Source organism: Salmo salar, chromosome ssa19 (assembly GCF_905237065.1).
Source record: "Salmo salar chromosome ssa19, Ssal_v3.1, whole genome shotgun sequence".
Lineage (NCBI taxonomy): Eukaryota > Metazoa > Chordata > Actinopteri > Salmoniformes > Salmonidae > Salmo > Salmo salar.
This window is the reverse complement of record NC_059460.1, coordinates 24,150,456-24,294,634: the sequence shown is the minus strand read 5'-3', so window position 1 is coordinate 24,294,634 and position 144,179 is coordinate 24,150,456. Positions and strand designations below refer to the sequence as shown.

Sequence of the window (144,179 nt, the reverse complement as noted above, 5' to 3'; positions counted from 1 at the left end):
GTGGGTAGTATATGGGGCTTTGGTGACAAAACGGATGGCACTGTGATAGACTGCATCCAGCTTGTTGAGTAGGGTATTGGAAGCTATTTTGTAAATGACATCGCCGAAGTCGAGGATTGGTAGGATGGTCAGTTTTACGAGGGTATGTTTGGCAGCATGAGTGAAGGATGCTTTGTTGCGAAATAGGAAGCCAATTCGAGATTTCACTTTGGATTGGAGATGATTGATGTGAGTCTGGAAGGAGAGTTTACAGTCTAACCAGACACCTAGGTATTTGTAGTTGTCCACAAATTCTAAGTTAGAACCGTCCAGAGAAGTGATGCTGGACAGGCGGGCAGGTGCAGGCAGCGATCGGTTGAAGAGCATGCATTTAGTTTTACTTGTGTTTAGGAGCAGTTGGAGACCACGGAAGGAGAGTTGAATGGCATTGAAGCTCGTCTGGAGGGTTGTTAACCTGTTAGGGCTAGGGGGCAGCATTGACACGGCTGGATAAAAAACATACCCGATTTAATCTGGTTACCACTCCTACTCAGTAACTAGAATATGCATATACTTATTACATATGGATAGAAAACACCCTAAATTTTCTAAAACTGTTTGAATGGTGTCTGTGAGTATAACAGAACTCAAATGGCAGGTCAAAACCTGAGAGATTCCTTTACAGGAAGTGGCCTGTCTGACCATTTGTTGAACTTGTTTTCCATCTCTATCATTTACTAAGGATCTCTGCTCTAACGTGACACTTCCCACGTCTTCCATAGGCTCTCAGAGCCCGGGAAAAAACAGAATGTCGTCATTCCAGCCCCAGGCTGAAACACATTATCGCCTTTCTCAAGTGGCCCATCAAGAGACACTAGCTTATGCGCGTGACCCCGACCGCCCCCGCCTTTGGGATTTTTTTCCTCTGTTTGCCGAAAAGGAGATTCCCTGTCGGAATATTATCGCTTTTCTACGAGAAAAAAATGACGTAAAAATTGATTTTAAACAGCGGTTGACATGCTTCGACGTACGGTAATGGAATACTTTGAATTTTATTGTCAGGAATTGCGCCAAGCGCGCGACACTTCTTTACTATTTCGGATAGTGTCTGGAACGCATCGAACAAAACGCCGCTATTCGGATATAACGATGGATTATTTTGGACCAAACCAACATTTGTTATTGAAGTAGCTGTCCTGGGTGTGTATTCTGACGAAGACAACAAAAGGTAATGACATTTTTATAATAGTAAATATGATTATGGTGAGTGCTAAACTTGCCGGGTGTCTAAATAGCGAGCCCGTGATGCCTGGGCTATGTACTTAGAATATTGCAAAATGTGCTTTCACCAAAAAGCTATTTTAAAATCGGACATATCGAGTGCATAGAGGAGGTCTGTATCTATAATTCTTAAAATAATTGTTATGCTTTTTGTGAACGTTTATCGTGAGTAATTTAGTAAAATGTTAGCGAATTCCCCGGAAGTTTGCGGGGGGTATGCTAGTTCTGAACGTCACATGCTAATGTAAAAAGCTGGTTTTTGATATAAATATGAACTTGATTGAACAAAACATGCATGTATTGTATAACATAATGTCCTAGGGTTGTCATCTGATGAAGATCATCAAAGGTGAGTGCTGCATTTAGCTGTCTTCTGGGTTTTGGTGACATTATATGCTGGCTTGAAAAATGGGTGTCTGATTATTTCTGGCTTGGTACTCTGCTGACATAATCTAATGTTTTGCTTTCGTTGTAAAGCCTTTTTGAAATCGGACAGTGTGGTTAGATTAACGAGAGTCTTATCTTTAAATGGCTGTAAAATAGTCATATGTTTGAGAAATTGAAGTAATAGGATTTTTAAGGTTTTGAAAATCGCGCCACAGGCTGGCAGTGGCTGTTACGTAGGTGGGACGAATTCGTCCCGCCGGTCCCATAGAGGTTAACACAGTGTCCAAAGAAGGGCCAGAAGTGTACAGAATGGTGTCGTCTGCTTAGAGGTGGATCAGAGATTCACCAGCGGCAAGAGCGACATCATTTATGTATACAGAGAAAAGAGTTGGCCCAAGAATTGAACCCTGTGGTACCCCCATAGAGACTGCCAGAGGTCCAGACAGTAGGCCCTCCGATTTGACACACTGAACTCTGTCAGAGAAGTAGTTGGTGAACCAGGCGACACAATCGTTTGAGAAACCAAGGCTACTGAGTCTGCCGATGAGGATGTGGTGATTAACAGAGTCAAAAGCTTTGGCCAGGTCAATGAATACGGCAGCACAGTATTGTTTCTTATCGATGGCGGTTACGATGTCGTTTAGGACCTTGAGCGTGGCTGAGGTGCACCCATGACCAGCTCTGAAACCAGATTGCATAGCGGAGAGGGTGCGGTGGGATTCGAAATGGTCGGTAATCTGTTTGTTGACTTGGCTTTCGAAGACCTTAGAAAGGCAGGCTAGGATGGATATAGGTCTGTAGCAATTTGGGTCAAGAGTGTCACCTCCTTTGAAGAGGGGGATGACAGCAGCTGCTTTCCAATCTATGGGAATCTCAGACGACACGAAAGAGAGGTTGAACAGGCTAGTAATAGGGGTTGCAATAATTTCGGCAGATAATTTTAGAAAGAAAGGGTCCAGATTGTCAAGCCCAGCTGATTTGTAGGGGTCCAGATTTTGCAGCTCTTTCAGAACATCAGCTGAATGGATTTGGGAGAAGGAGAAATGGGGGAGGCTTGGGCGAGTAGCTGTTTGGGGTGCAGTGCTGTTGAATGCAGTAGTGGTAGTTAGGTGGAAAGCATGGCCAGCCGTAGAAAAATGCTTATTGAAATTCTCAATTATAGTGGGCTTATCGGTGGTGACAGAGTTTCCTATCCTCAGTGCAGTGGGCAGTTGGGAGGAGGTGTTCTTATTCTCCATGGACTTTACAATGTCCCAGAACTTTTTAGAGTTGGAGTTGCACGAAGCGAATTTCTGTTTGAAAAAGCTAGCCTTGGCGTTTCTAACTGCCTGTGTGTATTGGTTTCTAACTTCCCTAAAAAGTTGCATATCGCGGGGGCAGTTCGATGCTAATGCAGAACGCCACAGGATATTTTTGTGTTGGTTAAGGGCAGTCAGGTCTGGGGAGAACCAAGGGCTATATCTGTTCCTGGTTCTAAATTTCTTGAAAGGGGCATGCTTATTTAAGATGGTGAGGAAGGCATTTTAAAAAAATAACCAGGCATCCTCTACTGACGGGATGAGGTCAATATCCTTCCAGGATACCAGGGCCAGGTCGAATAGAAAGGCTTGCTCGTTGAAATGTTTCAGGGAGCGTTTGACAGTGATGAGTGGAGGTCGTTTGACCGCTGACCCATTACGGGTGCACGCAATGAGGCAGTGATCGCTGAGATCTTGGTTGAAAACAGCAGAGGTGTATTTAGAGGGCACGTTGGTTAGGATGATATCTATGAGGGTGCCAGTGTTTGCGGCTTTGGGGTTGTACCTGGTGGGTTCATTAATAATTTGTGTGAGATTGAGGGCATCAAGCTTGGATTGTAGGATGGCTGGGGTGTTAAGCATGTCCCAGTTTAGGTCACCTAGTAGCACGAGCTCTGAAGATAGATGGGGGGCAATCAGTTCACATATGGTGTCCAGAGCACAACTAGGGGCCGAGGGGGTCTATAGCAGGCGGCAACGGTGAGAGACTTGTTTTTGGAGAGGTGGATTTTTAAAAGTAGAAGTTCAAATTGTTTGGGTACAGACCTGGATAGCAGGACAGAACTCTGCAGGCTATCTCTGCAGTAGATTGCAACACCGCCCCCTTTGGTCGTTCTATCTTGTCTGAAAACGTTGTAGTTAGGGATGAAGATTTCAGAGTTTTTGGTGGACTTCCTAAGCCAAGATTCAGACACAGCTAGGACATCCGGGTTGGCAGAGTGTGCTAAAGCAGTGAATAAAACAAACTTAGGGAGGAGGCTTCTAATGTTAACATGCATGAAACCAAGGTTATTACGGTTACAGAAGTCATCAAAGAGAGCGCCTGGGGAGTAGGAGTGGAGCCAGGCACTGCAGGGCCTGGATTCACCTCTACATCCCCAGAGGAGCAGAGAAGAATAAGTATGAGGGTACGGCTAAAAGCTATAAGAATTGGTCGTCTGTGACGTCCAGAATAGAGAGAAAAAGGAGCAGGTTTCTGGGGGCGATAAAATAGCTTCAAGGTATAATGTACAGACAAAGGTATGGTGGGATGTGAGTACAGAGGAGGTAAACCTAGGCATTTAGTGATTATGAGAGAGATATTGTCTCTAGAAACATCATTGAAACCAGAAGATGCCATAGCATGTGTGGGTGGAGGAACTGAGAGGTTGGATAAGGTATAATGAGCAGGGCTAGAGGCTCTACAGTGAAATAAGCCAATAAACACTAACCAGAACAGCAATGGAGAAGGCATATTGACATTAAGGAGAGGCATGCTTAGCCGAGTGATCAAAGGGTCCAGTGAGATTCAGACAGCTAGCCGGGCCATAGGTAGCAAGCTGGTGGAAGATGGGAGGGAGGTCTGTTTTAGCCACCTCGTGCGTTTCCGTCTGTGGGTTAGTGGGGTTCCGTGTGGAAGGGGGGACCAGTCCAAGTTGGCAAAATAGTTAGTTATAGTGGCCCAAGAAAAGTGTCCGATAGACCTATTCAGATCGCAGCCGAAAAGAAAGCTAACGATTAGCAGGCCGCAGATGGGCGATCAGGTTACGTCGCGACGGAGGGGCCAGTTGGATAACTCCCTCGGGCAGATAACGTCGGTGGTCCAGTCGTGAAGACCCGATGGGGCTCCGCATCGGCAGTAAAACGGGTCAGGATAGGTGAGTTGTAGCCCAGGAGACACTTCAGCTGGCTAGCTCAGGAATAGCCCAGGAGTGGCTGACGGAACTCTTCAGCTGGCTAGCTGGCTAGCTCCGTAATAATGTGTGTTAATTCCGTGACCGACGTTGCCAATAGTCACTCAGGTAGCAGCTAGTTAGCTGCAAGATCCAGGTGTAAATGTCCAGAGCCTGCGGTAGAAATCGGGGAAAGGAGAGAGAATAGGTCCGGTATGCTCTGGTCTGAGTCGCGCTGTACAAAAACTGGCGATAGCTTTTCGAGCTAATGGATAGCTGAGGACAGCTAACCGTGGCTAGCTGAACTTCAACGTTAGCCAGTGAAAATGGCTAAACACTTGCTAGCTTCTGTTGTGGAATTCAGATGAGGTAAATAATACTTTCTTTTTTAAATTGGTGAGGCGGGTTGCAGGAGAGTGCTTTGAGGTTGAGTTTTTAGAATTAAAAAATATATATATAAAAAGATAAGTGAAGAAAAAAATATATATATGTAAATATATATATACACGGGACACGACAAGAGGAGGGTAGAGGACGTCTGAACTGCTACGCCATCTTGGAAAAAAAAAAAAGACAAAGACAATGACATTGAGCCTTCCTGGATGGGCACTTCTGTAACTCAATGGCAGCACCCAAGGGGCTAGAATTTTCTAGGTCTACCCTTAGACATGGCAGCAACGTAGTGTCCCCATGAGTGACAGAACACTGAGCCAATCACGGAGCAACACTCATCTTTTCTGCTGGCTTGCCCCATCACCACAGGAAGCACTGAGCTAGGCTGAAACACCTGCATTTTTGAGCTGCCTTAGTCAAGATAACAAAAAAGAGACCATGTTTGTATGCAGCTTTATTAACTCAGTGATATATATTTTTTACATTGTTTGCAAACTGATATGTGACGTATTAATGACAAAATAACATGCAAAACAGGCAAGCCCCCCCCCCCCAAAAAAAACAGTACCAGTCAAAAATTTGGACACACCTACTCATTCAAGGGTTTTTCTTTATTTTTACTATTATCTACATTGTAGAATAATAGTGAAGACATCAAAACTATGAAATAACACATATGGAATCATGTAGTAACCAAAAATGTGTTAAACAAATGAAAATATATTTTATATTGGAGATTCTTCAAAGTAGCCACCCTGTGCTTTGATGATACCTTTGCACACTGTTGGCATTCTCACAACCAGCTCAACCAGGTAGTCACCTGGAATGCATTTAAATTGTGCCTTGTTAAGGTGTGCCTTGTTAACCTCCCTGGGCAAGGTGGGATGTTTGGGTCCCACCGAGTCTACAGCCAGTGGAATCGCGTGGCGCGAAATACAAATACCTAAAAAATGCTATAACTTCAATTTCTCAAACATATGACTATTTTACACCATTTTAAAGACATTACTCTCGTTAATCTAACCACATTGTCCGATTTCAAAAAGGCTTTACAGTGAAAGCTAAACATATGTCAGGAGAGTACCCTGCCAAAAATAATCGCACAGCCATTTTCAAAGCAAACATATATGTCACAAAAACAAAACCACAGCTAAATGCAGCACTAACCTTTGATGATCTTCATCAGATGACAGTCCTAGGACATTATGTTATACAATACATGCATGTTTTGTTCAATCAAGTTCATATTTATATAAAAAAACTGCTTTTTACATTAGCATGTGATGTTCAGAACTAGCATACCCACCACAAACCTCCGGTGAATTTACTAAATTACTCACGATTAACGTTCACAAAATACATAACAATTATTTAAAGAATTATAGATACAGAACTCCTTTATGCAATCGCGGTGTCAGAATTTAAAATAGCTTTTCGGCGAAAGCACATTTTGCAATATTCTGAGTACATAGCCCGGCCATCACGGCTAGCTAATTTGACACCCACCGAGTTTGGCCCTCACCAAACTCAGATTTACTATAAGAAAAATTTGATTACCTTTGCTCTTCTTCGTCAGAATGCACTCCCAGGACTTCTACTTCAACAACAAATGTTGTTTTGGTTCCAAATAATCCATAGTTGTCACAATCTTCTTCGTCAGATGATAAAGAAAAATCATTGTCGGACCAAAACGCAGCAGGGTTATGTGCACTCATCTTCTTTTATTGATTTGGCAAAGAAGGAAAAAACTAAATAAACACGTACACAAAACACTATGACACATAACAGGCTGGGAAGGCATTAAAGCTATAGCTAGCACAATCTCACACAAATTACCAAAACAAACACATACCTATTTATAGAACCCTCAATCAGAGGCAACGAGAAAACATCAGCCTCCAATTGAGGGTTCAAGCCCCCAATTAACTAAACATAGAAACACAAACGGCTAGACTAAACCTAGAAATCCATAAACAAGAACATTGCCCAAAACCCGGAATAAATAAATCAAACACTCTTCTAAACAACCAACCACACCGAACCACATAAAACAAATTCCCCCTGCCATGTCCTGACCAAACTACAATACAAATACCCTTATTACTGGTCAGGACGTGACAATAGTTTTATTCAAATAGCTCCGTTTTGTTTGTGCGTTCAGGTCAGTATCCGAAGGGTGATGCGCAAGCGCATTTCGTGACAAAAAATTCAAAATATTCCATTACCGTACTAAGAAGCATGTCAAACGCTAGTTAAAATCGATTTTCATGCTATTTTTCTCGTAAAATAGCGATAATATTCCAACCGGGCGACGTTGTATTCATTCAAAGGCTGAAAGAAAAGAATGGAGAATTCTCATGAACGCGCATCTCCAGTGTCACTGTTCCCAGCCTGACCACTCACAAACAGAGCTCCTGTACTTCGCCCAGAGACTGCAGACACCCCATTACACTTTCTGGCGCCGTCTGAGAGCCAATGGAAGCCTTAGAAAAGGTCACGTTACAGCAGAGATGCTGTATTTTCGATAGAGATGCCACAGAAGGAGAAAAAATTGTCATACAGGGCACTTCCTGTATGGAATCTTCTCAGGTTTTGGCCTGCCATATGAGTTCTGTTATACTCACAGACACCATTCAAACAGTTTTAAAAACATTAGAGTGTTTTCTATCGAAATCTACTAATTATATGCATATTCTCGTTTCTGGGCAAGAGTAGTAACCAGTTTAAATCGGGTAAGTTTTTTATCCGGCCGTGCAAATACTGCCCCCTAGCCCCAACAGGTTAAAAGTTAATTTGTGGAATTTCTTTCCCTCTTAATTTGAGCCAATCAGTTGTGTTGTGACAAGGTAGAGGTGGTATACAGAAGACAGCACTTTTTGGTAAAAGTCCAAGTTCATATTATGGAAAGAACAGCTCAAATAAGCAAAGATAAACGACAGTCCATATTGTATTTAAGACATGAAGGTCAGTCAATACAAAAAATCTCAATAACTTGAAAGTTTCTTCAAGTGCAGTAGCAAAAACCATCAAGCGATATGATAAAACTGGCTCTCATGAGGACCGCCACAGGAAAGGAAGACCCAGAGTTACCTCTGCTGCAGAGAATAAGTTCATTAGAGTTACCATCCTCAGAAATTGTAGCCCACATAAATCCTTCACAGAGTTCAAGTAACAGACACATCTCAACATCAACTGTTCAGAGGAGACTGCGTGAATCAGGCCTTCGTGGTTGAATTGCTGCAAAGAAACCACTACTCTAGGACACCAATAATAAGAAGGGACTTGCTTGGGCCAAGAAGCACAAGCAACGGACATTAGACCTGCTGAAATCTTTACTTTCGGACTGAAGAGTCCAAATTTGAGATTTTTTGTGAGATGCCGTGTGGGTGAACGGATGATCTCCACGTGTTTTTCCCACCGTGAAGCATGGAGGAGGAGGTGTGATGGTGTGGGGGTGCTTTGCTGGTGACACTGCTGCATCAGATGACCTGGCCTCCACAATCACCCAAACTCCACCCAAATGAGATGGCTTGGGATGAGTTGGACCGCAGAGTGAAGACAAAGCAGCCAACAAGTGCTCAGCATATGTGGGAACTCTTTCAAGACTGTTGGAAAAGCATTCCAGGTGAAACTGATTGAGAGAATGCCAATAGCATGCAAAGCTGTCAGGCAAAGGGTGGCTACTTTGAAGAACCTAAAATATTAAATATATTTATTTGTTTTACACTTTTTTGGTTACTACTCAATTCCATATGTGGTATTTCATAGTTTTGATGTCTTCACTATTATTTTACAATGTAGAAAATATTAAAAATAAAGAAAAACCCTTGAATGAGTAGGTGTGTCCAAACTTTTGACTGGTACTGTATATATATATATATACTGATTATACTGTATATATCTGTATACCCCCTGCTGGATGTTTACAGGAGCATATTAGGTCTCTCTGGGAAATCAGCCAAATATATCATGTACTGTGTAGTGATAACATATATTCCTGTTGGTTAGAAACATAAATGTCCTTTTTAGAGAAAATAAAGCTACCTTTGGTTGAGTGGGTTGATCGCTTTTTCTGCTCTGCCTCTGCTCAGTGCTGCTTTAGGATCAGCTTACCCCCACCCATAGGTAACCACAAATGCAGGCACGTGTGCACACACATACCTCACCTAGAGGTAGTTAGCCTAGCTGAGGTTTTCCAGCCTGAGCTCAGCCAATGGTTATGTGTACCTTCCAAATGGCACCCAATTCCGTATATATTGTAATACATTTCTTTTGACCAGGACCCACAGGACTCTGATATGAGCTCTGGTCAAAAGTAGTTCACTATTAGGGAGTAGGGTGCCATTTGGGAAGCAGCGCAAAGGGCTTTTTACCCAAAGAAACACAGCAGGGAGGAATGTCAATGATCACCAAATTCAGGAAGAGTGAGATTACAAACACATGTAATTGAGGAGCTTCAAAAGGTATAAAAACTACCTTGTTCCCCTGTAAATCGCTAAAAATCTGAACCAGATGTACTGTACCAGAATGCGATTTGCACAGAAACACAACATCATTGTTGTGGAAACATAACATCGTTGTTGTGGAATGCCCATAACGTTAATAGATAGGTTCATGTAGGGTGGTGTGTGTGTGTGTTTGTTTGTTTGTTTGTTTTTACTATCCTTGTGGGGACCAGAAGTCCTCACAAGTGGGGACATTTTGCCTGTCCCCACAAGGAAAAATACTATTTTAAGCTTAGTGGTTAGGTTTAGGGTTAGGAGTTTGGGGTAAAGGTTACGGTTAAGGTAACTGTTTTATGGTTTAGGATTAGGTTTAGGTCCTGCCTAAGCAGAGGGAATTAGTTAAAATGGTTGAGCCTGGAGAGATAGAGAGAGGCTGCAGTCCAAACAGGTTATTTTTACCCCATCAGCCCTTGCGCGATCCACTTTCCCTCTGGGGAATCCCAGTCGAAACAGGATGCAGTTTGATTGCCATCTTAAGTGTAGGTCCAATTCACTAATGTTGCCCCCTCGGCCCACAATTTAGCTTGAGGGAGCAAGCGAACAACTTCGGTCACTTGCAAGGTTGATATGACCCACAATTCAATGCAAACTGTAGTCACATGTCAAACTGGTAGCCATGAAGTGTCAAATGTAATCAACAAGGCTGCATTTTCAACATGTCAGAAAAAAGTATGAAGCTAGCTTGCTAAAAAATATATATATTAATTTATTTTATTTTTTGCAATTCTGAGAGAGAGAGAGAGAGAAATAATTATATTATGAGGAGGAACTGTGTGTCCACAGAGTGAGATACTGTTCAGTGAAATGGGAGGAGACAGAAGCTGGTTGATTCACATATTTCTCAGGAGACTCCCCTCAGGGAACACTTCATAATTAACCTCTCATGTTGTCTGTATGAGGTTGTGTCCAAAATGGCCCTAATCCCTATATAGTGCACTACTTCTGACTAGAGCCCATAGGGCTATATAGGGGAATAGTGTTCCATTTGGGATGCATATTGGGGATCTGAAAGGCAGCACGCCCAACACCCAATGACACTCCAAGGTGTGTTAGGAACTGGATTAAAGCTCATCTGACATAACGCTATAGGAGCCTCCTCTATAGCATATAGAAATTGTAGTGAAGAACTACAATCAGTTGATAATGTAATAATGCCATTCTGAATATATGTCAAAATGTCCTTAAATTGACAACCGAACGGGCGTCTGCCTTCCCTAAAGATACAGAAGTTCGCCTCTCCAACAATATCAGACCAATAGTATAGCTAGCTAAGTACATCTGCTTTGTCTACAGAGGCTATAGGCTTCGTCCCAAATGGCACTCTATTCCCGATACAATTTAGTGCACTAGTTTTGACCAGAAACTTACGGGCTGTGGTCAAAAGTAGTGCACTATATAGGGAATACAGTGCCGTTTGGTGCACACATCCATATAGCTACACTGTGAAGGAAAAGGTATTATCGACAGTAAAAAACGATGAAACGTGTTACTGCAGCATAAATTAAATGATGACGCATTCTGGGAAAATTGCTGTATTTCGAATGGTACTGAAATTCCACCCCACAGAATACAGTACCGTACCATATCTTTGGAGCTGCAAAAACCTTTTGATCACTAGTGGATGGATAGTATTGTTGTTTCTCGCTCATTAACATATTTTTTTGTAAGAGGCTATAGTTGTTACACCCTTGTGTGAGAATGCTGTACCAATTTAACTCCTATATGGTTATAGTGCCCCATCAATTTAAAAATGTATAAGAGACAGACTGGAGTGGCAGCTAATCTTAAACCTTGGTTGAGCATTTTGCCATGTAAGTTTGGTCTGTTTTGCCCTGTAGTCGCTGCGGTTAGTAATTAAGGTCTCTGGATGTGCAAGTGACATCAAACACCAAATATTCATTCATATGCTGTAATGTGTAAACACTTTACCTAGCAGCCAACCTGCTTGCACCAATCCATTGTAATTACAGTAAAATCTGAAATACAAGCCCCTCCCCATTATGAATTTAATTAATCCATTCATGAATTTATCCCGATCACTGTAGCGTTTACTTTTTTACAGTATAATGCTGTCAATTTTAAAGGTATTGTACTGTGTGTCATTACCCAGTACTTGCTTTGATACCATATTTATATTACAGTAGGTGTACTGTAATATTACATACAGAATTTTACTTGCCTCGAGCTGCCTGTAAATTACTGTCAAATTCATGGTAACCCCTTTACAGTGTAGCTAAGTACATCAGCTCCATCCACAGAGGCCATAGTATAACCTGTAACCTGATTGAGGCTCTCCGTATAGCTCTGTAACCGAGGGAGGGCTCTTTCCTTAACACGATTATCTCTCATTGACAAACATCCATTTGAGAGCAGAGCTCAGCCGGACCACCACTTAGGGCTGAGCTGGGGCTTTTTTTACCTGGGATAAACCCAATCTCCATGGCAGACTCCCAATGACAACCTATTCCCTATATAGTGCACTTCCTTTGACCACATGTTGACCAATGATACAGCCGTGCCAGCAGGATGATTCAGAGCAGGGTCACCTTGGATCTTATCTCCCCGTCATCTAGGGGATTCAATTGAGAGGGGGTATGGAGAGGGACAAACGGGGGGGGGGGGGCAGTGATTGAGGTGAGAAGGATGTCTGCCAAATGGCACTATACTCCCTACAAAGTGCACTACTTTTAACCAGGGCACAGAGCCCATAGGTGTCTGGTCAAAAGTAGTGCACTATGTAGGGAAAAGGGTGCCATTTGGGACGCAGTAGAAAAGAAGACTGTGGTCAGTAGTGGTAAAGAAGTAGTGAGGAGTCAGAAGATCTGTTGTAAATGTAAAGTTGTTGTTGTGTGTGTGTGTGTGTGTGGGTGTGTGTGTGTGTGTGTGTGTGTCAAATAAAATCAACTTTTATTTGTCTCATGCTTCATAAACACTGTGTATTAGGTTTAGACTACCTGTGAAATGTGTACTTATCGGTCCTTCCCAACGATGCAGAGAGAAAAATTTAGAATCAGTAGAAAAATAATAACACAAGAAATAAATACACAATGAGTAATTATAACTTGGCTAAATACACGGGGTATCAGTACAGAGTCGCTGTGTGTGTGTGTGTGTGTGTGTGTGTGTGTGTGTGTGTGTGTGTGTGTGTGTGTGTGTGTGTGTGTGTGTGTGTGTGTGTGTGTGTGAACTGACAAAGATCAGTCAGTGGCAGCTCGCGTCTCCGAACGTCTCTTTGACTGGAGCAGACGTCTGTCAGTGTGCATTGTGTCACTCGGGCCAGGGCCAAGGCTGTCTACAGAAAATCCATTGTAGTGAGGGATACTAGTAGGAAGTGATGGATAGTAGATGGCTTTTCCCCCTTCTTTTCGTCATTTAGGCATGGATGAATCAAGACCACAGACGCATGCCATTAGGCTGCCAATGAGACAAACCCCAATATGTAATTGGAGCAAATGAGACTAAAAGATTCATATAGAATGTCTAAAGAAACGCCACCATCACAACTACACTGTTACACTGACTGAGAAGGGATGAGGAAGACCAATTTTAAGGATTATTTTAACCGAATCCTACAGTTTGAATCTTAAAACTCTGTGACTCCCCTATAAATAGTCAGAGCTCTGTGTCTGTCTGTGTCTGTCTGTCGCTCTCTATCCCTCTGAGTTTGGTTCCACAGGAGCGTTCTAATTGCCTATTGTTCTGTAGCTGTACTGTCTGGATGATGTGTACTGACAACCAGTCAACCAACATCCTCAAGTGATGTGTAGCCTACTTCAGAGGTTCCACAGGGAACTCAGCCATTTTACAGTTGTTTTCCTCTCTCTCTCTTTCCATCTATCTGTCTCTCTCCATCTCTCTCTATCGGTCTCTCTCTCTATCTCTCTGTCTCTCTCCATCTCTCTCTGTCAGTCTCTATCTCTCTCTGTCTCTCTCCATCTCTCTCTGTCGGTCTCTCTCTCTATCTCTCTCTCTCTCTCAATCTCTCCCTCTCCATCTCTCTCTGGTAAGAGTATATGTCTAGATGTAATGTCCGTATGTAGCAGTGTAATTAAAAAGGTATGTAATTTGTCAATCAGTGTCCTCATCTCATCCTCTCATCCACATGAGTTGCCTCAAATCTTAAGCCAGACTGAATATCCAGATATTTTGTTCATAGTCAACGTGGACAATGACCAATTTAAAGAAAAAAAATCTGTCCCTACCTGCTCTTACAACATGTCCACCCCCCCAGAGATTGGAACAGGGGGTCTGGATTAAACCTACTTTGCACAGGCAGCTAGCTAGTAGCGTGAGCATACATCCCAAATTGCACTCTATTCCCTATATTGTGCACTACTTCTGACCAGAGCTGTATGGCCATTTGGGAAACAGTCCCAGAGAGAGAGAAGAAGTATTACAACCACCGTTCAGTTTCCCTGGTTCTGAGAATCAAGCAGACAGAAAAGACTACAGTGACGCTCAGCTCATCCATTAAATTAGACTAATCAGTGAACCTCTCAGAGTGCTGTTTCTGAAAGATCTGTCATGTCCCCATCTTTTTTATTGTTTTATTGTTATTGTTTTTTGTTTTTTTAAACTTTATTTAACTAGGCAAGTCAGTTAAGATCAAATTCTTATTTACAATGACTGCCTACCCCGGCCAAACCCGGACAACGCTGGGACAATTGTGCACCAACCTATGGGACTCCCAATCACGCCCGAATGTGATACAGCCTGGATTCAAACCAGGGACTGTAGTGACGCCTCTTGCACTGAGATGCAGTGCCTTAGACCACTGTGCCACTCAGGAGCCCTACTCCCTGCCACTCCCACAATACGGTGTGGGTGTGCCCTCATCAGAGCTCTCAGTCAGCTTGAGTGGCCATCACCAGGGTGGTGTTCAATAGGGCACACCGTAAAAAACGTTTTTACTCAGAAATTAATATCTGTGTTCTTTTTGGACAAGTTCAGGTAGTAGTACCTCTCCGTTTCAAAAAAAATTCTCCTCGCTGAACATGACCCAGCTTCAACTCCTACACTGATGGAGTGTGTTTCAGTAATGTATTAAATTAGTTGAGAGGGTCCCTGCTGGAGGACTGATTAATATTCCAATGCCGCATGTCAAGGAGACCCGCTGTCCCACAAACATCCCACGAGTGTTGCTTTAAAAGTGGCAAGCACTCTGATGCCAGACACTAAACGATATATGTTTGATTTACTTGATCTCATCCAGCACACACACTCTTTAAACAAAGCTCCCTGTGAGGGATGCAGGATTGGATTAGGACGGTGGTTGGTGTGGTGGTGGTGGTGATGATGGTGTTGTGTTTTATTGTACAAAACATTAGGAACACCTTTCCATGATACAGACTGACCAGTGGAATTCAGGTGAAAGCTATGATCCCTTAATGATGTCACCAATTAAATCCACTTCAATCAGCATGATCAGTGGTTCCCAAACTTTTTATAGTCCCGTACCCCTTCAAAGATTCAACCTCCAGCTGCATACCCCCTCTAGCACCAGGGTCAGCACACTCTCAAATGTTGTTTTTTTGCCATCATTGTAAGCCTGCCACACACACTATACGATACATTTATAAAACATAAGAATGAGCGTGAGTTTTTGTCACAACCCGGCTCGTGGGAAGTGACAAATAGCTCTTATAGGACCAGGGAACAAATAATAATACAATAATAATCAATAATTTTACACCCTATTTAGCCATCTTACATATAAAACCTTATTTGTTCATCAGAAATTGTGAATAACTCACCACAGGTTAATGAGAAGGGTGTGGTTGAAAGGATGCACATAACTCTGCAACGTTGGGTTGTATTGGAGAGAGTCTCAGTCTTAAATCATTTTCCACACACAGTCTGTGCCTGTATTTAGTTTTCATGCTAATGAGGGCCGAGAATCCGCTACCACATAGGTACGTGGTTGCAAAAGGTATCAGTGTCTTAACTGCACGATATGACAAGGCAAGAAACTCTGAGCGCAGCTCTATCCAGAAATCTGGCAGTGGCTTGTGATTAAATTACATTTTCACAGAACCGCTTGTTGCAATTTCGATGAGGCTCTCTTGTTCAGATATCGGTAAGTGTACTGGAGGCAGGGCATGTAAGGGATAACGAATCCATTTGTTTGTGTCGTTCGTTTCGGGAAAGTACCTGCGTAATTGCGCACCCAGCTCACTCAGATGCTTCGCTATATCACATTTGACATTGTCCGTGAGCTTGAGTTCATTGGCACACCAAAAAATCTAACAATGATGGAAAGACTGGTGTGTTGTCCTTGTTAATGCAGACAGAAAAGAGCTCCAACTTCTTAATCATAGCCTCAATTTTGTCCCGCACATTGATTATAGTTGCGGAGAGTCATTAGGCGAGAAAAAACATCACCCAGATAGGGTGAGAAACTCGTCATCATGCAAGCGGTCAGACAAGTGAAAATTATGGTCAGTAAAGAAAACTTTATGATCGTCTCTCAATTAAACGTGTCAACACTTTGTCTTGATAACCAGCGCACTTCTGTATGTTGTAAAAGTGTTACATGGTCGATGCCCATATCATTGCACAATGCAGAAAATACACAAGAGTTCAGGGGCCTTGCGATAACAAAGTTAACCATTTACACTGTAGTGTCCAAAACGTCTTTCAAGCCGTCATGCATTCCCTTGGCAGAAAGAGCCTCTCGGTTGATGCTGCAGTGTACCCAAGTGACGTCAGGAGCATCTGCTTGCATTCATGTTACCACTCCACTATGTCTCCCTGTAATAATTGTTGCGCCATCAGTACAGATACCAAGACATCTTGACCACCAAAGTCAATTTGATGTCACAAAGCTGTCCAATACTTTAAAAATATCCTCACATGTTGTCCTGGTTTACAGTGGTTTGCAGAAGAGGATGTCTTCCTTAATTAATTGACCCCACATAAACATAATGAACATATATTAGGAGCTGTGCCAGTCCCGCCACGTCTGTTGACTCATCCAGCTGTAATGCATATAATTCACTGGCTTGTATGCGAAGCAGTAATTGTTTCAAAACATCTCCTGCCATGTCACTGATGCATAGTGAAGAAACAGTGTTGTTTGATGAAGGCATTGTCTGTATAGTTTTTGTTGGCCTTTTCCTCCAGCATTGTCCCAGCCATATCCGCGGCAGCTGGAAGAATTAAGTACTCCACAATAGTATGGGACATTCCTGTCCTAGCCACTCGGCAGCTCACCATATAAGACACGTCTAGCACCTTTTTAATGGTATCTGTAGCTTTCATTCATGTATTACTACTCGAAAGTCGCCTTTATTCTCGCTCCACAGGCATGTGGCTTATTTTTTAAATTGTCATGGTTAATTTCTAAATGTCTGCGCCAGAGTGAAGGTTTCCCGTGAGAGAGTAACGATTAATGTGTTTGGATGTTAATTATTTGACTAGGCTACCTGTATTTGACATTGTGTTGTTATTTCGCTGAACACTAGATGGTTTAATGTTATTTTTGGCAGTGAAACGAGGCTACTCTGGCAAGAAAAAAATCTCACCCAAATCTATAGCCCATTGGAAAATATAAATGTACTGTTTGAAAATGTGAAGAAAATGTTTTATAAAAAGATATACAGTTGATGTCGGAAGTTTACATACACTTAGGTTGTAGTCATTAAAAATTGTTTTTCAACCACTCCACAAATTTCTTGTAAACAAACTACAGTTTTGGCAAATCGGTTAGGACATCTACTTTGTGCACGACACAAGTAAGTTTTCCAACAATTGTTTACAGATTATTTCACTTATCAGTCACTGTATCACAATTCCAGTGGGTCAGACGTTTACATACACTAAGCTGACTGTGCCTTTAACTATGTCACGGCTTTAGAAGCTTCTAGGCTATTTGACATCATTTGAGTCAATTGGAGGTGTACCTGTGGATGTATTTCAAGGCCTACCTTCAAACTCAGTGCCTCTTTGCTTGACATCATGGGGAAATGAAAAGAAATCAGCCAAGACCTCAGAAAATAAATTGTAAACCTCCACAAGTCTGGTTCATCCTTGGGAGAAATTTCCAAATGCCTGAAGGTACCACGTTCATCTGTACAAACAATAGTACGCAAGTATTAACACCATGGGACCACGCAGTCGTCATACCTCTCAGGAAGGAGACGTGTTCTCTCGCCTAGAGATGAACGTACGTTGGTGCGAAAAGTGCAAATCAATCCCAGAACAACAGCAAAAGACCTTGTGAAGATGCTGGAGGAAACAGGTACAAAAGTATCTATATCCACAGTAAAACGAGTCCTATATTGATATAACCTGAAAGGCCACTCAGCAAGGAAGAAGCCACTGCTCCAAAAAAGTGTGTGCGAGCAAGGAGGCCTACAAACCTGACTCCGTTATACCAGCTCTGTCAGGAGGAATGGGCCAAAATTCACCCAACTTATTGTGAGAAGCTTGTGGAAGGCTACCCAAAACGTTTGACCCAAGTTAAACTGGGAATGTGATGAAAGAAATAAAAGCTGAAATAAATCATTCTCTCTACTATTATTCTGACATTTCACATTCTTAAAATAAAGTGGTGATCCTAATTGACCTAAGACAGGGCATTTGAAACCTGAATTGTGTGTGTGTCATTCAGAGGGTGAATGGGCAAGACAAAAGACTTAAGTGCCTTTGAACAGGGTATGGTAGTAGGTGCCAGGCGCACAGATTTGAGTGTCAAGAATTGCAACGCTGCTGAGTTTTTCACCCTCAACAGTTTCCTGTGTGTATCAATAATGGTCCACCACCCAAAAGACACCCAACCAAATTGGCACTGTGGAATGCTTTCAACACCTTGTAGAGTCCAAGTCCCCAACGAATTGAGGCTGTTCTGAGGGCAAAAGGGGGTGCAACTCAAAATTAGGAAAGTGTTCCTGATGTGTTGTACCTTCAGTGTATAGGACAGTGTGCGGTGTTCCGTTTTTCAGCGTTGATCCCAATTTATATCGCCTGAATTTTGACTTTTCATTTTTTACATCAACATATAACCTTCAATTCATTTCAAGAAACCTATAAATAGATTTACTCAATACAATTTCTTTTTCAAATTATCTTTCTCAGAAACGTTTGTATACTGTCCCATACAATAATCTGTACTAAATGTTTTGTTCCTAAAATAAGTTGTTATTTTAATTTTATTTGTTATATTTTGGCCACTTTGAATGCCACTGATATACCTTAGGGGATAGGGTGTTGTTTGCGATGCACTCTAGGGACATTCTCACAAAATGACTATGATATTACAGTTTGACAAATGTGCTTTTCAAGTATGACTTACATGGAACTCAACATTACTCGACATTACAGCGCAATAAGACAGGTAACCATGAATGAAAATGGGTGAAATATCTATCTATAATAGTCGTAGGCCAAATGGCACCCTATTCTTTGGGCCCTAGCCAAAAGTAGTGCACCAAATATGGAATTGGCCGGTGTGAGGGCCACGAGGAAAAAATAAGGAAAAATAGGAAGAGTGAGAGATTTACAGAGAGAGAGAGAGAAAGAGATAAAGAGAGAAAGAATCCTCAGAATGCCAACTAAGCCTGCAATGGCTAGATAATTGTCACGATGTTGGACTGGGCTGGAGACTGGCATGTCAGACTATCTGACTGGAATGTCACAGTGCATGTGGTTGTTTTAATTCATCACCATCGGCACAGCTAGAGCATGTGGGTGGATGAGGAGGCTTGCGTCCTAAATGGCACTATATTCCCTATGTAGTGCACTACTTTTTACCAGGGCCCAAAGTGCAATATACAGGGAATAGGGTGCCATTTAGGATGCAAATGAGGATGGGGTTGTGTGGATGAACCTGAACACATTTGTGGTTGCTTGCATCTCAACATTGTTGTGTTATTTTATGGTACAGACAGGGGAGACGAAGGAAGAGAGATTGGAATAAAGAATTGCTTCAGTGGTTTCGGTTATTTGCGGAAAAATTACGTTGATTTATATAGATGGGTGCCACGAGTCTCAGTAGCGCAATTTGAGTGTAAAAGATGGAACAGAATCATGAAAATTACTGCTACCACATATATATTTGAGTCATTTAACAGACACTCTTATCCAGAGTGACATACAGTTAGTGCATTCATCTTAAGGAAGATAGGTGGGACATTCACATATCTGAGTTATAAACGACGTTTTCATCCACAGTTTTCATGCGAGTAAAATCATACCATATAAAAACAAATCACGAGAGCTGTGATGGAAACAGGAAGTTTCGGTACAATTGTATAAATGCTGTCAAGGCGGCTCAAGGAAGCAGGAGGGGTGAAGTCAAGCGCAGGAGACACACGTTTAATAGGTATCCACTCTGTCCCAAAAATTAGGTAGGGCAGGGCGAAAAATACAAAAGCCCAAAATACCAGCCCACACACAATGTAGGGACGCAGCCCACAATAAACTCTGCAAAACCACAGGCAGAGGGAAACACCTGTTCCTCAGACGAAAATCATCCTGACGTAAAATAATCACGCACAAACAACAAGCCTACATAGCAAGACTAAATAGCCCCTCCCCCCCACTAAACAACTAATACAAAACAGGTGCGTGCCTAACCTAGACCTAACCAACAGAAAGTGAAACAGAGGATCGGTGGCAGCTAGTAGGCCGGCGACGACGACCGCCGAGCGCCGCCCGGGTGAGGAGGGGTGCCACCTTCCGTCGATGTCGTGACAAATGCCGACAGATAATTTGTTCGTTTCACATGGTGGGATCGTTTTGTTTTGAAAAAATGTATTAGATGAGAAATTATGGTGTAAAAAATAAAGGCTCTATCAGAAAAACCTGATCTACAGGGAAAAAAGGGAATTTGATCCCCTGCTGATTTTGTATGTTTGCCCACTGACAAATCAATGATCAGTCTATCATTTTAATGGTAAGTTTATTTGAACAGTGAGAGACAGAATAACAACAAAAAAATCCAGAAAAACGCATGTCAAAAATGTTATAAAATGATTTGCATTTTAATGAGGGAAATAAGTATTTGACCCCTCCGCAAAACATGACTTAGTACTTGGTGGCAAAACCCTTGTTGGCAATCACAGAGGTCAGACGTTTCTTGTAGTTGGCCACCAGGTTTGCACACATCTCAGGAGGGATTTTGTCCCACTCCTCTTTGCAGATCTTCTCCAAGTCATTAAGGTTTCGAGGCTGACGTTTGGCAACTCAAACCTTCGCTCCCTCCACAGATTTTCTATGGGATTAAGGTCTGGAGACTGACTAGGCCACTCCAGGACCTTAATGTGCTTCTTCTTGAGCTACCTTTGTTGCCTTGGCCGTGTGTTTTGGGTCATTGTCATGCTGGAATACCCATCCACGACCCATTTTCAATGCCCTGGCTGAGGGAAAGAGGTTCTCACCCAAGATTTGACGGTACATGGCCCCGTCCATCGTCCCTTTGATTCGGTGAAGTTGTCCTGTCCCCTTTGCAGAAAAACACCCCCAAAGCATAATGTTTCCACCTCCATGTTTGAGGGTGGGGATGGTGTTCTTGGGGTCATAGGCTGCATTCCTCCTCCTCCAAACACAGCGAGTTGAGTTGATGCCAAAGAGCTCCATTTTGGTCTCATCTGACCACAACACCTTCACCCAGTTGTCCTCTGAATCATTCAGATGTTCATTGGCAAACTTCAGACGGACATGTATATGTGCTTTCTTAAGCAGGGGGACCTTGCGGGCGTTGCAGGATTTCAGTCCTTCACGGCGTAGTGTGTTACCAATTGTTTTCTTGGTGACTATGGTCCCAGCTGCCTTGAGAAGATCCTCCCGTATAGTTCTGGGCTGATTCCTCACCGTTCTCATGATCATTGCAACTCCACAAGGTGAGATCTTGCATGGAGCCCCAGGCCGAGGGAGATTGGCAGTTCTTTTGTGTTTCTTCCATTTGCGAATAATCGCACCAACTGTTGTCACCTTCTCACCAAGCTGCTTGGCGATGGTCTTGTAGCCCATTCCAGCCTTGTGTAGGTCTACAATCTTGTCCCTGACATCCTTGGAGAGCTCTGGTCTTGGCCATGGTGGGGAGTTTGGAATCTGATTGATTGATTGCTTCTGTGGACAGGTGTCTTTTATATAGGTAACAAACTGAGATTAGGAGCACTCCCTTTAAGAGTGTGCTCCTAATCTCAGCTCGTTACCTGTATAAAAGACACCTGGGAGCCAGAAATCTTTCTGATTGAGAGGGGGTCAAATACTTATTTCCGTCATTAAAATGCAAATCAATTTCTAACATTTTTGACTTGCGTTTTCCTGGATTTTTTGTTGTTATTCTGTCTCTCACTGTTCAAATAAACCTACCATTAAAAGTATAGACTGATCATTTCTTTGTCAGTGGGCAAATGTACAAAATCAGCAGGGGATCAAATACTTTTTTCCCTCACTGTAGTAAAGGGGGGAAAAAGTCAAGTGCGAGTGTTAGTTCACGAAAGGCATTCACGAAACACACACACACACACACACACACACACACACACACACACACACACACACACACACACACACACACACACACACACACACACACACACACACACACACACACACACACACACACACATACACACACACCAGTAGCGGTCAGTGCTGTTTAAGATGAGGGAGGATGACAAAAAATGCTTTGAGCATGGCCTTATTTCTATTACAGCATATTGGATGACTGTCTTTCATATTCCATTCACCCAGGTCAATGTATTATCGATAGGTTTAGGCAACCACATGATACTCTAATTTTCCCTATACCCATCATGAGGTTGCTACAACCTAGCCTATGAATGAAAGTTTACAAGAACGCTCACAGGTCAAAATAATTTTTAGTTATCAAGGTGAAAGTGTGAGTGACACATTCAATACTGCCTTGCACACTCTTGCTTGAATCTAGCTGATGTAGGGTATAATCATTAGTCCAACAGTTGCAAATGTGAGTTTCTATTAGACAAATTCAGGTATTTTTATCCACATTTAGTTCTGTTTGCTTGCGTTTAAGAAACTTTTTTTCTACAGAATTGGTGGAATGAATACACCCTTGATCACATGCAAACAGTTCACTTTCATAGCAGCCACATAAAAACAGCATGATCACTTTGCTCATTGTATATGTAATTGCTTCTTGCAAGTATCTACTCGCTCTCATCCTCTCACCTTTTCCCTTCGCTTGTGGACTTCAGTGCACAACACATCACCTGTCTGTGACCAGGCAAAAAACCTTTCCAAGCCAAACCTTCATATCATGACGATAACCGCTACACACAGCCTACATTGCGGTTTCGTCATAGTCAACATAGCTACTAGAACTAACACTGTTAGTAAACCCACTACAATCATGCAGTACAGTGTACTGTCAGAAAGCAGTTTAGCAGTTACACCGGAGGGTCCGGTGGCAATAAATTAATAAAACCAAAAGGCAACGTGACCCTAATGAGCTACCTTCCAGTGCCTGCATTGTAACATTGGCTGAAATAGTACTCACACATAACTATTTCATGTTTCTAAATGATTTCTTTATTCAGACGAAGGGTACTGCTATGGGATCCCCCATGGCTCCTAACTATGCTAATTTGTATGTGGGTTACATGGAGAAACAATCCATTCTCAACCCTCTCAAAAATGTTTTCTTGCCTAACATCATTATTTGGAAACGGTATATTGACGATATTTTTGTTCTATGGAGGGGTGATGCAGAACTGCTCCAGGCGTTTTATGCTTTTCTTAACTCCTGTTCTGAACATTTGAGATTTACTATGCAATCTGATACACGTCAAATCAGTTTTCTTGATCTTCTGATCTTGTGTGAAGATAATGTTTTATACACTGATCTTTCAGGAAACCTACTGATCGTAAGTTTGTTGAGGGCTGATAGTTGTCACCCACTTCCCTTGAAAAATAGTTTGCCCTACAGCCAATTCTGTCGAATCAAAAGAATTTGTATTAAACAATCAGATTTCGACAGAAATATGGCTGAGACTCAGGATAAATTCAAGGAGAGGGGGTACAACAATGATCAGATTAATATTGCCATTGAGAAAATTCAAAACAAAACGAGACATGACCTTTTTCAAGGTCAGTCTCGCAAAAAGACGCATTCTTGCGTTCTCACTACCCGCTATTCAAAGTGCTCTGAACAAATTAAAGGAATCGTTCACAAACATTGGCACATTCTGAAATATGATGATAGTCTCGTTAATGTGTTTTCTGATCTTCCCCTGGTCGTATTCTCGCGGGGAAGAAATCTCAGAGACCAATTGGTACACTCTGATTTACCACCCCAAGATATTCCTGAACAACGTCTATTTGCGCCCATACTGGATGGAAATTACAAGTGTAATGGCTGTGCTCAATGCAATGGCACTTATAAATGTAGATCCTTCAAACACCCCCAAACAGGGAAATCTATCCCAATTAAAGGTGTTATTACGTGTTCCACTAAGGCAGTTATTTATCTTATAACTTGTCCTTGTGGTAAAAATTATGTGGGTAAAACAAAGCGTGAATTAAAAGTACGTATCTCAGAGCATCGTAGCACCATTAGGTGCAAAAACTTAACTTACCCAGTTGCGGCCCACTTTTTGGAAGCAAACCATCCGATTTCGTCTCTGCGTTATATTGGCATCGAACATGTCACCCTCCCGAGGAGAGGGGGTGACCTTGATCATTTATTGTTAAAACGAGAGGCTGCCTGGGTCTTTAATTTAAAGACCCTTGCTCCCTTCGGTCTCAACATAGACTTTGATCTGAAGCCATTCTTGTGATAATTGTGATTTTGCCATTGTAATTGTTTGTTAGATACATTTTAGACTACAAATGCTATGATCGTATGCTATCCATTTGTTTGTCTTTTTGTATGTTCTTTGTATGCCATTTTTTTTAATATTTGAGTTAACCAATGATATTAGGCCATACTTGGCCATGATTACAAACACCTGTGTCTCTTGACACTATATAAATGACTCATCTCGCAGTGTTTGTGATGATACCCTGATGAAGACAGCTTCGCTGTCGAAACGTTGGTTATTAAATTTTTGCATCTGAGCTCTTAGAGTGTGCGGCTTTCCTTTATTTTCTAAAACCAAAAGGTTACCTTGATTTGGAAGAGATCCAGTGTTGGATAGCCATAGCTAGTTAGCTAAATTAGCATCCCTCTCTGTTTGACCCGGGTGTTTGAGTAGGCTTAACTAGCTAGCGCATTCACTAGCTAAGTGAAAGTGAAAGTTAAAAAAAATATACAACCAAATATAGCTATCTCTCTGTCTCTCTCTCTCTCTCTCTCTCTCACTTCTCCTTAATTTTGGAATAAATTAACTATTGTCTTTCTCTCTCTTTTAGTCAACTACTCACCATATTTTATACACTGCAGTGCTAGCTAGCTGAAGCTTATGCTTTCCGTACTAAAATCATTCTCTGATCTTTCGATTGGGTGGACAACATGTCAGTTCATGCTGCAAGAGCTCTGATAGGTTGGAGGACGTCCTCCGAAAGTTGTCGTAATTACTTTGTAAGTCTATGGAAGGGGGGTGCGAACCATGAGCCTCCTAGGTTTTGTATTGAAGTCAATGTACCCAGAGGAGGACAGAAGGTAGCTGTCCTCTGGCTACACCATGGTGCTACCCTACAGAGTGCTGCTGAAGCTACTGTAGACCTTCATTGCAAAGCATTGTGTTTTAATCAAACATTTGGTAACATGTGAATATTTTTTGTATAGTTTTATCTAAAAATGATAACTTTTTTAATTCACTGAGGAGGATGGTCCTCCCCTTCCACAACTGAGGAGCCTCCACTGACACACACACACACACACACACACACACACACACACACACACACCTTTTCATGCCCTATCCAAGCCAACTATGTAATCTAGTGAACCACTGCGGCTAGGTATCCCTATGGAGCAACTAAATTTGAGTAACAAAGTCAACATTATAATTTCAGAGCCCTATCCATTTTCATTAACTCAATCTTCCATAAGTGTCGCATCCCAAATGGTACCCTATTTCCTTTATAGTGCACTAATGTTCACCAGGGCCCATTGGACTCAAAATAATGCACTAAATAAGGCATAAGATACCATTTGGGACACAAGCCAATCTTCCATTATATGTCCCAAACTCCCTTAGCCCCTGCAACAACATCACTCATTTACAGGCTCCAGGGTAGATGGCCATTACATAGCCTTGATTGAAGCACAATGCATTAAAATTACATTATCCTTCATAATTTTAAGCAAATATATCAAACAACAGCTTTCCACTGCAGTGTTAAGAACAGGAAAGTCCAGAGGGAGTGATGTCATGGGTTCAGCAGTGGACCTCACATGGGGATGTTTGTTGGTTAATTTCCAAGCACATCAGGCAATCATTCCCACAGCTATAATTATTTTATTAAGAATGAATCCCAATTAAAACAATTTTCCACACTCAACCCAGTGTTACAGTGTTTCACTACTAGGAATGTAAAGTATGCCTATGCAGGAAATATATCATAGGCTCTGACTGAACCATTGTCTCACTTAGATGAAGGTCAGATATTATAATTTTTAAATAAAAAAGTGAAGTCAAGAATAAAGAAATTCATTGTAAACAAGAAACGGACAAATGGGAAGAACATTGATAAAAAGCCAGGCAAAGGACCACCTACCTTGTGTCACACAAGGTGGCTCTCGCTACACATCGTAAGTGCTGAACTAAAATATAATTTTTTCACATTACCTAAGAATTAAACAGAACGGTATTGGTCATAAAGTAGATCGAGTAGCAGTAATTGGCTATCAGAGGGCGTATCAATCTTTCAGAAGGTTGATCGATCTATTAAAATTGAGAATAGCGCGGTGGGAGGGTGTTAATTTGGTTTAGTAGGAAGACTACCGCCACATTGTTCCCAGCTAGCACATAACGTTCTGAGAACCATATATTTCTTAGAGCTTGGTGAGAGCGTGGTTGTCCTATGGTTATTTTGCATCAGTGGAAGCTGATGGGAGGGACTACAGGAGCATGGGCTTATTGTAATTGCTGGAATGGAATTAATGGATTGTTTTACTCTGTTCCATTTCTTGCAGCCTGTCCTCTTATAGCTCCTCCACACCAGCAGCCACTATTTTGCATACAACCTTCCTACAGCATTCCGGGAATGGTGCAGGATAGTTGCTTGGCTTTGGAACATTCTCAGCACATTTAAGGAACTTTAAATATTTTCTTGGTATTTCATTACTTTAACATAACATTTCCTAAAAGTTCAAACATGGATACATGTATTTAACATTTGGTAATGATCTAGGAATGTTTTACAACTGGTTTGACATTAGGAATGGTCTCAAATTGCTCCAAGAACGTTAAGAAACAACGTTCTTCTGTGGGAATTTCAGTACTTTAGCAAAACGTTTCCTACAGGTTTCCTCATGGTTCTATATAAAGTCATGTCCTCAACCTGTTCTGAGAAAATTAAGAAAGGTTTCCATAAAAACCACAAGAACATTTTTGTAACGTTCAAAGAATATTCTATGAATGTTATTTAAAAACAAATACATTCTGTTCTCAGTATGAACAAAACTCTCGCTGTCATCTATCTTGTTAAGTGTGTTCAGGTATGTTGGCCGCGCCCACTAATTTGCCACACCTGAGTGCATGTTTCCTCTGAAATGGGGTCTGTTTGAATAGACTAATCTTACATGGCATGCTAGCTCCATCCTGGTGGAGCAGTGGACTAATTCCATGGCTACAAAACAGAAGATTATAGGTTTGAATCTCTCAGATACCGTGTCAAAATAAATGTGTTTGGCATTATTAATGCCTAAGGAAATGAAATTACATGTGTTCTATCTGTGCTTGAAGTTAAAAAGAGTTAACTCAAAATAAACTAGCAGTGTTATTCACCTTCCAAATAGCTTATAATTTCCGTTCTCAAACCTCCCAGGAAAATGTTCAAGGAACCACCCTGTATCCTAAAAATAAACATTCCCAGAACAGGTGAATTTTTCACTTCTGTTCCCAGAACATTTAAAAAAAAGTTAAGTTAAAAGAAATATTCAGTTTTACCAGTCAGGAAACATATGGCTTCGTTCCCACAAACAATGTAAGACCAAAAACATACGTTCCCACAACTTCTAAGGATCCAAATCTGCTAGCTGGGTAACCACATACTAAACGGTCTTTGCTGTCACCACTCCGTGAAGTTGCCTAGTCCACCTAGATCAAGGGGGAACGCGGAGCCAGAATTTCGCAATCGCTGCCAGTCCAGTCTAGTCTATGCTCGTTCGGAGGAGACAGAGCCCAGGTACAGACAGAAAAAATTATCAAACAGACACTGAAGCCGAATGTGGATTGCTGCTGTAGGCTACTAAATGCATACATGACATACAGCGGATATTAAAGGTGAGATTGAGATTATATTGTTGTCGTACATATTGTAATGTATGGTAGGCAATATTGATTCTGTAAACAATATAAACTTATTTATCGGATATGTTACAAATGTTGCAATGCGCAGGCTATCAACATTAGGCTAGGTGAGACAATGTTAGGAATAAATATCATATGCTCTGTCTCGAGGCTGCAGCGCTCTGTTGGCTTGGTGCGTTGTCCTTTCTCCGATAATAATGTTAAAGGAAATGTTAACCATCAGACCGATTGCAAAATAAAACATTGATTGCTCTCTGATGGACAGACATCTTTATTTTTTTCCACAAATAATTTAGCCTAGATGTCAAACTTTACGTTTTTTGGCGTAGATTTCAATTTTGTTTGCTAATACATTTATAATGCAATGCATTGATAGGTGAGGTCAAAATGAAACTAAATCAATCGTTTTTTTAGAACGCTAACAACTAATTCGAATGTTCTACCCTGTTCATAATTTGATGTAGTAATTGTGTTATGCAGTTGATTTACAGTCTTTTTGTAGTTGCTTGTATGCTATTTGACTTCAGAGCCCACTCCGCTCTATATCCTCATTTCGCAGACAGAGAGAAAAGAGAAAGAATGTTGTCCCTTGCAATGTGTAGGCCTAAGTGTTTCTAACTTTTATCTAGTCTTTGGAGGGCAAAGAGCGTACACTCCTTTCTTTACACACACAGACACACTAAAGTGCGAGGGTCAGCTGTTTGTTCACCCGAACCCACCCGCAATTGCTAATAACCCATCAGCAACTGCCTGACTAGGCCTATACAGTGCATTCGAAAGGTATTCAGACCCCTTGACTTCCACATTTTATGTTACAGCCTTCTTCTAAAATGTATTAAATTGTTTTTTTCTCTCTCATCAATCTACACACAATACCCATAATACCAAAGAAATTAAGAAATAAAAACTGAAAATAAACATTTACATAAGTATTCCGACCCTTTACTCAGTACTTCTTGAAGCACTGTTGGGAGCGATTACAGCCTTGAGTCTTCTTGAGTATGACCCTACAAGCTTGGCACACTTGTATTTGGGGAGTTTCTCCCATTCTTCTCTGCAGATCCTCTCAAGTTCTGTCAGGTTGGATGGGGAACGTCGCTGCACAGCTGTGTTCAGGTCTCTCCAGAAATGTTAGATAAGGGTCAAGTCTGGGCTCTGGTTGGGCTACTCAAGGACTTTCAGAGACTTGTTGGCCATGTGCTTAGGGTCATTGTCCTGTTGGAAGGTGAACCTTCACCCCAGTCTGAGGTCCTGAGCGCTCAGGAGCAGGTTTTCATCAAGGAACTCTCTGTACTTTGCTCTGATCATCTTTCCCCTGATCCTAACTAGTCTCCCAGTCCCTGCCACTGAAAAACATCCCCACAGCATGATACTGCCACCACCATAGGGATGGTACCAGGTTTCCTCCAGATGTGACGCTTGGCATTCAGGCTAAAGAGTTAAATCTTGGTTTCATCAGACCCGAGAATCTTGTTTATTATGGTCTGAGAGTCCTTTAGGTGCCTTTTGGCAAACTCCAAGCGGGCTGTCATGTGCCTTTTACTGAGGAGTGGCTTCCGTCTGGCCACTCAACTACAAAGGCCTGATTGGTGGAGTGCTGCAGAGATGGTTGTCCTTCTGGAAGGTTCTCCCATCTCCACAGAGGAACTCTGGAGCTCTGTCAGAGTGACCATTGGGTTTTTGGTCCCCTCCCTGACAAAGGCCCTTCTCCCCCGATTGCTCAGTTTGGCCGGGTGGACAGCTCTAGGAAGAGTCTTGGTGGTTCCAAACTGCTTCCATTTAATAATTATGGAGGCCACTGTGTTCTTGGGGACCTTCAATGCTGCAGAACATTGTTAGTACCCTACATTTTTAATACCCTCGACGCAAGCCTGTCTCCGAGCTCTACGGACAATTCCTTTGACCTCATGCTTTGGTTTTTGCTTTGACATGCACTGTCAACTGTTAGACCTTATATATACATGTGGGTGCCTTTCCAAATCATGTCCAATCAATTGCATTTAACACAGATGGACTCCAATGAAGTTGTAGAAACATCTCAAGGACGATCAATGGAAATGGGTACCTGCGCCCAATTTCGAGTCTCATAGAAAAGTGTTTGAATACTTATATAAATATGGTATTTCTGTGTTTTTTTATTTTTAATAAATGTGCTAAAATGTCTGAAAACCTGTTTTTGATTTGTTATTATGGGGTATTGTGTGTAGATTGATTATATATTTTTTTTGTTAATACATTTTAGAATAATGCTGCATCGAAACAAAATGTGGAAAAAGTCAAGGGGTCTGAATACTTTCCGAATGCACTGTATGTGATAAAGTGAAAATCTGAGGATTTTCCCTAATTTATATGTTTCTGCTTATAATCTCTGACATTTTTTGAGGCTATTTGTTAGCCAACTTGTCTATAATTAGATACATGCAGCTTCTCTTCTGTCATTATATGTTGCCATAGAAAACTAAATTAACTCTTGTTCACCAGAATAATGTCATAAATGATAGAATTAATGCTTCAATTTAGTTGACATCAGTTAAGTTCTCTGTGGTCTCTGCTTATTTCGGGGAGCAAAGACGTTTATGGACTGGGGAAAAAATACAATAGGTTGTAGACCTACAGTCAGTGTCCACATTTCAATTTCCATTTAACCCATCTGAACAGTAGGCTACAGTTCACGTGACATGCCATAGGCCTATTTGAAGTCCTGTCTTGTGACTGTCGAATTTGCATAACGCATCACAATCATCACACATAACATACACTCTTAGAGTTGGTATTACATTTTTTAACACATCCTTGTGTCTAGCTTTGGACGGCATGTGTTACTTTAAACACAATAACATTTCAGTCATTTAGTCACTGTGATTTGTGTACATTTTGTGTACATTTTTCCACACATTTTGTGTCAATTCCTGCAAATAATGTGTTAAAAGCTGAAAAACATACAACACACCCTAGATGTTATATTATTGACCAATCGAATTGTGGATCCGAAGTCATCATGTATCTATGCTGTGGCCTCACACCCTGGCATTCACACATCTTGAAAAGTGAAGTGACAACTGAAAACCTGCAGTGAGCCTCAGCCAGCAGAAGGAATATGAAACATGAAACAAGGTAAATGTACTCTTTATCTGAATAAGGTGTACATTTGAGGCTAATGCAGAGCGGACACGGCAACATTTTAGCCTTGATTTATAAAAATATAATGTGTCTCAGACGCGTTTTCAAGAAGTTAGGACATTTAAGCAAATTTCTACCATAACCGTTATCATTATCATATTTCCCAGCATGTTCTACTGCAGGTTGATTTAGAAAAAATGTTTTTATATCTGTGTTTTTGCATGTACATTGTTTGAGGCATTAATCTTATGCTACACTAAGATAAATAAAATACATTTTTCTAAACTAATCCAATCAGTTAGTTTTTGCGTTTGTTACTGGAATCGTTCTTCCAGTCTAAATGGAATGCGTAGTCTCTACCCAATGTTCCTAACCCTGGCAGTCATTCTGAATGCAGGTTGCAGGGGAATAAAAATCCCAACTGTTGGCTGGATTCCAATAGGAATTATACATCACTTTGCATAATGTGACTTGCAGGCAGGTTTGCAAAAATCTGGTAATGTTCCCAAAATTCCCAGGATATTTAGATATCCCAGTTGAAAGCTTCATGGAAACTGGAGGGAATATGCAGGAAACCTGGACTCCTTCAACCACATTTTCCAGGAAAGATACTAGAGTTTTCCAATGCTACTTGCAGACCAGATGTAGCCTGTAGAACCAATAGTTTCAGGCCACTGTATAGGATAATTTAGTTTTTAAAGTAAGGCCATACAAGATTTGAATGAAACCACTCACCTAGAAACTTAATTGGTGATAACCACAGGCCTGAAGAGAAGCAAATTCAATAACCATATCTGTATCACTAACAAATACAGTCATGGGTGGTAATACTACAATTCCCTCGAAAAGGCAAGGCACACTGGGAAATTATTTTGGAGATGTGGCTTAGTGAGGGCTTGGCTTTTAGTTATCGCTCCTTGGCCACCTGTGAGTAGAAGTGTTGTACCAGTTTAACTGGTCTATGGTAGAAGTTTATTCAATTGGAGGTGTGGCTTAGTGGTGGCGTGGCTTTCAGTTAGATATTTTTGGCCACCTGTCAGTGGAAGTGTTTTACCATTTTACCTGGTGTATGATAGATTTTTTATGTTTACCTCTGACAAGGAATAAATGGCAACCTTACCGAGTCTGTTCTCCTGTATCTCATCTATAAAATTGTCTGAGTTAATTTCCCTGGACTGCATATCTAACTGGCACTAAAATGTTTGAAGTCTTTCATGAAGGATATTTTGCATGTACAGAATGTAAGATTTTGTATATGGAGCACTCACTGCGTTAAATTTACAGAATGTTAAAGTGGATTACAACACACTATGTGTAAAAAAACAACACATTTTTTAACACATCCGTGTGTTTTGTTAGGGATGACATATTGTATTACTTTAACATTGTGTTGAAAAATTTACAAAAATCATGTGTTAAATGTGCCAAAATGATGATTGTGTTAAAATAACACAACATGTATTTTTTAATACATCTGTTCTTAGAGTGTAGATCCACGATGACTTCGGATCAGCAATATGATTGGTCAATAATCTAACACATCTTGAGTGAGTTGTATGGTTGTCAGCTTTTAACATTAATTGCAGGAATTAATTCACAATGTACACATCATGTTCGGTCAACATGTCCTCCCTAACTAGACACGCGGATGTGTTAAAAAATTTATATTCTCTAAGAGTGTAGGCACTGCTATCACCATCCTCATCCCTTGTCTTTATTTTCAACTCTCCATTTCGCAGCTTTTGTCTTATTGAATTAAACTTCGACATTGTCCTCTTTGCCTCAGTGGCTCATCAGTAACTTTTTCTACCGGTTTCCAAAAGCATTTGGTGATTGGTGTATAGGCTATTTGCCGTTTGTAAAGTTAGGCCCTAAAGTTTAGGCTTACACACTAATGGCAGATAAATTATGAGAGAAAAAAAAATATATGCAGCCTATAGATATAAATTGCACAAGAATGATACATTTGTAGATTTCTTTTTGTATTGTTTTCTCTCGCACATCACCAACACACACATTTGTTTTGTTATCCTTATGGAGGCCAAAACATTTATTCCCATAAAAAATCCTATTTACCCTAACCTTTAACCTAACCTTAACTCCAAACCCCTAATGCTAGTTGTAACCACTTATTTAGGACCTCTGATACCCGCAAGGATAGTAAAACCACACCCGCACACACAGTTTTTATTTTCCTATAATTTATTGATATGCATACTGAGTGATATGTGCATTTTGAGATAAAAGATGCTTTAACATATTATATTGTAAATATCAGGAATACTGTGGTTTGGGATTGGTAGTATTCTAGCCTTCTGTAGGCCTATTTGGGCAGCCTTGAGCTTGGCTTTCATGGCTTTTAGTCTGAACTGCTTTGAAAAAGATAATACTGAATAATTGAAAGCCTGTTTAAGCTAGAGATATCTGTATTTTTGTATGGACTCAATCCACCCCATCCGCCTATGTCGGCCTTCCACATCTGCGGTGGAAAGTGGCAGAGCTACAGGGCTGTTTGTCAGACCAGGAGACACCCTGAAAATCTGTCTTTTCACGAAAACGTCTGTAGCGTCCAAAATAATATGACCCCTCTATGGCAAGATGAGACTCTCACGAACACGATGGTGTTCTCCGTTTTGTTCTACGACTTGTCTGAAGGTAACTCAGTACAGGTTAAAATGTCTCCTAGATATAGGACAGACACTTCAAAACCTTATTCCTTATTATGTGTTTCTGCCATTTATGAACGTGCTATTCAATGTGTTTCTATATTTCATCAAATCATTTTGAAATAATTTTTTTGATACCTACAGGGGTCCTAAAATAGATGTTAAACAGTAAAGGATACTCCTACAAACTGTATATAAGAACCATGGAGGGAATTGACTTGTAAGCATAATCCGAAGTGACAAGGACAGCAGAACAAGAGGTGGTTTTAAAAACCAGATGTCTTGGAGACCCATACATGGCAGAGAGAGGCCACATTTTTATGGAGAATTTCAGTTTCAACATTTATTTAGCCCCATCCCTCGGCTGTTTATCAAAACAAGGGGTGTGATGACCATTTTGTTGTATTTCCAATCGCAGATTTCCCCTCTAAAGATCCACTCCAGTTAGGTATTAGGTGAAGATACAATATAATGTTTCTTTAAGTCTCTCCCTTTCATTTAAACCACAGTTTTCTGTGAATGATCACCCAGTAGCTTGGTTAAGCTTCAACAAATTTAGCTACAGTTGTGTTTACGTTGTGTTTTATTTCATCTGATTTGTCAATGTTCTACTATTTTAAGTAAGGTTTTGTGCTGCTTTCGGAGAATGATTCTGGGGATAGCAACAAAGTAAATACCGCCTTGATGTTGAGAGAGGAAGAGAAAATAAGAAGAGAGACAGAGGACGAGAGAGGAGAGCTTTTGACAGATCTGAGGCTTTGAAAATTGTCATTTGGAGTTTAATGCTCTATGGCAGGTTATTTTGGGGAGGTTTTCTACCTGCTTTTAAGGTGAGTGGGAGAGACATTTGAAATCAGTCTGAAAGCTGTGATTGTGGCGTCAGAAAAGGTTAAAGCTTTCCTCTAGATGTGACTGAAGCTGCATCCACCTGACAGGTGTTTGATGATCCAGTTTGGGAGGTGTCGCTGAAAATGCAAAGATGTGGAATTTTAGTTCATTTTAGTTTCTTTAGGTAAACATGAATAGGTATGCATCTTTCTTAACTGTGTTCGCAAGTTTTTTCCAATAAAACATTTAAAGGCTGCGAGACAAGTATGATGCTGGTCTGTATTTGTGTATGTTCACAAAAGTGGACATGGCAATTTGGTCAATATTTTTGCCTAGTGGCCTTTCTAAAGACAAGATGCAGCTATACGTTTTGTGTGAAAACATGACAATACATAGTAGCTGAGGCAGTGGGAGTACCTTTTTGTATTTTTCTCCACTTTAAATGGATCAGTGATTGACACCCACACTAATTGAATCAATGGGTTGGAAGGAGGAAATTTGACAATTATAGAATACTAACTACATATGGGTTTCAAAATTAATATGCCTCTGTTGATTTTACAGTTGGATAATCTTATGAATAAATAGAGAAAGATTCAATGCCGGGACTTATTACAATCATACATTCTTCTACATTAACACCCTTCAGGTGTGTGTTTGTCTAAGATCTCCTGGGATCCATCCATCCTCACTTTCTCTCCTCCTCCTCCTCTTGCTTCTCCTCTCCTGTCTTCAATACAACACTTTCACCTCTCTTTCTCTCTTTCTCATCACCCACCTCTCGCTCGCTCTCTCTCCCCTCTCTCGCTCTCTTTCTCTTTGTTACGTTTTACAAAACTACTCCTCCACCTCTGCTGTCCCCCTAATTAATTTCTACTTTCCAAAGATGGCTTTCTCAGGTGCTCTCTTTCCTCCTCTCTTCATCCCCTCCCCCCTCTATTAATTTGCATCCTGGCTCTAGGCTCCATGTGGCTGGCTGCCCAAGTGTTTCTCCTGGAGTCAGCTGGCTAATTGGGTCCCATCTGTTGGGAGAGAGAGAGGTCTGTGCCGAATCCAGGCTAATTTGTGTCCGGATTTTTACCATATTGACTGAGTTCTGCTGGGCCAATGGCACCATGTTCACTATTTCAGTGGTCTTAGACTCACAGAAACACCTAATTGTTTTTTTTTGTAGTTGCTCATGGACTCTGTGCCATAGACTGACTGGGCAGAAATGTTCCAAATAATGCTCCTTCCATCTCCCATTCTGTACGCTAATATTTTGAAGGTGTAACGACGAGTTGTCTTGGTAACCTAAACCTTCAGCTTGAAATGCCTCCACCCACAGCATGGAATTGTATTTTTTCCAGTATCATAGCTGGGTAAGATGTTGTCAAGAGGGCGGTCATGTGTGTTTGTGAGGCAGAAGACGCAAGATTAATCCCAATAGTGTACTTGTGATTGAGGAAGCTATACTGTTAAACAAGCAAAATGATCCACATTACATAAGGACTAGGCTGAAGTGCATACAGATAAAGGCTTCATCACAGCTGTGTTGTTGCTATGTTATTGTTCCTGTTCTGTTCTGACCAAGTAAAAACCAAACAAACAGTACTTCCTCCCACATGCTCTCTGCACTGCCTTTAATCTCACACTGATTGCATCAAGCCTCAGCAGCTCAGAAGCAGGATGCAAACTACCCGCAGTACTGAGGAAGTGGTAAGGTCTTAAGCTTGGTGATGATCTGCAGTTGGCATGCTAGCACCCTTAAAAACAAGAACTTAAAGAGGAACCCGAAAGACACATAACACAAAGGTGCCTGTTCACACGAGCATGAGAGAAATGCCTGTCTCTTTTAACCAAAGAGTTAAAACTTCTAACAGGTAAAATAGAGGAGATAGCCTGTGTCCCAAAGGGCCCTGGTCAAAAGTAGTGGACTATAAAGTGAATAGGGTGACATTTGGGATGCAAAATAAAGTTGGTGCTACAGGCTACCTACCTACGGATATTATATTGGTAGTTCACCCAGTGCAGAGGCAGTCTATTGGATCTTGGCCACTGTGCACAACTTATCACACTGCATCTTTTGAATGTTCAATAAGACCATATGCTGTGTTTGGCTTTCATATATGTTCTGTTCTTATTAATGCATATTATGACTCCCTCGGGTTCTCTTGTAAAATCAAACAAATGCAACCTGTTTGAAAATGTGTTTGTACCAGTCATCTGTGAATCTGCAAGATAGATAGTTTGTGTGTTTGTTTTTTTTCATGCTATAATTATATTTAGCCTGGGTTACTATAGACCGTTACCATTCTAAATGTTGGAGTAGATACATAAACCCTGTCACTTTATCTTCCACATCATGCTGACCCATCTCTCTCTCTATCTCTTTCTCTCACTCTCCCTCTTTTCTTTCTCTCTCCCCCTCCCTCTCTCTTTCTCTCTGTACCTGATGACTTTGTGATTCATCATGGTTCTCATATCCTTCCCCTCTGTGAGAGCTGTTTGTAATAAATGTGTTTCATGCATATATATAAAAAAAATCTGACAATTGATGGGGTGCCAACAGTGACCTTCTATAATGATGGAACGTCTTTGTATCTTCCATCTGAAAAATTAGTGAAATGTATTTTGCAGAGGTAGGGTGAACAGGCGGAATGAAACAGGTTGTAAGATATTTGGCCCTGTTATGTCACATCTCCTTTCTCAGCACAAAAATAATAAAGAGAGAAGTGAAGATTTCAATGGTGATGTTGAGATGGAGAGAGTGAGGGAGAACTTTCAAAGTAAGAGACTACAAGGTTACCCGCCCAGTTTTGAGAATCGAGACACAAATTGAAGCTGAATGGTCCAGGGGACTGTACTTGCGTCATTTAATGTTTTCCTTCATGTACTTTTTGGAACTTATTTGAATTTAGGTGATATTGAGGAATTTAGGCACATTTTTAGAAGTGATAGTCCAAGTCCACAACCTGTTAGTGAGCAGATATTGGTGTGTATGTGTTTGATTCTTTGAGTCTCTCCCCGGCATTCATTTTGTTTTCCCGCCCTATCTAAAATGAGCTTTCCATGCATACAAACACACAGGCATATTGATACACCAGTTGCGTCCCAAATGGCACTTTATTCCCTATATAGTGCACTACTTTTAACCAGATCCCGGGCTCTAGTCACATACACCAGATAAGTGCAGTGAAATGTGTTGTTTATCAGGGTCAGCCATAGTAGTATGGCACCCTTGGAACAAATTAGGGTAAAGTGCCTGGCTCAAGGGTACATTGACAGATTTTTTTTCAAACCAGCAACACTTCAGTTACTAGCATTTTAGATGCATTTACCCACTGACTTGGCCATCTATCCTTAATGACAGTTTTTAATGCATTTCCGAGGCCTTCCTTGATCTCCAGTATTTAAATGCTGTTTTTCTTTCATTCACCTACTAGTTTTACTGTATTGGCTTCAAATTAGATCACTCACCATCTTCCAGGTGTTCTTGTTTTAGACGACATCTCTTCCTGTTGATAAATTATGTTATTTCTAGCTTCCTGGATGTATTCTAAATTGGGGCTGTTTGAAATGGCACCGTATTCCCTACATGGTGCACTACTTTTGTCTGGAGCCCTATGTGAACCCAATGGGACCTGATCAAAAGTAGTGCACTACATTGGGAATATGGTGCAATTTGGGACGTAGACAGTGTCTAATGGCGATGGTGAATGCATCCATTTTTGTCAGATGAAAGTGATTTACTATGCTTCAAACCAGCCATTAAAGTTACACAATGCAGAAATTGCTCTGCCATTTCCTGGTTGCTAAAACGCTAATAGTTTGCCTAATTTCAGTTTATGTGACAAAATAAGCTAGTATAGTGTAGAGAATCATTGTACCATCTAATCCGCTGTGAAATATTTTCCATTACCAAAAATATTGTTGTTTCAGCTGTTTGAAGCTGGTGTAAAAACCGAAGGTAAAAGATGGAAAAACAAAACTTGAGAACGTGAAGCATAGAAATAGTGCACATAGAACAGATCTACCAATTCTTAGACTTGCTTTCAAGTAGATCTATAACTCACATTTCTAGGAGAATTTGTTCAAGTCTCCCAAGTCTCTTGCCACTTTAAGACAACGAGAAAAGGTAGAGGTAGCATCGGCAGGGGTGGCAGTGATTATTTTAGCATTTGGTGGCAGTGATTATTTTAGCATTTAGCTGCAGCTAACCCATCACAACGTTGAAAGGTGAAAGAACGCATAACCACACTCACGGTTGTTTTCATAGAAAAGTTGTCGCACACAGCACAGCATGGCTTCACAGCACACGTGGTCTTCTGTTACATTTTGGTTTGTATTGAACAGACCTTGTTGTTTTCAGAGTGTGTACGACCCCCCCAGAATCAAGAGATCATCTTTGACCTTGAGGGATTGCTGATGAGTGCGTAGTTGGCCAGTGTGTCTGAGAAAATGCAGTGGCAGTTGTGGCTGGTGAATGAATGCAATGGTTTGATAGCGTTCCACTAATTTTACTTCAGCCACTACTAGGGGCCATCTTCCCCTCACCAGCCTCTATTGGGTGTTTGGTAGATTAATGGTGATCTCAAACAGAGTGTGTAGAGGGTACAGAGGTGAACAGTGTGTGGTGATCTCAGTGGTTCCCTGGAGCTCTCCAGGCTCTTTCAGGGGTGACTTATTTTCCTCCTTCATCAGACAGGTCAGTCAGTCTGGCCACCGACATGTCTCATCGTTCTTACCAATACGAAACGCCTCATGATGGTGTTTCCTGCTTGTTTTAACACATACTCAGAAAAGTCCAGACAACTCTCAGGACAGACAGTGGTAGAAATAATTTTTACATTTTAGTCATTTAGCAGACACTCTTATCCAGAGCATACATTTCATGCATTTTTTTTTTTTGTACTGGCCCCCCGTGGGAATCGAACCCACAACCCTGGTGTTGCACACTCCATGCTGGCGTTGCAAACACCATACTCTACCAACTGAGCCACAGGGAATCAACGCTGTCTTGTCATCCCCATCTGTATTTGGGCCATATGGGAAAATCTGTGTGTACCATCATGCCAACTCATTGTCACTTATTTTCATGCCAAACAATGGAGTTGGCAAGAGAACAAACATATCTGGGACCAGGTTAGGAAACCAGTATAAAGGACTCAAAATGGAAGGACTTTAGCTTTGATTGGGTTGCTCTAATGATCATCATTATTACCTTGAAGGAAGAGGCTTTTATTTTTTGTGTGGGAAACATTATTTATCAAACGATCCAGAAATGATTGATGGATGGAGTGTGTGATGTAAGGAGGACAGTTAACATACAACGGTTGGAGAAACAGACCTTGAAGCTAGTACATAGCTGTCAATGAGGAATTTGTCATATGATAATTGAATGTTCATGTTGACTGGAAAATATTTCACTTCTGAAGAGTCGCTGTTGATTACAGTATATGCCAAAGAGAAACTGTAAAGTAAGAAGAGATATTTGAAGCCCAGAGAGAGAGAGAGAGAGAGAGAGAGATGAGCGAGAGAAATGAGAAAGACAGAGAGGGTGATAAATGCCTGTCAGGGTAAGATTGATGGTTACAGTGTAATATCTCTAGAGCATCAAACTATAGAATGATGTTGTGACAGACAAGAGAGATATGACCCCTCAGAGAGTATCCTTTACTGCTTCCCAAATGGCACCCTAATTCCATTATAGGTCACTATTTTTTACCAGGACTCATAGGGCTCTGGTCAAAACTAGTGCACTATAAAGGTAATAGGAGGGCATTTGGCACTCATGCAGTGTCGTTTACTAGGTACAGTCATTAATGTGACACTGCACATGTCGACCCATGACCTTTTTATTGACCAGATGATGAACTGCAGCCAATAGACTCATCAACCGTAGTTCACAATGGCTTATTTTTTTCACCCTTGCTCTCTCTCCTTCTCTCTTTCTCTCTTTCTAGTGCACTACGTAGGGAGTAGGGTGCCATTTTGGATGCAGACTCAGTCTGCCTGACAGGCACTCACTCTCACATCACATCAAATCAAATGTTATTTGTCACTTGCTTCGTAGCAGGGGTGTGTTTGAGACCACCTAAACCAAGACCGATTCAAGACCAAGACAGGAACATATCGAGTCCGAGTCAAGACCGAGACCGGGATGGGGGACAAGGGGTACGAGACAGGGTCAAGACCGAGACCAGAAAAATGCAAGTCCAATTCAAGACATGATTGTAATTTTGTCAAATCACCACCATTATAAAAACTGTCCAGTATTTCTGTCTTCACATTTCAGGACAACTTACAGAAATACAGATAAAATTCATGCTAAGGTAAAAATAGAGCACAGAGTGGAACAATGGGCCTTCTACACCTTCAGAGAAGGGCTAAGGATTTATAGAAATTATGATTATATTATTATTTTATTTAAAATTATGTTCTGATTTAATCTCTTCAGTTTTTGTTGAAAAGGAAAGGGTTAACACAAAAGATTAAAAAAAGTAACCAATCAGGATTTTTCATTGCTGGTCTCAGGAGAGATAAATCTGGCAAGCAAAGTCAGCCATTGGCTAGGCCATCAGAAGCCAGATAAAGGCATCTGCCATTCAACTGTATTAGGGCAACATTTTTGGAGTGACAGTGGAATCGACCAATCACATTTTGACTTAATGAGTGGGACCATTTTAACAAAATTCTGCCTTCTTGAAGGCCAACAGGTCACTGCGCAAGAGCGAGCCGTAGTTTTCCCATGGTCTAACTAGCTAGCTTTTGTTGTCGGCTAGTTTGCAGTTTGAACCTTTACACCGGGGTTCCTCAAAAGCCTTTTTTGAGGGGTTACTCAAGGATCCTTTTCAATTGGAAAGGTTCTGCCGGTGTGGCAACCCAAAAGGTTATTCCAGGCACCTTTACTTCTAAGAGTGCACGGTAAGTTTAGCATATAGTCTCCTGGAGGTTAGGGGCCCTTCCAAAAATGCACACTATTCCCTATGAAGTGCTCTGCTTTTAACCAGAGCAAGTGCACTGCTTTTAACCAAAGAAAACAAATAGGAAATAGGGTGCCAGTTGGGATGTAAACGAAGTTATGCATGAAAGAGGGATTTATAAATTGGTATGTAAGTGGGGTCCTGTTTTGTTTCTCCCTCCTGCCCTCTGTTCGCTGGCCAGGTAGCTAGATATATTATTCTCCCTCTCTTTCCTCCCTCTGCCTGACTAGCCATAGGCATCTCATTTTACTTTCAGATTTGACTCGGGGAATGAATCTGAAAGTTATTTTCCCTACCGAAGAATTGTCTTGCTGTGGTGGTGGCATGGTTGAGCTGGAGTCAAACAGGGTAGGGTTTTCTGCTGGGTAGGACTGGCTGAGTCTGTGAGGCTGGAAACGAGGGGTGGGGTTAGGGGAGTTGTTAACAGGTTATTATCCCGAGAGGGAAGTGTGTGCCTGTGTGTGTGTGCATGCATGCATGTGTACATGTACAGTACAACTCAAATGTTTGGACATACCTTCTCATTCAAGGATTTTTCTTTATTTTTACTATTTTCTACATTGTAGAATAATTGTGAAGAAATCAACCATATGAAATAGCACATATGGAATCATGTAGTAACCCAAAAAGTGTTAAACAACTCAGAAAGATTTTAGATTATTCAAAGTAGCCACCCTTTGCCTTGAGGACAGCTTTGTACACCCTTGGCATTCTCTGTGTCCCAACTTTTGACTGGTACTGTATGTGAATTTGTCCCAATACTTTTGCTCCCCTAAAATGGGGGGATTATATACAAAAAGTGTTGTAATTTCTAAACGGTTAACCTGATATGGATGAAAATACCCTCATTAAAGCTGACAATCTGCTCTTAAACCTCATAGTCATTGTTTAATTTAAAATCCAAACTTTTGGAGTATAGAGTCAAAATAAATAAAAAAGCTTCATTGTCCCAATAATTACTGAGGGCACTGTATTTTGAGCACACAAAGGCTTCATAATTCATAAAGGATGTTAACTGACTGATAATATCTCAAAGAATAAAACATATAAGATATCCCAAGCCTGTGTTAACCTCAGACCTTATTTGCGGCATATACAGTGGGGGGAAAAAGTATTCGATCCCCTGCTGATTTTGTATGTTTGCCTACTGACAATGAAATGATCAGTCTATACTTTTAATGGTAGGTTTATTTGAACAGTGAGAGACAGAATAACAAAAAAATAGAGAAAAATGCATGTCAAAGATGTTATAAATTGATTTGCATTTTAATGAGGGAAATAAGTATTTGACCCCCTCTCAATCAGAAAGATTTCTGGCTCCCAGGTGTCTTTTATACAGGTAACGAGCTGAGATTAGGAGCACACTTTTAAAGGGAGTGCTCCTAACCGCAGCTTGTTACCTGTATAAAAGACACCTGTCCACAGATTCAATCAATCAATCAGATTCCAAACTCTCCACCATGGCCAAGACCAAAGAGCTCTCCAAGGATGTCAGGGACAAGATTGCAGACCTACACAAGGTTGGAATGGGCTACAAGACCATCGCCAAGGAGCTTGGTGAGAAGGTGACAACATTTGGTGCGATTATTCGCAAATGGAAGAAACACAAAAGAACTGTCAATATCCCTCGGCCTGGGGCTCCATGCAAGATCTCACCTCGTGAAGTTGCAATGATCATGAGAACGGTGAGGAATCAGCCCAGAACTACACGGGAGGATCTTGTCAATGATCTCAAGGCAGCTGGGACCATAGTCATCAAGAAAACAATTGGTAACACACCACGCCGTGAAGGACTGAAATCCTGCAGCGCCCGCAAGGTCCCCCTGCTCAAGAATACTTAAACATGCCTGTCAGAAGTTTGCCAATGAACATCTGAATGACTCAGAGGACAGCTGGTGAAAGTGTTGTGGTCAGATGAGACCAAAATGGAGCTCTTTGGCATCAACTCAACTCGCCGTGTTTGGAGGAGGAGGAATGCTGCCTATGACCCCAAGAACACCACCGTCAAACATGGAGGTGGAAACATTATGCTTTGGGGGTGTTTTTATGCTAAGGGGACAGGACAACTTCACCACATCATTTGACGGGGCAATGTACTGTCAAATCTTGGGTGAGAACCTCCTTCCCTCAGCCAGGGCATTGAAAATGGGTCGTGGATGGGTATTCCAGCATGACAATGACCCAAAACACACGGCCAAGGCAACAAAGGAGTGGCTCAAGAAGAAGCACATTAAGGTCCTGGAGTGGCCTAGCATGTCTCCAGACCTTAATCCCATAGAAAATCTGTGGAGGGAGCTGAAGGTTCGAGTTGCCAAATGTCAGCCTCGAAACCTTAACCTGTTGGGGCTAGGGGGCAGTATTTGCACAGCCGGATAAAAAACATACCCGATTTAAACTGGTTACTACTCTTGCCCAGAAACAAGAATATGCATATAATTAGTAGATTTGGATAGAAAACACTCTACAGTTTCTAAAACTGTTTGAATGGTGTCTGTGAGTATAACAGAACTCATATGGCAGGCCAAAACCTGAGAAGATTCCATACAGGAAGTGCCCTGTCTGACAATTTGTTCTTCTTCTGTGGCATCTCTATCGAACATACAGCATCTCTGCTGTAACGTGACTTTTTCTAAGGCTTCCATTGGCTCTCAGAAGGCACCAGAAAGTGGAATGACGTCTCTCCTGTCTCTGGGCGAAAAACAGCAGGAGATTTTGTGAGTGGTCAGGCTGAGAACAGTGACACTGGAGATGCGCGTTCATGTGAATTCTCCATTTTTTTCTTTCAGCCTTTGAATGAATACAACGTCGCCCGGTTGGAATATTATCGCTATTTTACGAGAAAAATCGCATAAAAATGGATTTTTAACAGCGTTTGACATGCTTCGAAGTACGGTAATGGAATATTTAGAATTTTTTTTGTCACGAAATGCGCTCGCGCGTCACCCTTCGGATACTGACCTGAACGCACGAACAAAACGGAGCTATTTGAATATAACTATGGATTATTTGGAACCAAAACAACATTTGTTGTTGAAGTAGAAGTCCTGGGAGTGCATTCTGATGAAGAACAGCAAAGGTAATCCAATTTTTCTTATAGTAAATCTGAGTTTGGTCAAACTTGGGCCAAGTTTGGCGCTGTAAAGCCTTTTTGAAATCGGACAATGTGGTTAGATTAACAAGAGTCTTGTCTTTAAAATGGTGTAAAATAGTCACATGTTTGAGAAATTTAAGTTATAGCATTTTTGAGGTATTTGTATTTCGAGCCACCTTGTATTTGTATTTCGACGCAAACGTCCCACCTTGCCCAGGGAGGTTAATGACTTGGAGATGATCTGCAAAGAGGAGTGGGACAAAATCCCTCCTGAGATGTGTGCAAACCTGGTGGCCAACTACAAGAAACGTCTGACCTTTGTGATTGCCAACAAGTGTTTTGCCACCAAGTACTAAGTCATGTTTTGCAGAGGGGTCAAATACTTATTTCCCTCATTAAAATGCAAATCAATTTATAACATTTTTGACATGTGTTTTTCTGGCTTGTTTTGTTGTTATTCTGTCTCTCACTGTTCATATAAAGCTACCATTAAAATTATAGACTGATCATTTCTTCGGAAGTGGGCAAACCCCAGGGGATCAAATACTTTTTTCCCCCACTGTATCTCAAAACCCAATTATTTTCCCCATTTAATATCTCCAATAGGAATGGCCAACATAGGCAGGTAAACATGCCATAATTAATACAGCATGTACACAGCATGCATTGATTTCAAGAAATGTTGCATAATTTTTTAAGTTGTTGCGTCATATTTCTTTGCATACTTTCCGTTGAAGCTTGCTTAAAAATATTTACAAACGGAGTACGCATTCAAGAAGTGCCCTCTGTGCTCAGTTTTTCAGACTTTAATTCGGACTCATACTCCCTCCTGTGCTCCATCTTTTCTGTCTTCGGTGTACGATAGTATGCATTTTGAGAAACACCCAGTCACCTCCATCAACAAAACACATTTTGGAAGAATGGTGTCGAATACTTCGAATAAAGTTCCAGACACTTGTAGAATCTATGCCAAGCTGCATTGAAGCTGCTCTGGCAACTCATGGTGGCCCAACGCCCTATGAAGAGACAGGTTAGTGTTTTTCGTCACGAATCTTGTTCTGGAGGTAGCTCGGCATAGTGGTCACTCGCTTGCACAGATTTTAAACCTAACCCTAACCTAAACCACACTTCTAATCGTAATGCCTTATCCTAACCTTCAATTAAGACCAAAAAGTACATTTTTGTTTTCATGAATTCTACAATATAGCTAATTTTGACTTTGCAGCCAGCCTATCTAGCGGAAATCACTCAGTTCTGCCTCCAGAAACTTTGATTGTTTTTAGTTTTTTTGGGCAGTTACCTGTAGGTTGTTTATTTGTATGTAAGGCTTGTGAGCCATGTACACATGTATTTATAATGATTTGGACTGGAATCTAATACCTACCACAGTGTATTTTAGAGTTTTCCAGCACCATCATCAAAATACCAAATTATGAAATTTCTGCTGGAAGAATGATGTCCCATCCCTCCAATAGAATTCCAGACACATGTACAATGCCTTTGGAAAGTATTCAGACCACTTGACGTTTCCGTCATTTTGGTACGTTACAGCCTTATTCTAAAATGTAATAAAAATAAAGTTTCCCTCATCAATCTACACACAATATCCCATAACGACAAAGCAAAAACAGGTAAAAGAGTTAAGGAAATATAGCATTTACAGTTGACGTCGGAAGTTTACATACACTTAGGTTGGAGTCATTAAAACAACTGTTTACAGACATTATTTCACTTATAATTCACTGTATCACAATTCCAGTGGGTCAGAAGCTTACATACAATAAGAGCGACTGTGCCTTTAAACAGCTTGGAAAATTCCAGAAAATTATATCATGGCTTTAGAAGCTTCTGATAGGCTAATTGACATAATTTGAGTCAATTGGAGGTGTACCTGTGAGTGTATTTCAAGGCCTACCTTCAAACTCAGTGCTTCTTTGCTTGACATCATGGGAAAATCAAAAGAAATCAGCCAAGACCTCAGAAAAACAATTGTAGATCTCCACAAGTCTGGTTCATCCTTGGGAGCAATTTCCAAACGCCTGAAGGTTCCACGATCATCTGTAACACCAATAGTACACAAGTGTGAACACCATGGGACCATGCAGATGTCATACCGCTCAGGAAGGAGACACGTTCTGTCTCCTAGAGATGAACGTACTTTGGTGCGAAGAGTACAAATCAATCCCAGAACAACAGCAAATAAAAATGTGAAGATGCTGGAGGAAACAGGTACAAAAGTATCTATATCCACAGTAAAACGAGACTTATATTGACATTACCTGAAAGGCTGCTCAGCAAGGAAGAAGCCACTGCTCCAAAACCGCCATAAAAAAGCCATACTACGGTTTGCAACTGCACATGGGGACAAAGATCATACTTTTTGGAGAAATCTCTGATGAAACAAAAATAGAAATGTTTGGCCATAATGACCATCGTTATGTTTGGAGGAAAAAGGGGGAGGCTTGCAAGCCGAAGAACACAATTCTAACCGTGAAGCATGGGGTGGCAGCATCATGATGTGGGGGTGCTTTGCTGCAGGAGGGACTGGTGCAGTTCATAAAATAGATGGCATCATGAGCCCTGACCTCAATACTGTAGACAATTTGTGGGCAGAAGTGAAAAAGTGTGTGTGAGCAAGGAGGCCTACAAAGTGACTCAGTTACACCAGCTCTGTCAGGAGGAATGTTGTGAGGGTGCTTTGCTGCAGGAGGGACTGGTGCACTTCACAAAATTGATGGCATCATGAGGATGGACATGTATTTGTATATATTGAAGCAACATCTCAAGACATCAGTCAGGAAGTTAAAGCTTGGTAGCAAATGGTTTTTCCAAATGGACAATGACCCCAAGCATACTTCCAAAGTTGTGGCAAAATGGCTTAAGGACAACAAAGTCAAGGTATTGAAGTGGCCATCACAAACCCCTGACCTCAAACCTATGGAAAATATGTGGGCACAACTGAAAAAGTGTGTGAGAGCAAGGAGGCCTATAAACCTGACTCAGTTACACCAGCTCTGTCAGGAGGAATGGACCAAAATTCACCCAATTTATTGTGGGAAGCCTGTGGAAGGCTACCCGAAATGTTTGACCCAAGTTAAACAATTTAAAGGCAATGCTACCAAATACTAATTGAGTGTATGTAAACTTCTGACCCACTGGGAATGTGATGAAAGAAATAAAAGCTGAAATAAATCATTTTCTCTACTATTATTCTGACATTACACATTCTTAAAATAAAGTGGTGATCCTAACTGACCTAAGACAGGGAATTTTTACAAGGACTAAATGTCAGGAATTATGAAAAACTGAGTTTGAATGTATTTAAGGTGTATGTAAACTTCCGACTTCAACTGTACATAAGCATTCAGACCCTTTATTCAGTACTTTGTTGAAGCACCTTTGGCAGAGATTACGCAACAAGCTTGGCACACCTGTATTTGGGGAGTTTCTACCATTCTTCTCGGCAGATCCTCTCAAGCTCTGTCAGGTTAGATGGGCAGTGTCGCTTCACAGCTATTTTCAGGTCTCTCCAGAGATGTTCAAGTCCGGGCGCTGGCTGGACCACTCAAGGACATTCAGAGACTTGTCCCGAAGCCACTGCATTGCCTTGGCTGTGTGCTTAAGGTCGTTGTCCGGTTGGAAGGTGATTCTTCTTCACAGTCTGAGGTCCTGAGCACTCTGGAGCAGGTATTCATCAAGGATCTCTCGCTGCACTTTGGTCTGTTCATCTTTCCTTCGATCCTGACTAGTCTCCCAGTCCCTGCCACTGAAAAACATCCCCACAGCATGATGCTGCCACCACCATGCTTCACCGTAGGGATGGTGCCAGGTTTTATCCAGAAGTGACGCTTGGCATTCAGGCCAAAGAATTCAATCTCGGTTTCATTAGACTAGAGAATCTTATTTATCATGGTCTGAGAGTCCTTTAGTTGCCTTTTGGCAAACTCAAAGCGGGCTGTCATGTGCCTTTTACTGAGGAGTGTCAACCGTCTGGCCATTCTACCATAAAGGCCTGATTTGTGGAGTGCTGCAGAGATGGTTGTCTTTCTGGAACGTTCTCCCATCTCAACACAGCAATTCTGGAGAGTCTTAGAAGTTCCATACTGCTTCCATTTAAAATCAATGGAGGCCACTGTGTTCTTGGGGACCTTCAATGCTGTAGAAATGTTTTGGTACCCTTCCCAGATCTGTGCCTCGTCACAATCGTGCCTCAAAGCTCTACGGACAATTCCTTTGACCTCATGGCTTGGTTTTTGCTCCGACATGCAAGTCATCTGTGGGACCTTAAATAGACAGGTGTGTGCCTTTCCAAATCATGTCCAATCAATTGAATTTACCACAGGTGGATGCAATCATGTTGTAGAAACATCTCAAGGATAGTCAATGGAAACAGGATGCACCTCAGCTCAATTTTGAGTCTCATAAGCAAAGGTTCTGAATACATATGTAAATAAGGTTTTACTGTTTTTTATTTTTAATACATTTGCAAAAAAAATGGCTTCATCATTATGGGGTATTGTGTGTAGATTGATTAGGAAAACATTTAATTTAATACATTTTAGAATAAGGCTGTAACGTAACAAAATGTGGAAAACGTCGAGGGGTCTGAATACTTTCCCAATGCGCTGTATAATCTATGCCAAGGCGCATTGAATCTATTCTGTTCTGTTGGCTTGCGGTGGCCCAATGCCCTATTTTAAGATTCTTTATGGTGTTGTTTCCTTTATTTGTATGTACACTCTTGGAAAGATATTGCCATCTAAAACCTAAAAGGGTTCTCCGGCTATCCTCTTAGGAGAAGCCTTTGAAGATCCCTTTATTGGCTCGAGGTAGAACCCTTTTGGGTTCTTTGGAAAAAATCTTTCCCCAGAGGGTTCTACATGGAACCCAAAAGAGTTCTAACTGGAACCAAAAAGGGAATCCTTTTGGAACCCTTTTTCTAAGAGTGTGCAGTAAAGCTTGTGAGCCATGCACACACGCAATTAGAATAAAGTGGAGTGTAATCTAATACCTAACACATATCTCTATCCCAAATGGCACTACATTCCCTATATTGTGCACTATATAGTGAATAGGGTGTCATTTGAGACACAGCCCCTGTCATTCTAGCTACAGCTGCATATAAATTTATATAGCAGTTTAATCTGAATACTAAATGTTATTATTAAAAGCTTTTCCTTCCCTCCCTGGTATAGGACAGTGTCTGTGTCCCAAATGGCACCTTATTCTCTACATAGTGCCCTACTTTTGACCATAGTACTATGGGCCCCGGTGAAAAATAATGCACCACATAGGGAATAGGGTGCCATTTGGGACACAACCTGGGATAGTATATACCTGGTAATGAGGAGAGCACCCCAGGGCCTATTGCATTCATTGTGCAGCAGGCAGCAACTAGAGTGGTATAATTCAGTAATGAATTGCTTTAGTGCCTGGACAGCACTGTAATGGTTTTGGAGATTAACAATTAGGCTTACCTGTATGTACAAGATGTGTGTGCTATGTCCTTTTTCTATCTCTGTCTCTTTTTCTCTCTCTCTGTCTCCCTGTACTCTCTCTCTCTATTTATCTACCCCCCCTCTCTCTACCTCCAGAGAGACGATCAGTAGGTGATGACAAAATTCAAAAATTCCAACTGCACTTCACAGAAGCTTCGGTGAAATCATTGGGCTCTAGGTAGCAAGAGCCGGGAAATGTTAGATCGAGGCTAGCCAGATCTGTCTGGCCGTGTCGTCTAGACTTGACAGTTCATGAAGCTTTAGTAATTTGATCATATAGTTCTGATCATGGAATTCTGAATGCGTCATGCATCTACACCTACAGTTGAAGTCGGAAGTTTACATACACTTAGGTTGGAGTCATTAAAACTTGTTTTCAACCACTCCACAAATGTCTTGTTAACAAACTATAGTTTTGGCAAGTTGGTTAGGACCTCTACTTTGTGTATGACACAAGTAATTTTCCGACAATTGTTTACAGACAGACTATATTTCACTTATCATTCACTGTATCACAATTCCAGTGGGTCAGATGTTTACGTACACTAAGTTGACTGTGCCTTTAAACAGCTTGGAAAATTCCAGAAAATGATGTCAATGCTTTAGAAGCTTCTGATAGGCTAATTGACATCATCTGAGGTGTACCTGTGGATGTATTTCAAGACCTACCTTCAAACTCAGTGCCTCTTTGCTTGACATCATGGGAAAATCAAAAGAAATCAGCCAAGACCGCAGAAAAAAATTTGTAGACTTCCACAAGTCTGGTTCATCCTTGGGAGCAATTTCCAAACACCTGAAGGTACCACGTTCATCTGTACAAACAATAGTACACAAGTATAAACACCACGGGACCACGTAGCCATCATACCGCTCAGGAAGGAGACGCGTTCTGTCTCCTAGAGATGAACGTACTTTGGAGCGAAAAGTGCAAATCAATCCCAGAACAACAGCAAAGGACCTTGTGAAGATGCTGTAGGAAACAGGTACAAAAGTATCTATATCCACAGTAAAATGAGTCCTATATCAACATAAGCCACTGCTTCAAAACCACCATAAAATCCAGACTACGGTTTGCAACTGCACATGGGGACAAAGATTGTACTTTTTGGGGAAATGTCCACTTTTCTGATGAAACAAAAATACAACTGTTTGGCCATAATGACCATCGTTAGGTTTGGAGGAAAAAGGGGGAGGCTAGCAAGCCGAAGATCACCATCCCAACCGTGAAGCACGGGGGTGGCAGCATCATGTTGTGGGGTTGCTTTGCTGCAGGAGGGACTGGTGCACTTCATAAAATAGATGGCATCATGAGGATGGAAATTCATCTAGATATATTGAAGCAACATCTCAAGACATCAGTCAGGAAGTTAAAGCTTGGTTGCAAATGGGTCTTCCAAACGGACAAGGACCCCAAGCATACTTCCAAAGTTGTAGCAAAATGGCCTAAGGACAACTAAGTCAAGGTATTGGAGTGGCCATCACAAAGCCCTGACCTCAATCCTATAGAACATTTGTGGGTAGAACTGAAAAAGTGTGTGCGAACAAGGAGGCCTACAAACCTGACTCAGTTACACCAGCTCTGTCAGGAGGAATGGGCCAAAATTCACCCAACTTATTGTGGGAAGCTTGTGGAAGGCTACCCAAAATGTTTGACCCAAGTTAAACAATTTAAAGGCAATGCTACCAAATACTAATTGAGTGTATGTAAACTTCTGACCCATTGGGAATGTGATGAAAGAAATAAAAGCTGAAATAAATCATTCTCTCTGCTATTATTCTGACATTTCACATTCTTAAAATAAAGTGGTGATCCAAACTGACCTAAGACAGGGAATTTTTACAAGGATTAAATGTCAGGAATTGTGAAAAACTTAAGTTTAAATGTAGTTGGCTAAGGTGTATGTAAACTTCCGACTTCAACTGTACATTTAAATGTGTCTACCGTGTCCACAGTGTGTCCGGATTTTCCTGTGTTCTATTAAAATGCCAGTATGCATTCTACAAACGGTGGAAGAGGTAAAATATGATAATAATACAACAACAACTGATGGCAGTAGCTAACAGCTGTAGCTAACAAGCCAGCAAACATCTGTAGCTTGCCAGCAAGCTAACAAGCAACGCTAAAGGGATTGTAAATGGGTTAGCATAACTCTAGCCAAACCCCCAAAAGTTTTTCTAAATATTAGCTACCTGGCTAGAGTTTGAGGTCAGCGAACATGTTCCTCACACACTAGGATTATATTACCTCCAACGTAATAATGAAAAGGTGCCTCTCGGTCCCAAAACACAAGTTTTCTGGAGACTTGTGGGAGGAGTGCTGATGATGTCGTCCACTGTATGATCTTTCGGTAGCCTGATTGCATCCAGACTGAGGAGAAATCCTCACACAATGCACCTCTGAACATCTCCTGAAGTGGTCAGCCAGATCTGAACACAATCAGACCACAAACTGACTTTTGTGGATCGAGACCCATGTTTTCAATGTGATCTTTGTATTCTGATAGCAGAAGTCACATGTTAGTGTCAAGTGTAGACACGACCTATGTGGGCCAGCTAACTCTTCTGGTGTTGATTGTCATTCCAAACATGTCGCCAGAAAGACAAGGACGATTGAGGAGTTGGCTGGGGCACAAATAGGCCTAGATCTAGCAGGATAGGGAAATCAAATGTACCTTGGTTGTATGATAGAATTCCTTCCCACAGATCCCAAGTCCAACAATCATTCTGCTACAGGGTCTCTTTCTCTCTCTTCTCTTCATCCCCTTTCCATTCCCTCTAATCACTACAGACAGCTGGGCTGTAGAACCAAAGCCTATTAGACAATGCAGATGACAAGAAAGAGATGGAGAAAGAGAGAGAGGAAATGAATGAAAGAGAAAGAGAGCAGCAGAAAGGGAGAGCTGAGAGAAAGGGAGAAAATTAGCTGTGGAAAGGAAAAGGCCAGGGATGTAGAATAAGCCATGTCTAGCTTGTCTTAACATTTCTGTGTCCCAAATGAAACCCCATTCCCTGCATACACTGTAAAACATTTCCTGTAATTTTTACAGTAAATTACTGGCAGCACAGTGGCCAGTAGATGACTGTAAATTTACAGTAAAATACTTGCAGCACAGAAGCCAGTACATTTCTGTAGATTTACAGGACCTTTACTGAAACACAAATTTACTGCATATTACTGTAACGCCTGACTAATGCAAAATACTGTAGTAGCCTTTTTTCCCTCTACTAAACCAATACCAAACCAATCAGTTGGTTGTTCAATGAAACAAAGCTTCAAACGTCATTGATCACATGCTTCTGATGAAGTGATACAGGAATCGGCAAACTTCTTTGAAGGAAACCGCTTAGCGACTTCGACGCATGCCTCAGAGCTCTGGTATCAAGCGTAACATCACTAGTGTTTTCACTTTGAATGAAAACAAGGGGGTTGAGCCCTGAGCCACTGACCTTCTGGGCAATGTTTGTCTTTGCATTAAATCCCACCTAGTCGAATGACCCTGCTGCCCCGTAGCTGGAAAGGAAGTGAAAGTCACTTGGACGCTAATATTATAGCTGCCATTAACAAAAACAGAGCAGACAAAGCCAACAAGCTAGCTAACATGTTTGCAGATAAACTGCTGGGTAAAAAAATGGTGGGTTAAAAACAACCCAATTTGGGTAAATATTGGACAGAACACACATTGGGTTATTTTGACCCAGCCAGTTGGTTTACAACAACCCATTGTTTTCATTAAGTTGGGTTGTTGATCCTGGGTTATTGAGCTATGATCCCCCAGGTCAGATCAGAATACTTAGTAGGGGTGTGGCTTTCAGATAGTTATTTTTTGCCACCCATGAGAGTAAATGTCATTCTGGTTAATCTATTATGTTGTCAACCCATGTTAAAATTGACCCTAACACTTTTTGTAGTGTAAATTAAGCTTACACAAGCGTCTAGGCATGATCTTAAGGACCCTGGAGTATACAAGCCCCTTGTTGATGCTGTTCCAACAACTCACCAGTATCAATGCCATCATTTTTTATGCTGAGACTATCTTTGAGGAAGCCCATTTTAAGAACAGCAATGTTGCTACGGTGGTGGTGAGTAGCAGCAATCAAGGTAGTGTTCACTGCTGTAGCAGCATTGGTCATGGACCGCGCTGGAAGAAAGCTTCTCATCTTTCAGGAGTTTCTATGTGCCTAAGCACTGCTGCCTTTGGTGTCTACTTCAAGTTGTCCTGTGAAACCCATGGTAACTCCTCAGGACTTTGCCTAGTAGAGTCACATAGCAGAGGACCCTGCTAGGGGAGGACCCTCCTGGCTCGCACTGGCCAGCATGGACTTATTCATCACAAAAAAAATAGCTGGAAAAAAAATTGCTAGAGTAGTTCAGTTCACATATCACACTTGAAGATTCACAAAATATGTGTGCACCAGAGATATTTGTCAATTTTACTTACAATGCTTACATTTCATTATGTTTATGTATTTTTTTTGTTTGTTTACAGTACAAGAACAGTTTACAACATTTTCAAATGTGAGAGAACAATTAAGGCTAAGTGCATGTAAGTAAGAATTTGGCCCATAATGATAATTAGATAGTTTAATGATTTAATGTTCTCTTTGTACCATGAGGGTATACAGTGTGCACAAATGTCCTGTTGGAATTATTTGTCATGTTTTTCTTCTGAATGAACTAAATGTTTTTACTAAAACATTTTAGAAAAGTGGAGAAAAGTAAGAATGGCTGTGTGAATACACATGCAGTATGAATGCACACTGTAATATAATGTGGTATACTATTACCGGTGCCAAAACTTTGAAACTGAATATGCTACAGTAGTGAATGGTCATATCATGTTAATTAAAGACTTGTCTCGACATAGCCCAACGTTGGGATAGTTTTAGTATTTAAATGTTATTCATTTTGTATTAAGAAATAGAATGTGCAGCACTTTTGAAGGAAAATTGAGAATTGCAGTGAACAAACTTAACATGATGAACATGAATGACATTTACTCTCACGGTTGGCCAAAAATAACTATTTGAAAGCCACGCCCCCAACAGGTCACGCATTTGGATTATCCAAACATGGGATAATTTAACCCTCAATTGGGTTTTTATTCACTTTCATGCTGGGTTGACCCAGCAGATGGGTCTTTTTTTTATATAATCCATAGGTTATTTTCAGGAGGTGTGGTCTATTGGGGGTGTGGGTTTCAGATTGGTCTTTATGGACACATTCTTTGCAGTATTACTTTATTGCCTTGTTGCAAACAGGATGCATGTTTTGGAATATGTTTTATTCTGTATAGGCTTCCTTCTTTTCACTCTGTCAATTAGGTTAGTATTGTGGAGTAACTATAATATTGTTGATCCGTCCTCAGTTTTCTCCTATCACAGCCATTATACTCTGTAACTGTTTTAAAGTCACCATTGGTCTCACGTTGAAATCCCTGAACAGTTTCCTTCCACTCCGGCAACTGAATTACCAATCTACCAATAGGTGCCCGTCTTTGTGAGGCATTGGAAAACCTCCTCAGTCTTTTTGGTTGAATCTGTGTCTGACGTTACCTGCTCGACTGAGGGACCTCATAGAATCTCTGAGACCTTACAGGGTCATTTTAAAATCATGTTAAACACTATTGCACACAGAGTCCATGCATGTGGCTTGTTAAGCAGGTTTTTATTCCTGAACTTATTTATGCTTGCCAAAAAAAGGGGTTGAATACTAATTGACTCAAGACATTTCAGCTTTTGTAAACATTTCTCAAACATAATACTACTTGACATGATGGGGTATGGTGTGTAGGCCAGTGACAAAACATCTCTATTTAATCAATTTTAAATTCAGGCTGTAACACCAAAGTGTGGAAAAAGTCAGGGGTGTGAATACATTCTGAAGGCATTGTGTAGTGCACCAGGGATAGTATAGATCAGGATTTATAGACAGAGAAAGAGAGAAAAAGACAGGGAGGGGGAGAACGAAGGGGAGGGAGGGGGAGGCATAGGGAGAGAGATAGAGGTTGGGGAGCAGAGGGGGCAGAGAAAGGAGAGAGAGAGAGAATTGAATTGTACATTGAATTGAGAGAGAATGAGAGAGAAAGGGAGACAGAGGGTGTTTTTTTTATCTCTCTATTCCTCCTTCCCATCCACCAAAGCACTAACCACCATCGTCTCATCGCCTCATATCAAACGGCTACAGATGCACCGCTGTCTCACAAAGGATAGCACATCTATCAGGGTGTTCCTTCTTATCATCTTCCTATGTGAGTATATATTTCTATTACCATTTGCGTTTGAATAAATAGTAAACCAATGTGAGTGAGTCCAATAAGGTTTGTTTGAACAGCCTGCCTGCTCCGCTCCATCTGTGGTTGTAGCTGACCACCCAAAGAATCTGCAGATAACCATCAGCTTTCTGTCCAAGTTCTAACCCTGTTTGTAACACATACAGAATTATTAAAAAACACTGGAGTACATGGGGCTTTTACTAAAGAGGATATAGCTATTTTTTCTGGTATCTTGTTACCATGACAACGACTGCTCCAAACGACAGGAGAAATTGAGGTTATCTGGAGTCCTCTGACCCCAGGTTCAGTTTTCAGATTCAACCTTCGATTTTAATATATATCTCCTGTGTTATATCCCCAAGAGAGACATAGCTAGGATATAATCAGGCGTGTTTCTATTGTGACAGACAGCAGCTGGACTGGGATGTATGACGTGTGTGTGTGTGTGTGTGTGTGTGTGTGTGTGTGTGTGTGTGTGTGTGTGTGTGTGTGTGTGTGTGTGTGTGTGTGTGTGTGTGTGTGTGTGTGTGTGTACCTCACTGACATAGTATGACTTCCCCCCTCTGATTAGGTTTGTGCCCCTGCTCCACATTGATTAGCTTTGCTGACTGTGCATTCTATCGGTCCTCTATGTGTCTTTCATTGACTGTGTGTAGGCTGCGGTGTGTGTTTTATTGACTCCTCTCTTAATGTGTTTTTGCATGGCTCTTTAAAGACCAGCTCATAGTGTGTCATTCCTATTGATTAGCTCACTAAATGCCTTTGTTACTATGCTGATTTCTGTCTCTCACACTGCGGAAGTGTGTGTGTGAATGAAGGGTAGCGTACAGTGGAAACAGAACATTCGCCGTTAGCACTTTACATTCATTAATGTCCATTCAGACTGATGCTCTATATAGTGCACTGCTTTTGAGCAAGGTCCATAGGGGTCTATGTAAGGCAGGTATTCCCAAACTTGTGTATGCGCAATGCTGTCGGGAGTACGTCAAATAAAAATGTGATTCAACATTTTCAAACATTCCATTTATGTTTTTCAACATGACTAACCATTTGGGAAAAGTTTTTTTCCCGCCTGAGTAGCCTTGTTTCACTACCAAAAATAAAATTAAACCATAGTGTTCAGCGAAATAACAATACAATGTCAAATACAGGTAGCCTACTCAAATAATTAACATCCAATTACATTAACCGTTACTCTCTTGCGGGAATTACACTACCGGTCCGTATGTAGCCAAACGTAGCTAATGCACATTCCGTTTGCTCGAAGATGGATAAATGGTTTAAAAAAGTAAGGCCCGCATCCATTGAGACACATACCAGCTCTACTGGTAGTACTACTACAACCAGCAGTACTACACCTGCACCTGTCGACGACACAAGTTGTTCTGCTTCCACGAGCACATCCAATGCTAGCATCAGTAATTCTACATTTGTTGTTAGCCCAGCTGGCATGGACACAGACAGTTGTGAATCTGATGCAGCCGAAGAGCTACTGCCCCCTTGCCCTGGAAAGCACCAAACAACAGACAGGGATGTTAGACCATCGAAGAGGCGCAAATATGATTAGAACTACATTGATTTGTGGTTAACTTATATTGGGAGTAGTGCCTTTCCTCAGCCACAGTGTGTTATATGTGCAAAAGTACTATCTCACAACTCGATGAAACCTTCACTCTTGCGCAGACATTTAGAAACAATGTATAGAAACAAAAATAAGCCACGGGAGGTTTTTGAGCGAGAATTAAGACAACTTTCGAGGAGTAAGACATGTATAAAAGCAACAGATACTATTAATAAGAAGAGTCTAGAAGAGTCTGATATGGTGAGCTACCGAGTGGCTAAGACAGGCAAGCCCCATACCATTGTGTAGGACTTAATTATTTCTGCTGCCGCAGATATGGCTGGGACAGTGCTGGGGGAAAAGGCCCAAAAACTATACAGACAATGACTTCATCAAACAACACTGTTTCACGACGCATCAGTGACATAGCAGGATATGTTTTGAAACAATTAATGCATACAAGCCAGTGAATTCTATGTGTTACAGCTGGATGAGTCAACAGACGTGGTGGGCCGGGCACAGCTCCTGGTATATGTCCGTTACGTTTATGGGGGGTCAATTAAGGAAGACATCCTCTTCTGCAAACCACTGGAAACCAGGACAACATGAGAGGATATTTTTAAAGTACTGGACAGCTTTGTGACATCAAATGGACTTTTGGTGGTCTGTACTGATGGCGCAAAAGCTATGACAGGGAGACATAGTGGAGTGGTAACGCGCATGCAAGCAGTTGCTCCCGAAGCTCTTGCTGCTAAGGGAATGCCTGACAGCTTTAAAGAATTTTTGGACACTACAGTGAAAATGGTTAACTTTGTTAAAGCAAGGCCCCAGAACTCTCGTGTATTTTCTGAGCTATGCAATGATATGGGCAGTGACTATGTACCGCTTTTACAACATACAGAAGTGTGCTGGTTATCAAGGTGCAAAGTATTGATACGCTTTTTTGAATTGAGAGACGAGCTTAAAGTTTTCTTTACTGACCATCATTTTCACTTGTCTGACCGCTTGCATAATGCCCGAGTTTCTCATGTGACTGGCCTATCTGGGTGATGTTTTTTCTCGCCTGATGACTCTCCACAACTATGATCAATGTGCGGGACTAAATTGAGGCTATGATTAAGAAGTTGGAGCTGTTCTCTGTCTGCATTAACAAGGACAACATACAGGTCTTTACATCATTGTATGATTTTTTGTGTGCAAATGAACTCAGGCTTACAGATAATGTCAAATGTGATATAGCGAAGCACCTGAGTGAGATGGCTGCGCAATTAGGCAGGTACTTTCCCAAAACGGATGACACAAACAACTGGATTCGTTATCCCGTTCATGCCCTGCCTCCAGTCCACTTACTGACATCTGAACAAGAGAGCCTCATCGAAATTGCACCAAGCGGTTCTTTGAAAATGTATTTTAATCAGAAGCCACTGCCAGATTTCTGGATTGGGCTGCTCTCAGAGTATCCTGCCTTGGCAAATCGCGCTGTTAAGACACTGATGCCCTTTGCAACCATGTACCTACAGTTGAAGTCGGAAGTTTACATACACTTAGGTTGGAGTCATTAAAACTCGTTTTTAAACCACTCCACCAATTTCTTGTTAATATACTATAGTTTTGGCAAGTCGGTTAGGACATCTACTTTGTGCATGAAACAAGTCGTTTTTCCAACAATTGTTTACAGACAGATTATTTCACTTATCATTCACTGTATCACAATTCCAGTAGGTCAGAAGTTTACATACACTAACTTAACTGTGCCTTTAAACAGCTTGGAAAATTCCAGAAAATGATGTCATGGCTTTAGAAGCTTCTGATAGGCTAATTGACATAATTTGATCAATTGAAGGTGTACCTGTGGATGTATTTCAAGGCCTACCTCCAAACTCATTGCCTCTTTGCTTGACATCATGGGAAAATCATAAGAAATCAGCCAATACCTCAGAAAATAATTGTAGATCTTCGCAAGTCTGGTTCATCCATAGGAGCAATTTCGAAATACCTGAAGGTACCACGTTCATCTTGACCAACAATAGTACGCAAGTATAAACACCATGGGACCATGTAGCTGTTATACCTCTCAGGAAGGAGACGCGTTCTCTCTTCTAGAGATGAATGTACTTTGGTGCGAAAAGTGCAAATCAATCCCAGAAAAACGGCAAAGGACCTTCTGAATATGCTGGAGGAAAAAGATACAGAAGTATCTATATCCACAGTAAAATTAGTCCTGTATCAACATAAGCTGAAAGGCCACTCAGCAAGGAAGGAGCCACTGCTCCAAAACCGCCATAAAAAAGCCAGACTACGGTTTGCAACGGCACATGGGGACAAAGATCATACATTTTGGAGAAATGTCCTCTGGTCTGATGAAACAAAAATAGAACTGTTTGGCCATAATGACCATCGTTAGGTTTGGAGGAAAAAGGAGGAGGCTTGCAAGCCGAAGAACAACATCCCAACCATGAAGCATGGGGGTGGCAGCATCATGATGTGGGGTTGCTTTGCTGCTGGAGGGACTGGTGCCCTTCACAGAATAGATGGCATCATGAGGATGGAAATGATGTGGATGTATTGAAGCAACATCTCAAGACATCAGTCAGGAAGTTAAAGCTTGGTCGCGAATGGGTCTTCCAAATGGACAATGACTCCAAGCATACTTCCAAAGTTGTGGCAAAATGGCTTAAGGACAACAAAGCCAAGGTATTGGAGTGGCCATCACGAAGCCCTAACCTCAGTTCTATAGAAAATATGTGGGCAGAACTGAAAAAGTGTGTGTGAGCAAGGAGGTCTAAAAAAAGAAAAGAAAAAAAAGAGGCCTACAAACCTGATTCAGTTACATCAGCTCTCTGGAATTGGCCAAAATTCACCCAACTTATTGTGGAAGGCTACCTGAAATGTATTACCCAAGTTAAACAATTTAAAGGCAATGCTACCAAATACTAATTGAGTGTATGTAAACTTCTGACCCACTGGGAATGTGATGAAAGAAATAAAAACTGAAATAAATAAAATATATGTAATATATGTAGCTGTACATTTACATTTACATTTAAGTCATTTAGCAGACGCACAAATTGGTGCATTCACCTGATGATATCCAGTGGAACAACCACTTTACAATAGTGCATCTAAATCTTTTAAGGGGGGGGGGGGGGGGGTTAGAAGGATTACTTTATCCTATCCCAGGTATTCCTTAAAGAGGTGGGGTTTCAGGTGTCTCCGGAAGGTGGTGATTGACTCCGCTGTCCTGGCGTCGTGAGGGAGCTTGTTCCACCATTTGGGTGCCAGAGCAGCGAACAGTTTTCACTGGGCTGAGCGGGAACTGTGCTTCCTCAGAGGTAGGGAGGCGAGCAGGCCAGAGGTGGATGAACGCAGTGCCCTTGTTTGGTTGTAGGGCCTGATCAGAGCCTGAAGGTACGGAGGTGCCGTTCCCCTCACAGCTCCGTAGGCAAGCACCATGGTCTTGTAGCGGATGCGAGCTTCAACTGGAAGCCAGTGGAGAGAGCGGAGGAGCGGGGTGACGTGAGAGAACTTGGGAAGGTTGAACACCAGACGGGCTGCTGCGTTCTGGATGAGTTGTAGGGGTTTAATGGCACAGGCAGGGAGCCCAGCCAACAGCGAGTTGCAGTAATCCAGACGGGAGATGACAAGTGCCTGGATTAGGACCTGCGCCGCTTCCTGTGTGAGGCAGGGTCGTACTCTGCGAATGTTGTAGAGCATGAACCTACAGGATCGGGTCACCGCCTTGATGTTAGTGGAGAACGACAGGGTGTTGTCCAGGGTCACACCAAGGTTCTTAGCACTCTGGGAGGAGGACACAATGGAGTTGTCAACCGTGATGGCGAGATCATGGAACGGGCAGTCCTTCCCCGGGAGGAAGAGCAGCTCCGTCTTGCCGAGGTTCAGCTTGAGGTGATGATCCGTCATCCACAATGATATGTCTGCCAGACATGCAGAGATGCGATTCGCCACCTGGTTATCAGAAGGGGGAAAGGAGAAGATTAATTGTGTGTCGTCTGCATAGCAATGATAGGAGAGACCATGTGAGGATATGACAGAGCCAAGTGACTTGGTGTATAGCGAGAATAGGAGAGTACCTAGAACAGAGCCCAGTGGTGAGAGCACGTGGACACCAGTGGTGAGAGCACGTGGTGCGGAGACAGATTCTCGCCACGCCACCTGGTAGGAGCGACCTGTCAGGTAGGACGCAATCCAAGCGTGGGCCACGCCGGAGATACCCAACTCGGAGAGGGTGGAGAGGAGGATCTGATGGTTCACAGTATCAAAGGCAGCAGATAGGTCTAGAAGGATGAGGGTAGAGGAGAGACAGTTAGCTTTAGCAGTGCGGAGAGCCTCCGTGACACAGAGAAGACCAGTCTCAGTTGAATGACCAGTCTTGAAACCTGACTGATTTGGATCAAGAAGTTCATTCTGAGAGAGATAGCAGGAGAGCTGGCCAAGGACGGCACGTTCAAGAGTTTTGGAGAGAAAAGAAAGAAGGGATACTGGTCTGTAGTTGTTGACATCGGAGGGATCGAGTGTAGGTTTTTTCAGAAGGGGTGCAACTCTCGCTCTCTTGAAGACGGAAGGGACGTAGCCAGCGGTCAAGGATGAGTTGATGAGCGAGGTGAGGTAAGGGAGAAGGTCTCTGGAAATGGTCTGGAGAAGAGAGGAGGGGATAGGGTCAAGTGGGCAGGTTGTTGGGCGGCCGGCCGTCACAAGACGCGAGATTTCATCTGGAGAGAGAGGGGAGAAAGAGGTCAAAGCACAGGGTAGGGCAGTGTGGGCAGGACCAGCAGTGTTGTTTGACTTAGCAAACGAGGATCGGATGTCGTCAACCTTCTTTTCAAAATGGTTGACGAAGTCATCCGCAGAGAGGGAGGAGGGAGGGAGGGGGAGGAGGATTCAGGAGGGAGGAGAAGGTGGCAAAGAGCTTCCTAGGGTTAGAGGCAGATGCTTGGAATTTAGAGTGGTAGAAAGTGCCTTTAGCAGCAGAGACAGAAGAGGAAAATGTAGAGAGGAGGGAGTGAAAGGATGCCAGGTCCGCAGGGAGGCGAGTTTTCCTCCATTTCCGCTCGGCTGCCCGGAGCCCTGTTCTTCACCATGATATTTGCATTGTTACTAATTAAACCTCCAATTGTTCTCTACCATTCCACTCGCTAAAACCTACACCTATCCCAGGTTGGGTTGTTCTCCCAGTGACCGGCAGACCACCCCGGTCCCACCGGATCCCAGGGCCCCCAAGAGACCTGGAATCTATCCTTCAAAAATCGCACACAGTGCCACCCACAGAACAGAAGCACATTAACTGCCAAAAGCATTTCCAAAAGCCTCACCTCAATTGTATTATATACAGTTATTTAGAAAATATACACCACCGGTCAAACGTTTTCATTCAAGGTTTTTCTTTATTTTTACTATTTTCTACATTGTAGAATAATAATGAAGACATCAAAACTACGGAATAACACATATGGAATCATGAAGTAACCAAAGAAGTGTTAAACAAATCAATATATATTTTATATTCTTCAAATAGCCACCCTTTGCCTTGATGACAGCTTTCCACACTCTTGGCATTCTCTCAACCAGCTTCATGAGGTAGTCACATGGAATGCATTTCAATTAACAGATGTGCTTTCTAAAAGTTCATTTGTGGATTTTTTTGTTGTTGAGCCAATCAGTTGTGTTGTGACAAGGTAGGGGTGTATACCGAAGATAGCCCTATTTGGTAAAAGACCAAGTCTATTTTATGGCAAGAACAGCTCAAATAAGCAAAGAGAAACGACAGTCCATCATTACTTTAAGTCATGAAGGTCAGTCAATACGGAAAATTTCAAGAACTTTGAAAGTTTCTTCAAGTGCAGTCACAAAAACCATCAAGCGCTACGATGAAACTGGCTCTCATGAGGAACGCCACAGGAATGTAAAACCCAGAGTTACCTCTGCTGCAGAGGATAAGTTCATAAGAATACCAGCCTCAGAAATTGCAGGCTAAATAAATGCTTCACAGAGTTCAATTAACAGACATCCGTTCAGAGGAGACCGTGTGAATCAGGCCTTTGTGGTTGAATTGCTGCAAAGAAACCACTACTAAAGAACACCAATAATAATAAGAGACTTGCTTGAGCCAAGAAACGCGAGCAATGGACATTAGACCGGTGGAAATGTGTCCTTTGGGTCTGGAGTCCAAACTTGAGATTTTTGGTTCCAACAACTGTGTCTTAGTGAGATGCCATGTGGGTGAACGGATGATCACTGCATGTGTATTTCCCACTGTAAGCTTGGAGGAGGAGGTGTTATGTGTGGGGGTGCTTTGCTGTTGACACAGTCTGATTTATTTAGAATTTAGAATTCACACTTAACCAGCATGGCTACCACAGCATTCTGCAGCGATATGCCATCAAATCTGGTTTGGACTTAGTGGGACTATCATTTGTTTGTCAACAGGACAATGACCCAACACATCTCCAGGCTGTGTAAGGGCTATTTTACCAAAAAGGATAGTTTATTTTTATTTTATTGAACCTTTATCTAACTAGGCAATGGAGTGCTGCATCAGATGACCTGGCCTCCACAATCCCCCATCCTCAACCAAACTGAGATGGTTTGGGATGAGTCGGACAGCAGAGTGATGGAAAAGCAGCTAACAAGTGCTAAGCATATGTGGGAACTCCTTCAAGACTACTGGAAAATAATTCCAGGTGAAGCTGGTTGAAAGAATACAAAGTGTGTGTCATCAAGGCAAAGGGTGTCTACTTTGAAGAATCTCAAGTATAAAATATATTTTGATTAGTTTAACACTTTTTTGGTTACTACATGATTCTATATGTGATATTTCATAGTTTTGATGTCTTCAATATTATTCTACAATGTAGAAAATAGTAAAAATAATCAAAAACCCTTGAATTTGTAGGTGCTCTTAAAACTTTTGACTGGTAGTGTACATAAAATAAATCTTGCTTATCTTAATTTCCACAATTAATGAACAATATGCGTAATAATGTAGGCAGTTCATGCGAAGGATTGTTACCTATAACCAGGATTGCCATTACAAAAATTACATTTCTGGCAAGCAATTATTATTTTAGAAAACAATTATTGTGATTCATCCTATATTGTCCTTAACAACACACACACACACACACACACACACACACACACACACACACACACACACACACACACACACACATTCACACTCCCCACCCTTCCTCCACAAACAACCACAAGCTCAGATGTTCAACAGTTGTTCCATCCCCGAGCCTAAAGGACTTGGGCGAATGCCTATTCAGATGTAGCTGTTTGAGAAGGCATGCAAAATTGAGCAAGAATGGGGAGATTTGATTAGCCAATGTCCTAGCTGATGGAGCTCAGATACACCCCTTTCCACTGGAACACACACACGCTGGTCCCCCGTTGTGACCATTTTCCCAAGCATCTCTGTGCAGTCACACCTTGAATTATGCTGTGCCACCAGGGCCACAATAATTTGCCCCCTTGTCAGAGTGTGACCCCCCTCCCCATGGGTTAGTGCAGCTAGTGTTGCCAGCACTGCCACTACCTGGGTTGGGGCACCCCACCGGAATCCCCACCGGCTAGGTTTAAGGTCGTCAAGGTTCTCATTAGCAGTTTTGAGAAATTCCTTGTATATTATGCTCACCCATCTGGGGGCTTTGGCTCTGTAGGACCAACTCTGCCAGGCAGGCTCAAAATCTTGAGGGTGCGGTGCTGCTTTAGTGGGTCTCTGACCGCATTTATCTTTCTGTCTTGGCTGCGTATAGAATACTTCATCTAACAATGAACTTAGCCTTATTATGCTTTTGGGAAACTGGGCCCTGAACTGTTTCCCAGAGGGGAGTTCTTGGAAGAGGGGGTTGAAGGGGTCAGCAATGATCTTTCCTGTACGCTTCCTTTCCCTGGAGTCATGCAGGACCTCGATGGAGGGCAGGTGGCAGCTGATGACCCTCTTAGCAGATAGGACAATCTGCTGCAGTTTGCCTTAGAGCGGGCCCATTTATTCCCAAACGAGGAGGTGAGGATGGACTTGATGTTTGTGTAGAACCGAATCAGTATTGTCCGCGAGTGTTTGAATTTCTTACCTGTTTGGGTTGGTAATTTCTTCAGAGTTTTGCTGGGATATCTGTCAGGAAGAGCATTGCTTTGACGTTGCTGCTTTGTGCCTGTTGTCGTGCAGTTTCGAGAAATCACGTCCATCACAAAGGCCACCTCAGCTGTCAGAAGAGAAGAATAGACAGTGCTCATTTTTCAGCGTTTGAGTTTGCCAGAAACGAGGGGGGATACGACATGAGATGAGGGGGTAGAGGAATATTAAAGGCTGTTGATTTGCCAACATCTGGGAATGTTTTCAGTGGGAATGAAAAAGAAAAACGCTTGATAGCTGACTGTCCTCAAGGAATTAATAGCTGCAGGGTCCCAGAGGGTGGAGGATTTAAAGCGCTAGCAAAGCTAATTTATTGTCACTATATATCAATGTTAGCCTTTTTCTATGTTTTTCCATTTCACTTACAGAGGCCGTTCCCTCTGGAAAGGGAATATGATGCCATTTGGGGAATGGAGGTTGAGTGTCTGAGTTGCCCAAGGGCCGGGATTGTCGTGTGGTGCCAATCATCTCATCGATCTGTTTGTGTTTTCACCAGCCAGAGCTGTCCACCGCTGCACGTCAACCAGTCAGATGAAATATCTCTCCCCTTTCTTCACGAGAGAGAGAGAGAGAGAGAGAGAGAGAGAGAGAGATTTATAATTTGTCACACACTGATTTTGTTCCAATTGGTGACAACTACCTCACAGCTATCTAGTCAGAGCATTAAAACGATGATCCACTCATCATTTCAGATTTATGAGCAGAGAGTTACTGTAATCCAAGCTATTCCATTTACAGTAGCAGTGCTCTTTAAATCTATTTTTGGGGGACCAAGTAAAGGCAGAACGCATGTGCGAAAGCTAAATGTTGTTAGCTCATGATTTGATTCATGTTTGTCAAGAGAGCCTTACTGAGAAAATTACCCTCTTGAATTAGGGTTTATAATTGGTTGATACTCAAAGAATTATCAGCTATTTTAACTTAGAAGAACAAATATACTCTAGTATAGACACATTTTTTCCCTTGAAATGAAGGACTGTTTTAGAATGTATTTGTCTGTATGCACACGCACAGGGACAAGCTGGGAGATTTTCCTACTGAAATAGCCATTTATAATCTACTCAGAGAGCTAACAGTCCGGTCTCATTGACTGATTAATGACCAATCAATGCTGCTATTCCGTTGATCCCCATTGATGGTGTAGCTGGGTCCTAAATGGCGCCCTCTTACCTTTATAGTGCAGTACATCTGGTCAGGGCTCATACAAATGTAGTATCTTAATTTGATCACCCTGTTGCAAGAGAACTTTCCTGCAATGCAGGAAATGTAAAACTCGTGGTGTATTTGATGTTTAAAAAGGCTTCTGATGTTTGTTATTTCCACTTTGAAATGTCACACTTGATTTTCTATTACAAAAAATGTATCAACCCCTACAAAAATTGCCATTTGGAACGCAGGTGTAAGTCTTTGATGCCCACAGTAAGGCCCTGCCTTAGTAACTAATGACAGGGGATATAGCTGTAGCCTACCATTGTGTTTGCCTCTGAGCTAAGATAAGCCTTTGTCTGCATCCCAACTTGGCTGCGACCCTATCTATGCTCTATGTAGTACACTACTTTTGACCAGAGCCCTATGGAGCTCTATGAATATAGGGTGCCATTTGGGACATAACATTTAACGATATTATCTCTGGGTGGTTGGCTGTTGATTGGTTAGTAAACTGGCTAGTTGTTAAGTAAATAATGTCTATGGGTGGCTCCCTTTACATGATAGGAGGCTCAGTATTCGGTACACAGAGCATGGATTTTATCTCTAGTAGCTAGCTACCTCTGCACCAGTTTCACAACACAAGGATCTATGGTGCTTTTGCTATCGCTTTGAAACAGTAAAGAGAGAGAGAGTATTAGTACAGTAGACAGTACAGCATACATATATAATACAGTATCAACACTGCATATAGCGGTATTCTAGGTATACACAGTACAGTGTATAGCGGTAGTAGTCAGGGTCTACATGATACAGTTATATAACTGTAGTCAGCGTATGTATGATGCTGTTTAAACCAGCTCCACAGCCCTGGGGAAGAGCTAAGCTGCTCAGGTAAGGTTCTAATATGAGATTATACTAAAACTCTCAGGCCTGCCTAGGTTTGGCTGTTTTTCTCTTTTCCACTGTCTGGCAACAGAGGTGTGTGTGTGTGTGTGTGTGTGTGTGTGTGTGTGTGTGTGTGTGTGTGTGTGTGTGTGTGTGTGTGTGTGTGTGTGTGTGTGTGTGTGTGCGTGCATGGTATAGAGAGACCTGAAAGGATATAGACGTATTTGATGTGATTGTTTAAGCGGAAGTTGTAGCGAACTCCCTCTACTTTCACCATACATGTCCCTTGACAACATGTATAATCTTGATTAAGCTTGATATCTCTGGCAGTGTTATTTCAAAGATGATCTAACTATGGTATGATCTTGAAATATCCCTGTGGGCAAAACTGGTTAAAATAGCACCTTTGACAGGTGAGTTACCTTTTCAGCTGCAAAACCTGGTTGAAATGACATTTTTCAACCAGTTCTGCCAACTATGAAAGTTTTACATGACGAGGGACTCGAAGGGTTAAGAGTTGTAGTATGTGTTACTGTTACTATGATTATAATGACAAAGTGACAAAGTAGCTGGTGTCGATCTTGATAAGGTGACAAGAAAGAGTTTCAGGGCAGGCAACTCTAAAAATGTGCTACAATATCCATTCTCTCTCTCGATAATATATCTTCACTCCTTTCCAAGAACCGCCAGCAACATTACACTCAAGTAATGTGACAGTTCTTGTCTTTGAGCAATGAGTTAGATCTCCGCTCGCTTCCCTCTGTTTCTAGATATCATTTGTTTGACTGACTTGCTGGAGAAAGTTTTGCCTCTCGGGGGATGCTATTGAACACTAGAATAGATGATGTGTTAAGTAAACAAGTTTTGAAGGGGGTGTGTGTTTGAAGACCTAAAGTTTGTGTGTGTGTTAAAAGCGGTGTGTGTTTGAAGACTGTCTGATAGGGGAGTGCGTCAGAAAGACGTTGAGAGATTAAGCATTAGTAGAACATCAAGTGTATGTAGTCTTCTCACTCTGTAGTGCTGTGCTTGGGGTAAGACGCTCAAGCTGTCTCATTCAGTGTTTGTAAGCTTGCATGTGCGCCCACGCATGGGCACACACACCTGATTTCAGAGAGGTTGGGTTAAATGCGGAAGACATATTTTGGTTGAATGCATTCAGTTGTGCAACTGACTAGGTATCCCCTTCCTGTTCCCATTCATATACACTACTGCTGCGTTGCCTGCCGATGTGTGAATGATGTCATTCCCAGTCCTAAGTGAAGTTGTGTGTGTGTGTGTAGAATACCCGCTGGTTAGCAGCAGAATGTATGCACTTTGTTAAAAATGGTGGTGTACACACGAGGAAACTACAACCCTTATTCACATTTTTAACAGATATGGTTAGTGCTTAACGGTCAGCTAAATTTGAGTCAAAAACTGTGAGTTAATTTCTAATAGGATCAACTTTTTCCAAGCTGTCTGGTTCAGTTGTAGTTTCCTTCACATCTCCACAATCAGTAAATATGTCTGGCAGATAGTAGATAGAGTCACCCATCCTCTCCTTTCAACTGCTCCTTTAATCACAGAGATAATAGTCCTACTATCTCTACTTCTCATCAGTGCTGTCTAAACTTGCCTTTCATCATCAGACAAAGGGATCGCAATGCTGTTGATAATTAGGATGCTTTGCGCTGTTATTTCATCATAGAACAGGTGGATGCCATTGCATGTAGAAGACAGAAACATTGTATCATCCGTTGGATCTGGTTAGAAATTACTAGGATATTTCTTATTTCAGTTTTAAAGATATACAAAAATGGCAATCTTCATTGCTTGTAAGCCATGACTGACATCAAGAAAAGGATACTAAACCTGGATGTATTTCACAGAGTTCACAACATTAAGGCTGGGATTCAATCCGGATGTGCTTTGTCAGCTATGCACCTGTCAAAGGCAATGTTCCCGTGTTCGTGGAGACCTCATTCACAGTGAATGTTGCATATCTTGGAAATTACCTTTAAATGTCAAACCTGCTATAACGCAGATCTACCACTGATCGGATTTAATCCTGACCTGAGAGACCTTGATAAGAAAGATGAGTAGTTATTTTATATGGGGATTTAGACTCCAGCTTGCTTTGTTTTACTTCTCTGCACAACACACAACCCAGCTCACTGTCATGACTGAAAGCATTTTGAACAGTCAGCAGGCTACGATTCTGAGTAGACATGAATAGACATAATGCTATAAAGGGCTTTGAATTGGTCTTATGTAACAAAAAATATAGATATTTGTTTGGACAGCACAGTTGATAACATTTATTATGCTCTTGGATGCATAGACAACACAGAAAGCCCCTTCTCATAATTGATTGATGTCACTTCATCAGTATTTCTTCCTGTCATGATATCTGTATCGACACTGAGTGTACAAAACAGTAGGAACACCTGGTCTTTCCATAACAGACTGACCAGGTGAAAGCGATAATCCCTTATTGATGTCACGTTTTATATCCACTTCATTCAGTGTAGATCAGTGGGGCCTTCTGAGGGCAGGAATGGATCAAATGGAATGGCATCAAATACCTGGCAACCATGTGTTTGATGTATTTGATAGCATTCTACTGATTCTGCTCCAAATAGTCTGGGTAGCCATTTGACTAGATGTTCAGGAGTCTTATAGCTTGGGGGTAGAAGCTGTTTAGAAGCCTCTTGGACCTAGACATGGCGCTCCGGTACCGCTTGCCGTGCGGTAGCAGGGAGAACAGTCTATGACTAGGGTGGCTGGAGTCTTTGAGGGCCTTCCTCTGACACCGCCTGGTATAGAGGTCCTGAATGGCAGGAAGCTTGGCCCCAGTGATGTACTGGGCCGTTCGCAATACCTTCTGTAGTGCCTTGTGATCGGAGGCCGAGCAGTTGCCATACCAGGCAGTGATGCAACCAGTCAGGATGCTCTCGATGGTGCAGCTGTAGAACCTTTTGAGGTTCTGAGGACCCGTGCCAAATATTTTCAGTCTCCTGAGGGGGAATAGGTTTTGTCGTGCCCTCTTCACGACTGTCTTGGTGTGCTTGGACCATGTTAGTTTGTTGGTGATGTGGACAGGGAGTACAGAAGGGGACTGAGCACGCACCCATGAGGGGCCCCTGTGTTGAGGATCAGCGTGGCGGACGTGTTGTTACCTACCCTTACCACCTGGGGTCGGCTCGTCAGGAAGTCTAGGATCCAGTTGCAGAGGGATGTGTTTAGTCTCAGGGACCTTAGCTTATTGATGAGCTTTGAGGGCACTATGGTGTTGAACGCTGAGCTGTAGTCAATGAATAGCATTCTCATATAGATGTTATTTTTGTCCAGGTGGGAAAGGGCAGTGTGGAGTGCAATGGAGATTGCATCATCTGTGGGCCTGTTGGAGCGGCATGCAAATTGAAGTGGTTCTAGGGTTTCTGGGATGATGATGTTGATGTGAGCCATGGCCAGCCTTTCAAGGCACTTCATGGCTACAGATGTGAGTGCTACGGGTCGGTAGTCATTTAGGCAGATTACCTTAGTGTTCTTGAGCACAGGGTCTATGGTGGTCTGCTTGAAACATGTTGGTATTACAGACTCGGACAGGGAGAGGTTGAAAATGTCGGTGAAGACACTTGCCAGTTGGTCAGCGCATGCTCGCAGCACAGGTCCTGGTAATCCGTCTGGCCTTGCGGCCTTTTGAATGTTGAACTGTTTAAAGGTCTTACCCACATCGGCTGCGGAGAGCGTGATCACACAGTCTTCCAGAACAGCTGTTGCTCTCATGCATGTTTCAGTGTTATTTGCCTTGAAGCAAGCATAGAAGTAGTTTAGCTCATCTGTTAGGCTCATGTCACTGGGCTGCTCTCGGCTGTGCTTCCCTTTGTAGTCTGTAATGGTTTGCAAGCCCTGCCACATCCGACGAGTGTCAGAGCCAGTGTAGTAAGATTCGATCTTAGCCCTGTATTGACGCTTTGCCTCTTGATGGTTCATCGGAGGGCATAGCAAGATTTCTTATAAGCTTCCGGGTTAGAGTCCCGCTCCTTGAAAGTGGCAGCTCTAGCCTTTAGCTCAGTGTGAATGCTGCCTGTAATCCATGGCTTCTGGTTGGGGTATGTACGTACAGTCACTGTGGGGACAACGTTATAAATGCACTTATTGATGAAGCCAATAACTGATGTGGTGTACTCCTCAAAGCCATCGGAGGAATCCCAGAACATATTCCAGTCTGTGCTAGCAAAACAGTCCTGTAGCTTAGCATCTGCTTCCTCTGACCACTTTTTTATTGATCTAGTCACTGGTGCTTCCTGCTTTAATTTTTGCTTGTAAGCAGAAATCAGGAGGATAGAATTATGGTCAGATTTGCAAAATGGAGGGTGAGGGAGAGCTTTGTGACCAGCCTATGCGTCTCTGTGTGTGGGGTATAGGTGGTCCAGAGTTTTTTTCCCTCTGTTTGTACATTTAACCTGCTGATAGAAATATGGTAAAATGGATTTAAGTTTCCCTGCATTAAAGTCCCCAGCTACTAGGAGCACCTCCTCTTGGTGAGCATTTTCTTGTTTGCTTATGACGGAATACAGCTCATTCAATGCTGTCTTAGTGTCAGCCTCTAACTGTGGTGGTATGTAAACAGCTACAAAGAATACAGATGAAAACTCTCTCAGTAGGTAGTGTGGTCTACAGCTTATCATGAGATACTCTACCTCAGGCGAGCAATAGCTCGAGACTTCTTTAGAAATCGTGCACCAGCTGTTGTTTACAAAAATACATAGACCGCCGCCCCTTGTCTTACCAGACGCCACTGTTCTATCTTGCCGGGACATCATATAACCAGCCAGCTGTATGTTAATGTTGTCGTTGTTCAGCCACGACTAATGAAGGGGAAGAGATACTGGATATTATAGGTGAATGCACCAATTTGTAAGTCGCTCTGGATAAGACTCTGCTATACTTTTTAAAGAAAAGGTTACACCCTTAGAGCCGATGTCCGCGGCCCTGCTGAAATCGAATTAGCATAATAAAATAATCCCCATGAAATCCGTCAGTTTAACCTCTTACATCTAGACGTTCCGCTAGCGGAACACCTGCTCCAATATCCAATGATAGGCATGGCGCGAATTACAAATTCCTCAAAAATACAAAAACCTCAATTTTTCAAACATATGACTATTTCACAGCATTTTAAAGACAAGACTCTCCTTTATCTAACCACACTGTCCGATTTCAAAAAGGCTTTACAGCGAAAGCAAAACATTAGATTATGTCAGCAGAGTACCAAGCCAGAAATAATCAGACACCCATTTTTCAAGCTAGCATATAATGTCACAAAAAACAAAACCACAGCTAAATGCAGCACTAACCTTTGATGATCTTCATCAGATGACAACCCTAGGACATTATGTTATACAATGCATGCATGTTTTGTTCAATCAAGTTCATATTTATATCAAAAACCAGCTTTTTACATTAGCATGTGACGTTCAGAACTAGCATACCCCCCTCAAACATCCGGTGAATTTACTAAATTACTCACGATAAACATTCACAAAAAACATAACAATTATTTTAAGAATTATAGATACAGAACTCCTCTATGCACTCGATATGTCCGATTTTAAAATAGCTTTTCGGTGAAAGCACATTTTGCAATATTCTCAGTAGATAGCCCAGCCATCACGGCTAGCCATTTAGACACCGACCAAGTTTAGCCCTGATTTACTATTACAAAAGTTTCATTACCTTTGTTGTCTTCGTCAGAATGCACTCCCAGGACTGCTACTTCAATAACAAATGTTGGTTTGGTCCAAAATAATCCATCGTTATATCCGAATAGCGGCGTTTTGTTCGTGCGTTCCAGACACTATCCAAAATGGTAAAGAAGGGTCGCGCGCATGGCGCAATTCGTGACAAAGAAATTCTAAATATTCCATTACCGTACTTCGAAGCATGTCAACCGCTGTTTAAAATCAATTTTTATGCCATTTTTCTCGTAGAAAAGCGATAATATTCCGACCGGGAATCTCCTTTTCGGCAAACAGAGGAAAAAATCACAAAGACGGGGGCGGTCAGGTCACGCGCCTAAGCCCACAGTCCCTTGATCGGCCACTTGAGAAAGGCGATAATGTGTTTCAGCCTGGGGCTGGGATGACGACATTCAGGTTTTTCCCGGGCTCTGAGCGCCTATGGACGACGTAGGAAGTGTCACGTTAGAGCAGAGATCCTTAGTAAAAGATAGAGATGGCAAAGAAGTTCCAGAAATGGTCAGACAGGCCACTTCCTGTAAAGGAATCTCTCAGGTTTCGACCTGCCATTTGAGTTCTGTTATACTCACAGACACCATTCAAACAGTTTTAGAAACTTTAGGGTGTTTTCTATCCATATATAATAAGTATATGCATATTCTAGTTACTGGGTAGGATTAGTAACCAGATTAAATCGGGTACGTTTTTTTATCCAGCCGTGAAAATACTGCCCCCTAGCCATAAGAGGTTAAAGAAGGATTTTTAAGCCTTGAGACAATTGAGACATGGATTGTGTATGTGTGCCATTCAGAGGGTGAATGGGCAAGTAAAAATATTTAAGTGCCTTTCAACAGGGTATTTTAGTAGGTGCCAGGTGCGCCAGTTTAAGTCTATCAAGAACTGCACCACTGCTGGGTTTTTCACACTCAACAGTTTCCCGTGTGTACCAAGAATGGTCCACCACCCAAAGAACATCCAGCCAACTTGACACAACTGTGGGAAGCATCGGAGTCAACATGGGCAAGCCTTCCTGTGGAATGCTTTTAACAGTTCATGCCCCGACAAATTTAGGCTGTTCTGAGGGCAAAAGGGGGTGCAACTCAATATTAGCAAGGTGTTCTTAATGTTTTGTGCACTCAGTGTATATCCCAAATCAAATTGTATTTGTCACATGCACCGAATACAACAGGTGTAAACCTTACAGTGAAATGCTTAATTACAAGTTCTAACCAGTAATGCAGTTTAAAAAATAAGAGGCTGCCAAATAAAGGAACACTTGAGTAAATGAGGGCTACAAAGTATATTGAAAGCCGGTGCTTCCACACTGGTGTGGTTCATGAGTTAATTAAGCAATTAACATCCCATCATGCTTAGGGTCATGTATAAAAATGCCTCGTTGCCCATTATTTTGGCTACCATGGCTAGAAGAAGAGATCTCAGAGATTTTGAAAGAGGGGTCTCAAAGGAGCATAGGGGGATGTTAACTGCCAAGAGTGTGCAAAGCTGTCATCAAGGCAAAGGGTGTCTACTTTGAAGAATCTGAAATAGAAAATATATACTGCTCAAAAAAATAAAGGGAACACTAAAATAACACATCCTAGATCTGAATGAATTAAATAATCTTATTAAATACTTTTTTCTTTACATAGTTGAATGTGCTGACAACAAAATCACACAAAAATAATCAATGTTAATCCAATTTATCAACCCATGGAGGTCTGGATTTGGAGTCACACTCAAAATTAAAGTGGAAAACCACACTACAGGCTGATCCAACTTTGATGTAATGTCCTTAAAACAAGTCAACATGAGGCTCAGTAGTGTGTGTGGCCTCCACGTGCCTGTATGACCTCCCTACAACGCCTGGGCATGCTCCTGATGAGGTGGCGGATGGTCTCCTGAGGGATCTCCTCCCAGACCTGGACTAAAGCATCCGCCAACTCCTGGACAGTCTGTGGTGCTACGTGGCGTTGGTGGATGGAGCGAGACATGATGTCCCAGATGTGCTCAATTGGATTCAAGTCTGGGGAACGGGCGGGCCAGTCCATAGCATCAATGCCTTCCTCTTGCAGGAACTGCTGACACACTCCAGCCGCATGAGGTCTAGCATTGTCTTGCATTAGGAGGAACCCAGGGCCAACCGCACCAGCATATGGTCTCACAAGGGGTCTGAGGATCTCATCTCGGTACCTAATGGCAGTCAGGCTACCTCTGGCGAGCACATGGAGGGCTGTGCGGCCCCCCAAAGAAATGCCACCCCACACCATGACTGACCCACCGCCAAACCGGTCATGCTGGAGGATGTTGCAGGCAGCAGAACGTTCTCCACGGTGTCTCCAGACTCTGTCACATGCTCAGTGTGAACCTGCTTTCATCTGTGAAGAGCACAGGGCGCCAGTGGCGAATTTGCCAATCTTGGTGTTCTCTGGCAAATGCCAAACGTCCTGCACGGTGTTGGGCTGTAAGCACAACCCCCACCTGTGGACGTCGGGCCCTCATACCACCCTCATGGAGTCTGTTTCTGACCGTTTGAGCAGACACATGCACATTTGTGGCCTGCTGGAGGCCATTTTGCAGGGCTCTGGCAGTGCTTCTCCTGCTCCTCCTTGCACAAAGGCGGAGGTAGCGGTCCTGCTGCTGGGTTGTTGCCCTCCTACGGCCTCCTCCACGTCTCCTGATGTACTGGCCTGTCTCCTGGTAGCGCCTCCATGCTCTGGACACTACGCTGACAGACACAGCACACCTTCTTGCCACAGCTCGCATTGATGTGCCATCCTGGATGAGCTGCACTACCTGAGCCACTTGTGTGGGTTGTAGACTCCGTCTCATGCTACCACTAGAGTGAAAGCACCGCCAGCATTCAAAAGTGACCAAAACATCAGCCAGGAAGCATAGGAACTGAGAAGTGGTCTGTGGTCCCCACCTGCAGAACCACTCCTTTATTGGGGGTGTCTTGCTAATTGCCTATAATTTCCACCTGTTGTCTATTCCATTTGCACAACAGCATGTGAAATGTATTGTCAATCAGTGTTGCTTCCTAAGTGGACAGTTTGATTTCACAGAAGTGTGATTGACTTGGAGTTACATTGTGTTGTTTAAGTGTTCCCTTTATTTTTTTGAGCAGTGTATTTTGATTTGTTTAACACTTTTTTGGTTACTACATGATTCCATATGTGTTATTTCATAGTTTTTATGTCTTCACTGTTATTCTACAATGTAGAAAATAGTAAAAATAAAGAACAACCCTTGAATGAATAGGTGTGTCCAAACTTTTGACTGGTACTGTACATCAAACATAATGATCCTCCACTTTGACAATAGATATGATTTTTATGAGATGGAAATGTGAAGTGCACATTTGGACTCATGGATGTTTGGCTTGCCTGTATGACATCAATACGGTATTTATTATAATCCTCGACGTCTCATCTTTCAAAATACGTTTACAGCATTTCTCTCTCAGACAACAAAACATTTGCAAAAGTTGCCCAATTAGCTGAAGGCATGGGGGATCTTCTTGTTCCCCCATCCCTCCTTCTTGTCAAAACCCATACAGACAGAGCCTGAGGTCATGTATAGCATGTTACTGTACAGCCACTGCGTTCCAATTTATGCACTTATCATTGCCCAAATCGACCATTTTCAACTTGTATACAGGTATGAGTGTAAAGGGCTACAACACTTTATGTTTGTTTCCTTTATTTTGGCAAATACCTGTATCTATGATAATGTAGCCAGCTGCTATATAGACATTGATTAAGACAGAACAATGTGAGGTGTCTGTGTTTCAGGATCAAGGAAATTCAATCAGTAAGTCTGGTCCTAGTGTTGTATCTATTCTCTCCAGTTTTCCACTAGGGTTTGTTGATAAGAAAGGAAAGGTAGCCAAGGACGTGGTCAAATATTGGCTTTGGAGAATGAGATGCAAGCTCCTCAAGATGTATGATCGCCTCCCTCTCCAGGTCACACACACACATGGACACACATACTCACACACCTCCCCCCTCAGCTGTGTTACTGATGTATCCGAGAGGTAGTGGATTTTGTGTTTGTTGGTCACGCTCATGTGGGTGTGTGGGCCAGAGTTCATAGTACTGCTGCCTGGCAGGCACGTCTGTGGATGGGGATTGTGTGCGTGTGCGTTTGCTGATGGGGACTAGCTCCTTAAGATGGAAATTGCCATAATGTGTCCTGCAGCAGTCTGCTGCACAGGCCTCTGGACACACATGCCACACACACACACACATACACACACACTTTTCATCATCGAGATACACCTTTCTCAAGGGAAAATGTGGTCTTCTCTGTTCGCCTGTGTGCTTCACTTACGATGTATAATAAAAATGTTGTCTAATTGAGATTAATTGTTGAGTGGAGGATTAACTAGGAGTGAGTGTGGAGCGTAAAAGTACTTGGCAACCTAGTCAAGGGTTTGTCCTAGACCTAGCCTCATGCCATGTAATGTCAATTAACCCCTAGTTTCAATTTAAAGAGTAACTGTTTCTGACTGTGCCAGAGTTTTTAGTCTTAGTACTGGTAAGTGGCCACCCGTGTAAGTGGTATAATATCAATGCCTTTTCATGCATACATGTACATAGTAATGATTTTTTGTGAAAGTGTATGTTATTTTATAGGAGACCAGCCTTTCTTTCAGAAAAGGGAACTATTTAGTTTTGATGCATGTCTAATGTCTACCCTGCATCCCAAATGACACCCTATTTCCTATTTAGTGCACTGCTTTTGACTGGAGCCTATAAGGAAATAGGGTACAATTTGGGACTCATACTTAGTCCTCAGTATCTGAAGGTAATTTTTATTGATTGATTTTATTTCACCTTTATTTAACTAGGCAAGTTAGTTTAGAACATATTCTTATTTACAATGACAGGTGTTAACCTGTGTTTCTGTTCCCTTTCTCTCCTCTCCTCCTTTGTCTTCCAACTCTCTTGCTACTTTTTACCCCCCTCTCTGACTTGCTCCAACCAGTTTATCATTTTTGGGAGTGTGTGTGTGTCCTTTCCTTGGTTATTTTTAGCCGCTGTCTTTAAGGAGGAGTGAGCTTTTTCCTTGGGCTGATTGTGTGTGCCGTGGAGCGAGGCAGGGGAGACTGGAGGGACAGAGTGTTTCTGTGTGTGTGTGTTCCAGTTACGCTCAGTGGAGGGAGTGTGTCTGTCCTTTTGGATGGTCCCAGGGGGCCAAAGGGGCTGTGGACAGGGATAGCGGTGCCAGTAGGGAACTCACCATCATTACTTAAACATATTCCCTTCCTACGGTCAAATGATATGATGGACCAAACCTTGTATTAAGACTTTTTTTAATTCATTCACAGTTGCTTTTAAGTGTTTTATAGAGGATGTTCAGAAATTAGATTTGCCATACCTCCTATAGTTCTGCTCAGTGACAGTGAGGTGTGTTTTCTCTCCCACACTAGGTGAAATGTGAAAATGGGTCACAAAACTATAATGTGAAAGAGAGAGAGAGCGAGAAAGAGAGAGAGAGAGAGAGAGAGAGGAGTCACCTAGACACACTAACAGTCGAGAAATGTATTTAGAGAGAGTAAATAACAGAGGATGGAGGGGAAGAGAGTAAATTATGAAGGAGGGAAGGAGAGGAGCATGAAATAATGAGTGTATGGGAATATTGAGCCACAAAGCATTTTTGTCAGATCAAAGCTAATCCTTATCTTATGAAGGGTTTTTACTAATACCCCTGGTTGTCTTACCCATCAGGCAGGTCTCTCTCTTGCTCTCTTTTTCTCTCTTCATCTGCCTCCCTTTCTTTCTCTCCCTCTTTCTCTCTTTCTCTCTCCCTCTGTATCTTCCCCCCTCTCTCTCTCTCTTCCCCGTAACTAAAATGACTTGGATTTTTCTGCATTTTACTTGACTTTGAAATGGTGGTAGAGAATGCAGAAGGGTTTAGAGAAACTAGGTCAAGCGGAGAGTGAGGAGTGAAGGGGGTATCGCATCAGAACCAAAGCAGAAAGATACATTTTGCCTGGGGAGGGATAGAGGGAGAGAGGAAAAGAGGGGAAGGGAGGAAGTGGGTGAGGTTCGGATGTGTGTGGTGGAGACGCTAACCGCTGCAAATGTGTTGCATTTACAGTGGATTTAGAAACCTAACACAAGAAATAGATGTTTCTGTCCCAAAAGGGGGAGGGACAGTGACATGGTACCCTATTCCCTAACTAGTGCAGTACTTTTGGCCAGGACCCATAGATAATAGGGAGCCATTTGGGACACAACCGGTATGTCACATGGATGTCTTCACTATGGCTGCAAGCCCATTACAACGTGTGAGCAAACAGCTGTGAGAGCTGAGGAGTTTAATTGACAATATATAATTTGACAATACTGTTGACATGAATAGTATCTATGGTCACCTTGAAAATAAAAAGGTTTCACGGTTGTTCCATGTCACTGTCCCTCTGTCAGTCAGTTACTAAGACATGTGCCTACTACCGTACAAGCTAGTGTCCCTATAGGGCTTAGAGATGGAAGAGGAAAGAAAAACCTTGCCTTGCTTTGAGTCCAACTCTCCATTTCACACTCCCAGTTCACAGGAAAATAAAGCGTAGGAAGAGACCCTCTTCGGCATTTTAACAGCAATATTTTGACAGAACGTAATCATCTGTAAATGTGAGTGTCATAACAGAGATTCTACATGGATTAAGGTCAATTCCACATTAACGGAATTACGCTAATACTTTTTTTTAACTTTAAAATGAATGCCAAACAAAAACCACTGATTTCAAAATTGAACAATCCATAGAACTCTATGCACAATGACTACTTAGAAAAAGGTACACAGTAAATAAATACAAAAAATCTGGAAAAAGTGTGCAACGTTTGGTAACAGAATTACGGTAACGTCTTGTTAAAGTAGTCCCTGTGCATAGAGCTGTATGGTTTGTTAAGCTTGGACATTAGTGTTTTTTGATTGGTTTACATTTGAAGTAAAAAATCTGAGTCTGGGCGTAATTATGTTACCATGGACTTGCCCTAACTAACATGGCTGATATGACTATGTAAGAAGAAGAATGGGAGAACAAACTTTCACAGAGCCTGTGGCTAACTAATACGTATGTTGATTTTGATGTATTCTGTGTACAGTGTGATGACCAAATTAATTTCCTGCTGTGGCATAAGGAAGTTAACTGAACTGAAGATAAAAAAAAGAATTAGCAATATTATGAAAAATGCTTATATCCCACCCATTATCAGATCTCCTCTGCTGCCCTTAGTGCCCTGAGTTACCCTATTGTGTCTGATGTGGATATGTCCCAGATGATGATGAGGATGATAATGTCACTTTCCATCACATGTGGTTGTGGCATGACGACCTCCTTTCTCTTTGCTCAGTATGATGTGGCATGTATGAGCTTCCTCACACATTTCTGTAATGTTAGTTATTTTCTGACGTGTGTCTGATGAGAGCTAACTGTGTTTGTGTGTAAGTGTGTGGTGCACATGCGCGTGTATCACCGTGTGTGTGTGTGTGTGTGTGTGTGTGTGTGTGTGTGTGTGTGTGTGTGTGTGTGTGTGTGTGTGTGTGTGTGTGTGTGTGTGTGTGTGTGTGTGTGTGTGTGATTCCTTTTGATGTTAAAGCCAGGCGGGCAGGCAGAGAGGCAGAGTGTTGATAGGGGCAGGGCAGCGAACTGATTTATCTGTGTGAAAATGAATGCGAGAGATCCAGGCTGATGAGCCAGCCCCAGGGGGATTGAGGGGGACACAGGCTGCACCCTAATCCCCATTGGGCTCTGGTCAAAAGTAGTGCACTGTATAGGGAATGGGGTGCCATTCGGGACACACACAAAGCCTACGTGCCTGGCTGCCCACTACACTGCCCATGCCATGCCCCTGCTCCTATTTCTGATCCACTATCATTGTTGATGCCCACTTCTATACATACACACACACACACACACACTCTCTCTGCCCCGTGAATCTCTTCAGCCCATTAACACTGCTGTCTTCTCTCTTGTTTCACAGATGAACCACCATGTGACCTCGATCATCCTGTGACATCACACCGACACTGAGACATCACACCAACACTGAGACGGCCAGGTGGGTGGAAGGACACCGAGCAGAGGCTATGAACTCAAACAGCACAGCTTTGCTCTGAGGAGATGATCTGGATACCATTTAGCTTCCTGCTACTACAGTCAAATAATAAGAGACATTCTTCTTTGTCATCCTGGTTTGTGTTGCAGTACACAAAAACAGCCAGTTACATCAAAGGGTTACAAGCACCGTTTCACTTGTTTACGCAAGAGGATAATAATTGAGCACGTTCTCTCCCTTCTCCTGAAACTATAAAGCACATAGCCTTGTGAAACCAGCCTATTGTTGTGATTGCTGACATTCTGGCAAGTGAAGTGAAAGGAAACCTGAACGCTACTATAAAGGACCCATAATAACAATCCATAACAAAATGGAGACTCGGTCTCTCTCGCAGGACTCCATCTTAGAGTGTCAGATCTGTTTTAACTACTACAGCCCGCGAAGGAGGCCTAAGCTGCTGGATTGCAGACACACGTGCTGCTCTGTGTGCCTGACCCAGATGAGGTCCAGCCAGAAAGAGATCCGCTGCCCCTGGTGCCGTGGCGTCACCAAACTCCCTGCCGGCCTGTCCGTCTCCCAGCTCCCCGATGACCCTGACATCATTACCGTCATCGCCATCCCGCACGCCTCCGAGCACACGCCTGTCTTCATCCGCCTGCCTAGCAATGGCTGCTACATGCTGCCTCTGCCCGTCGCTAAGGAGAGGGCGCTTTTGCCTGGCGAACTGGGCTGCCGGTTCCTGCCAGGTGGCAGCGGGCAGCAGAAGGTGGATGTGGCGGTGGTAGCCATGCCTGAGCTGCAGCCCCTGGGGATGAGTCTCGATGGCCTGGAAGACACAGAGAGGAGGGGAGCCGGGGGAGGAGGTGGTGGAGGGGGGAAGGGCTCCACATGGTCCGGGGTGTGTACAGTGATCCTGGTAGCCTGTGTCCTGCTCTTTCTCCTGGGTATCGTGCTCCACAACATGTCCTGCATCTCCAAACGTTTTACTGTCATCTCCTGTGGCTGAGGGGAGGGACCAGACATCACCATATTCCCTCCCACTCCCCCCTGCTGTAGCTCTACCACCCTCCTCAGCCTGGATTATGATGAGGATAAAGGATTTTATACCTATCATAGATGGCCAAGAAAACAACAAACAGACAGAGAGAGAGAGGGTTGCTACAAATAAACTGGGGACTGAAAGTCATTTGCTCCTATTATTGATTTGGAGATATTCTGAAGACACAAAAAACACACCCCTTTCCGTCAACTTGATGCACCCCTCTACTCTCCAAACCCAATTACACTGCCCCCCCCCCCTTCAGAAGGAGGGCCTCAGCCTCATGGAATTCTCATGGAAATTTGAGGTACCCCGTGGATCTATGGACCCGGGGACCTAATTTGGGGACCCCTGTGCTCCTGGGGACTGGTGGTGTCAGTACTGAGCACATACAGTATCTCCAGCTGGAGCTGCAACCTCTTGGTAGACCTGGGATCAAATACAAAAATTTGAATCTTTTCAAATACTTTGAAAGTCTGCCTGGCGTGCCAGATGGGTGGGGTATGATGTTTTGGGACTTTTCTATTGGTTTATTAAGCCAGGAAATTTCAAACAGATAGGGTATTTCAATTGATTTTCCAAGTATTTGAAACCCAGGTCTGCTTTCTTTATTTCTGTCCTCAGTGCTGAGGCGTAACAGACAGTAGATCCAGTAATTACTGTATGTGGAATCCACTAAACCACCTCTAGCCAAGGGTTGTTCCTAGAGGGACTGATCAATCAATACTGCTGGTGGTTGTTCGCTGTGTTTGTGTCCCAAATGGCACCCTATATATTATATAGTGCACTATGTAGGAATAGGGTGACATTTTGGGGAAGCGCTTGCTGTGTTTCAAATTTTGTCAGAATCTCTCTAATGGTCTAAAAACAGAATGCTTACTTACTGTTGCTCCAATATATAATGCAGTACTGTACGTATGTGATGGTATTTTGATCAATAATGTTTTAAAAACAAAAACAGGGAAATATGTGATCTCTGTGTTGTGTCATATACTTATAAACCAGCCTATATTTCATAGAAAGCACATACTACATGTCTTCAGTAGCCAGCCAGCCTAATGTAATAATGATTGATGTAATGTTGAAATTATTTGTCTAACCCCAATGCCCTTCACTGAGAACAGATGGTCATTGCTTTTAATATTGAGGTCTCTGGTCAGTATTAACATGAAGGGAGATCAGTGTGTGAGAGAACATGTGGGTGGGCGTCCGTGATAACCAGGTCTCAAGTCATAGGCAAGTCAAGTCACATTCTCTATCTCTCACACTGATCTCCCTTCATGTTAATACTGTCTTTGATCTTCATATGGGGCTGTGGGGTCTCAGTAAGGTGGTGTGAGGTTGCTGGGAGGAGTTAGGAGTGGGCAGGTTTGAGGCTCCAAGTCTTAATGCTAATCGCATTGATTTATGAAGAGTTATAAATATTTTCTTCTTCTCCATGTTTTTGTCCCAAATGGCACATTATTACCTATCTAGTGCACTGCTTTTGACCAGGGCCCATAGTGACCTGGTCAAACGTAGTGCACTATATAGAGAGTAGGGTGCAATGTGGGACACAGTGTCTTTGTTGTTGTTGACAAAATTATTATGATCCGGTATCTACTGTATTATAGCAATTGAGTGTAATCACAAACAAACAGGGTGAACTGTTTTGTATAGCAGCCATGTACAGACATGTACAGAATGATTGTATTTTTCCTTGTTGTCCTTCTTTCTATTTGTGTTTACATGTTTACTTCTGTCTGTCTGTAATAGTAGCCTGGTCTAGAATCAGTTCTTATTGCAGCAAGTTAGAAACCGTGGTGGACAGTGTGAAGATGCGTTCGGACTGGTCTAGGATCAGTGCTCAAGACAGTGGGTGTGTTAGGCTCTTTGTTAGGGTTGCAGAATTCTGTACATTTTTCCAATATTCTCCAATATTTCCAGAAATCCTGGTTGGAACCAATCACAGCCAGAGAGGAGGAGGTTGTAGAAATGAGAGACTTCAGGTTTTGTGGGGATTGGCTGATCAGCGCTTACCTACAGATAATTGCACTGGGTCTGGCGGCTATCAAACTGGTGCTGGAACCACCAACGGGCATGATGGAACCTCTGCCCAAGCATTCTGTATGCATCGCAATAGTGCACGATATAGGCAATAGGGTGCCATTGGTCACAGGCTCTGCTATCCCCACCACCCTGTAAAAAATCTAACAAACCTGCTGGGCTGCCACTGTGATTGGCACTAATGTAACTCAATATTGGACTCCTTAAAAAGGCAGTCAGTGAGTGAGAAATCTCAGTTTGATAGCCACAATTATCCTTAGGTAAGAGCTGAACAGCCAATCCCCAGAACAACTGGAGCGTCTCATTTCTACAACCTCTTCCTCTCTGGCTGTGAATGGTTCCAACCAGGATTTCTTAAAAACCGGAGAATGATCTAAAAGTATATATGCCACGCTGAGTATTGTTATATTAGACAAACACTGAAGATTTATTTTTAAAAATGATGTAAATTTATGGTGCCAAGAAACCGGACTAGTACAGTTACATTGTCTGTAGATAGATACCATAGTAAACAGAAATAACAGTAGTTAATAGGGATGCAACCCAAAATTTAATGTTATAGTGCACTACCTTTGACCAGAGTCCTATGGGCCCTGGTCAAAATGTATTGCACTAAATACGAAATAGGGTGCCATTTGGGAAGCAGTGTCTGGCCCTAAAGGGTTTCTTTAGGTCAGTGGTAGGTGGTGAGGGGAGGACGGCTCATACACTGGAATGGAATTTATTAGAACGGTATGTGTATGATGCCATTCTATTTATTCCATTCCAGCCATTACAATGAGCCCGTCCTCCGATTTAAAGTGGCACCAGCCACCACTGCTTTAGGTCAGTGTTATTTTATGTATTAATACATACAGCCAGTAAAATGATTTGAACCGATGGACTCAATGTGTTTGAAACCCCTGTTGTACTGCCAATAGATCCATTGTTAAAAGATGCATGATGTGATTTTGCTTGGATGGAGTCAGTAGAGGATAGGATTTTATATGCAAATGAAGGTACAGAGGAATGTCAAATAGTATAGTTTAAAAGGTGTCTGTGCACAATGAAGCTATGAAACATTAGAATGGGGATTTGGAGATTTTTGGACTGCGTTCCTGGGTAGATCTATTGTGTTTCCCAAATTGACCCCTATTCTGTATATAGTGCACTACCTTTGACCAGGGCCCATAGGAATAGCGGGTGTTAAGGACAGCACTAAGATGTTTCTTTCCATGCTACAGTAAGCCTGTTTTTAAACTGGAATCATTTTCAGAGGACACTGTTTACTTTAAACAACAGTCCATGTACAAAGCCAAGGACTACATCCTGTAGCCTTAACCTTTTACTGCAGTGGGCTAAATCAGGGTCACACCGAGTGTTTCTTGGTAGTCTTAAACAAATCTACTTTGAAACAAAAGTATACACCTCACACACATGGTTGTGGGCTTAAAAAAGAAGACATCTGTACCATGTCAGATAGAGAGTTTAAATGTATTACATTTTGAGTTTGCATCACAATATTACACTTTATATACATCACAGAAAACTGAAAAATATTTAAAAAACGCTTGACATAGAAACATTGGATTCACATTCACATTCACGGTAAACACTGCATATGTCGGCTCAATCAGAAATGACGTATAAATTGTAGCATTGACCAAATTAGCAATCGAATTGAATACCAGGCTAAAGTTGGATAGGATACTTTTTTTATTCCAGTGTTTATTTCATGGCTCTGATCATTTGAAGCGCCCTCTATTTTACTTAACAGACACACCAAGTGGCATTTGAATATGGGTAATTTGGTAAGAAGACTAACAGGGAATGTTTTTGAATTCCCATCCAGTCATGCCTGCTGCTCCTATGTCAGAAACGCAAAGTGCGTCCCAAATGGCACCCTATTCCTTATATAGCTCACTATATAGAAAATACAGTGCCATTTGCAAGACATTCACCTTTCTATCTCTAGAACACATGTTATGTATGAGTGTGTATGCCAGAGAGAGAAGAAGACCAAGGGTTGTCAAGTCTGTGCCTGTGTGTTTGTCAGTCAGTGATGTAAAGTTCCAGTAGTAGTTTCTGTTTGTGTCAGGTTCGACAGACACACACAGCTGTTTCAGTGATCTATTAAATAAACTGTCTGAAATTCACCTGCAGTGTTTTTGAGTAATTTATTTTTTCAACAAATAATTGTTATTTTAAACCAAATAATACTCTTGTTAAGATTAACGGACCAAGCAACCTAGTTAGTAGGTTTTTGGAGCATACAGTTAGAGAGCGGACGGAGTAGCGTGAAAAAAATAGGTTTTGTAGGCCCAAAGTGCAAAAGTGATGACGGAATCCAAAGAAAAATGGTTGTAGTTAAAAAGAAAATGTATTGACAAAAAAAATCTACATTTACAAAAATGATCCAAAATACTTAGGCTACTGTAGCAAGATAACGGCTACAAAGTTAAAACGTCCAAACACTGCAAAAACTGCAGAAAGACTCAAGTCTAATACCTGAAAGCTAAAGCAACAGCAGCACGTTGTCTAAATACGTAAAGCCCTCTCGACCAACCAGAATAAAATGGCTCAAATGGGTTAAATAGCCTGAAACCGGAAATGGTGTCATGTGACGTAGGCCTACCAATGGCAGGGCAGTTCAGTACAAAAAAAGTGTTCAACATTCAATTAAATGGAAACGGTGTTGTTCTGAACGACCAGTTGAAAAACGGAGAGGGGTAGGGTTGTGTGTTCAAAATGCACCTTTGCCCTTTAAATATGTCACTCATTGCTTCAAGCCACACCCAACAAATAGAGCAAACGTACCTCAAAGTCTGTTCAAGAACTTAGAAAAACGTTTTGGGGGAACGTGTCATTCAGTACATACAGTAAAGCCACTTAGCAAACATTGAACTGAACGTACCCCAAGTGGATCCACACATGAAACAAATGCACCGCAAAGCGAGATAAAATAAACATTTATTTCAAGTCAACAAACATAATAGTAATTGGAAATAGTGTAATGAATTATAAGGATCACAAAATGTAATATTATGTCACTGACATTTTAGAATGGATTATCCCAAACAATCTCCACACTGGTAAAGTAGTGCATGAGACCGGCGCGCACCCTCCGGTACAGATGTTCCCAAACTGGGTTAACCCCAGGGATATGCGCAATGCCGTCGGGGGTACGCCAAACAAAAATGTGATACACATTTGTTTTTTTTGTTTTTTTTCAAACACTACATTTATATTTTCCAACAGGGCTATACATTTGGGTGAGGTTTTTTTCTTGCCTGAGTAGCCTCGTTTCACTGCCCAATTTTTTTTTAACCATCTAGTGTTCGGAGAAATAACAACACAATGTCAAATACAGGTAGCCTAGTCAAATAATTAACATCCAATCACATTAACCGTTACTCTCTCATGGGAAACCTTCACTCTTGCACAGACACTTAGAAACGAAACATGACAATTTGAAAAATAAGACACAGGAGTTTTATGAGCGAGAATAAAGATGACTTTTGAGTAGAAAGACATGTATAAAAGCAACAGATACCATTAATAAGAAGGTGCTAGAAACATTTTATATGGTGAGCTACAGAGTGGCTAGGACAGGCAAGCCCCATACTATTGTGGAGGACTTAATTCTTCCTGCTGCCGCGGATATGGCTGGGACAATGCTGGGGGAAAAGGCCAAAAAAACTTTACAGACAATGGCTTCATCAAACAACACTGTTCACGACACATCAGAGACATGGCAGGAGATGTTTTGAAACAATTACCGCTTCGCATACAAGCCAGTGAATTCTATGCCTTACAGCTGGATGTGTCAACAGATGTGGCGGGCCTGGCACAGCTCCTGGTATATTTCCATTAAGTTGATGGGGGGGGGTGAATTAAGGAAGACATCCTCTTCTGCAAACCACTGGAAACCAGGACAACATGAGAGGATATTTTTAAAGTACTGGACAGCTTTGTGACATCAAATGGACTTTGGTGGTCAAGATGTGTTGGTATCTGTACTGATGGCGCAAAAGCCATGACAGGGAGACATAGTGGAGTTGTAACGCACGTGCAAGCAGTTGCTCCTGACGCCACTTGGGTACACTGCAGCATCCCCCGAGAGGCTCTTGCTGCCAAGGGAATGCCTGACAGCTTGAAAGACGTTTTGGACACTACAGTGAAAATGGTTAATTTTGTTAAAGTAAGGCCCCTGAACTCTTGTGTATTTTCTGCATTATGCAATGATATGGCTAGTGACCATGTAACGCTTTTACAACATACAGAAGTGCGCTGGTTATCAAGGAGCAAAGTATTGACACGTTTTTTTTAATTGAGAGACGAGATTAAAGTTTTCATTACTGACCATAATTTTCACTTGTCTGACCGCTTGCATGATAAAGAGTTTCTCACACAACTGGCCTATCTGGGTTATGTTTTTTCTCACCTGAATGATCTGAATCTAGGATTACAGGGACTCTCTTATATTATTTATTGATTATTATAATGTTATTATTTGTGCCCTGGTCTTATAGGGCTAGGCGTCCCATCGACAACTTCCGCTGAAATTGGAGGGTGGCAATTCAAATAAATAATCATAGAAATTATGGATATTAAACATCTAGGTACATACAAGTGTCTTATATCGGTTAAAAGCTTAAATTCGTGTTAATCTAACTGCATTGTCTGATTTACAATAGGCATTACAGCGAAAGCATGCCATGCGATTGTTTGAGGATGGCGCCCCACATCAAACTATTTTTCAACCGGCACTGGCTTCGTAAAATCTCAAATAGTGATTAAATATTCACTTACCTTTTGAAAATCTTTCTCTGATTTGCAATCCCAAGGGTCCCAGATACAACATGCATGGTCGTTTTGTTAGATAAAATCCTTCTTTATATCCCAAATAGTCTGTTTAGTTGGCACCATCAATTTGAGTAATCCACTCGTTCAACGGGCAGAGAAAAGAATCCAAAAAGATACTGCTAAACTTTGTTAAAACAAGTCAAAATACATTTCTATTTAATCCTCAGCTACCCTAAAATGTAATTAAACTATAATATTTCATACAGAAAGAAGTATATTCAATAGAAAAGTGCGCGCCCTCTTCGTCGCGGGTGTACAGACTGATTTCCAACTCTGACTCCTTGTACCAAAACTCAAAATTATTCCTCGTTTGGGAAGAAACAAGCCTGAAACTTCGAACAAAGACTATTGACATTTAGTGGAAGCCATAGGAATTGCAATCTGGGAGCTGGAATTGCATAGTGCCCATAGCGTTCCATTGAAAGTGCATAGGCTCTCAAAAAACAAAAATAATTCTGGTTGGTTTTTCTTTGGATTTTCCCCTACCATATCAATTGTGTTATAGTCTCGTACATTGTTTTAACCTGTTAGGGCTAGGGGGCAGTATTGACACGGCCGGATAAAAAACGTACCCGATTTAATCTGGTTACTACTCCTGCCCAGTAACTAGAATATGCATATAATTCTTGGCTTTGGATAGAAAACACCCTAAAGTTTCTAAAACTGTTTGAATGGTGTCTGTGAGTATAACAGAACTCATATGGCAGGCAAAAACCTGAGAAGATTCCTTACAGGAAGTGCCCTCTCTGACAAGATCTTGTTCTTCTTGTCTCTGTTTATTGAAGACTGAGGATCTTTGCTGTAACGTGACACTTCCTACGGCTCCCATAGGCTCTCAGATCCCGGGAAAAAGCTGAATGATATCGAGGCAGCCCCAGGCTGAAACACATTATCGCGTTTGAATAGTGGCCGGTCAGAGTACTCTGAGACTCAGGCTCGTGCACGAGGGCACGAGATGTTTTTATTTTCTCTCTCTTTGTACGTATACACGCTTTTCCGGTCAGAATATTATCGCTTTTTTACGAGAAAAATGGCATAAAAATTGATTTTAAACAGCGGTTGACATGCTTCGAAGAACGTTAATGGAATTTTTAGAATTTTTTTGTCACGAAATGCGCCGTGCTCGTCACCCTTCTTTACCATTCGGATAGTGTCTTGAACGCACGAACAAAACGCCGCTATTTGGATATAACAATGGATTATTTGGGACCAAACCAACATTCGTTATTGAAGTAGAAGTCCTGGGAGTGTATTCTGACGAAGAACAGCAAAGGTAATAACATTTTTCTTATAGTAAATCTGACTTTGGTGAGTGCTAAACTTGCTGGGTGTCTAAATAGCTAGCCCTGTGATGCCGGGCGATCTACTGAGAATATTGCAAAATGTGCTTTCACCGAAAAGCTATTTTAAAATCGGACATAGCGAGTGCATAGAGGAGTTCTGTATCTATAATTCTTAAAATAATTGTTATGTTTTTTGTGAACGTTTATCGTGAGTAATTTAGTAAATTCACCGGCAGTGTTCGGTGGGAATGCTAGTCACATGCTAGTCACATGCTAATGTAAAAAGCTGGTTTTTGATATAAATATGAACTTGATTGAACAAAACATGCATGTATTGTATAACATAATGTCCTAGGGTTGTCATCTGATGAAGATCATCAAAGGTTAGTGCTGCATTTAGCTGTGGTTTGGGTTTATGTGACATTATATGCTAGCTTGAAAAATGGGTGTCTGATTATTTCTGGCTGAGTACTCTGCTGGCATAATGTTTTGCTTTCGTTGTAAAGCCTTTTTGAAATCGGACAGTGTGGTTAGATTAACGAGAGGCTTGTCTTTAAAATGGTGTAAAATAGTCATATGTTTGAAAAATTGACATTTTTGCATTTTTTAGGTATTTGAATATCGTGCTACGGGATTACACTGGCTGTTGAGTAGGTGGGACGTAAGCGTCCCACCTAGCCCAGAGAGGTTAACATTTCTACAACCTTAAAATGTGTTTTCTATCCAATGGTACCAAATATATGCAAATCCTGGCTTCTGGGCCTGAGTAACAGGCAGTTTACTTTGGGCACGTCAGTCAGACAGGAAGTGGAGAAAAATAGAACCTAGCCTGTGTCACTTCCCACGAGCCGGGTTGTGACAAAAACTCACACTCATTCTTATGTTTAATAAATGTATCATATAGTGTGTGTGTGGCAGGCTTACAATGATGGCAAAAAACAACATTTGAGAGTGCGCTAGAGGGGGTACGCACCTGGAGGTTGAAGATTTGAAGGGGTACGGGACTATAAAAAGTTTGGGAACCACTGCTCCAGAACACCCAACATGAAACTGTTTTTTGGGCAAACTAAGGAACTTAATGACCCAATCCAAGCATGAATATAAAGAAGCACTATTGCTAACACATTCAAATGCGAGTTCTTATCTGAACATGAATAAATATGCAACTTTAGTTACATGTGACAGTGCAACCTCAACTCAGGGATAGACGTAACATAGTAAATATAAATCTGTCTCCCTCCATTTAGTATGATATGTTACGTTTCCATTGGTATGTATTCATTTGTGGATGTTCATCGTCGATTTCATATGATAAGAATTACAATTCGTATGTGTACTTGTATTTATTAGGGATCCCCATTTGCTGCTGCCAAGGAGATAGCAGCTACTCTTCCTGAGGTCCAGCAAAATTAAGGCAGCTATAACATTTTCAAAACATTACAATACATTTCACAACAAATTTCACAACATATCCTACCATATATCTACAACACAAAATCTATGTATACATGTGTCTATAGTGTATATGTTATCGTGTGTGTATGCATGTGACTGTGCCTGTGTGTGTCTCTTCACATATTTGCTCTTCGTACAATCTGTGACGAATTTGCAATCTGTATGTTGCTAACGTTAGCTAGCTAAGTTACATTTCACTTTATGGGTTAGTTACTGCATGTAGGCTTCTTGTAACCTATTGCTTTCTATTATAGATAATATTATGATTAGGCTATACAGTATCTTTACATTAAAAACCAAAGTCTGTCAGATGTCCAGTCACTCCAATTAATTGAATACCCCTTGATCTTCAATAATAGGACTTGGGAATATGAAAATATACATTCGCCAAATAGTTTTACCTGGGCATAACCTAAAATCTAAGGACTTATTAGCCTACCATGTTGTTTATGATTTTGTTGGCATGGAGGACTGATTGGGTTCATTGCTTCAAGTTGAAACATAAATTCTGCTCTCATGGAGTGGCATGCTTTGAGCACGACCAAAAAGTGTTTTATTATGTGAAAAATTAATGCCATGTGCAGCATTTGCTATAGGCCTATTGTTCATGTTTACAAACATCTTCAATTCAACCATCATTGGGTTAAAATACACATACATTTGTTAACAGCCATCCACAACAACCACAATCCTTAAGCCGCAAATAGCTAATTGAGAGAGCAGCAGTGTGATTCACATCAATGTGCTGAGTAGATATCAATAAAAGGGATATCCGTATAGCTCGTAGGATACACCACTGCTGTCATCCTTACCTCCAAGTGTTTATTTAAATTGGATAATCTTTGGATGCTGACAGCAGTCACACCATTGGAAGACATAACTTGGACTGTAGCCTTCAAAAGCCTATTACTGCTCTTTTCCCACGATCCATCAAATGCATTTGGTGTGTCAACATAGTGATCTCTGACTTGTGCTCAGACTCGCTCAGGTGGAACAAACGTAAACTTGCGCCTTTTTTCAAAGCTGATTTGAATGTTAATGAGAAAACAGAAAGGTGTCAAATAATTTTTTCACAAACAGAATTTCTGAATAATCCTAGAAGTAATCATCTGGTTTTTCAAAAGGATCTGTAATCTGATTGCAATATTTTTGCTGGTAACATGTTGCATTACAGTTACAGTTTTTTTTTGTAATCCCTTACTCTCCAACCCTGGCTAGGGGGTTAGAGTTATGGCTTAAGGTTAGGGGTTAAGGTTAGGGTTAGGGAAAGGGTTAGCTAAAATGCTAGGGAGTTGGAAAGTACGTAAAAAGTTGTAAGTACACCCGACCAACCTCCCCCCTTTCATGTTTGCCTTAAGTTACCTTCTGTCTTCTGCAACCATACAGATGTAGGATCTTCATTCAATCACATTTTTATTGCTGAGGATTTTCCTGCACAGCAGTAAATGCAAACTTGTGGTATATTCGAGGTTTAAAAAGGCTTCCAAAGTTTGTAATTTCCACATTAAAATGTTAGACTTGATTTGCCATAACGAAAAATGGATCAACCCCTACAAGAAATGTCCATTAATTATAATTCACATAATAATTCACATTTCATTTTGCTGCGGGATTGTTTACCTGCTGTAGCAAACTGGCTTAAATTAAAATCCTTACTCTGTACCAAACGTAACATATCATACTAATTTGTGTGTCACAGATTTCCAAACGTAACATATCATACTAATTTGAGTGTCACAGATGTACGTTTACTATGTTATGTCTTTGAGGCCAGGCTGGACAGGGCGAGATAACAAAGAATACTTTGGGGGGCAAACTCAAATCATCACAACTCTAGACACACTACTACATTCATAGAAGAGATGCACTCCTCTCCCAGCGCACGTTTGTGTTCTGTAATCCTTCAGGGTCATCACTAGCTTCTATAACAATCTGTTCTATACCCACAAAGTCATAAACCCCGCCCATTTCTACACTCAGAAAATATATCAAAAATGTTTTTTAACACATCTGTGTGTCTAGTTAGGGACGACACATGTTGTGTTACTTTTAACACAATCACCTTGATGGCACAACATGATTTGAATACATTTTCCAACACATTTTATGTCAATTCCTGCAATTAATTTGTTAAAAGCTGAAAACCATACAACACACCCTAGATGTGTTAGATTAATGACCAATTACATTGCAGATCCAAGGTGTATTTAACATGCAGCCTACATTTCCGGTATGGCGGTCGAGCTGGCCTAGCTGGTCTTATATTGTAACAACCCCCCCTTTCTCTCTGAATTTAACCAAGAAAAACAAAATATACTAGCTATTTACTATGGATTCAAATTAGTGAAACAAACAGGTCTGATTAGTGTGTTTTTCTTGGCTCACATCCTTCCATTTTCTGTTTTTTCACCTGAAATATTTATTGATATTCTGTCAGGAAGGTAATTAACCACCTCCATTTATTCCATTAAAAAAGCTCTTTCCCTCAGAGGGAGAAAGAGGGAGCAAAAGGGAGAAAGAAAGAGAGAAAAAGACAGCGAGAGAGAGTGTTAGCCCCTAATCATGTCCACTGCTTAGAGAGGCACGGAGAGGGCCCTTTCACTTATGACACACATCAACAACCACAATGGAGCCAGTTAAAGCTGCACTGCATAACTATGCGTGTACAGGGGTTTTTGAAGACCCCTCTGGCAAGAATGCAGTATTTTTTCTTGATTTGAACATGATTTCCCAGAAACTACCGCTCTCATGAGTAGTCGGCTGGGAATGAAGTAGTACATCAACATCCTCTCTGAACAGTCTAGGCTGCGGGAAATTTGAGAGTACGGACCAGACCTTTGTGAAATGGACAATCATTGATAAATGTGCAACAATGGTATGAGTATGATGTAGCCTAATCATAGAAAACATTACATTTATTTTATATTTATCAACAAGTACTGGATTTTATTTGGTATATACAAGTGGTTATTTCTTTAGATTATTGTTTATCAAGATGTTATGTAGCCTATTGATTGTAGAAGTACAATACTTGACCCTTCTGCATGAAAACCATTATCAGTCATACATACTGTAATAGACCATGTACAGAAAAGTACAATACATTCCTAAGTAACAATGTTGTTTACATGTGTTTTCACTGTAGGATTCCAGTTTTGAAGAGCCGCAGTCCTCATTCAGAGGAAGCTATCACAGGATCTCCAGACATCCCAGCCCGAGGACAGCCCCGTTGGTGCACCTGCCTGAATTGCCATGAGATGGCCACTGACCTTGAGAGGAAGTGCTGAGGTGCAGGGCCCAGACAGATATGTGAGTAGGACGGCACACATGGAAACTTCTTTCCTGGAGGAAGGGATTTATTTTGCAGCTTGTCCGGTCTACCAGAAATTACATTTTGGCTGATCTGCAGGATCCAGGCACCGATCACAAGGAGTACAGCCATGCAGCATAAAGACAGTATGCTGTTTGGCAGTATGGAACACAAGAATAGAGTGGTGATTCCTAGCTATTGTGACTGGCACGTTCGAGACAAGTATCCAGATCCTGTAGGGCAATACAAAGGCTTTATTCCTAATAGGCTGTAGAGCTCTGATGTCCTCACTCCAGATGACAGCACAGTACAGCACAGAAAACAGCACAGCACAGTATAGGACGGCAGGTAGTCTAGCGGTTAGAGCTTTGGGCCAATACCCGAAAGGTCACTGTTTCAAATACCCGAGCTGACATGGTGAAAAATCAGTCCATGTGGCCTTGAGCAAAGCGCTTAACCCTAATTTGCTCCAGGGATACTAGTATGGTTGAACCTGTGAAATAACACATTTCACTGCACCTATCTGCTGTATGTGACAATAAAAATAACTTTTGGCACTTTCACAAGAAAGCTTATAACAACATGGACAGTACCATTTACTTTCCAGAGGTACCACCAGAGACAGCTTCAAGTTCTGCTGCCATTTCACCACTGCACTATTCTATTTATTTATTACCAAGTAAATTTACATAACAGTTGAATACTTTCCATGACTACACTGTACTTTATTCTTCATTTGGATCCCAATTAGGAAAAAATATTCAATTTGGTTGTCACGGATCCCTCTGGAACGTTCATTGCGCACATCTGGCCCTCATTCCCACTGATTGTATTGGTATATACACGTACCCTTTCTTCCCCATGATGCTGGTGATTATCGTTACTATGTCCTTTGGTGTGTGTGAGTACATGTGATGTGTGTTTTGGGCTTTTGTGCCCTTGTGGATTGCGCATATGATTACGGGTCTCGTCCCGTGTGTTAATCAATGTGCGCGTTAGTTATTTATTCAAGGTAATCCTCACTCTTTTGTTTGGGTTTCAACCCCGTGTTTTTGTTACGTGTTTGTTTGGTCTTCGTCCCCGTGCCTTTACACGGCACACCTAATTTGAGCTAATTAAAGAAAACTATTATGCATTCCTGCGTCTGTCTCCCGATCCTTCATGCCAACGTGACATGTATAAGTACGCTGTAAAACCATAAAACGTGACATCTTTATAACCTAAACAAATGTCATTGTTTAAAACTTAAACATTAGGCACTTAGGTTTGCCAATTAAGTGATATAATCTTAAACACAGGTGTTTAAAATACAAGATTAAACATGAAAGTCATATTGTTCTAGTCAGTTTCCAACCAGGACAACACCTACGATATATCTCCTGTGTTCAGATTTTAAATATGTTTACTTCCCCATTGTCCTTTTATTAAGAGTGCATTTAATCATTATAAATGTATGTGACTATCCATGCCTTTAATTCAGATCAGCATTAGGAACGTTTGTCACTTTACCTACATTTCAGCACAAATGAACAGGACATATAATTCAAGAAAGCTTTTTAATCCATGTTGTTGTTTCTCAACTGTTGAGACTTTCTAAATACTTAAATCCAAAGACACAGGCACTTTACAACACACAATATGATTTGCAGAGTTAATTTCCGTTAACCATTTTAGAGCGAAAAGGATGTGGGAGGGGCTAAATTAGCATATTTCCCAGCATGCTGTGTTGTAAGTAGATTTTTAGAATAGTTTGTTTAAATATATATGCTTCCTCATGCACATTGGTTGATTAATTCATCATATACTTTACAAAGAAAAATACAATTTTCTCAAACTAATCCAATCTGTGAGGGGTTAGATTTATTGCACCCGTTACTGAGATGGTTGTTCCATTTTAGATGGTTGAGGTAGTCTAGTTTACAATTAATATAACATAATAGCTAAGTTGTGTGTGTGCTGTTGGAGGTCAATTGTTCCAAATGTTGTCAAGCGTCTCAATGGCTGGTTCTGTTAGGAATTACTATTTACTGCATATACCAGCCTAATACGTCTTGCATGTTTGTTGTTGCCCATGAACCAGGATTTTCAGACTAATGTTGAGGACAACTATTCCTTCACTGAAGTCTTTATGATATCTGAACTCAGCAAAAAAGTTAACATCCTTGCACTGTCAACTGCTTTTATTTTCAGCAAACTTAACATGTGTAAATATTTGTATGGACATAGCAAGACTGAGACATAAACTGAACAAGTTCTACAGACATGTGACTAACAGAAATGGAATAATGTGTCCCTGAACAAAGGAGGGGGTCAAAAGTAACAGTCAGTATCTTGTGTGGCCACCAGCTGCATTAAGTACTGCAGTGCATCTCCTCCTCATGGACTGCACCAGATTTGCCAGTTCTTGCTGTAAGATGTTACCCCACTCTTCCACCAAGGCACCTGCAAGTTCCCGGACATTTCTGGGGGGAACGGCCCTTGCCCTCACCCTCCGAGCCAACAGGTCCCAGACGTCCTCAATGGGATTGAGATCCGGGCTCTTCGCTGGCCATGGCAGAACACTGACATTCCTGTCTTGCTGGAAATCATGCACAGAACGAGCAGTATGGCTGGTGGCATTGTCAAGCTGGAGGGTCATGTCAGGATGAGCCTGCAGGAAGGGTACAACATGAGGGAGGAGGAATTCTTCCCTGTAACGCACAGCGTTGAGATTGCCTGCAATGACAAAAAGCTCAGTCCGATGATGCTGTAACACACCGTCCCAGACCATGACGGACCCTCCACCTCCAAATCGATCCCGCTCCAGAGTACAAGCCTCGGTGTAATGCTCATTACTTCGACGATAAACACAAATCTGACCATCACCCCTGGTGAGACAAAACCGCAACTCGTCAGAGAAGAGCACTTTTGCCAGTCCTGTCTGGTCCAGCGACAGTCGGTTTGTGCCCATTGGTGACATTTTTGCCGGTGATGTCTGGTGAGAACCTGCCTTACAATAGGCCTACAAGCTCTCAGTCCAGCCTCTCTCAGCCTATTGCAGACAGTCTGAGCACTGATGGAGGGATTGTGCAGTCCTGGTGTAACTCGGGCAGATGTTGTTGCCATCCTGTACCTGTCCCACAGGTGTGATGTTTGGATGTACCGATCCTGTGTTGTTACACGTGGTCTGCCACTGTGAGGACGATCAGATGCCGTCCTGTCTCCCTGTAGCGCAGTTTTAGAGGTCTCACAGTACGGACATTGCAATTTATTGCCCTGGCCACATCTGCAGTCCTCATGCCTCCTTGTAGCATGCCAAAGGCACGTTCACGCAGCTGAGCAGGGACCCTGGGCATCTTTCTTTTGGTGTTTTTCAGAGTCAGTTGAAAGGTCTCTTTAGTGGCTTAACTTCTTGTGGATTAGTGGGACGCTTTCATGAAATCACAAGTGCAATACATCAAAATAAATCTTAACTTGTTGTTAATCCAGCTGCCATGTCAGATTTCAAAAAGGCTTTACGGCGAAAGCAAACAATGCGATTATCTGAGGACAGCGCCCAGCACACAAATGCAAAACAAATCATTTTCAACCAGGGAGTTGCGACACGAAAGTCAGAAATAGCGATATAATATATGCCTTATCTTTGAAGATCTTCTTCTGTTGGCACTTCAAAAGGTCCCAGTTACATTACAAATGGTCCCTTTGTTCAATAAAGTCATTTTTTATATCCATAAAAACTCTGTTTAGTTGGCACGCTTCAGTCAATAATCCACTCGGTTTCCCTCCTTCAAAATGCATACAAAATGAATCCCAAACGTTACCAATAAACTTATCCAAACAAGTCAATCAACGTTTATAATCAAACCTTAGGTACCCTAATACGCAAATATACGATCAAATTTAAGACGGAGAATCGTTATTGTCTTTACCAGAGAAAAATATCAAAGAACGCGCTCTCATTCACACGCTTGGAAACACTACAGACAAAATGGGAGCCACTCCAAAAAACAGCCTGAAACTCTTTCTAAAGACTGTTGACATCTAGTGGAAGTCCTAGGAACGGCATTCGGGCACGATTTCGCCCTATTATAAATGTGCCAGCCATTGAAATCAGTGGTAGGATAATTTTTTTGGGGGGGGGATGGTTTGTCCTCGGGGTTTCGCCTGCCATTTCAGTTCTGTTATACTCACAGACATTATTTTAACAGTTGTAGAAACTTTTGAGTATTTTCTATCCAAATCTACCAATTATATGCATTTCCTAGCTTTTGGGCCTGAGTAGCAGGCAGTTTACTTTGGGCACGTTTTTCATCCGGACGTCAAAATACGTCCCCCTATCCCAAAGAAGTAAAGTTTTAATAACTGTGACCTTAATTGCCTACTGTCTGTAAGCTGTTAGTGTCTTAACGACCGTTCCACAGGTGCATGTTCATTAATTGTTTATGGTTCATTGAACAAGCATGGGAAACAGTGTTTAAACCCTTTACAATGAAGATCTGTGAAGTTTTTTTGGATTTTTACAAATTCTCTTTGAACTACAGGGTCCTGAAAAAGGGACATTTATTTTTTGATGAGTTCATAATATGTGGTCGTAAAGGGTGTACTTTAAATTTAAACACATTCAATTAATCGGCGGGTGTCAAACTCATTCCATGGAGGGCCTAGTGTCTAATGGTTTTTGTTTCTCCTTTCAAATTAGACCTACACAACCAGGTGAGGGGTGTTCCTTACTAATCAGTGACCTTAATTCCTCAATCAAGTACAAGGGAAGAGCGAAAACGCGCAGACACTCGGCCTCCGTGGCGTGAGTTTGACAGGTGACTTAGGCAGTCACTTAGTGAAGGCTTCAGAAATATAAATTATTGAATGCAACAACCATGTCTCAGTCAGCGGTGGGTATCCCTCACATTCATTTGAAAGGCATGCTGGAAAGTGTGTGTGGGGGTGTGTGTGTATGTGTGCGTGTGTGTGTGTGCGTGTGTGTGTGTGTATGCATGTGTGTCAAGCATCGATTGATTAACTAAGTAAACTCAAAGTTTACTTAGTTAGCTTACTAACTTTGTTTACAATGGAGATTGAGCTCACTGCCTCAGATTCTGAGATGTTTTCAGACGAAGTTCAACATTCTCCATTATCAGGGACACACAATCTCAAACCAGATTGTTGCGGTCTGTTGTCTCAATCCCCTGTCACCGTTCCAGGCCTCACGAAGAACCAAAATGCCGTGACCAGGCTGATCTCTCCACCGCCCTACCCACCGGAACTCACCAGCCTTTCCGCATGCGTTGATGGCCTGGTCCCCCACCATCCCACCCATCTACAAAAGCTCTCCCCTCTGCTCCCGCTACTACCACTAAGGCATCCAAATCCAGGCGTCCAGTACTGTCATACTGGACCATTTCCAGGCTACAGAAGAAGTAATGACAACAAGGAGAGCTGTTCCGCCTGTATGTGGGTTCCCTGGGGGTAAGCACACGGCTTCCATCCAGAAGCAGCCAGTAAACCCCTGGATGTCGTGGCTCTGGCCTTCCATCTCTCACTTTGTCATCTCCTTTTCTACCTTATCGTCAGCTTTTCCCACTCTCCACCCCTTCCTCCCTGCCCTTGTCTCCTCCTCTGCCAGTAGTGCCCTCCCCACATTGTTTGTCTGCTCTGGCCCCTTGGCTTCCTTGCCTCTTGCACCTACTTTTCTCTCCAGCCTCACTGGCCCTGTGACCACTGCCTAGGCAGTGTCTCAACCACTCTCTATGCCAGAGACCACCTCTCTCTCAGTAAACCGCTTACTCCCCCCCCACCTCTCACGCTCTGTCTTTGCCAGCGTCGCAACTGGTTTTCCGGATTCCTGCTCTGGCCTCCTGGCTATCTTGCCTGCATTATCTTCACAGCCTCTGGCTCTCCTCCCCACTTCAGATCCCGCTGGCCCCGTGACCAGTGATCCAATAGCAGCTCACCCTCTCTCTCTGTCAGTGTCAACCACTTTCTTTCAGGTTCCGCTGCCACCACTCTTTCTCTCATGTCACCTTGTCTCTTTGCCAGCATTCCCACGGGACCGCTGCCCTCCAAGCTGCAACCCTGTCCCAGTTCAGGAAACCGACTGCCTCTCTATTCCAGTCTTCACTGCCGACGGTATCCTAGCCCCACCCTCCGGCCCACCACTCCCTCTCTACGGCCACCCCTGCTCATCCTCCACCCAACGCCCGGATCTTCAATCTGCCTCCCTTCTTTTCCCCTCTCCGTCAGCAGATCCTAAAAGGTGCAGATGTAAATCTTGCTGCTCTCCTCACTACTTCTTCTCCACAGGCATTACACCGCATCATCGACTGCGGCTTCTTCCAGGTGCCCCTGCGCTCCACTGACCCTCACCACTCCAAGATTCTCACTGTCCCAGAATTTTGCTCTGCTTTCTCTCACTACAGAGCCATAATTTGGTCAGCCCGTCCTTCTCGCCTTCAGGAGTTGGACAACTAGCAATCCATCATCATGGATCTGGCTGTCTGTTTCAGGGACACACCTTTTACGACTAGCATTGTAGGTTCTCGGTAGCCGCCCTAGACGTGGAGCTTTACTGTCGCATCTTCGCTGGCAAAGTGTCCCACTCCCACGACTTCTGTGGCCACCCTGAACCCTGTCTGCCCTGTGATCAGTGGCCCCTGAAGCTTCCTCTGCCCTGCCTCTGCTTGCTGTTCCGCACTAACCACATCCTCCTTCTAGACAATGTTCTGCCTCCTCTGGGAGGAAGGACTGCCATAGTCAAGCTGTGCTTTTCGTCGGAGAATGCATGATCTGCTGAGCTTCCACATGCAAGCTCAGCACATTTTGTAGTGGTGCCCACGCCCGCACCTCAACTCCTCCTGCTAATAAATTAATGCTGGCCAACCTCCCAATCAACGTCACTGCCATGGCTGCGGACTTGGACCTTCACCCTGACCACTAATTTGTCCGATATGTGCTTGACGCCCTGAATTTTTTTTCTCTCCCGGCCTCATCTCTACTCCTTACTTCTGCTCCAACCTTCACTCTGCACTTGACGAGCCAGAAATCATCTCCTCCCTCCTGGCCAAGGAGGCGAAGCAGGGGTTTATTATTGGCCCCTTCCCCTCTCCGTCATTCTCGACCTACCGCATCAGTCACCTCGGAATTGCCACCCGGAAGAATTCTGGCAAGAAGCATATCATCCATCTCTCCACACCGCCACAAATCTTCAGTCTCCAGTGTCAACAGCCTCATCCCCAGTACTGACTTTTTGCAGTATGACACTGTCAATCATGCCATCACTCTCATGAAACGTGTTGTCTGCAGCCTGGCTTGCTAAGGCTGACATCAAATCAAATGTATTTATATAGCCCTTCTTACATCATCTGATATCTCAAAGTGCTGTACAGAAACCCAGCCTAAAACCCCAAACGGCAAGCAATGCAGGTGTAGAAGCACGGTGGCTAGGAAAAACTCCCTAAAAAGGCCAAAACCTAGGAAGAAACCTAGAGAGGAACCAGGCTATGAGGGGTGGCCAGTCCTCTTCTGGCTGTGCCGGGTGGAGATTACAACAGAACATGGCCAAGATGTTCAAATGTTCATAAATGACCAGCATGGTCAAATAATAATAATCACAGTAGTTGTCGAGGGTGCAACAAGTCAGCACCTCAAGAGTAAATGTCAGTTGGCTTTTCATAGCCGATCATTGAGAGTATCTCTACAGCTCCTGCTGTCTCTAGAGAGTTGAAAACAGCAGGTCTGGGACAGGTAGCACGTCCGGTGAATAGGTCAGGGTTCCATAGTCGCAGGCAGAACAGTTGAAACTGGAGCAGCAGCACGGCCAGGTGGACTGGGGACAGCAAGGAGTCATCATGCCAGGTAGTCCTGAGGCATGGACCTAGGGCTCAGGTCCTCAGAGAGAGAGAAAGAAAGAAAGAGAGAAAGAGAGAATTAGAGAGAGCATACTTAACCTGTTAGGGCTAGGGGGCAGTATTTGCACGGCTGGATAAAAAAAATGTATCCGATTTAATCTGGTTACTAATCCTACCCAGTAACTAGAATATGCATATACTTATTATATATGGATAGAAAACACTCTAAAGTTTCTAAAACTGTTTGAATGGTGTCTGTGAGTATAACAGAACTCATTTGGCAGGCAAAACCCTGAGACATTTTCTGACAGGAAGTGGATACCTGATGTGTTGTATTACCTTTAAACCTATGCCATTGAAAAACACAGGGGCTGAGGAATATTTTGGCACTTCCTATTGCTTCCACTAGATGTCACCAGCCTTTACAAAGTGTTTTGAGTCTTCTGGAGGGAGATCTGACCGAACAAGAGCCATGGAACGATGATGGCCGATTAGACACCTGGCGCGCGAGTTCATGTTGGGTACCCTCGTTCCAATACGTTATAAAAGAGTATGCATTCGTCCACCTTGAATATTATTCATGTTCTGGTTAAAAAAGGCCCTAATGATTTATGCTATACAACGTTTGACATGTTTGAACGAACGTAAATATATTTTTTCCCCTCGTTCATGAAGTGAAGTCCGGCGGGCTTAGATCATGTACTAACAAGACGGAGATTTTTGGACATAAATGATGAGCTTTTTTGAACAAAACTACATTCGTTATGGACCTGTGATACCTGGAAGTGACATCTGATGAAGAGAATCAAAGGTAATGGATTATTTACATAGTATTTTCGATTTTAGATCTCCCCAACATGACGACTAGTCTGTATCGCAGCGTGTATTTTTCTGGGCGCAGTGCTCAGATTATTGCAAAGTGTGATTTCCCAGTAAGGTTATTTTTAAATCTGGCAAGTTGATTGCGTTCAAGAGATGTAAATCTATAATTCTTTAAATGACAATATAATATTTTACCAATGTTTTCTAATTTTAATTATTTAATTTGTGATGCTGACTTGACTGCCGGTTATTGGAGGGAAACGATTTCCTCAACATCAATGCCATAGTAAAACGCTGTTTTTTGGATATAAATATGAACTTGATAGAACTAAAAATGCATGCATTGTCTAACATAATGTCCTAGGAGTGTCATCTGATGGAGATTGTAAAAGGTTAGTGCATCATTTTAGCTGGTTTTATGGTTTTGGTGACCCTGTCTTTGAATTGACAAAACATTACACACAACTCTTGTAAATGTACTGTCCTAACATACTCTAAATTTATGCTTTCGCCGTAAAACCTTTTTGAAATCGTAAAACGTGGTTAGATTAAGGAGATGTTTATCTTTCAAAGGGTGTAAAATAGTTGTATGTTTGAAAAATTTGAATTTTGACATTTATTTGGATTCAAATTTGCCGCTCTTGAAATGCACCTGCTGTTGATGGAGTGCACCACGGGGGGGACGCCTGCGTCCCACCTAGCCCATAGAGGTTAAATTCACACAGGACACCGGATAATACATGAGAAATACTCCAGATATAACAGACTGACCCAAGCCCCCCAACACATAAACTACTACAGCATAAATACTGGAGGCTGAGACAGGACGGGTCAGGAGACACTGTGGCCCCATCCGATGATACCCCCGGACAGGGCCAAACAGGAAGGATATAACCCCACCCACTTTGCCAAAGCACAGCCCCCTCACCACTAGAGAGATATCTTCAACCACCAACGTACCATCCTGAGACAAGGCCGAGTATAGCCCACAAAGATCTCCGCCACGGCACAACCCAAAGGGGGGCGCCAACCCAGACAAGGAAGACCACGTCAGTGACTCAACCCACTCAAGTGACGCACCCCTCCTAGGGACGGCATGGAAGAACACCAATAAGCCAGTGACTCAGCCCCTGTAATAGGGTTAGAGGAAGAGAATCTCAGTGGAGAGAGGGGAACCGGCCAGGCAGAGACAGAAAGGGCGGTTCGTTGCTCCAGAGCCTTTCCGTTCACCTTCACACCCCTGGGCAAGACTACACTCAATCATAGGACCTACTGAAGAGATGAGTCTTCAGTAAAGACTTAAATGTTGAGACCGAGTCTGCATCTCTCACATGGGTAGGCAGACCATTCCATAAAAATTGAGCTTTATAGGAGAAAGCCCTGCCTGCAGCTGTTTGCTTAGAAATTCTAGGGACAATTAGGAGGCCTGCGTCTTGTGACCGTAGCACACATGTAGGTATGTACGGTAGGACCAAATTGCAAAGATAGGTAGGAGCAAGCCCATGTAATTTTATTTATTTTTATTTTATTTCACCTTTATTTAACCAGGTAGGCAAGTTGAGAACAAGTTCTCATTTACAATTGCGACCTGGCCAAGATAAAGCAAAGCAGTTCGACAACATACAAAAACACAGAGTTACACATGGAGTAAAACAACATACAATCAATGATGCAGTAGAATAAAAAAAAAAAAAAAAAAATAAGACTATATACAATGTGAGCAAATGATGTGAGATAAGGGAGGTAAAGGCAAAAAAATGCCATGGTGGCAAAGTAAATAAAGTATAGCAAGAAAAACACTGGAATGGTAGATTTGTAGTTTGAAGAAAGTTCAAAGATAAAATATAAATAATATGGTGCAAAGGAGCAAAATAAATAAAATAAATAAATACAGTAGGGGAAGAGGTAGTAGTTTGGGCTAAATTATAGATGGGCTATGTACAGGTGCAGTGATCTGTGAGCTGCTCTGACAGCTGGTGCTTAAAGCTAGTGAGGGAGATAAGTGTTTCCAGTTTCAGAGATTTTTGTAGTTCGTTCCAGTCATTGGCAGCAGAGAACTGGAAGGAGAGACGACCAAAGGAGGAGTTGGCTTTAGGGGTGACCAGAGAGATATACCTGCTGGAGCGCGTGCTACAGGTGGGTGCTGCTATGGTGACCAGTGAGCGGAGATAAGGGGGGACTTTACCTAGCAGAGTCTTGTAGATGACCTGGAGCCAATGTGTTTGGCGACGATTATGAAGCGAAGGCCAGCCGACGAGAGCGTACAGGTCGCAGTGGTGGGTAGTATATGGGGCTTTGGTGACAAAACGGATGGCACTGTGATAGACTGCATCCAGCTTGTTGAGTAGGGTATTGGAAGCTATTTTGTAAATGACATCGCCGAAGTCGAGGATTGGTAGGATGGTCAGTTTTACGAGGGTATGTTTGGCAGCATGAGTGAAGGATGCTTTGTTGCGAAATAGGAAGCCAATTCGAGATTTCACTTTGGATTGGAGATGATTGATGTGAGTCTGGAAGGAGAGTTTACAGTCTAACCAAACACCTAGGTATTTGTAGTTGTCCACAAATTCTAAGTTAGAACCGTCCAGAGAAGTGATGCTGGACAGGCGGGCAGGTGCAGGCAGTGATCGGTTGAAGAGCATGCATTTAGTTTTATTTGTGTTTAGGAGCAGTTGGAGACCACGGAAGGAGAGTTGAATGGCATTGAAGCTCGTCTGGAGGGTTGTTAACACAGTGTCCAAAGAAGGGCCAGAAGTGTACAGAATGGTGTCGTCTGCGTAGAGGTGGATCAGAGATTCACCAGCAGCAAGAGCGACATCATTTATGTATACAGAGAAAAGAGTTGGCCCAAGAATTGAACCCTGTGGTACCCCCATAGAGACTGCCAGAGGTCCAGACAGTAGGCCCTCCGATTTGACACACTGAACTCTGTCAGAGAAGTAGTTGGTGAACCAGGCGACGCAATCGTTTGAGAAACCAAGGCTACTGAGTCTGCCGATGAGGATGTGGTGATTAACAGAGTCAAAAGCTTTGGCCAGGTCAATGAATACGGCAGCACAGTAATGTTTCTTATCGATGGCGGTTACGATGTCGTTTAGGACCTTGAGCGTGGCTGAGGTGCACCCATGACCAGCTCTGAAACCAGATTGCATAGCGGAGAGGGTGCGGTGGGATTCGAAATGGTCGGTAATCTGTTTGTTGACTTGGCTTTCGAAGACCTTAGAAAGGCAGGGTAGGATGGATATAGGTCTGTAGCAATTTGGGTCAAGAGTGTCACCTCCTTTGAAGAGGGGGATGACAGCAGCTGCTTTCCAATCTATGGGAATCTCAGACGACACGAAAGAGAGGTTGAACAGGCTAGTAATAGGGGTTGCAATAATTTCGGCAGATAATTTTAGAAAGAAAGGGTCCAGATTGTCAAGCCCAGCTGATTTGTAGGGGTCCAGATTTTGCAGCTCTTTCAGAACATCAGCTGAATGGATTTGGGAGAAGGAGAAATGGGGGAGGCTTGGGCGAGTTGCTGTGGGGGGTGCAGTGCTGTTGAATGCAGTAGGGGTAGTTAGGTGGAAAGCATGGCCAGCTGTAGAAAAATGCTTATTGAAATTCTCAATTATAGTGGGCTTATCGGTGGTGACAGAGTTTCCTATCCTCAGTGCAGTGGGCAGTTGGGAGGAGGTGTTCTTATTCTCCATGGACTTTACAATGTCCCAGAACCTTTTAGAGTTGGAGTTGCACGAAGCAAATTTCTGTTTGAAAAAGCTAGCCTTGGCGTTTCTAACTGCCTGTGTGTATTGGTTTCTAACTTCCCTAAAAAGTTGCATATCGCGGGGGCAGTTCGATGCTAATGCAGAACGCCACAGGATATTTTTGTGTTGGTTAAGGGCAGTCAGGTCTGGGGAGAACCAAGGGCTATATCTATTCCTGGTTCAAAATTTCTTGAAAGGGGCATGCTTATTTAAGATGGTGAGGAAGGCATTTTTAAAAAATAACCAGGCATCCTCTACTGACGGGATGAGGTCAATATCCTTCCAGGATACCAGGGCCAGGTCGATTAGAAAGGCTTGCTCGTTGAAATGTTTCAGGGAGCGTTTGACAGTGATGAGTGGAGGTCGTTTGACCTTCTGACCCATTACGGGTGCAGGCAATGAGGCAGTGATCGCTGAGATCTTGGTTGAAAACAGCAGAGGTGTATTTAGAGGGCACGTTGGTTAGGATGATATCTATGAGGGTGCCAGTGTTTGCGGCTTTGGGGTTGTACCTGGTGGGTTCATTAATAATTTGTGTGAGATTGAGGGCATCAAGCTTGGATTGTAGGATGGCTGGGGTGTTAAGCATGTCCCAGTTTAGGTCACCTAGTAGCACGAGCTCTGAAGATAGATGGGGGGCAATCAGTTCACATATGGTGTCCAGAGCACAACTAGGGGCCGAGGGGGGTCTATAGCAGGCGGCAACGGTGAGAGACTTGTTTTTGGAGAGGTGGATTTTTAAAATTAGAAGTTCAAATTGTTTGGGTACAGACCTGGATAGCAGGACAGAACTCTGCAGGCTATCTCTGCAGTAGATTGCAACACCGCCCCCTTTGGTCGTTCTATCTTGTCTGAAAACGTTGTAGTTAGGGATGAAGATTTCAGAGTTTTTGGTGGACTTCCTAAGCCAAGATTCAGACACAGCTAGGACATCCGGGTTGGCGGAGTGTGCTAAAGCAGTGAATAAAACAAACTTAGGGAGGAGGCTTCTAATGTTAACATGCATGAAACCAAGGTTATTACGGTTACAGAAGTCATCAAAAGAGAGCGCCTGGGGAGTAGGAGTGGAGCCAGGCACTGCAGGGCCTGGATTCACCTCTACATCCCCAGAGGAGCAGAGAAGAATAAGTATGAGGGTACGGCTAAAAGCTATAAGAATTGGTCGTCTGTGACGTCCAGAATAGAGAGAAAAAGGAGCAGGTTTCTGGGGGCGATAAAATAGCTTCAAGGTATAATGTACAGACAAAGGTATGGTGGGATGTGAGTACAGAGGAGGTAAACCTAGGCATTTAGTGATAGTGAGAGAGATATTGTCTCTAGAAACATCATTGAAACCAGAAGATGTCATAGCATGTGTGGGTGGAGGAACTGAGAGGTTGGATAAGGTATAATGAGCAGGGCTAGAGGCTCTACAGTGAAATAAGCCAATAAACACTAACCAGAACAGCAATGGAGAAGGCATATTGACATTAAGGAGAGGCATGCTTAGCCGAGTGATCAAAGGGTCCAGTGAGATTCAGACAGCTAGCCGGGCCATAGGTAGCAAGCTGGTGGAAGATGGGAGGGAGGTCTGTTTTTTAGCCAGCTCGTGCGTTTCCGTCTGTGGGTTAGTGGGGTTCCGTGTGGAAGGGGGGACCTGTCCAAGTTGGCAAAATAGTTAGTTATAGTGGCCCAAGAAAAGTGTCCGATAGACCTATTCAGATCGCAGCCGAAAAGACAGCTAACGATTAGCGGGCCGCAGATGGGCGATCAGGTTACGTCGCGACGGAGGGGCCAGTTGGATAACTCCCTCGGGCAGATAACGTCGGTGGTCCAGTCGTGAAGACCCGATGGGGCTCCGGATCGGCAGTAAAACGGGTCAGGATAGGTGAGTTGTAGCCCAGGAGACACTTCAGCTGGCTAGCTCAGGAATAGCCCAGGAGTGGCTGACGGAACTCTTCAGCTGGCTAGCTGGCTAGCTCCGTAATAATGTGTGTTATTTCCGTGACCGACGTTGCCAATAGTCACTCAGGTAGCAGCTAGTTAGCTGCAAGATCCAGGTGTAAATGTCCAGAGCCTGCGGTAGAAATCGGGGAAAGGAGAGAGAATAGGTCCGGTATGCTCTGGTCTGAGTCGCGCTGTACAAAAACTGGCGATAGCTTTTCGAGCTAATGGATAGCTGAGGACAGCTAACCGTGGCTAGCTGAACTTCAACGTTAGCCAGTGAAAATGGCTAACCTCTTGCTAGCTTCTGTTGTGGAATTCAGATGAGGTAAATAATACTTTCTTTTTTTAAATTGGTGAGGCGGGTTGCAGGAGAGTGCTTTGAGGTTGAGTTTTTAGAATTAAAAAAGAATAAATATATATATAAAAAGATAAGTGAAGAAAAATAAATAAATATGTAAATATATAAATACACGGGACACGACAAGAGGAGGGTAGAGGACGTCTGAACTGCTACGCCATCTTGGATGGACATCTTGTCGACATCATCTTGTAATGCTTTGTAGGTTAGCAGTAAAACCTTGAAATCAGCCCTTGCCTTAACAGGAAGCCAGTGTAGGGAGGCTAGCACTGGAGTAATATGATCAAATTTGTTGGTTCTAGTCAAGATTCTAGCAGCCGTATTTAGCACTAACTGAAGTTTATTTAGTGCTTTATCCGGGTAGCCGGAAAGTAGAGCATTGCAGTAGTCCAACCTAGAAGTAACAAAAGCATGGATTCATTTTTTCTGCATCATTTTTGGACAGAAAGTTTCTGATTTTTGCAATGTTACGTAGATGGAAAAAAGCTGTCCTTGAAACAGTCTTGATATGTTCTTCAAAAGAGAGATCAGGGTCCAGAGTAACGCCGAGGTCCTTCACAGTTTTATTTGAGATGACTGTACAGCCATCAAGATTAATTGTCAGATTCAACAGAAGATCTCTTTGTGTCTTGGGACCTAGAACAAAAATCTCTGTTTTGTCCGAGTTTAAAAGTAGAACGTTTGCAGCCATCCACTTCCTTATGTCTGAAACACAGGCTTCTAGCAAGGGCAATTTTGGGGCTTCACCATGTTTCATTGAAATGTACAGCTGTGTGTCATCCGCATAGCAGTGAAATTTAACATTATGCTTTCGAATGACATCCCCAAGAGGTAAAATATATAATGAAAACAATAGTGGTCCTAAAACGGAACCTTGAGGAACACAGAAATTTACAGTTGATTTGTCAGAGGACAAACCATTCACAGAGACAAACTGATATATTTCCAATAGATGAGATCTAAACCAGGCCAAAACTTGTCCGTGTAGACCAATTTGGGTTTCCAATCTCTCCAAAAGAATGTGGTGATCGATGGTATCAAAAGCAGCACTAAGATCTAGGAGCATGAGGACAGATGCAGAGCCTCGGTCTGACACCATTAAAAGGTAATTTACCACCTTCACAAGTGCAGTCTCAGTGCTATGATGGGGTCTAAAACCAGACTGAAGTGTTTCGTATACATTGTTTGTCTTCAGGAAGGCAGTGAGTTGCTGCGCAACAGCTTTTTCAAACATTTTTGAGAGGAATGGAAGATTCGATATAGGCTGATAGTTTTTTATATTTTCTGGGTCAAGATTTGGCTTTTTCAAGAGAGGCTTTATTACTACCACTTTTAGTGAGTTTGGTACACATCCGGTGGATGGAGAGCTGTTTATTATGTTCAACATAGGAGGGCCAAGCACAGGAAGCAGCTCTTTCAGTAGTTTAGTTGGAATATGGTCCAGTATGCAGCTTGAAGGTTCATAGGCCATGATTATTTTCATCATTGTGTCAAGAGATATAGTACTAAAACACTTTAGTGTCTCCCTTGATCCTAGGTCCTGGCAGAGTTGTGAAGACTCAGGACAATGGAGCTTTGGAGGAATACGCAGATTTAAAAAGGAGTCCGTAATTTGCTTTCTAATGATCATGATCTTTTCCTCAAAGAAGTTCATAAATTTATTACTGCTGAAGTGAAAGCCATCCTCTCTTGGGGAATGCTGCTTTTTAGTTAGCTTTGCGACAGTATCAAAAATAAATGTTGGATTGTTCTTATTTTCCTCAATTAATTTGGAAAAATATGATGATCGAGCAGCAGTGAGGGCTCTTCGACACTGCACGGTACTGTCTCTCCAAGCTAGTCGGAAGACTTCCAGTTTGGTGTGGCGTCATTTCCGTTCCAATTTTCTGGAAGCTTGGTTCAGAGCTCATGTATTTTCTGCATACCAGGGAGCTAGTTTCTTATGACAAATGTTTTTAGTTTTTAGGGGTGCAACTGCATCTAGGGTATTGCGCAAAGTTAAATTGAGTTCCTCAGTTAGGTGGTTAACTGATTTTTGTCCTCTGATGTCCTTGGGTAGGCAGAGGGAGTCTGGAAGGGCATCAAGGAATCTTTGGGTTGTCTGAGAATTTATAGCACGACTTTAGATGCTCCTTGGTTGGGGTCTGAGCAGATTATTTGTTGCGATTGCAAACGTAAGAAAATGGTGGTCCGATAGTCCAGGGTTATGAGGAAAAACATTAAGATCCACAACATTTATTCCACGGGACAAAACTAGGTCCAGAGTATGACTGTGGCAGTGAGTAGGTCCAGAGACATGTTGGACAATACCCACTGAGTCGATGATGGCTCTGAAAGCCTTTTGGAGTGGGTCTGTGGACTTTTCCAATTGAATATTAAAGTCACCAAAAATGTGAATATTATCTGCTATGACTACAATGTCCGATAGGAATTCAGGGAACTCAGTGAGGAACACTGCATATGGCCCAGGAGGCCTGTAAACAGTAGCTATAAAAAGTGATTGAGTAGGCTGCATAGATTCCATGACTAGAAGCTCAAAAGACGAAAACGTCGTTGTTGTTAATTTGTAAATTTAAATTTGCTATCGTAAATGTTAGCAACACCTCCGCCTTTGCGGGATGCACAGGGGATATGGTCACTAGTGTAACCACGAGGTGAGGCCTCATTTATTAACACAATAAATTCATCAGGTTTAATCTTACATCTAGACGTTCCGCTAGCGGAACACCTGCTCCAATATCCAATGATAGGCGTGGCGCGAATTACAAATTCCTCAAAAATCCAAAAACGTACATTTTTCAAACATATGACTATTTCACAGCATTTTAAAGACAAGACTCTCCTTTATGTAACCACACTGTCCGATTTCAAAAAGGCTTTACAGCGAAAGCAAAACATTAGTTTATGTCAGCAGAGTACCCAGACAGAAATAATCAGACACCCATTTTTCAAGCTAGCATATAATGTCACAAAAAACAAAACCACAGCTAAATGCAGCACTAACCTTTGATGATCTTCATCAGATGACAACCCTAGGACATTATGTTATACAATACATGCATGTTTTGTTCAATCAAGTTCATATTTATATCAAAAACCAGCTTTTTACATTAGCATGTGACGTTCAGAACTAGCATACCCCCGGCAAACCTCCGGTGAATTTACTAAATTACTCACGATAAACGTTCACAAAAAACATAACAATTACTTTAAGAATTATAGATACAGAACTCCTTTGTGCAATCGAGGTGTCCGATTTTAAAATAGCTTTTCGGTGAAAGCACATTTTGCAATATTCTGAGTAGATAGCCCAGCCATCACGGCTAGCTATTTAGACACCCACCAGGTTTAGCCCTGACCAAACTCCGATTTACTATTACAAAAGTTTGATTACCTTTGGTGTTCTTCGTCAGAATGCACTCCCAGGACTGCTACTTCAATAACAAATGTTGGTTTGGTTCAAAATAATCCATCGTTATATCCAAACAGCGGCGTTTTGTTTGTGCGTTCAAGACACTATCCGAAGTGTAAATAAGGGTCACGAGCATGGCGCAATTCGTGACAAAAGATTTCTAAATATTCCATTACCGTACTTCGAAGCATGTCAACCGCTGTTTAAAATCAATTTTTATGACGTTTTTCTCGTAAAAAAGCGATAATATTCCGACCGGGAATATCCTTTTAGGTAAACAGACAAAGGAAAAGAAAGCTTTCGGTCGACGCGGGCACGAGCCTGAGTCTCACAGTACTGTAACCAGCCACTACCCAAACGCGCTACTTTGTTTCAGCCAGAGCCTGCAAAGCCACGATTCAGCATTTTGCCGCCTTCTGAGAGACCATGTGAGCCGTAGAAAGTGTCACGTTAGAGCAGAGATCCCTGTAATTGATAGAGATGGCAAAGAAGTTCAAGAAATGGTCAGACAGGGTACTTCCTGTACAGAATCTTCTCAGGTTTTGACCTGCCATTTGAGTTCTGTTATACTCACAGACACCATTCAAACAGTTTTAGAAACCTTGGAGTGTTTTCTATCCAAAGCCAATAATTATATGCATATTCTAGTTACTGGGCAGGAGTAGTAACCAGATTAAATCGGGTACGTTTTTTATCCAGCCGTGTCAATACTGCCCCCTAGCCCTAACAGGTTAACTTTTTCAAGTTGCTTACTGGGTCTCCATGTTCTTCCTCCTCTCACGTGCAAGTCTTCCTTCTCCTTAATGGCCTCCAACGCACATAAGTCCACCACCCCCTCACCACCATCTCACTCAACATTATGTCTGGTTACATCTCCATTGCAGTCTCTACCACACTAGAATCAATGCCTTCACCACAGCAGCCTAAATACTGAAGGTCTACCTGAGACTCCAATCCAAACCCTAGAGTCAACCCCTCAAGATCCTTCATCTGCAGAACTTGGCTTTATCTGGTCATAAACTTGTTTTGGTGTTTACTATCTAAACACTGACATGTTTTCATTGAAATTTTCAATGCCTCGCCGCGTTTAACCTCTCTCGGGTATGTGGGACGAAATCGTCCCGCCTAGTCAACAGCCAGTGGAATCGAGTGGCGTGATATTCAAAAACCTTAAAAATGCTATAACTTCAATTTCTCAAACATATAACTATTTTACACCATTTTAAAGACAAGACTCTCGTTAATCTAACCACATTGTCCGATTTCAAAAAGGCTTTACAGCGAAAGCAAAACATTAGATTATGTCAGGAGAGTACCCTGCCAAAAATAATCACACAGCCATTTTCAAAGCAAGCATATATGTCACAAAAACCCAAACCACAGCTAAATGCAGCACTAACCTTTGATGATCTTCATCAGATGACACTCCTAGGACATTATGTTATACAATACATGCATGTTTTCTTCAATCAAGTTCATATTTATATCAAAAACCAGCTTTTTACATTAGCATGTGATGTTCAGAACTAGCATACCCACCGCAAACGTCCGGTGAATTTGCTAAATTACTCACGATTAACGTTCACAAAATACATAACAATTAATTTAAGAATTATAGATACAGAACTCCTTTATGCAATCGCGGTGTCAGATTTTAAAATAGCTTTTCGGCGAAAGCACATTTTGCAATATTCTGAGTACATAGCCCGGCCATCACGGCTAGCTATTTTGACACCCACCAAGTTTGGCCCTCACCAAACTCAGATTTACTATAAGAAAAATTGGATTACCTTTGCTGTTCTTCGTCAGAATCCACTCCCAGGACTTCTACTTCAACAACAAATGTTGTTTTGGTTCGAAATAATCCATAGTTATATCTAAATAGCTCCGTTTTGTTCGTGCGTTCAGGTCAGTATCCGAAGGGTGATGCGCGAGCGCATTTCGTGACAAAAAAATGCAAAATATTGCATTACCGTACTTCGAAGCATGTCAAACGCTGTTTAAAATACATTTTAATGCTATTTTTCTCGTAAAATAGCGATAATATTCCAACCGGGCGACGTTGTATTCATTCAAAGGCTGAAAGAAAAAAATGGAGAATTCACATGAACGTGCATCTCCAGTGTCACTGTTCTCAGCCTGACCACTCAAAAATCTCCTGCTGTTTTTCACCCAGAGACTGGAGAGACGTCATTCCACTTTCTAGCGCCTTCTGATAGCCAATGGAAGCCTTAGAAAATGTCACGTTACAGCAGAGATGCTGTATTTTCGATAGAGATGCTACAGAAGGAGAACAAATTGTCAGACTGGGCACTTCCTGTATAGAATCTTTTCAGGTTTTGGCCTGCCATATGAGTTCTGTTATACTCACAGACACCATTCAAACAGTTTTAGAAACTTTAGAGTGTTCTCTATCCAAATGTACTAATTATATGCATATTCTCGTTTCTGGGCAAGAGTAGTAACCAGTTTAAATCGGGTAAGTTTTTATCCGGCCGTGCAAATACTGCCCCCTAGCCCCAACAGGTTAATTTGGCCTTAGTCTATGGATTTCACATGACTGGGACTACAGATATGTATCTCTTGGTCACAGATACCTTAACTTCTCTAGGGCCAGTGGGACGATTTCGTCCCACCTACGTAACAGCCAGTGTAATCCCGTGGCGCGATATTCAAATACCTAAAAAATGCAAAAACTTCAATTTCAAACATATGACTATTTTACACCATTTTAAAGACAAGACTCTCGTTAATCTAACCACACTGTCCGATTTCAAAAAGGCTTTACAACGAAAGCAAAACATTAGATTATGTCAGCAGAGTACCCAGCCAGAAATAATCAGACACCCATTTTTCAAGCTAGCATATAATGTCACATAAACCCAAACCACAGCTAAATGCAGCACTAACCTTTGATGACCTTCATCAGATGACAACCCTAGGACATTATGTTATACAATACATGCATGTTTTGTTCAATCAAGTTCATATTTATATCAAAAACCAGCTTTTTACATTAGCATGTGACTAGCATGTGACTAGCATTCCCACCGAACACTGCCGGTGAATTTACTAAATTACTCACGATAAACGTTCACAAAAAACAAAACAATTATTTTAAGAATTATAGATACAGAACTCCTCTATGCACTCGATATGTCCTATTTTAAAATAGCTTTTCGGTGAAAGCACATTTTGCAATATTCTAAGTAGATAGCCCAGCATCACAGGGCTAGCTATTTAGACACCCAGCAAGTTTAGCATTCACCAAAGTCAGATTTACTATAAGAAAAATGTTATTACCTTTGCTGTCTTCGTCAGAATGCACTCCCAGGACTTCTACTTCGATAACAAATGTTGGTTTGGTCCCAAATAATCCATTGTTATATCGAAATAGCGGCGTTTTGTTCGTGCGTTCAAGACACTATCCGAAAGGGTAAATAAGGGTTACGAGCATGGCGCATTTCGTGACAAAAAATGTCTAAATATTCCATTACCGTACTTCGAAGCATGTCAACCGCTGTTTAAAATCAAATTTTATGCAATTTTTCTCGTAAAAAAGCGATAATATTCCGACCGGGAAATCGTTTTTTATTACAAAGAGAGTGAAAGTAAAAGCATGCTATCCCCTCATGCACGAGCCTCAGTCTAATGGCCCTCTGATAGAGCACTTGCCAAACGCGCTAATGTGTTTCAGCCTGGGGATGGAATTACATCGTTCAGCTTTTTCCTGCCTTCTGAGAGCCCATGGGAGCCGTAGGAAGTGTCACGTCATGCCAGAGATCCCCTGTATTTGTTAGAGATGATCAAGGAGGGCAAGAAATTGTCAGACAGGCCACTTCCTGTAAGGAATCTTCTCAGGTTTTGGCCTGCCAAATGAGTTCTGTTATACTCACAGACACCATTCAAACAGTTTTAGAAACTTTAGGGTGTTTTCTATCCAAAGCCAATAATTATATGCATATTCTAGTTACAGGGCAGGAGTAGTAACCAGATTAAATCGGGTAAGTTTTTTATCCGGCTGTGCAAATACTGCCCCCTAGCCCCAACAGGTTAATGCTCTTTATTATGTAATGTTCCATGTTTTTTGTGGACCACTGGAAGAGTAGCTGCTATCGCAACAGCTAAAGGGGGGGTCCAAATAAAATACGAAATACCAATATCTGCCACATCTTTGGCGGATAAGCTGGTCCTCGTGCATTGCAGGGGATAATTTATGATGTTATCGGGTACCGATGGGGGGCGGGGGGAAAGGAGGGTGTGCTGTATATGGACGTAATCTGTCAGACCCTGTCACAGACCGGTTCTGTCTCAATGGAAACCACAGCAGGGAGAGCAGAGCTAGGGAACAAAAGTCTGTCCCAAATAGCACCCAATTACCTATATAGTGCATTACATTTAACCAAAGCCCTATGGGCCCTTAATCAAAAGTAGTGCATATAGGTAAAATGATGTCATTCAGGACGGAGCCTAAAGGTCGGTCAGTCAATAAATGGTCAGAAAAAGACCCTAAGTATCCTACAGACAAATACAAGCTACTGTATGTATCATACAGACAAATACAAGCTACTGTATGTATCCTACAGACAAATACAAGCTACTGTATGCATGAGTTGTAATAGATGTGTGGCACTCCAACCATAATTTTTATATAGAGAGTCAATATGTACTTATTCTGTTTCACCTCATTCTTATTCTTGAATTTCTCAAGAGTCCCAATCAGAAAAAATAACCTTGTCCTTTCCACACGCAACCCCCCGACCCCCCCCACACCCTCTAATCTTTTTAAATATTTAACTTTTCAGCAACCTGACATAGCATAAGAAATGTTCTTTGAAATATTGATATTGCTTTTTTTTCACCTCGTTGCGTAATGTCACCCAACACTGCTTTCAACAAATAGATATCAAGAATCACTCTCCTCTACATCTTCCATATTTCAAAGATAGATTGGTAAAATGTATCTATATGCCATGAACCATCATACATATTCAACAACTCCTGCATATGTAACATATGACTAATGTTAGCCAACGTGACATATAACTACAATGGAGAAATGTCACTATATTAACATGTAATGAGACCATGTTAAATATGCTCAAATACAAACCCCAGATAACAACTGACATTTACTAAGAACTTCAATGACTCCTGATAGCTGTTCACTCAGCCACTGACCTCACACAACACACACACACACACACACACACACACACACACACACACACACACACACATATCATTCCGCACCAGACACACACCACAGAAATCACATAAACCATCGTTTGAAGGCAAAGACATTAACTTGTTATGGATAGGGGGCAGTATTGACACGGCCGGATAAAAAACGTACCCGATTTAATCTGGTTACTACTCCTGCCCAGTAACTAGAATATGCATATAATTATTGGCTTTGGATAGAAAACACTCCAAAGTTTCTAAAACTGTTTGAATGGTGTCTGTGAGTATAACAGAACTCAAATGGCAGGCAAAAACCTGAGAAGATTCCTTACAGGAAGTGCCCTCTCTGAAGAGATCTTGTTCTTCTTGTCTCTGTTTATTGAAGACTGAGGATCTTTGCTGTAACGTGACACTTCCTACAGCTCCCATAGGCTCTCAGAGCCCGGGAAAAAGCTGAATGATATCGAGGCAGCCCCAGGCTGAAACACATTATCGCGTTTGGATAGTGGCCGGTCAGAGTACTCTGAGACTCAGGCTCGTGCACGAGGGCACGAGATGTTTTTATTTTCTCTCTCTTTGTACGTATACACGCTTTCCCGGTCGGAATGTTATCGCTTTTTTTACGAGAAAAATGGCATAAAAATTGATTGTAAACAGCGGTTGACATGCTTCGAAGTACGGTAATGGAATATTTAGAATTTTTTTGTCACGAAATGCGCCATGCTCGTCACCCTTATTTACCCTTTCGGATAGTGTCTTGAACGCACGAACAAAACGCCGCTATTTGGAAATAACAATGGATTATTTGGGACCAAATCAACATTTGTTATTGAAGTAGAAGTCCTAGGAGTGCATTCTGACGAAGAATAGCAAAGGTAATAACATTTTTCTTATAGTAAATCTGACTTTGGTGAGTGCTAAACTTGCTGGGTGTCTAAATAGCTAGCCCTGTGATGCCGGGCTATCTACTGAGAATATTGCAAAATGTGCTTTCACCGAAAAGCTATTTTAAAATCGGACATAACGAGTGCATAGAGGAGTTCTGTATCTATAATTCTTAAAATAATTGTTATGTTTTTTGTGAACGTTTATCGTGAGTAATTTAGTAAATTCACCGGCAGTGTTCGGTGGGAATGCTAGTCACATGCTAGTCACATGCTAATGTAAAAAGCTGGTTTTTGATATAAATATGAACTTGATTGAACAAAACATGCATGTATTGTATAACATAATGACCTAGGGTTGTCATCTGATGAAGATCATCAAAGGTTAGTGCTGCATTTAGCTGTGGTTTGGGTTTATGTGACATTATATGCTAGCTTGAAAAATGGGTGTCTGATTATTTCTGGCTGGGTACTCTGCTGACATAATCTAATGTTTTGCTTTCGTTGTTAAGCCTTTTTGAAATCGGACAGTGTGGTTAGATTAACGAGAGTCTTGTCTTTAAAATGGTGTAAAATAGTCATATGTTTGAAAAATTTAAGTTTTTGCATTTTGCTGTTGTGGGCGGTGCAGTTGCCGTACCAGGCGGTGATACAGCCCGACAATATGTACATGTTTGTGAGGGTTTTAGGTGACAAGACACATTTCTTCAGTCTCCTGAGGTTTAGGAGGCGCTGTTGTGTGGGTGGACTATTTGTTTTTCCGTGATGTGTACGCCGAGGAATTTAGAACTTTCCACCTTCCCCACTGCTTTCCTGTCCATGTGGAAGTGCAATTTCCTGTCCACGATCATTTCCTTTGTTTTGTTGAAATTGAGTGAGAGGTTGTTTTGTTGACACAAAACTGCGAGTGCCCTCACTCCTCTCTGTAGGCTGTCACGTCGTTGTTGGTAATCAAACCCACTACTTCATTACTTGATAATTGAGTTGGAGGCATGCATGGCCACGCAGTCATGGGTGAACAGGGAGTACAGGAAGGGACTGAGCATGCACCCTGACGGGCCCCAGTGTTGAGGATCAGCAAAGTGGAGGTGTTGTTTCCTACCTTCACCACCTGGGGGTGGCCCATCAGGAAGTCCAGGACCCACTTGCACAGGCCGGGGTTCAGACCCTGGTCCTCAGCCTTAATGATGAGCTTGGAGGGTACTATGTTGTTGAATGCTGAGCTATAGTCAATAAACAACATTTTTACATAGGTTTTCCTCTTGTCCAGATGGGATAGGGCAGTGTGATGGCGATTGCATTGTCTGTGGATCTATTAGGGCGGTAAGCAAATTGAAGTGGGTCTAGGGTGACAGGTAAGGTGGATGTGATATGATCCTTGACTAGTCTCTCAAAGCACTTCATGATGACAGAAGTGAGTGCTACGAGGCGGTAGTTATTTAGTTCAGTTACCTGTGCCTTCTTGGGTACAGGAACAATGGTGGCCATCTTGAAGCATGTGGGGACAGCAGACTGGGATAGGGAGAGATTGAATATGTCCGTAAACACAACAGCAAGCTGGTCTGCGCATGCTCTGAGGACTTCGTTAGGGATACTGTCTGGGCCGGCAGCCTTGCGAGGGTTAACACGTTTAAATGTCTTACCCACATCGGCCACCTAGAAGGAGAACCCACAGTCCTTGGTAGCGGGCCGCGTTGGTTGCACTGTATTATCCTCAAAGCGGGCAAAGAAGGTAGGTTTTAGTAGTCACAGTAGGTACAACATCTCCAATGCACTTCCTTATAAACTCACTCACCGAATCAGCATGTACTGTACATCAATATTATTATTATAGGCTACCCGGAACATGTCCCAGTCCGCATGATCAAAACAATTTTGAAGCATGGATTATGATTGGTCAGACCAGCGTTGAATAGACCTTAGCACGGATACATCATGTTTGAGTTTCTACCTATAGGAAGGCAGGAGCAAAATGGAGTTGTGGTCAGATTTGCTGAAAGGAGGGCAGAGGAGGGCCCTGTATAGATCGCGGAAGTTAGAGTAGCGGTGATCCAGTGTTTTACCAGCGTGAGTGCTACAGTCAATATTCTGATATAATTTAGGTAGCCTTGTTCTCAAATTTGCTTTGTTAAAATCCCCACCTACAATAAATGCAGCCTCAGGATATATTCTTTCCAGTTTGCATAAAGTCCAGTGAAGTTCCTTGAGGGCCGTCATGGTATAGGCTTGAGGGGGCATATACTGTACAAGGCTGTGACAATAACATTTGATAACATTTGATTGTGAGGAATTCTAGGTCAGGTGAACAAAAGGACTTGAGTTCCTGTGTGTTGTTACAATTACACCAATTGCACCAGTGCTGCAAGGAAAGACCTAGTTAAGCTGCAGCTGGCCCAGAACAAAGCAGCACGTTTTGCTTTTCATTTTAATCAGAGGGATAATATTAATACTATGCATGCCAGTCTCTCTTGGCTAAGAGTTGAGGAGAGACTGACTGCATCACTTCTTCTTTTTATAAGAAACACTGTGTTGAAAATCCCAAATTGTTTGCATAGTCAACTTACACACAGCTCTGACACACACACTTATCCCACCAGATATGCCACCAGGGGTCTTTTCATAGCCCCCAACTCCAGAACAAATTCAAGAAAACGTACCGTATTATATAGAGCCCTTATTGCATGGAACTTCCTTCCAGCTCATATTGCTCAAATAAACAGGTAACCTGTTAATTAAAAAAAACAGATAAAGTAACACCTCCCGGCACAACACCTCTCCCCTATTTGACCTATATAGTTTGTGTGTATGCATTGAAATGTAGGCTACGTGTGCCTTTTTAAAAATGTATGTAGTTCTGTATTATGTCATTCTGTATTATATTTCCTGTTTTGTGTGGACCCCAGGAAGAGTAGCTGCTGCTTTTGCAACAGCTAATGGGCATCCTAATAAAATACCAATACCAAATGAGACGTTAATCATGAAACATACACCCCCGCCCTTCTTCTTCCCGGAGAGATGTTTATTCCTGTCGGCGCCACGCACAAAGAATCAGGTGGCTGTACCGACTCCGACAGGATATCCCGAGAGAGCCATGTTTCCGTGAAACAGAGTATGTTACAATCCCTGATGTCTCTCTGGAAAGTAACCCTTGCTCTAATTTAGTCTACCTTGTTTTCTAGAGACTGGACATTAGCGAGTAATATACTCAGAAGCGGTGGGTGGTGTGCGCGCCTCAACTTCTCCTTCGGCGTTGTTTTGGGTCAGCCTCTTAAATCAGTTCAAATGCCCTGGGTGGTTCAGACAAAGGATCCACTTCCGGAAAGTCGTATTTCTGGTCATAGTGCTGGTAAGTTGATGTCGCTCTGGTATCCAATAGTTCTTCCCGGCTGTTTGTAATAACACTTGAGATTTTCTAGGCTAACAATGTAACAAATACATGAATAAAACGAAATACTGCAAAGTTTCCTAATGTCTAGAAGCGAGGAAGCCCTCTCCATCGGCACCAGTTATTGTGTTTAAAGTAACACAACATGTGTTGTCCCTTACTAGACACACGTGTAAGAAATAACACATATTTTCTAAGAGCGTAGTGATAGATGGGCTTAGCTGACTAAAAGCGTACGTGCAATGGTACCCAGCAGCTAACCAACATACCACATTATTGTCCTTGAAATTAAACAAATGCTGCTTTGTTTAAATAACAGTATACAGTCAGGACAAACATATGAGATTTGAAGAGCACATTGCGTGGGATCTTACACCATTCCTCCATACAGAATCTTTCCAGATCCTTGATATCCTTTGTCTGTGCTTATGGACTGCCCTCTTCAATTCAAACCACAGGTTTTCAGTGGGGTTCATGTCCAGAGACTGAGATGGCCAGAGCAAAATGTTGATTTTGTGTTATATGGACCATTTCTTTGTGGATTTTGATGTGTGCTTGCGGTTATTGTCTTGCTGGAAGATTCACTTGCAGACAAGTTTCAGCCTCCTAGCAGAGGCAACTAGGTTTTTGGCTAAAATGTCCTGGTACTATGTAAAGTGGCACTGGTGACTTTCACAAGGGCCCCGTGACGAGTTGAAGATCACCCACCATGTTTTACAGTAGGTATGGAGTTATTTTCTGCTTATGCATCCTTATTTCTATGCCAAACTCACCACTAGTGTGCGTGGCCAAAGGGCTCTATTTTAATTTCATCTGACCATAGCACCGGTTCCAGTCCAAGTGCCAAAGACATTTAGCAAACTCCAGGCGTTGACATTTGTTTAATGACATGAAAATAGAGCTCTTCGGCCACACACAGCAGTGGTGAGTTTGGCGTAGAAATAAGTATGGCTTTCAGCTCAGTTGGCTAACCCAGTCAGTGGCATGCTGGAAACCTGGGTTTGAACCCAGTCAGTCCCAAATACTATTGATACTCCATACATTCTGTGTCTTGCCCTATCACTGTGTGTGTGTGTGTGTGTGTGTGTGTGTGTGTGTGTGTGTGTGTGTGTGTGTGTGTGTGTGTGTGTGTGTGTGTGTGTGTGTGTGTGTGTGTGTGTGTGTGTGTGTGTGTGTGTCTGTGTGCGTGTGCGTGTGTGTGTAGTTAGCTATCATTCAGTTAGATTTACCTGTGTTTCTATTTAGGTCTGTCTCTGTCTCTCTACGGAAGCCCTGAAGCCCAAGGCTAAAAAATAATCATCTCTACGGAAGCCCTGAAGCCCAAGGCAAAAAAAAAAGAATCGATATCTTAGTATCAAGTTTGAACGACTTAGTATCTAGTTTGAACGACGAAGTAAAAAAAAGTTATTAAAATTAGATACTAAGTTCAAACAAAATACTAAATTGTTTGAATTAATTATCTCGTTTGAATGACTTCATTGTTATTTTGTCTAATTAGGCCTAATGTGTTATGCACCTTGTCAGACTGTGTAATGGCTGCTGCAGCCATTCATTCATTGATTCCATCCTTTAATAAGATTATTAATTGACAGTTCTTTGATAGCCTAAAGCAGTACTGCTTTTGAATGCCAGAGCATGTAAATGGGCGAGTGTGAATTGAGGAGCAGAGCGTAATTCAAGGAAATGTAAAAAATGGTGTTAGCCTTCTCTCCAGCTACAATTTCGCTCTGGTACTTCTCAGCCACATGCTCTGGGCATGCTTTTAATTAGGGCTATTTGGTTGTAAGTATTAAACCTACCCACCCACAGTAGCCTATATCTAGTTTATATTCTACTTTCTAACATTAGTATGTGTTGTTATTATTTTGAAGTGTAGTAACGGTTGTTTCAGTAGGCAATGAATAGGGTACTGTAAAATATATATTATTTTCTTGGAATAGAAACTAAATAATATTAATCAATTTAATTAAGGTCAAATATCTGAAATAAATTGTAATTAATAAAGGCCAATATCAGCTTCTTTTCATAAATAAAATGGAATAAATCATCTCAAACTGCAGCGGTCAAGTTATTTGTGCACAGAAGCAAGCACTAACAAGCTTCACGTGCATGGAGCATGGGAAATTAAATATTATGATTATTATAATTATAATTATAAAGACAGAAAAATAACCATGTAAAAGTTTAATTACATAAAGGAATATTAGTGGGAATATAGCCATAATTTAAACAAGAGAAAGGAGAATGGAATATATTTGAAAAGCCTCAAATTGAAAAATACTTTAAGGTGAAGCCGCCCCTGTGTGTGGATGCTCCAAAATATAGATATTTCTTAGGGTCTAATTGTGCATTTTATTTTACATTTTTTTGGAAGAAAGAAAATGAGTAGGCAAGTACGGTGCAATAAACTTAATTTATGAAAAATAGATCCAAAAAAATACATATTGGAGCAAATCTGCATGAATCTCAGGATGCACAACTGCAACACATTTCCGCTACTAATTCATACGCACATTGCATCGGAAACTGTTCTTTGAAGATTGCAACCCCTCTGTCCGCACAATTTATAAAAAATATATATTGGGGGTGTTTCAGGGCTTCCATAGTCTGCCTTTTTATACCATCGACATTGACTTGGACTGTCACCATTTTCCTCTTGTCCTCTACCATCTTATTGTCTGTCTACACACACACACACATGCACTCACACGCGCACACACAAACTGATTTTGTCTGCTGTCTGATTTTAGGCATGGCACGTGGCATCCCTCATGCTCAGACAATTTTTTTTATATGGCCCTTTGGCTCAGGGCAGAGCAGATGCTGAACTTTTATATTGGTATGATTTTTAGAGTTGCTCTAAACTCAGACACATGACTCTTCACTACCCTCCTTCCTTCAATTTTTTTCTGTTAGTAGTTCACAAAAAAATAATCTCATCCACTCATATCCTCAGCATCTTGATTTGGGCATTGTTCAAGTGAGGCTTAGCACATACCATTTAGCTCATCCACTATTGTTTTCGACTCCACTCCACTCCGACTCCACTCCACTCCGACTCGACGGATGGATGGATGGATGGATAGGAGTGGAGTGGAGAAGAAAGGCATAAGAGAGGGAGAGAAAAAGGGATGCAACAAAGTAACGGGTGCAATAAATCTAACTAACTGATTGGATTAGTTTAGAAAAGTGTGTTATTTATCTTTGTGTAGTTTACAAAAACACAGATATTCAAAACATTCCTAATGAAATCAACCAGCAGTAGAGCATGCTGGGAAACATGATCATGATGGGCATGGTTTTGATGGGACTGTTTTACTCTCCACAGTGTATAACAATAACTATGGTTATTAACACCAGCACTGGGGGTTCTTTTATTTCACTGTGTGTTAATTGCAACACTAGAAAAAGTACAATGAAAAATCAACACAGGCCAATTTGCTGTGGCAGAGAGAAGAGCTGAGTGTCTGTATTCAGCCTGACCGCTGTCAATAAGAGGGGTCTCTCTCTATGACTGAGTGCCCATGTTTCATTGGTTCAGAATTGCATTGCTGCAGTCTGGCGTTCGAATGATAATACAGATAGTAAATAATAAGCACTTTGGACAGAACTAGAATCGTGGCCACTAAATGAGGGCATATGCATTACCAGGAAGGATTGTTGTTTTCATTTCTATTTTGGCCTGCCTGAATTACTCCATTACCAGAGAAGGGTTGTGCCCCAAATTGCACCCTATTAGTGCACGACATAGAACCAGGGCTCCTGGGGCTCTAGTCAAAATTAGTGGACTACTGTATATAGGGAATAGGTTGTCCTACATATTTTCATTGAAATGACATGGAAACAGCGCTGGTTCAACCAGTGTGTGCAGTGGATCATTTGTGACGCAGTCCAAGAGACAGTTAACTATTTCCAACACACAGTACAAACCAGCAGCTATAGTACTTGTTTGTCCTGATCTTGCAGAGATCTCGTTCACGTCACAACAAAATGTGTGAATATCCATTGCGTTGTACAATGAGGTGTAGAAGCTTGAGTGAGAACTGAGCAGACCTGGGCAGAAAATAGTTGTATTTTGTAGCTTTTATGGGGCTTACACAAGAGTATTAGTTCCTCAAGTGCATATCCAATTTTGGGAGAGTTACCACTTTGTTATAACATATTTGTTATGTTATTACATATATATTAAAATATGTAATGTCTGAAAATATTGAAAAGAATATAAAGAATTTGCCGTGTAGAAAAATGAACAGGAATGACATTTACTTTCATCGGTGGCAAACAAAAAAACTATATTAAAGCCTCACCCCCTATTGGCCACGGCTTCTGAAAATAACCTACGAATTACATTAAAATTGTATTATCCCATGTTTTGCGTAATCTGGTTATTGGGGACGTGGCTTTCAAATAGTTATTTTTGGCCACATGTGAGAGTAAATGTCATTAAATTTGTACACTGCACATTTACATTTTCCTTTGGTATTTTAACTCATTACATTACTTAACATAATTTGAATATCATAAAGTGATAACTAAACCAACATTGGAATATGCATAGGCAGTTGATGGACTCATGCTCTTGTGTAAGCGTTTTAAAGCTACAGAAGTGTCAGTGCTCAAGCTTAACATGAGGACAGTACAACAGAACAGACGTACTGGAATAACATTTACGTACACAGGTGGGCAAAAATAGCAATCGGAACACCACACACCTACTAAGCCACACCTCCAGTCTTCAAAGAAAACAACCAAACTAAGGGCCCAATTCAATCAGATCCGCTTTAGCTGACATTCGCATATCTGATTTTTTCACAGTGTCGGAGTGGAACAGAGTTAAAGCTGACATGACCATTGGCATGCATTAAGAGAAATCACATGCAGCCTTGTTTTCAAGTTCAAACACCGGAATGTGAGATGTAATCTACACCTCGATTAGGCTGATTATGATTTTGCCATTCGAGCATAATTATTTCCATATAGCCTACACTTTCTCGTTCTGAACATCTAACATGAGTGGGGCGGGTGTGGTTTCGTGATAATGACCACAAGATCAGCTGCTCGCTGACTAGACGGCTCCAACGCAGTTCCACCTTCGACACCGCCAAAACATCCACTATGCGGGTGTCTGCTATCGCTGGTTAATGCTTGATCTGATTGAACTGGCTGGGTCAAAATAACTCAATGTGTGTTCTGTCCACTATTTACTAGTCATGGGGAAACAAAGATTTCTGAAGCATTAATGCTTTCCAGCCAATTGTGCTGAAAATAGTTTCATCACTCGAGGGTTTGATCAACACAGTGTACACTAATGGCACCTGCTGGTCAAAATCATTTAGAGCAGCCAAATTATTATACAATAGCGCGCAGGGTAGCCTTTTTGACTTCTACCAAAACCATTACCAAAACAATCAGGTGGTTGTTCGACGAAACAAAGCTTTGGACCTCATTGATGACGTGCGTCTGATAAAGTGATACACTGCTTCGAGTGTAAACTGCTTAGCGTTTTTGACACATGCCTCGGTTTCAAATGTAATATCACTACTATTTACCCAGTACTAGGTCGTTCTTAACCCAGCATTTTTTTTTTAATGTGGTGTTGTGTTAAATGTATTATTCTTTTTTTTTACATAATCGCTAAGAATCTCATTCAGTTAAGTCCAGAGGTCAGAATTTGGATGAATGTAACAATCATATCTTTGTCACCAACAAATACATTCATGGGTGGTAACTCTACAATTTATTCAAAAGGCAAGGCACTCTGGGAAATATTTGAATAAGGCTTTACACTAAGCAGTGTGTTGATTTAACACTGTTCCAGTGTCTATATGTGTCCACAGATTCCACATTTTCATTATTGATTTAGCACTCTGTTATTTATTTATTTTTTAACACTGGAGAATTTGTTTTGTAGGCATCCAACTTGCTGTTTGCAATGTTTGCAATTGGCTTTGAATTACTCTGCAGTATTTTCAGGTAATTAATTGCAGCTTTCAACCTTTTCAGTGGCATGTTGAAAGAGTCATACAGTAGTTGAGCGTCACAACTTATTTATACTTATGTACAAAGTATCATTGGTTAATTGGTGACTATTATTTACACCTGGAGCAATGGACATTTACAGAATGTTCAGATAGAATGCATTGTGTAGATCAAATATGACTGTCAGATAGATTGGAATAGTACTCGAGCTTCTGTGTGCGCTCTTCATTCTATTTCATGCAGTTACAGATACAGCCCTGCCATCAGTTGAAGGCAGCCAATCCAATAGTTTCAGAAAAGTATTCACTTTCTGAGATCTGTATTGAAATAGTTTTGAAAAGTAGTCACTTTCTGAGATCTGTATTCAAATAGTTTTAAAACATAGTCATTTCTTGACATTTGTATTGAAATTGTTGTAGAAAAGTAACTATAGTTACAAAGTAACTATTTGTTTCCCCGCAAAAATACAGTAGTTACTTTCCACACAGCATTGCTAAAACTATAATTATCCCAGATCTGGAACTGAGACAGATGCCTTTCTTTATTTACTGACAATGTTTTTTCCCAACTTAAACAGTCAACTGTCAAGGGTATCGATCTCTTCACACCCTCTATCTAGATTTGACTACCATTTGTGACGCAGTCTAAGTCTGGTTCTTGTTAGTCCTTCAACACCCTCTCCTGATGGCCCTCAGTCACACTGACTTGACCTCTTCACTTCCCATCCACGACTGCATGTCACCACACACGCCCATGGCCTCAATTGTCTCACAAATGTCATCTCTTGATTTCTCTGTCCCTCCTTCCCTCCCTCCAGCCTATCACTAGATAGTGATACTGGTCTCTTGGAGTGACCAACGACAATACGCTACATGCCGTCTGTCAACTGACAGGCTTGATAAATCCTCCCTGTTTTACGTTTACAGTTGTTTAATCTTGATTTGACCAGTTTCTCAAAGCAGGAAAATAATCCTGCAGCAGCAGGACATGTGAATTATTGTGTGGATTATAATTCATGTAAAAAAACTGTAGTGGAAATTACAAACTTTGGAAGCTTTTTTAAACCTTGAATACACTACAAGTTTGCATTTCCTGCTGAACAGGAAATGTCCCACAACAACAGGGTGGCTAAATTAAGATCCTACATCTGTACACCTGCAATTGTTGATTATCTTTCTGCTCAAAGCCTTGAATGCTCATCCTAGCCCCATTTTACAAAGATGTGGTGTCACATTTAATTTTGCCCACCTTCTGAATACAGAAGTGAATTGCAAGCACAAGAAGGACAATATTGATTGTATGCTATTCAGTCCCTAGTGGATGGTCTAAAAGAATTTAACAAAATGTAACCAACACACCTAATCCCAATTATTTTATTTCTTCATTTAAAATCTGATGTGGCAAAATTACTTCCTAAGGGAAAAATGTGTTCTTAGGTGCAATCAGCTGACGTTTTTCATTGTATTAACATTTTATTTACATTAACCCATTTGTTCCCAAATTTTTCCCAGACATGCAACAATCCAAATGTTATGCCACTTGTAAACCTAAAATGTAATCCATATTGCTTTCCATATTGCTTTCTCTCAGCCCGGGGCCTCCAGCGACGCCTCTCAGCCCGGGGCCTCCGGCGACGCTCCCCAGTCAGGAGCCTCCAGCGACGCCCCTCAGCCCGGGGTCTCCAGCGACGCCTCGCAGCCCGGGGCCTCCAGCGACGCCTCTCAGCCCGGGGCCTCCAGCGACGCCCCTCAGCCCGGGGCTTCCACCTCCCTTTAGGTTTGGGGTGTTTTTGTGGGTTTTGTTTTGAGGTGCATTTGGGGTCTGCACCTTTTGGGGGGTACTGTCACGTCCTGGCCAGTAAAAGGGGTTATTGGTCATTGTAGTTGGTCAGGGCGTGGCAGGGGTGTTTGTTTTGTGTGGTTGGGTATTGTGGGTTTAGGTATTGTGGGTCTAGTTTTCTTATTTCTATGTTTATCTAGCTTTTCTAGTTCTATGTGAGTTTTGTCAATGACCTCCAATTAGAGGCAGCTGACTGTTGTTGTCTCTAATTGGAGGCCATATTTAGTTGTGTTTGTTTTCACTGGGTTTTGTGGGTGGTTGTTTCTAGTATAGTCTATGCACCTTACTGGACTGTTTTTGTTGTTTGTTTTGTATTGATTAAGTGTTTTCTTTAATAAACATGAGGATGAGCACTCTACCCGCAGCGTTTTGGATCCCCCTTCAACAACGAGTGTTACAAAATAATTAATCAGGGTAATTTTTCCGCAAAAGGTATTTACCTTTCCATGGTAGCAAGATCTTATCTATTTTTGCTAACTTGAATGGGCAAACTTCCATTAAAATGTATTGTAGTAAGATCATTTATTTCTTTTGGGATATCAATACTGACTACGTCCACATCACTGGGGGACAATTTTATTTGTAAACTACAAGACAATGTATTTTTTTGCAATCCAATACGTAATATGATGTATTTGACTCTTGATAATAAAAAAGAGTACCATATAATTGACAGTTTTCCATTAGAGTGTATGTAAAGAAATTATGATTTATTTGATTTATGATCTATTTACAATTTTGACCGATGGGAACATACCTACAGTGCTCTGCCTATAATAAAATGAACAGACATTTACCTCTATTCCTCAGCCCCAATATCTCAGCCCAATTACCCACACACCCCAGCCCTGTTACCCCCATGCCCTTACTCAAAACACCCACATGCCAATACCCTAATATTGATACAATCATGTACGGATACACCCATATCCTAGCCCTAAATGCGCTCTTTGTTACTCATAGACCCCAGTTCCTTTGCCAATACACCTCAGCCCTGTTACCCACTTTGCCTAGGCCTGTATACCAACAGTCACCAACAGTGACCTACAGTCCATCCAGCTATTTGCTGCACACCCAAACCCTGTTATTAGCATACAGTATCATCGTCTTGTGACCTCTATATGCTAATCATTTCATAGATGTACTCATTGTACAGTGGCATAACACGTGCTCCAGACCCACTTTTTTCTAACCACAAGCTTGTTGCAAGAAAGGATTTTAATGGGCAATAGACATCCATCCAGACCAATTACCTGTATGAGCGTTGTGTATCACTACACCCCATTGCTCATGTAAACCAGGTAAATTCATGGGCATACTCATACAAAACAGGTCTACCCTAGTGCCGAAGCCTCAACATTCATACAAACCAGGTCAACACTTGTACTTCAGCCCCAATATCTTTACAGACTAGGTGTACACCTGAACGTCTAACCCAATATTGACAACAAAGGCAGGTCTACTGCTACTTGTCAGTTCCAATTGTCATAAAATACATGTTCTTCTGTATTTCACGACCAATATTCTAAGAAACCAGGTCAACACCTGTACTTTAGCTCCAATTTACAAACCTACAAAGTCTACACTTGTGCTTGAACCCAATTAGTCAACAATTCAAGGCATAAATGTGCTGAAGCCCTTGCACCTCAGCTCGAGTACTCCTACACCTTTCACTGAGTCCCAATACTAATATAAACCAGATCTACACCTGCAAACAGTATCTTAGCCCAATACCCACATGAACCATGTTTACTCCCATGACTATGTCCCAAAACTCTGATAAACCAGGCCTACCCTTGTGACTATTCAGGAAAACTCACATAAACAAGGTTCACCATTGTGTGCAAGACCCTAAACAAACCTGTTGACATTAAATATATGTTACGTTATTACACTAATTAAGTTTATGGGTCTATACATGGCCAAATTCCCCTGAAATAACAAAATATGACGTTATACACACAATACATTCTCCACTGAGAGTGTTAAATCAACACCGAAAGAGTGGGACCATCATACACACTGGAACCAGTGTTAAGAAAAATAATTATTTAACACATTACCATAGATATACAGTGCATTCGGAAAGTTTTCACTTTCTCCACATTTTGTTAAGATACAGCCCTATTCTAAAATGGATTTTATGAAATGTTTTCCTGATCAATCTTTACACAATACCCCATAATGACGAAGTGAAAACAGGTTATTTACATGTTTTACTAATTTACTAAAAACAAAAACAGAAATACCTTATTTACATAAGTATTCAGACCCTTTGCTATAAGACTCGAAATTGAGCTCAGGTGAAACCTGTTTTAATTGAACATCCTTGAGATGTTTCTACAACTTGACTGGAGTCCACCTGTGGTAAATTCAATTGATTGGACATGATTTGGAAGGCACACTTGTGTCTATATGAGGTCCCGCAGTTGACAGTGCATGTCAGAGCAAAAACTAAGCCATGAGGTCGAAGGAATTGTCCATAGAGCTCAGAGACAGAATTGTGTCGAGTCACAGATCTGGGGAAGGGTACCAAAACATTTCTGAAGCATTGAAGGTCCCCAAGAACACAGTAGCCTCCTTCAGTCGTAAATGGAAGAAGTTTGGAACCACCAAGGCTCTTCCTAGAACTGTCCACCCGGCCAAACTTAGCAATCGGGGGAGATTGGCCTGGTCAGGGAGGTGACCAAGAACCCGATGGTCACTCTGACAGAGCTCCAGAGTTCCTCTGTGGCGATGGGAGAACCTTCCAAAAGGACAACCATCTTTGCAGCACTCCACCAATCATGGCCTTTATGGTAGAGTGGCCACTCAGTAAGAGTCACATGACAGCCCACTTGGAGTTTGCCAAAAGGCACCTAAAAGACTCTCAGACCATGAGAAACAAGATTCTCTGGTCTGATGAAACCAAGATTGAACTATTTGGCCTGAATGACATGCGTTACATCTGGAGGAAATGTGGCAACATCCCTACGGTGAAGCATGGTGGTGGCAGCATCATGCTGTGAGGATGTTTTTCAGCGGCAGGGAGTGGGAGACTGAAGTACAGAGAGATCATTGATGAAAACCTTGTCCAGAGTGCTCAGAACATCAGACTGGGGCGAAGGTTCACCTTCCAACAGGACAATGACCCTAAGCACACAGCCAAGACAACGCAGGAGTGGCTTCAGGACAAGTCTCTGAATGTCCTTGAGTGGCCTTGCCAGAGCCAGGAATTGAACCCGATTGAACATCTCGGAAGAGACCTGAAAATAGCTGTGCAGCGACGCTCCCTATCTAACCTGACAGAGCTTGAGAGGATCTGCAGAGAAGAATGGGAGAAACTCCCCAAATACAGGTTTGCCAAGCTTGTAGCGTCATACCCAAGAAGACTCAATGCTGTAATTTCTGCCAAATACCCAACAAGTTTCAAGGCTGTAATCACTGCCAATGGTGCTTCAGGAAAGTACTGAGTCAAGGGTCTGAAATAATTTAGCTTTGTCGTTATGGGGTATTGTGTGTAGATTGATGAGAAAAATAAGACTGTAACGTAACAAAATGAGGAAAAAGTCAAGGGGTCTGAATTCTTTCCGAATGCATTGTGTGTGTGTGTGTGTGTGTGTGTGTGTGTGTGTGTAGGTGTGTTTGTGTGTTTAAGTATAAGTTTGTGAAAGAGAACATCATAACGGTGGGCACAGTATTGGTTGATAGGCATAGGTTGAGGAGGGACTTTCTCTTTCTGTATCCCTGTCCTGGCAGAGGCCATCGCTGCCCTCTCTCTTGGAATGCTGGAAGTAGTGTGTGTGTGTGTGTGTGTGTGTGTGTGTGTGTGTGTGTGTGTGTGTGTGTGTGTGTGTGTGTGTGTGTGTGTGTGTGTGTGCGTGCGTGCGTGCGTGCGTGCGTGCACGCTTGTAGTAGGAAGTAGTGTGGCGTGTTTACTAGTTTCCTGTCTCATTGTTTACAAAACACACAAGGGAACATACCTCTATTCCAGGCCTGGTCAAACACATCCCTAATTACTCTCTGTTCTGAAAACACAATCAGGAACATGTAACACAAGGCAGACAACAGAACATTGGCCATGGCACGCAAGTCATGGCAGGGCACCAAGAATGACGTGTGTGTGTGTGTGTCTGTGTGGGGGGGGTTGGCCTGCATGCGAGCATATGAGTACTGTCCTTATGTGTGCATCCTGCTGCCCTGTCGTGCGTGAGAGATGCACAGCTGGTGAACATGAACATGTGGTGAATGTCAGTTCATGGCTGTTGCATCTCATGCCATGCCTCCCCTGCCCTGTTACATCTAACATGTTCCCAGGTGTGCCCATACAGCTTTGGCCTGACTAGCACCTAGATGGCTCTGTATACTATATTATATATTATACAGTATATCTCTATGGTATGGCACACATGGGCTAAGGGCCTGTTGTTGTATATGAGGGACAGAATCTGAGAGAGAGAAACAGAGAGGACGAAGGCTAGAGAATGCTTGAAAATGCATGAAAAAGTAGGTGTCAGCCTTCCACATTAGTAGTGTTGTTTCTCTGTCAGATTAGTGTTTTTTCTCTATCAGATTTGTTGTCTCTTTTTGCAATATGAGATGCACTTGTTGACCCTGTTGGCCACCATGTTTGCCGTGTCTATTTCTACCTGTGCCAATGGATGGCCATTGATCTGTTTATGCCTTCAGAACGGAGCATTAATGAATGCACAGGGGAGACTGGGGTTGTGAGCCATGCACAGGGGAGGCTGTGGGAGCTGGGAGTGACAGGCTGGATTAAAGGAGGTCACGCTCATAACAAATGCTCCTAATCCTGGGAATACACATTGTGCTGCTCTGTGTACTCGGCCCTGACAGGATGCTCTATCTTAAACGCTGTGTGTGTGCATGCGTGCATGTGTGTGTAGCTCTTCTCACCTGTTATGTTTAGCCAATAAGTTATTCTATCTGGGCCTAGATGTCAGTGTTCAGCTCTGACACTCCAGATAAAAGCTGTTTATTGGAATAGTCTGGCGAGGTAATTCACCTTGATAAAGTGTGGCTATTATATTCATTAATTGCCAATTATACGCTGTGTGTACACAGTGGCTGCACACGGTGACTTGTCGTCTGATAAGTACTCAACACATGATTATAGAACAGACAACACCTGAGGGTAAAAAGGGGAAAATGTATAATTAACTTGTTTTTCTACTCTCAATCTTTTATTAAATTAGTTTTTTTCATGATGTTGATTTAATGACATAGCCAGTTAGTGAATAAGAAAGTATTTATCACATACAGAGCAGTAGTTAAAGCCTACTGTTTTTAAGAGCTAAATACATCGAAACCAGTCATTGCCCACTGTGAATGACTAAACTATAATACTGTCATCAGAATGACGTCATTTCCTCCAGTTTTGTCCACCTGGGTATTTGTTAATTTTTGTGCAGAAGTGCAGTAATTTTCCTTTTGTGCCCATTTGAAATCTGAGTCCGAAACCTTAGAGAGAGGCCACATGAGAGGTATGACATGACACAACCCACCATCACTGACCACAACTCACAGCTGACCCAGGAGTGTGTGTGAGTGCACGAGCGTGTGTGTCAGGTTGTACCCAGGGGTGTACGTATGTAGGGTGTAATGTCAGGGAGGTCAGGTGAGATGGATCACTTCACTTGTTTCACAGAGCGAGAGAGAGAGAGTAGAAGAATATCTAATAATTGTCAATTCAAGAACAAAAGAGTACAAAAATCATTGCCTAAAATAAAAAATGTACACACTGAAAACTGAAATATGATTATATTTATGGTCTCTCTCTTATGCTGACTCTCATTGGATGAGCCATGTCACGTGTGCTGACATGATATTTCTGGTCTGCAGTGATGTGTTGAGTTCAGGCCATGCTTTCTCAGAAACAATCCTGGAGTCATCATGACAAGTCTCTCACGCCTCAGTGCATTCTGAGCCTGGGGTGAGCCCTCTGCCCCGACCTCCCCCTTACCCTTCCTCACCTCCTTCCCGACCTCCCCTCACCACTTCCACACCCCTCCATCACCCAGTTAAACCCCCAACGATGAAGAGGATCTTGTCATGAAACAACCTCTGCTGCTCGATCCACAGTACGGGGAAATTAGTTTTACATGTAGGTCCCAAATAACACCCTATTCCCTATGGGCCCAGGTCAAATGTAGTGCACTAAATTGGGAATAGGATGCCATTTGGGATGCAGAGAGTGCCCCCCCCCCATAGAGAAAATCCCAGTTGTGAACATCATCTTGACCTGACTTACTCATTCTGACACATTTAAGGAAGATTAGCGGAACAGTAAAGCTACTACAGTATGATGAATGATATATAGAGAAGAGGAGAAGTGAATGGAAGAGGTTTTTTCTTCTTCAATGTCATATACTGTAAAACCATAAAACATGTGAAACGGTTATAACCCAAACATCAGTGTTCAAAACTTAAACATTAGGCATTTAGATTTGTCAATGTGTTCTCATTTTAGGCATTTAGAATGAAGATTAAACATGGTAGTCAGCTTTTTACAGTCAGTTTCCAAACAGGAGAACACCTATATCTCCTAAGTGTTCAGATTTTAAACACTAGTGTTAACTTTCTCATCGTCCTGTTTAGAGTGCATTTAGTCATTAGAAATTGTTTTTACTTTCCATGCCTTTTATTCAGATCAGTGTTAGGAATGTCTGTCACCTTGCCTACACAACTGAAAAGGACATTTGATTCAAGAAATCGTTCCAATCACGTGGTGGTTGTTGTTACTCGACTCTGTTTCTGTTAACTCTCTTAGAGTGAAAAAGACTGGGAGTGGCCTCATTGTCATATTTCCTAGTATTCTTTGTTGCAGGTTGATGTTTAGAATAGTGTAAGAACTGTCCATGGTCCTGGCGCTGGTGAAGGGAGAGGTACTTTCCAGCGATGCGACGGGACAGAAGCGATCTCTGGACTGCTCAAACATGAGCCCCTGCCCACTCTCCTTGTTCCTCTCGTTGGGGTCTTTGTGGTTCTTGGTTTGCTCGTTACACGGCGTTATAGTCATTGTAGCACACTTCATATAGTTAAAAAAAAAAATTCATGCAGAATGAGTTGTGCTTTAAATCTTTGCTTCCCTCATTGCCTTTTCTCCCAAAGTGGAGTTGGATATCAAACCACACTTTTTTGTCTAGCCCCGCAGGTGTGTCAGGTCTACTGCACTGGAATTTTTGATCTTCTCATAGTCCTGCTGACTGATGTATGCATGATGTTGTGTTTTGTCCTTCCCCTGTTGCCACAGCTGTTTGACTTTGCCCACGAAGACATTGTTGGACGTTGTGAACCCAGAGTCTTTCATAAGACACCAGGAAAGGATGTTGATGTAACGGTTGAACCCGGCACGGAGACCCATGAAGCTAATCAGAACGCACACTTCCCCCTGCAGGACAGCATTTAACCCTTCCTTTGTCATTATCTCAGACTCAAAAGAGAAGGCTATCCCCTTTTCTTTGAGCCAGTCAGAGAAACATTACACTGCCCAGTTAGTCTGCTTAACTGTGTAAGCTTCATTACGACACTTTTACAGGGAGTCCAGGGTTTTTTCCTACACCTTTGTGTGTCGGCTGGTTATTTTGGGATTGTAGCCCCCTCCCATATCCTGTTCCCACCACTCATTAAAATCCATGTCTCTCTAAAGATTAAAATGAACGTTGAACTCCTCCATTTTTTTTTTTTTGTAGGTTAGAAGCCGCACTGCGCTGGTTAATGAATGAATAAAATTCTGAGTGTTTACAGGGAATTATTAGTTTAATGTTCATTCTTGTGCTAGCCAGCCTACTGGCATGGGAGAGATCGCATTTGTAAAATGACACATTATTGCACAGGTTGTGGAGGCAGACAAGTAGGTTTATACAACCCCCGAATGTTTTGCAAACAAAATAGTAGCATGGGAAAATAATGTCAATGATGAAGTTTATGGGCTGCCGGAGAGTGGAATTATGACATTACCACATCATTGTATTTTGCTGGAGTCTTTTTCCTACAACAAGACATGTATAATATGGGGTAATAAAGGGTTTACTTTTAATTGAAACACATTCACTTAAAGAAGAATTTGTTCTTAACTGACTTGCCTAGTTAAATAAAGGTTAAATAAAACAATTTATTTAAAAAAAACTCAGGCAGTCACTTGGTGAAGGCTTCAAGAATAGAAGTTATTAAATGCAGAAACCATGTCTCTGTCACTAATAAACAGTGATTTCACTCAAAAGGCATTCTGGAAAATATGCAAATACAGCTTTACACCCTGTTAAAACAACAACCCATGTGTTCATGTGTTTAAAAAGTGTTACAGAGAATAAACATGTTCTGTTGTTTACAGTCTAATCACTGTGACACCTTTTCATTGACATTTTAAATACCTTGATCCATTTAAAAAGTGTTAGAGAAAAGTGTTCAGATCCTAAACACTTGCTCTTACAGTGTAATGAATGTTTGGTTTTGTTTTGTCTGTAGGTGTTTCTGTAGGAGACAAAAATATTGATTCTGTAGAATGCCAAACATTGGCAGAGCTAACACAAAAAAATTGTCACGCAATCTTCCACTTCCTGCACAATCACAGACAGACAGCATATTGGTAAAGAATATGTGAGGACAGAAGAAGCAAGATGTTTCCATAACTCCAGCTGGTATCGGAAAATTGCCTCAGGAGGAACGGGAGCAATTGAGTTTTCTAGAAAACAGACATGAGAGGATAAGAGGAGAGAAGTGCAGAGAGGAAGGGACAGAGGAGAGAAGAGTGGAGAGGAGCTCGTAATAACACCCTCACAGAGACGGACAGGTTTATTTCACTCTTCCAGATAACCATCAGACAGAAAAACATCCAGGCTCACCAACACAAGCCCCTGTCGCTGCCACTGACAGACTGACAAAATCAAGAAGCACCAACAAACAAATGCTTCTTCTGGCAGAGGGCTTTATGAGATTGGTAGCTCAATAAAAACATTATTCGGTGTGCGCAGCATACATACCCAAAGCTGAACACAGCCATATCCTAATCTAACACACTGTAACTCATAAAACTTTAGAACAAACACTCCCACAGCCACAGATTTCTCTATTTGTTGCAGTTTTCCTCCACTGCTTTTCTATTTACAGGGAAGTAGCATTCAGTCATTAGGGGAGTGGGATAATTTTAGATTTTGACATCAGAGAGCAGCTCTGGGTGCATCTATGGTTTGATTGAAACTAGCAACAAAAATGTGTCATTTTGGAGAGATGGAAGGGATGGAGAGATAGAGAGATGGAGGGAGTGGTAGAGGAGGGTCAGAGGGCAGTTAGATATCTGTTTAATTTACCCTTCTCTGACAAAACCCATAGTCTCTGACAAATGCAGTTAACGCCCCACAAATCTCTCTCTTTCTCCCCTTCCCTCCCCTTCCCTTCCTCTTCTCCTCCACTCCTCCTTTCCATGCACTTATGTGGCGGCAAGATAAAGGTGTCTGTGAACAGCATTAATATTAAAAGTGTAGAACTGGTACTGGTACATCCTCCACTCTTCTGGGAAGGCTTTCCACGAGATGTTGGAACATTGCTGCAGGGACTTGCTTCCATTCAGCCACAAGAGCATTAGTGACATCATTCACTGATGTTGGGCGTTTAGGCCTGGTGTTCCAATTTATCTCAAAGGTGTTCGATGGGGTTGAGGTCAGGGCTCTGTGCAGGCAAGTCAAGTTCTTCCACACCGATCTCGATAAACCATTTCTGTCTGGATCTCGCTTTGTGCATGGGGGCATTGTCATGCTGAAACAGGAAAGAGCCTTCCCAATACTGTTGCCACAAAGTTGGAACCACAGAATCTTGTAGAATGTCATTGTATCCTATAGCATTAAGGTTTCCCTTCACTGGAACTAAGGGGCCTAGTCCAAACCATGAAAAACATCCCCAGACCATTATTCCTCCTCCACCAAACCTTACAGTTGTCACTATGCATTGGAGCAGGTAGTGTCCTCCTGGCATTCACCAAACCCAGATTCATCACTCCGGAAAGCGCATTTCCACTGCTCCAGAGTCCATTGGCGGTGAGCTTTACACCACTCCAGCCGACGCTTGACATTGCGCACGGTGATCTTAGGCTTGTATATGTGTATTTGCATTTATTATGCCAAGGCAGCAGCTACTGCTCCTGGGGTACAGCAAAATTAATTAAGGCAGTTATACAATTTTAAAAACATTACAATACATTCACAACAGATTTCACAACACATTAAGTGTGTGCCCTCAGGCCCCTACTATACTACCACATACTGTATCTACAACACAAAATCCATGTGTATGTTTGTGTCAGTGCATATGTTATCGTGTGTTTGCATGCATGTGTCTGTGCCTGTTTGTGTTTCTTCACAGTCCCTGCTGTTCCGTAAGGTGTATTTTTACCTGTTTTTTAAATCAAATTTTACTGCTTGTGGCACCATATGACGGTGCCACGTTGAAAAACACTGTACTCATCAGTAATGCCATTATACTGCCAATGTTTGTCTATGGGGATTGAATGGCTGTGTGTTTGATTTTATACACCTGTCAGCAACATGTGTGGCTGAAATAGCCAAATCCACTAATTTAAAGGGGTGTCCACATACTTTTGTATATATACTTTACAGTGCATTCGGAAAGTTTTCAGACCTCTTGACTTTTTCCACATTTTGTTACGTTACAGTCTAATTCTAAAATTGATTAAATCGTATTTTCCCTCATCAATCTACACACAATATCCCATCATGACAAAGCAAAAAACGTTTTTTTGAAACTTTTGCAAATGTATAATAAAAATAAAAAAATCCCATATACATACGTATTCAGACCCTTTACTCAGTAAAGGTGTCGAAGCACCTTTGGCAGCAATTACAGTCTTAACCTGTTGGGTCTAGGGGGCAGCATTTGCACGTCTGGATAAAAAAAATGTACCCGATTTAATCTGGTTACTAATCCTACCCAGTAACTAGAATATGCATATACTTATTATATATGGATAGAAAACACTCTACAGTTTCCAAAACTGTTTGAATGGTGTCTGTGAGTATAACAGAACTCATTTGGCAGGCAAAACCCTGAGACATTTTCTGACAGGAAGTGGATACCTGATGTGTTGTATTGACTTTAAACCTATCCCATTGAAAAACACAGGGGTTTAGGAATATTTTGGCACTTCCTATTGCTTCCACTAGATGTCACCAGCCTTTACAAAGTGTTTTGAGTCTTCTGGAGGGAGATCTGACCGAACAAGAGCCATGGAACGGTGATGTCCCATTAGACACCTGGCGCGCTAGTTCATGTTGGGTACCCTCGTTCCAATACGTTATAAAAGAGTATGCATTCGTCCACCTTGAATATTATTCATGTTCTGGTTAAAAAAGGCCCTAATGATTTATGCTATACAACGTTTGACATGTTTGAACGAACGGAAATATATTTTTTCCCCTCGTTCATGACGAGAAGTCCGGCTGGCTTACATCATGTGCTAACGAGATGGAGATTTTTGGACATAAATGATGAGCTTTTTTGAACAAAACTACATTCGTTATGGACCTGTGATACCTGGAAGTGACATCTGATGAAGAGAATCAAAGGTAATGGATTATTTACATAGTATTTTCGATTTTAGATCTCCCCAACATGACGTCTAGTCTGTATCGCAACGCGTATTTTTCTGGGCGCAGTGCTCAGATTATTGCAAAGTGTGATTTCCCAGTAAGGTTATTTTTAAATCTGGCAAGTTGATTGCGTTCAAGAGATGTAAATCTATAATTCTTTAAATGACAATATAATATTTTACCAATGTTTTCTAATTTTAATTATTTAATTTCTGACGCTGACTTGACTGCCGGTTATTGGAGGGAAACGATTTCCTCAACATCAATGCCATAGTAAAACGCTGTTTTTGGATATAAATATGAACTTGATAGAACTAAAAATGCATGCATTGTCTAACATAATGTCCTAGGAGTGTCATCTGATGGAGATTGTAAAAGGTTAGTGCATCATTTTAGCTGGTTTTATGGTTTTGGTGACCCTGTCTTTGACTTGACAAAACATTACACACAACTCTTGTAAATGTACTGTCCTAACATACTCTAAATTTATGCTTTCGCCGTAAAACCTTTTTGAAATCGTAAAACGTGGTTAGATTAAGGAGATGTTTATCTTTCAAATGGTGTAACATAGTTGTATTTTTGAAAAATTTGAATTTTGACATTTATTTGGATTCAAATTTGCCGCTCTTGAAATGCACCTGCTGTTGATGGAGTGCACCACGGGTGGCACGCTAGCGTCCCACCTAGCCCCAAGAGGTTAAGTCTTTTGGGGTATAACGCTGCAAGCTTGGCACACCTGTATTTGGGGAGTTTCTCCCATTTTTCTCTGCAGATCCTCTAAAGCGCTGTCTGGCTGAAGCATGCATGAGAGCACCAGCTGTTTTGGACGACTGTGTGATCACACTCTCCGTAGCCGATGTGAGCAAGACCTCTCTGGGATAGGGTCTAGTTTCCTGGCCCAGAAGCCAGGGTATGCATGTAATTGGTACATTGGATAGAAAACACTTTGAAGTTTCTAAAACTGTTAAAATAATGTCTGAAACTATAACAGAATTGATATGGCAGGCAAAAATCCAAAGAAAAACCAACTGGAACTCTTTTGTTTGTTTGATGTCCCAGGCTCTTATGATGGAAACCTACTGTTCCTAAGTAAATCCGTCTCCCAGATTGCAATTCCTATGGCTTCCACTAGATGTCAACAGTCTT

General features: G+C 41.9%; 1 protein-coding gene across 4 annotated transcripts; it reads left to right on the top strand.

Annotated features, from left to right (window-relative positions):
- The first annotated feature begins 27,876 nt into the window (after positions 1-27,876).
- Positions 27,877-96,447, top strand: LOC106578589 (E3 ubiquitin-protein ligase RNF152). Of its 4 annotated transcripts, none has more exons than XR_006760696.1 (3): positions 27,877-28,091; positions 82,023-82,100; positions 95,911-96,447. XR_006760696.1 is itself a non-coding variant. In XM_014157577.2 (3 exons), the coding sequence occupies exon 3, from the start codon at positions 82,468-82,470 to the stop codon at positions 83,101-83,103; it is 636 nt and encodes a 211-aa protein (XP_014013052.1). In that variant the 5' UTR covers positions 27,877-28,091; positions 56,427-56,534; positions 82,023-82,467; the 3' UTR covers positions 83,104-87,317. The 4 variants fall into 4 exon arrangements, 3 of the variants coding, with proteins under 3 accessions (XP_014013052.1, XP_014013051.1, XP_014013053.1); XM_014157577.2 differs by lacking the exon at positions 95,911-96,447 and adding an exon at positions 56,427-56,534 and having other exon boundaries at positions 82,023-87,317; XM_014157576.2 differs by lacking the exon at positions 95,911-96,447 and having other exon boundaries at positions 82,023-87,317.
- Positions 96,448-144,179: the final 47,732 nt, after the last annotated feature.

Excerpts from the sequence above, each read along its gene's own strand:
- LOC106578589 (XM_014157576.2), top strand. The coding sequence starts at position 82,468 with ATGGAGACTCGGTCTCTCTCGCAGGACTCCATCTTAGAGTGTCAGATC.